The sequence below is a fragment of the Canis lupus genome, chromosome 10 (genome assembly GCF_003254725.2).
Source record: "Canis lupus dingo isolate Sandy chromosome 10, ASM325472v2, whole genome shotgun sequence".
Taxonomy (NCBI): Eukaryota; Metazoa; Chordata; class Mammalia; order Carnivora; family Canidae; genus Canis; species Canis lupus.
The window spans coordinates 16,358,529-16,502,707 of record NC_064252.1 but is presented as its reverse complement, the minus strand read 5'-3'; the positions used below and the strand labels follow the sequence as shown (position 1 = coordinate 16,502,707).

Sequence of the window (144,179 nt, the reverse complement as noted above, 5' to 3'; positions counted from 1 at the left end):
AAATCTTGTTTCTTAAAGACTTTATCTATCCATCCATGAGAGAAACACACAGAAAGAGGTAGAGATACAGGCAGAGAGAGAAGCAGGATCTGTTGGGCCGGCAGGATCAAGGGGGATTGGGAGCCACCAGAAAAATGGCATTGGATTCCTGACCTTGATGCCCCCACCTCAGAACTCTCCAATCACCAGCAGATCACCTGAGGACAGGTCATCAGTGGGAGACAGGACCTATGCAAGCAACCGAAACTGTACCTTACCCAGACCCCTTAAAAAAGCATAAGGATACTGATTCCACCCATAACAGACACTAATATCTATCATCCCCTACAGACAGACAACCCCTTCCCCCTCCTCTCTTAAAAAGCCCGCTTGCAGTCCCCTGACCGCGATGTCCATGCTCTCTCCCTCCCTTGCAGGTTATGGAACCTTGACAAACAGTGCATTCCATTAAAAGCCTGTTTAGACCAACTTTTGCCTGGCCTCTCTATTTTATTTCACTATCAAACAGATTAAGCCTGACACAATCTATGCAGGGACCCTGATGAGGGACTTGATCCCAGGACTCCAGAATCACGCCCCGGGCAGAAGGTTGGCACTCAACTGCTGAGCCACCCAGGTGTCCAGGGAAACCAAAATCTTAAACAACCAGAATACTCACTAGTTATGGCCACTATCCAGCAGGCACCTTGGCCATTTTCTACTGTGATATCTATACAGCAACCTGGACACACACAAACATCATCCTTGGAAGCACTTATGAGCACAAGGGTTTTACAGGAAAATCTTAGTGAGAGCTCTGCAACTCAGAAGAAGTAAATTATTGTCTAAATTCAATCCAACCTCAAAGTAACAGGTCAGTAGGATCTATTATATTGTGGATCTTAACGCAATAACTCTAAAATTCACTTGAATAAATAGCCACGGATTTTCACATGCTTTTTCATTTGGCTTTTCTAGTCTTTAGAATATTTTCCAGATAGAGCAAACAAAACATTGTGTTGTTGGCACACCAAAAAATGGAGAATTGAGTTTGGAATTATGGCTAAGGGAGCACACAGTTTTCTGTAGAATTATGATAGGACTTCAAAGCAGCAGGCAAGTTTAGGATTATTCAAGAAAAGGTTTCTTTTTTTTTAATTTTGTTTTTTATTTATTTACTTATGATAGTCACAGAGAGAGAGAGAGGCAGAGACACAGGCAGAGGGAGAAGCAGGCTCCATGCACCGGGACCCCAACGTGGGATTCGATCCTGGGTCTCCAGGATCGCGCCAAAGCTTTCTTAATTAAAATGAGTGTCCAGTGAAATCTACTATAACACTGTATGCTAACTAACTGGAACTAAAATAAAAAAATTTAAAAATGAAATGCGTATCCAGTGTGTGCATCAAAGATATAAATACACAAAATGCAATTATAAAAACTAACGAATTGATGATTTAAAAAATTTCAAAGAATGACAGAAACTTGGAAGCGATCAACAGAAAATACAGACAATAAATATCATTTTTAAAAAATGACTCCTTTGTATACATAAACCACATCTTCTTTTTCCATTCATCTAAAAATAGTGAAAGGGAATAAAGGGGAAAGGAGAAAAAATGAGTGGGAAATATCAGAAAGGGAGACAGAACATGAAAGACTCCTAACCCTGGGAAACAAACTAGGGGTGGTGGAAGGGGAGGCAGGCGGGGGGTGGGGGTGACTGGGTGATGGGCACTGAGGTGGGCACTTGAAGGGATGAGCACTGGGTGTTATGCTAAATGTTGGCAAATTGAACTCCAATAAAAAATTTTAAAAAAAAGTATTCTTCCAATTAAAAAAAAAAGAATGTGTTGTTGAATTTCTTTTTTCTTTTTTCTTTTATGTTTAAAGGAGGTCAATTTTTTTGCTCTTTTTTATTACTTTCCTAGTGTATAAAAGAGAAACTGCCTTCTCTTTGCCCATCTTCTAGTAAAATTCTGTTGATGCAATTTTTGTCACTGAAAGCAAGATATTAAATTCAAAGGGCATGAACTTTTTTGATTGGGTTTGTGTTAATATCTCTTTTATAGATTGTTTTAAGTCATTGCCAGTTAATTAGTAAGGACTCAAATATTTTCATGTTAAAATAGTGTCTCTAGGTTTGAATTCTCCCTACGACAGCGAATTATGAAAGTTTCCCCTGGAGACTCCAATTTACTTGTATGTGGCCTACTCACTTTAGTGTGTAAACTAATGTGTTGTTTTACTAATGTGGGACAGGTTGGCTCTAAGGAGCAAAAGCAGTTATCAGGATTATGAGACCTGACAAAAAGAGAAACTGGACTAGGTTCACGGGTGTCCTGACAGAAGACTTTAAGGGACTTGAGAGATACATTAAACTACTATGTTAGATCAAATCGAGATGTAGGAGAAATGTTTCTGCTGCCCATCTTCTACTTTCCTCCAACCCACTTTCTAATTTCTCAGCAATGCATATATCATAGCACTGACTAAACTTAGTCCTGTCACCATAGGATATTATCCTATGCTCTAAAAAGTTTTTTTTTCTTAAGGTATCATAAGATATAATATAAGATTTTAAGAGGACTCCGTGAAATGTAACTACCTGGTTTTTGTTTATTCTACTTTCAAACATATATTTGACATGAATTTAAAGATCTCTAATGAGGATACAACTTTGGTTGATCTGTCGTTCTTTTGGGAGAGTGAGGGCATGCTTATACAGTTATGTGAATATGTATCTTATTTTTTGATGTAAGATTGATGATACAGGTAGCATATTTCTGGATAGCTATCAAATTTTAATCCTTTTAAATGTCAGTATATTCTTGTGCATAAAAGTCTCTCAGAAAATTACATTTATGTATCCAAAGAAACTATTTTCTCAAAAATGAAAAAAGTATGCTTTACCAAATATAGAAATCTATTACTCACATTATCAATTTTTAAAAGATAGAAAAAAACATGTTTTCCAGAGCATAATAAAACTCAAATGACATAAAAGTAAATATAATTAAAATGACATTTTATCTCACTATTATGACTGTGACTCCTAATTTCTGTTGGTTGTTGAAACACACGAAGCTTTAAAACTCCTAAATTGAAAACGGTATTGAGGATGAAGATTTTTATTTGAACTTCTGGTCAGTTTTGCTTATGAATTCACTGTCATATTCACAACTCCAAGATGCATAAGGCTGTGGAATGTCAGGAACCTTCTCCAGTTTCAGGAAAGTTGCAATTTTTGACTCACAGAGCTGTGAGCACAATTACTACATCTAACTTGGCATTTGTTTTATTTGATAAGAATGCAGCTAAGTGAATAAACAAAGAGTCCCTGATGATTGAAGAACAGAGTCACTAATGAATCTTCTGAGTAATAAAATTGGGGTTAAAAAAAGTAAACTACCTATGGCTTCTTTGGAGACACTGTCTTTGGAGACCAGAAGGATGCAGCAGCAGTCAAAGGCCACTAGGACAAGAGAAAAGTCTGGTTATAAAACAATGCTAGCTCCTTTTTACTGTCATATCACATAAACTAGAAATATCACAAGGGAGGATCATAAAGAAACCACATTTCTCATTTACTGGTTTGTTACATAAATTACTTATTTTATTTGGGATTATACTTAGACAAGTAAAAGGAAAAATATGCAAAACCATATAATTCATACTGCTTAATTATAGTATCAAATTTCCAGACTTTTCCCCCAAATCTATCAATATACTTATAGGTATCATTTAATAATAAATGAAAAAAAATAAATGTTAGTAACATAATTTGTATATTTGGGTACATACATCAAAGTTAAGCTTCTAAACATATTCTAAATTAATATATGTATAATTATATTTGAATCATTTATTTTTATTAACTTATGTCCAATTTCTTAATGTCCCTTCAGATCTTGAAATCAAATTACTATAGATCCATGTCCTTCAAAATTTGTCATGCTCCCATAGTCCATTAATTTATGACAAAGGAACCAAAAACATACAATAGGAAAAGTATCCTTTTATCATTTATCCGTTTATCAATGCTGTTGGGAAAACTGGACAACCACATACCAGAGAATAAAACTAGGCCCCATATCTTATACTATATACAAAAATCAACTTGAAATGGGCTACAGACTTGAGCATAAGACCTAAAACCATAAAACTCCCAGAAGAACACATAGGAAGTAAGCATCTTGATATCAGTCTTGGCAATAGCTTTTTGGATTTCACGCCAAAAGTGAAGACAACAAAGAAAAATAAACAAATAAGACTACATCAAACTAAAAACCTTCTACATAGCGTAGAAAACCATCAACAAAATTAAAAGGCAACCTACTGAATGGGAAAAATATTTGGAAATCATCTATCTGATAAGGGATTAGTATTCAAAACATATAAAGAACTCATACAACTCAATAGCAAAACATAAAAATAAAAGGAAACATATTAAGTAAAAAAATGGGCAATGGGTAGAAGACCAGAATAGACATTTTCCCAAAGAAGACATACAAATAGCCAGCAGGTACACAAAAAGGTTTTCAACTTCACTACCATGGAAATGCAAATCAAAATCACAATGGGATATTACTTCACACCTTTCAATGGCTATTATCAAAAAAAAAAAAAAAACAAGCGATAACAATTGTGAAATGTGAAGGAAAGGGAACCCTGTGCACTGCTGATGGGAATGTAAATTAGTGCAGTCACTATGGAAATACTATGGAGGTTTCTCAAGACATTAAAAATAGTACTACCATAGGGTCCAGCAATCCCAACTGAAGATATATTCCAAAGGAAATGAAAACAGGGTATTGAAGCGATGTTTGCAGTTGCATTTTTGTTGCAGCATTATTCACGATAGCTGGGATATGGGAACGACCTATATATCATTGTCAACATAGGAATGGATAAAGAAGATATATATATATATATATATATATATATATATATACACACACACACACACACACACACACACACACACACACATACACAGCAGAATATTATTCAGCCATAGGAAAGAAGGAAATCCTGCCTTTTGTGACAACATGGATGGGACTCGGGGGCACTCTACTAAGCAATCTAAGTCAAAGAAAGATTGATACTGCATGGTATCACTTGTATGTGGAATCTAAAAACATAAAAAATAAAAATCAGAAACAGAGTGTAGGAAAGTTGTTGCTGGGACTTGGGGATAAAGAAAATAGGGAGAGGTTGGTAAAAGCATAGGTACTATAAGGTGAGTAAGTCTGAGGATCTAATGTATTACATGATGATTACAGTTGATAACACTGTATTATATAACTAAAATTTGCTGAGAGTAGAACTTAAATGTTCTCACAAAAAAAACCAAACTTCCAAAAGCCTTGAAACCAAAACCAAAGAGCCAAACCAAAGCCAAAAAGCCAGATTTTATCGATTTATTTGAGAGAGAGAGAGAGATAGTCACAGAGATAACAAAAGAGAGCAGGAATGGGAGGAGAGGGAGAAGCAGGCTCCCCACTGAGGAGGGATCCAAATGCAGGGCTCTATCCCAGGACCCTGAGATTGGGACCTGAGCTGAACGAAGATGCTTAACCAACTGAGCCACCCAGACACCCCTATGGATGTGTTAATGAACTAGATGGGAGAAATCTTTTCACATTGTGTGCATATATCAAATCATCACAATGTATACTTTAAATATCTTACAATTTTACTTGTCAGTTACACCTCAATAAAGCTGAAAAAAATTTAAAGTGAAAAAAAATCGCTCTAAAATGCATTACCATCAATTAGCTGTTACCTAAAAAAAAAGTTAGATTTATGTCCATTATGTTATTCTGCCCATTTTTCCCATGGTGGGAACCATTTTTGAGGACACAGCCTTGAGAGAGCAGTGTATTGTTGAAACCATCTAGGCAGTATATGTGACCAAACCCAGTTAAAGCCTCTGCATAAACTTTTACATTCTGGAGGATGGGTGTGGAGATTTACTCAACTTGCAGCCACTGATGACAAACCTTATATGTAATATATTCCCTTTCTTCTTAAAAACTGTAGTTTATCAATCTGTAATGGCCTGCCTCTTTCGTCTCTCCTTGCCCTTGTGTAATGGGACCATTTTCAGATTTCACCTGGGAAGCTCCTGAAGTTGTGAATCAACAACTTTTTACAATGAAAAACTTGTAAAAGGGCATTCGTTCCCACAGTAGTACGTTTGGATAACTTCAAGGTATATTAAAAAAAAAACAGATTACTATATCTATACCATATTCTAATGACAAAGTATGAGTCCTTTTCACTTTTTATTTCCAATTTATATTTTATCTGAACATTGGATTGGAATTACTTGTAGTTATATTGTATTGCTAACTGAAGATAAACCCTAAAGCTAAATCTTAAACTTTTAACGACTTTGTAGTTAAAAAGTTACTTTTTTAAAAGATTACTTTTTTAGGTTACAGGGTTACTTTTTGAGGTTGAAATGGACACTGATTTCCACCCAGTGAAACTGATTTTGCACTTGTCCTCAAACATTGTCCAGAGAATAAATTTCTGTTGATTCCAGTCACAAATAAATTGCAGCAGCCATTAGAAACTAAAAAAAAAAGTCACTTTTTAAAAAGATTTTGTTCATTTATTCATGAGGGACACAAATAGGGAGAAGCAGAGATATAGGCAGAGGGAGAAGCAGGCTCCCTGTGGGAAGCCCAATGCAGGATTAGATCCCCATCTTGGGACTTCAAGAACATGCCCTGAATGAAGGCAGATGCTCAACTACGGAGTCACCCAGGCATCCCTGTAGTTTGGTTATAGGTAAAGTGAAAGTATAGCACAAATAGTTTGGGGTTTACTATATGGGCTTTCTGTATCCATTACTTAAGGTTTTGAGATCTAACATTACTTTATTTTTTTTAATTTAAGTTCAATTTTCTAGCATATTACATCATTATCACGTCATTAGTTTTACACCTGTTATAGTTACCACATCCTCCCACACACCTCCCCTGCAGCACTCCTCAGTTTGTTTCCTATAGTTAAAAGTCTCTCATGGTTTGCCTTCCTCTGGATTATTCTAATTCTTGAACTTATTTTTTCTCTCTAAACAACTTTCTCCTGACTCATTTCTTCTTGTGTACAAAGGACACAACAGTATCCTTTATATGCTATTTGAAAAATTAAATTCTATATATCTGAAACTTAGAAAAGTGCCTAGCTTATAATAACTATATGCTCCCTAATTCAGTGTCCTTGTTCACGTAATTATCCTTTTATTTACCTTCCATTATTCACCCCATTGTAATCATACTTTTGCCTCCATTATTTTTTTTAAATTTTAAAATATATTTGAGAGAGAGAGACAGAGAGAGCCAAAGGGAGAGGAAGAAGACGAGAATCTCTGCTTGAGAGAAGAGCCCAACACGGGGCTGTTTCATGACCTTGAGATCATGACCTGAGCTGAAACCAAGAGTGGGACACTCAACCAACCGAATCACTCAGGTGCCCCACACCTGTTCTAATGAAACTGTGTTTACCAGAGTTTATCAAAGAATTCCCCCTTTTTGATATAAAATTGTAGAAGATTTCTCTGTAGAATGGAACCTAATGAGATTCTGATATCTGGGTTTGATGTCATTCAGAGTAATCAATTCATTATTATAGCACCACCCTGAAAATCTGCATTGTTTTGAGGCTTTTTATCTAGAATAGCATCTGTAAATAACACAGTTCTATATATATTCAATGCCTAAAAAATTTACTGGCAAAAATGTTTTTTTAAAGATTTATTTATTCATTTGAGAGAGAGAGAGAGGGAGAAGGAGTTGGAGAGGGACAAGCAGACTCTGTGCCAAATGAGGAGCCCAACAAGTAGCTCCATCTCATGACCCTCATATCATGACCTGAGCTGAAATCAAGGGTTGGAAATTTGACCACCTGAGCCACCTGGGTGCTGGCAAAGACTTTAAGTGAAATTTTCCACCTGAAGCTACATTATTCTTATTTGGGATATGCCTAAAAGTTGCTGGGATATTGAATTTACTTATTTAATTTGCTGTATTCTGAGTTTAACATTTTGACTTTTGTTTTTGATTTTTTTTTCCTTTGGCTAGTGTAGTAAGTCTTATCGTGAAGGAGCACTTCTCTGATTACAGTCTTTATATTCACACCTGAAAAAATGATAATTGCCTTCTCTTTGCCTTATCTGTCAAACAGAGGAATAGTAGTATGCTCAAGAGGAATAATTGTATGATCATTGATATTGTTTTTTTCTTTCCTGATGCATCTCTCATTAGAGCATTAAACACAGAAGCCAGGGACTTTGAAATCCTAAATCTGTGGCATCATGTTGTCTGGACTTTTCCCCCTGAACTTACGCAAACTAAATACTATGCTAGCTTTTCAAATGTTTTTCAAATGGAATCCAGGTTTCCAAAAATAGTAGATTTCCTACAATATGTCCTGCAATTCATTTACTATGCAAAATGTTTTGCTATATTGTTTTATAATATTTTCTCCATGTTGAGAGGGAGCCAGTACCAGCTCTGATCATGTGCCTAAATTTGAGAGTTGAATCCCAGGAATGACAGTCACTATCATAGGCAAGGGACATGGACTTGCTCATGTTTGCTTGAGAGCTAGAATGCTCCCATAAATGTAGGTCCACTCTTGACATTTACAGTAGATTATTTCTATGATGAAATGATCATTTCATCACAGTGAGGGACCATTTCTGCAGTCCACCCCATCCCTGAATCTATTCTTTCCAATGTACACAGACTTGTGCTTCTCTGGCAATTAATGTAACCCATTGACTCTGAGAATAATTTTTCTTCTAGTTATTACAACTCTACTTCCATAATAACTCTGATACTACAATGCAAGTGTTAAGTATTGAATTGATCTGAATTTTTATTGACTGATTATTGTTGATATTATATGTAAAAGTTCTAAAATTTGATTTCTAATGAGATAATGCAATGTGAGCCAAGTTGTTTTTTCATTGATCTGTGCTCTTCGTGTCCCTCAAGCTATGTTACTTTTAGAAGACTTCCTATTTATTGATGCATAAAATGATCACGTCAATGAATATAAACTATCCCAAAGTAATATGTTTCAAAAATAACATTTCATTAATACCCAAATTAAAACTCATATATCCCAGCTATATACAGTTAAGGAAAATCCATTTTCCAGAAACAAATGTGACTCAATATCACCAAAAGAGAATATAACTGAAAGGACAGGATTGATCATATTTATACTTTGAGCAATTAATCATAGCCTCTCTTGATGTTTATCAACAATTATTCTTACAACTACAAATTTGAAAATTGATGTAATGTTGAAAACCTGCATGAGGGCTTCTGCCCACTGCCTGATCAAATATATGCTCACAGTTACAGAATCCTTGAATGCCTTGAGTTTTTATCTTCAATCAATTACATAAATTTCCTCAAGATAGATGTGCTGTCATAAGCTCAGGAAATATTTTCTTTTACTTTCCATCACTAAAAAGAAGTAGTAGTACAAAGGAACTTCCAGTAGCTTTGGAAAAATTGATGTTCTGAACGATCTTTGCTAGTGTATAGAAATGCATTTGATTTTTGCTATTGATCTTGTGTGTGGCAATCTTGCTGACCTTGTTTATTAGTTCTAATACTTGTTTGTGGATTTTCTATATACAGGGTCGTGTCCCTTCTCCCTTTCCTGTCTTGTCTTGTCTTTCTCTGTCTCTTTCTTTCCTTCCTTCCTTCCTTCCTTCCTTCCTTCCTTCCTTCCTTCCTTCCTTCATCTAATCATTCTGGAAAAAAAAAATAACCTCTAGGGCGGCCCCGGTGGCTCAGTGGTTTGGCGCCGCCTTGGCCGGGGGCCTGGTCCTGGAGACCCAGGATCGGGTCCCACGTCGGGCTCCCTGCATGGAGCCTGCTTCTCCCTCTGCCTGTGTCTCTGCCTCTCTCTCTCTCTCTCTCTCTCTCTCTCTCTCTGTGTCTCTCTGTCCATCATGAATAAATAGAATAAAATTTTTTTAAAAAGCCTCTAGTACAATGTTGAATAGAAGTGGTGAAAGCAGATATCCTTTTAGATATCCTTTTATTGTTACTGATCTTAGGCAGAAAACATTCAATCTTTCCCTCATTAACTATAGGTTACCAATAGATACTTTTATCAAGTTGAGGAAGTTCCCTTCTATTTCTAGTCATTCTAGTGTCTTTATCATAAAAGGGTGTTGGATTTTGTCCAATGCTTTTACTATGTCTCTTGAGATAATCATGTGTATAACATGTACATGTACACAAAGAGACTTTCATTTTTAATTTTTATTTTTATTTAACTAGGGTTAACCAAAAATCCTGAAAATTTTTTTTGGCTTGGCAATAGACATTTAATATTCTACCATTTTGTAGATGAAAAGTTGTTTGAAAAAGATTCTTCTTTATTTTTACCCAAATACATATATATCAAAACTTTCGTATATAAGTGGGGTTATGAGATCATGGTTTTATTTCAATTTTTTCCTTTGTCTTATTCTACCCATTCTTCTTTCTGATCACATTTCTTAGTTTCTGCTTCAGATAACCTTCATTAGAATTTCTTTTTCTTTAATACTTTATATGCTCAGTGATTATATATAAGTAAATATTTCTAAGATACACAAATATTCTATATATACACCCAGACGCATGCTTATACTAAAAGTTTCCAACCAAGAGTATTGGCTTTCTTTTGCTCTATTTTAATATTCTTTTAAGAGGTTTTATACTTTATATATAAACTGCTCCTTAAGTTAAATGTATCCTTTTGGCAACTAAACTTTTTTGACTTTTATGACCAAAATAACATTTGCTCATTGAGTTCCTGTTGCTTGTTGCTATTATAGTCTATTAATTTTTAAAATATTTTCCAGTTTTTTTCAACTAGGATACAAAATTCCTTTACTAATAATTCCTTTCATTTCTTACTAGAGTTTCTTGAGTTTTCTATTATGTAAGAATGTCCTCAGTATAAAAAAAAGATATGTCAAATTTCATCAATTTTAAGGCAGTGTCAATTGTTAAGACATGCCATTATACTATGTAGCACTAAGTGTAAAGAAAATGTTAGTAATCAGCCTATGAACAATGGTTGATGCCATCCATTGTATGAAATATCTGCATTTCAGAAAAGCAGAATGTGAATAAGATTTTAAAATCAAGGGAATGCAGTTGTTTTATTTATTTTTCCCATATTTATCATGATTATTTTTTCTCATGTTATTGCATGTCCAAGATCTTCTGATGAAATATGGAGCAGTTCTGATTTTTACTTATTACATTCATTGGGATGGGGTTTATCTATGCTGTTGAACTTTTTAAAGAACTGGCCTTTGAGCGTTTTTTAAAAGATTTTATTTCTTTATTCCTGAGAGACAGAGAGAAGCAGAGACATAGACAGGGGGACAAACAGGCTCCTCACAGGGAGCCTGATGTGGGACTCCATCCCTGGACCAGGATCACGCCCTGAGCCAAAGACAGACGCTCAACCGCTGAGCCACCCAGGCTTCCCTGGCTTGTGAATTTTTAAAACTTATTTAATCGGTTTCATTTTCTACCCATAGTAAGTTACATTTTCCATTTACTTTTGTTTTGTTTTCTCCTTTTAAAAATTCATTAGTATAGATTCCTCACTTTTTGGCTAGTTTATATATTTATTTTTTCTAATGCATATATTTAGGATAATAATTCTAACTACAGCTTTTTTAGTGCTCTGAATAATTTGTGATGGCATGTCTGCATTTCATTCCTTTCCAGATAGCAATTAGTTAACTTGATGTATATTCCTTAGTTTCCAAGGAATTATATCAATGTGGATTTTTCAAATCTTTATAAGTAAAACTCTTTACATTTCAGGTATTATTAGAATTTGGACTATAAGAGTTTAATTTGTATTAGATGGAGGCACAGGCTATCGAATACATTGGGAAAGTTTTCTCCTTGACTCACAGCTCTGTAAGTAGCAAATGGTATTTTTAAGAAAAAAAAGTAATCTTTCTGTGAAAATGGGCTTGGTTTTCTAATTCAAACTTTCACCAAATGTGCAGCTATTTTGTCTTTCCAAGTACTCTCACCACATTAATCCTGAGACTTTAAACCTAAGCCTTTGTGATCCATAATGCAATCTCCTGTTCCCACCCTCCAGTCTATGCTCACCTCAAGACCCACAAGTCACTTTATAGATTATTACTCTACTTTTGGTTGAATCTTTATTTCTGATACCTCCTGTTTACAACTTTGCAATGATTTCGGCTATAGATTTAGGAGAATATTTATTACATTTTATCCAGTGTTTCTGTGTGTTCATAGTAGTGAATTTTGTCTATTTTCTCAATATTAGAAGTGCTATTCTTTCTCAAGTGTATTTTAAACTATATGATTATTCATCCATTTTAGACATTTTACCTAAAATTACTCTTATCACATGTGTTTAGATATCGTTATTGTGTATATTGAAGAGCTACAAAAATTTTTATCCTATATTTTCCTGAGGAGTAACTTTTATAATCTATTGTAGTAATATTATGAAGTTAATTTCTCTTCAGAATGGTTTTTAAGAAATTGATATGCAAAAGTATCAAATATCGGTTGAAAAATCAAGAATGGTATAAGCAGGGCTCAAGGTTAAGGAAGTGTTGAGAAATTAATGTAACTGAAGTATATACTATTAAAAAGCAAGATTATAGTCTTCAAAAATAAAATGTCTGAGGACATTTATTCTTGCTTCTGAGATGTTTTAAAAATACTATTTCCTTTTACTTAGTTGAGAGCAAGGCAATTCTTTTGATTGAGTCCTCGAAGGCTTTCTTAACTTGATTGTTTCTCAAGGTATAAATAAATGGGTTCAATGTAGGTGAAATAGAAAAAATGAGCAGTGAAACCACTTTATTAATGGTCACTTTTTCCTTTGCTGTAGGATTCATATAGATGAAAATGCATGTGCCATAGGTGATGGATACCACAATCATGTGGGAAGAACAGGTCGAATAGGCCTTTTTTCTTTGTTGAACAGAAGGGAATCTAAAAATTGTCTTGATGATGTAAACATATGACAGAACCACACAGGTAAGAGTCATATTCAAGGTCAGTATGGCACATATTATAACTGTCCATTCCATGAACCTTGTATCTGAACATGAGATTTTCACTAAGGGAAATGCATCACAGCCAAAATGATCAATTATGTTAGAGTCACAAAATTTTAGATTTAAACCCAGGCTAAGTGGTGGGATTATTATACATAAACCAGCCACCCAACAACAGATATTGAGAATCCTGCAGACACTGTTACTCATTATGATCACATAATGCAAGGGTTTGCAGATGGCAACATAGCGGTCATAGGACATGGCAGCCAGCAGAAAAAACTCTGATACTCCACAGAGGTCAGTAAAAAACACTTGAATGACACAAGCATTATAGGTAATAACATTGTCACCTGTTGCTATGCTATACAAATATCTGGGAATAACGGCAGATGTGAATGAGATCTCCAAGAAGGAGAAATTTTTTAAGAAAAAGTACATGGGTGTTTTAAGGTGGGGATCCACAAAAGTGAGTATGATGATGGTCAGGTTTCCAGTTATACTCAAAGTGTAGGTGAGAAATAGAAAGATAAAAATCAGAACTTGCAGCTCAGGGTCATCTGTCAGTCCCAGCAGAATGAATGTTGTTATTGTACCGTTTCTCATCACTGACTTCTGACTTCTCTCCGATGTGTATGTGATATTCAGGTAGAATTTCTTATAGATTATAGATTATTTTAACTGTTCTAAAACATAATGTATTAAAGTTTTATATTTCATTATATTTATAATATAACAGAAGCATATTTACATATACATTTACATTTCATGTCTATCCTGTGCTTAGGATTTTTCCCATGTGACTAAGTAGATTACTGAGAGACTGACACTGAGAGAGTGTCATTTTATGGGTGAAAAAATTCTTCCCTACTCAGAAAGTAAGTCACAAAATTTAACCCTCGATTCCATGCCTTTTCTTGACACTTTGGGTCTTTTTAGAAAACAGTGCTAATATAACTTGAGTTCACTTTATAGACACTAGAGCAAAACTCAAGGTCTTTGTTCCAAAGGATTTTTGTTTTTGGTGTGTTTTTAGGTTATGAACAACTTTATGCCCTGCTGATTCCCCCTACCTCCTGCTACACAGCCTATTTTTTTCTGAATATTTGCATTACCTGTACTGAATTTGTGTTACCTTTACTGCCTACACAAGTGATGGCTGTCTTGTCTTCCCTCCTTCATCTTCCAGTCAATGAATTATTTTATCTTCATTGATGCTACACCTGGAGGGACTCAAATGTCTTTAGTATACAATCAAGATCTTAAGCCTTGAGGTTTTCTGACATTTTCCCCTTGCATACAGACTTCATTTGTTTTATAAGCAAATTCACTTTATTGTTTAACCTACTGAGTTCTCTTCTGATTGGGGCAGAAATGTTTGTGGCAGAATTGTTTGGGACTATTTACCTTGTTCACAGTGTTTGTGATATAGAGAAAAATCACTAACAGGATCAAAGTTTATTCAGGAGTTAGAATCCTCTTAGGAAATTTTGTCTCTCATTCAACAACTATCAAATTGAGATGCAGAAGGAATATTCATATACTTGCAACACACTCACCTTCCTTTCATCTCTTCTCTGAATCTCTGAGATAATGTGCATCACTGTGAAATCTTACTTGGCCCTCAAACTATTATTCAATTTTCAAAATATAGCTATTTCTCCCCAAATAATTGCAACTTACTTTATGATAGAAGTTAATAAAGAAACTGACACTAAACTGTAACTAACTGATTTTGTTATTCTTTCTAACAAATCTTTAAATGAGCACAGTTAAATGAGCACAGGAGTGTCATGAAATGTTGTCATTTCAGTCATTATGGTGTTCTTTTGGTGCCAAAAAGAGCATGCTTATAAAATTCTACATATATGAAAACACTTTATTTCAAATTTGAGGTTGAATATTTATCCAAAGTTACCCTAAATATTTCTTACATTAAGTTGGATACAGATTTGCTTACATACCTTATGCATGCAAACTTCTAAACATTTATCTACACAGGGAAATTCATTCTTAAAAAATTACATCTCATAAATATATCTTAGATACATTAAAATATAAAAATTATCACTGAAATTCAGTTTTATTCTTAGGAGAAAATATAACTTATATCCTACAAAGGGAATTACAATCAAAGAGACAAAATTTATTATACTTACTCTTCTGTTAGTAAATCAGAGTTTCTGTTGGTTGTTTGGCCATAGCAATATTAAGACTACGATGTTAAAAGCGATATTTTTATAAAGGTATTTATGTCTTCATATTCAATACATGTCTGGGAACACATGGAACTCCCTTTGTTTACTATCTCCAACAACTTGGGCAGATTTGATAATGGGCTTAGTGCTATTAGAAGCCTCCAAATATTTTCTTATGATATCCATCATTGAAAAGAAGATAAAGTATTCTAAGGGCTGAGGAACCTTCTCTACTGGTGGAAGAGATGAATTTTAAATCATAATGGCAGAGAGATGCTTTTACCATGCCAAATGTGATTTTTAATTTGCAGAAAATGTTAAAAGTGAAAAAAAATAGTCCTTGGTGACTTACAGTAAAGAGTCATTAACTTCCTGAATAATGAGTTTTGGCAAAAACACAAGTAACAATGCTTCATGGGGACAGTGTCTTTGGAGATAGGAGGATGTTATAGCATCATTTGACACAGATCAGGGGGCAACTGTATCATTTAAATTATGTAGTTAATTTGTTTTAAAGTTTCACATCCACTAAGGCATTTAAAGATTGAATCCTTTATTTATGAATGAAATTCTTATTACATAAATATATATTATATGTAATATAAATTATATAATTATATTTATATTTATAGAATTATAGAATTATTATATAAATCCTTATTATATAAATGCTTTATTTATTTTTTAAAAATTCAATTGATTAACATATATTATTGGTTTCAGAGGTAGAGGTGAGTGATTCATCAGTTTTATATAATACCCAATGCTCATTACATCACATGTCCTCTTTAATGTTCATCACCCAGTTACCCCGTCCCCCCATTCCCCTCCCTTCCAAAAACCTTCAGCTTTGTAGGAATAAGAATCTCTTATGGTTTGTCTCCCTCTCTGATTTTGTCTTGTTTTATTTTTTCCTCTCCTCCCCTATGATCCTGTTTTGTTTCTTGAATTCCATTTATGAGTGAGATTATATGATAATTGTCTTTCTCTGTTGAATTATTTTGCCTAGCATGTCCTCTAGTTCCATCTACATCATTGAAAATGGCAAGATTTCATTTTTTTGATGGCTGAGTTATATAGATATAGATATAGATGATATAGATATAGATATGTGATATCCATAAAGATACGGATATTTCTTTATCCATTCATCTGTTGATGGACATCTGGGCTCTTTCCACAGTTTGGCTGTTATGGACATTGTTGCTATAAACATTGAGGTGAACGTGCCCCTAGCCAAACTTATCAAAAAGAAAAGAGAAAGGACCCAAATTAATAAAATCATGAATGAAAGAGGAAAGGTAACAACCAATAACAAGGAATTACAAAGAAAAGAACATATTATGAGCAACTATATGTCAACAAATGAGACAATCTGGAAGAAAGGGATACATTCCTGGAAACATATAAACTACCAAAACTAAAACAGGAAGAAAGAAAACAAGAAAATACCCATAACCAGCAAGGAAATTGAGGCAGTCATCAACAATCTCCCAACAAACAAGAGTCCAGGGCTGGGTAGCTTCCAAGAGGAATTGTACTAAACATATAAAGAATAATTAGTACCCATTCCTCTGAAGTGATTTCAAAAGCCCACAGCAGATATTATTCTCAATAGGAAAAATCTGGGAGCTTTGCCCCTAAGGTCAGGAACATGACAGGGATGTCCACTCTCACCACTGCTATTCAACATAGTACTAGAAGTCCTAGCCTCAGCAATCAGACAACAAAAAGAAATAAAAGACATTCAAATTGGCAAAGAAGATCTTCACAGATGACATGATACTTTATATGGAAAACCCAAAAGATTCCACCCCAAGATTGCTAGAACTCATACAGAAATTCATCAACAGGGCAGGATACAAAATCAACACACAGAAATCAGTTACATAGATACCTATGAAGATCTCTTTTTTTTTCTTTTTGGTATGAACTTTGTTTTTATCTGTGATTTGAAAGTTAATTCTAGCAAGCCTGGAGTTGGCCTGTGCTATTTTTTGCTAGATTTCCAGCATAGCACTGACACTTGGTAAAGGGATGAAATATACTGGTCAATGATGTTTGTCACCATGGGCATAAGGATTTTCAGAGCAGTTTGTACTAGCTTGTTAGCACTGTTTATTGATAATAGTGACATTGATTCATTGGCACTTGATCTAGGTGAGAACACTATGCAGTTCTCCTTTTGAGCTTTTTATATAGCAGAAATGTCCCTACATATTCAGTGAAATATAAAAATTCCTAACTGTGATTCTATTTGGGCTCTCTAGGATTGAGATCTTTTTTCCACACAGCAATGGTTTCTGACCTGAGAGAGAAAATATGTCCAGCAATAAGAGGGAGGACAATAAGAAGTGGACAATAAGACATGCACCTTGCCTCTTCAGATTCTCTAATGTGACATAGAATTTGTCAGTGAGGCTTACCCTTTAATGCTGTTCATATGGTATGTTCTTTTCTTGCAATAAGCTGTAGCTGTAAAAATAGTCACTTGGGGTCCTGTGAATCATCTCTAACAATCAAACTCTAAGTGCCACCATTGTGCAGCACGCTGTAAGAATTTGTCCATTTTATACAAGTTAACTTATGGTTATGCACTTTTAATAAGATTCCTTTGTTCTTTTAATATCTATAAAATCTATAGTTACATCATTTCATTCATGCCTTATATTTGTAATTTATGGCTTCTCTCTTCTTTCTTGATTTTCTCTAAAAACCAACTTCTATCTATTGTATTCTTCTATTTCAATTGATTTCTACAATGATTTTTATTATTTTTTTCCTATTTGCTTTAAATTTGATTGACTTTCCTCCCTCTCCCTCAAACTTTAGGGGAAAATTGAGAACATTAGAGATTTTTCTTCTATTTTCATATAGGCATTTTAGTACTATAAATTTTCACAAAATATGACTTTAGTTGCATCCAACGTATTTTGACACGTTGTGCTTTAATTCCCATTCATTTCAACATATTTTAAATATCCCTTTTGACTTCTTCATAGCCCATGAGTATGATTTAAATTATTTTATGGCCCAGAATATGGTTTATTATGTGTGTATTTTTCTATATATATACATATGTATATATGTGTGTATATATATTTATAAAGATACATATATCTTACATATACATGTATATATATCTTACATATCTATCTACCATTTATCTATCTATTTATCTATTATCTATGTACATATCTATTATGATCATTATCATCTATCTCTATGCTTAGATAAGTATATACACATATTGAAGGGTTTGGCCAAAGTTTCCATTAGAAACATTTGATATATGAAACACACTTTTCCACCTTTTCAAAAAAAAAAAAAACACCAAAAAACTTCATGGGAATTACCACAGATGAAATGGCATGACTCTAATGTATTTATGTTTAAAAACAAAAAATTAAAACAAACATTTGCTTCAACGTGGATGGAACTGGAGGGTATTATCCTGAGTGAAGTAAGTCAATCAGAGAAGGACAAACATTATATGTTCTCATTCATTTGGGGAATATAAATAATAGTGAAAGGGAATATAAGGGAAGGGAGAAGAAATGTGTGGGAAATATCAGAAAGGGAGACAGAACATAAAGACTCCTAAATCTGGGGAATGAACTAGAGGTGGTGGAAGGGGAGGAGGGCGCGGGGTGGGGGTGAATGGGTGATGGGCACTGAGGGGGGCACTTGACGGGATGAGCACTGGGTGTTATTCTGTATATTGGTAAATTGAACACCAATAAAAAATAAATTTATTAAAAAAAATCAAGTGGGGGACGGGCCCCCCGCGGAGCTCGACTAAGAGGGCTGGTGAGAGGCTCCAGGACAGGAAAGCTCAGCCCCGGAGAAGTGGGAACTTAAACTCTGTTCTGGATTCTTCCCAGTGGTTGATATTCGTGACTCGGCTGGATCATGCAGCCACTCTGCACAGAGCAAAATGACTAGAAGGAAGAATTCAACACAAAAAGAAGAAACAAACACAGTACTCTCTGCCACAGAGTTACATCATATGGATTTCAATTTGATTTCAGAAAGCCAATTCAGAAGCACAATTATAAAGCTACTGGTGGCTCTGGAAAAAAGTATAAAGGATGCTAGAGACTTTGTTACCACAGAATTTAGATCTAATCAGGCCAAAATTAAAATCAATTAAATGAGATAAAATCCAAACTGGAGGTCCTAAAGGCTAGGGATACTGAGGTGGAAGAAACAGTGAGTGACATAGAAGAGAAGGTGATGATAAGGAAGAAAGCTGGGGGAAAAAAGAGGGAAAAAAAGAGACCATGAGGAAAGGCTAGGGAAAACAAGTGACAGCCTCAGAAGGAAGAAAGTACGTTTAGTTGGGGTTCCAGAGAACACTGAGAGGGACAGAGGACCAGAAAGCATATTTGAACTAATCATAGCTCAGAACTTCCCTCATTTGGGGATTGGGGATGGAAACAGGCATCCAGATCGAGGAGAAAGAGAAGTGGCCCCCAAAACAAATAAAAACCATTCAGCACCTCAACATTTAATAGTGAACCTTGCAAATTCCAAAGATAAAGAGAAGATCCTTAAAGCAGCAAGAGACAAGAGAGCCCTAACTTATATGGGGAGAGGTATTAGATTAACAGCAGACCTCTCCACAGAGACCTGGCAGGCCAAAAAGGGCTGGCAGGATATATTCAGGTACTAAATGAGAAGAACATGCTGCCAAGAACACTTTATCCAGCAAGGCTCTGTTTAAGAATAGAAGGAGAGATAAAGAGCTTCCAAGATGGGCAGAAACTGAAAGAATATGTGACCACCAAACAAGCTCTGCAAAAATATTAAGGGGGACCCTCTAAAGAAAGAGGAAGCCCAAAGAAATAATCCACAACAACAGAGACGGAACAGGCATTACGATGACACTAAATTCATATATTTCAATAGTAACTGTGAACATGAATGAGCTTAGTCATCCCAACAAAGGCGCAGGGTTTCAGACTGGATAAAAAAGCAACACCCATCTATTTCTGTCTCCAAGAGACTCGTTTGGGAACTAAGAACACCTGAGCCTAAAAAAGAAAGGTGGGAAAAGCATTTACCATTCAAATGGTCCTCAAAAGAAAGCAGAGGTAGCCATTCTCATATCAGATCAATTAAAGTTTATCCCAAAGACTGTAGTAAGAGATGAAGAGGGACACTATATCATAATTAAAGGGTCTATCCAATAAGAAGACCTAACAGTCATGAATATTGATGTCCCTAATGTAGGAGCTGCCAAGTATATCAATCAATTAATAACCAAAGTAAAGATATGGATAATAATACACTAATAGTAGAAGACTTCAAAATGGCACTTTCTGCAAATGACAGATCTTCTAAGACAACACCTCCAAAAAACAAGAGCTTTAAATGATACACTGGACCAGATGGATTTCACAGATATATACAGAGCTTTGCATCGGAATTCAACTGAATACACACTCTTCTCAAGTGCCAATAGAAGTTTCTCCAGAATAGACCACATACAGGGTCACAAATCAGGTCTCAACTGCTACCAAAAGATTGGGATTGTTCCTTGCATATTATCAGACCATAATGCTTTGAAATTTGAACTCAATCACAAGAAGAAATTTGGAAGAAATTCAAACACATGGAGGTTAAAGAGCATCTTGCTAAAAGATGAAAGAGTCAACCAGGAAATTAGAGAAGAATTAAAAAGATTCATGGTAACTAATGAAAATGAGGATAGAACCATTCAAAATCATTGGGATACAGCAAAAGCAGTCCTGAGAGGGAAATACATCACAATACAAGCCTCCCTCAAAAAATTGGAAGAACACAAATACACAAGCAAACCTCCCATGAAGAGGAACTGGAGAATGAACAGCAGATACAAACTACACCATGCAGAAGAAGGGAGATAATAAAGATTCGAGCAGAACTCAATGAAATAGAGACCAGAACTGTGGAACTGATCAACAAAACCAGGAGTTGGTTCTTTGAAGGAATTGATAAGATAGATAACCATTATCCAGCCTTAAAAAGAAAAAAGACTCAAATTAATAAAATCATGAATGAAAGAGGAGAGATCACAACCAACACCAAGGAAATACAAGTGATGTTAAAAACGTATTTTGAGCACCTATATGCAAGTAAATTAGGCAATCTAGAGGAAATGGATGCATTTCTGGAAAACCACAAATTACCCAAATTGGACAGGAAGAAATAGAAAACCTGAACAGGCCAATAACCAGGGAGAAAATTAAAGCAGTCATCAAAAACTTCCCAAGACACAAAACTCCAGGGACAGAATGCTTCTCAGGGGAATTCTATCAAACGTTTAAAGAAGAAACAATACTTATTCTATTAAAGCTGTTCAGAAAGATAGAAAGAGATGGAATACTTCCAGACTAGTTCTATGAGGCCAGCATCACCATAATCCCCAAAGCAGATGAAGACTACACCAAAGGAGAAGGAGAATTATAAACCAATATCCCTGATGAATACACGTGCAAAAATTTTCACCAAGATATTAACCAATAGGATCCAACAGTACATTAAGAAGGTTATTCACCATGACCAAGTGGGATTTATCCCCGGGATGTAAGGCTGGTTCAACACTCGTAAAGCAATCAACGTGATAGATCATATCAACAAGAGAAAAAACAAGAACCATATGGTGCTTCCAGTAGATGCAGAGAAAGCATTTGACAAAATACAGCATCCATTCCTGATCAAAACTCTTCAGAGTGTAGGGATAGAGAGAACAATCTTAGCATCTTAAAAGCCAAAGAATGCTAGAACTCATACAACAGTTTGGCAGTGTGGCAGGATACAAAATCAATGCCCAGAAGTCAGTGGCATTTCTATACACTATCAATGAGCCTGAAGAAAAAGAAATGAATGAGTCAATCCCATTTACAATTGGACCCCAAAGCACAAGATACCTAGGAATAAACCTAATCAAAGAGGTAAAGGATCTATACTCTAAAAACTACAGAACACTTCTGACAGGAATTGAGGAAGACACAAAGAGATGGAAAAATATTCCATGCTCATGGCTTAGAAGAATTAATATTGTGAACATGTCTATGCTACCAGTGCAATTTACAGATTCAATGCAATATCGATCAAAATACCATGGACTTTCTTCAGAGTTGAAACAAATCATCTTAATATTTGTGTGGAATAAGAAAACAGCCCAAACAGCCAGGGGTTATTGAAAAAGAAACCCAGAGCCGGGGGTATAACAATGCCGGATTTCAGGTTGTACTACAAAGCTGTGGTCATCAAGACAGTGTGGTACTGGCACAAAAACAGATACATAGATCAAAGGAACATAATAGAGAATCCAGAAGTGGACCCTCAATCTATGGTCACTAATATTTGACAAAGCAGGAAAGACTCTCCACTGGAAAAAGGACAGTCCCTTCAATCAATAGTGCTGGGAAAAAACTGGACAGCTACATGCAGAAGATTGAAACTAGACCATTCTCATACAGCAGACACAAAGTTAAACTCAAAATTGATGAAAGATCTACATGTGAGGCAAGAATCCATCAAAATCATAGAGGAGAACCCAGGCAACACCCTGTTTGTACTTGACCACAGCAACTTCTTGCAAGATACATCTATTACGGCAAGGGAAACAAAGCAAAAATGAATTATTGGGACTTCATCAAGATAAAAAGCTTCTGCACAGCAAAAGAAACAGTCAACAAAACTAAAATGCAACCTACAGAATGGGAGAAGAGATTTGTAAATGACTTATCAGATAAAGGACTAGTTTCCAAGATCTATAAAGAACTTATGAAACTCAACAGCAAAGAAACAAACAATCCAATCATGAAATGGGCAAAAGACATGAACAGAAATTTCACTAAAGACATACAAATGGACAACAAGCACATGAGAAACTGCTCTTCATCACTGATCATCATGGAAATACAAATCAAAACCACCATGATATCCCACCTGATACCAGTGAGAATGGGGAAAATTAACAAGGCAGGAAACAACAAATGTTGGAGAGGATGTGGAGAAAAGGGGAACCCTCTTGCACTGTTGGTGGGAATATGAACTGGTGTATCCAGTCTGGAAAACTGTGTGGAGGTTCCTCAAAGAGTTAAAAATAGAGCTACCCTACGACCCAGCAATTGCACTTCTGGGGATTTACCCCAAAGATACAGATGCAGTGAAATGGCAGGACACCTGCAACCCAATGTTTATGGCAACAATGTCTGCAATAGCCAAACTGTGGAAAAAGCCTCGGTGTCCATCGACAGATGAATGGATAAAGATGATGTGGTCTATACATATAATGGAATATTACTCAGCCATTAGAAATAACAAATATCCACCATTTGCTTCAACATGGATAGAACTGGAGGGTATTATGCCGAGTGAAGTAAGTCAGTTAGAGAAGGAAAAACATTATATGATTTCACTCTAATGGGGAATATAAGAAATAGTGAAAGGGATTATATGGGAAAGGAGAGGAGATGAGTGGGAGATATCAGTGAGGGTGACAAAACATGAAAGACACCTCACTCTGGGAAACGAACAAGGGGTAGTGGAAGGGGAGTTGGGCAGGGGGATAGGGTGACTGGGTGATGGGCACTGAGGGGGGCACTTGATGGGATGAGCATTGGGTGTTATACTATATGTTGGCAAATCGAACTCCAATAAGAAAATATACAAAAAAATAAAAAATAAAATTTATGCATCTTAAGAATGTAAATTTTTACTTCAATATGAATTTTTTATTATTAGACAATTAGCACAGTTGACAATCATATGTTCTTCACAAAATGAGATATAATATTCTCTAAATATTCTATTTAATTTTTTTTCATTTATATTGTTAAATTATAAGAGGTGTTTGCTTTGGAAATTGTCCCTTTTTCAGTGTTACCCAAGTCATTTCAACATTTCAACATTTGACTTTTGAATTTTTTAGGGGTATCTTTTTGCCAGTCAAAATGGTTAATACACATGTAATCAAATAGGATTCCTTTCCTTTGTCAAATTCTGCCTTTAAATTATTAAGTAAGAAAGTATTTCTTTTTTAAAGATTTTATTTATTTATTCATGAGAGACACACAGAGAGAGGCAGAGACAGAAGGAGACAAAAGGAGGCTTCAGGAACCTGACGCAGGACTTGATCCTGGAACTCCGGGATCACAACCTGACAGACGCTCAACCACTGAGCCACCCAGGTGCCCAAGAAAAATTTTAACTGTTTTATATTATCGTAGTCTTATATGTCTCCTAGTAAGATTTTACTTATTTTAATACTTAAAATGTTTTTTTAATAATAAATTTATTTTTTATTGGTGTTCAATTTACCAACATACAGAATAACACCCAGTGCTCATCCCGTCAAGTGCCCCCCCTTAGTGCCCATCACCCATTCACACCCACCCCCTGCCCTCCTCCCCTTCCATCACCCCTAGTTCATTTCCCAGAGTTAGGAGTCTTTATGTTCTGTCTCCCTTTCTGATATTTCCCACACATTTCTTCTCCCTTCCCTTATATTCCCTTTCACTATTATTTATATTCCCCAAATGAATGAGAACATACACTGTTTGTCCTTCTCTGATTGACTTACTTCACTCAGGATAATACCCTCCAGTTCCATCCACGTTGAAGCAAATGGTGGGTATTTGTTGTTTCTAATGGCTGAGGAATATTCCATTGTATACATAGACCACATCTCCTTTGTCCATTCATCTTTCGTTGGACACCGAGGCTCCTTCCACAGTTTGGCTATTGTGGACATTGCTACTAGAAACATCGGGGTGCAGGTGTCCTGGTGTTTCATTGCATCTGAATCTTTGGGGTAAATCCCCAATAGTGCAGTTGCTGGGTCGTAGGGCAGGTCTATTTTTAACTCTTTGAGGAACCTCCACACAGTTTTCCAGAGTGGCTGCACCAGTTCACATTCCCACCAACAGTGTAAGAGGGTTGTCTCTGCCTCTCTCTCTGGTCTCTCATGAATAAATAAATAAAATCTTTTTAAAAAGAGTACACACTAAGAAATATTATTTATTTTTATATAGTGTTTCATTTTAATTCTTATATAGAAGTGGAAAAATTTCAGTTCAGTAGGAACATCATGGTTTATTTAATAATTTCTTCATGCACACACATAAAAACTCAAATGAAAAGAGTTTTGCTTTTTCTTCATACAGCAAATTGGTTACATTCTTACATTAGAACCCTAATACTTAAAATGTTAAGCCATTTAGAATTTAACCAATTCTAAATGTGATGCATTCTCTCTCATGAACAAAAAACTTTGTGTTTTTCTTAGAGTATTTTTATTAATTAAGTCACTTTGCAGAGTGATCTTTAGAATTGTGACAAAAGTTATAACTGCCTTCTCTTCCTTCCTTAGTTCTTTAAAAAAATGTATTTTTATAGATACTGTTTTCCATCCTCATTGTTATCCACTAACACAATATTAATCCTAGAGACCATGAGCTTTTTGATGCTGAGTTTATGCAAAAGCTGCTCTGCAGTAATCTTCTCAGGCATTAAGAAGTAATTACTTACAACTAATATTCGACAAAGCAGGAAAGACTATCCACTGGAAAAAAGACAGTCTCTTCAATAAATGGTCCTGGGAAAATTCGACAGCTACATGCAGAAGAATGAAATTAGACCATTCTCTTACACCATTCACAAAGACAAAATCAAAATGGATGAAAGATCTACATGTGAGACAAGATTCCATCAAAATCCTAGAGGAGAACAAAGGCAACACCCTATTTGAACTTGGCCACAGCAATTTCTTGCAAGATACATCTATTAAGGCAAGGGAAACAAAAGCAAAAATGAATTGTTGGGACTTCATCAAGGTAAAAAGCTTCTGCCCAGCAAAAGAAACAGTAACAAAACTAAAAGACAACCTACAGAATGGGAAAAGAGATTTGCAAATGACCTATCATATAAAGGACTAGTATCCAAGATCTATAAGGAACTTATGAAACTCAACAGCAAAGAAACAAACAGTCCAATCATGAAATGGGCAAAAGACATGAACAGAAATCTCACAGAGGAAGACATAGACATGGCCAACAAGCACATGAGAAAATGCTCCGCATCATTTGCCATCAGGGAAACACAGATCAAAACCACCATGATATCCCACCTCACACCAGTGAGAATGGGGAAAATTAACAAGGCAGGAAACAACAAATGTTGGAGAGCATGTGGAGAAAGGGAACCCTCTTGCGCTGTTGGTGGGAATGTGAACTGGTGCAGCCACTCTGGAAAACTGTGTGGAGTTTTCAAAAAGTTCAAAATAGATCTTCCCTACAACCCAGCAATTGCACTGCTGGGGATTTACCCCAAAGATACAGATGCAGTGAAACGCTGGGACACCTGCACCACGATATTTATAGCAGCAATGTCCACAATAGCCAAACTGTGAAGGAGCCTCGGTGTCCATCGAAAGATGAATGGACAAAGAAGATGTGGTCTATGTATCCAATGGAATATTACTCAGCCATTAGAAACGGCGAATACCCACCATTTGTTTAGACATGGATGGAACTGGAGGGTATTATGCTGAGTGAAATAAGTCAATCGGAGAAGGACAAACATTATATGGTCTCATTCATTTGAGGAATATAAATATAATAGTGAAAGGGAACCAAAGGGAAAGGCGAGAAAATGAGTGAAAACATCAGCGAGGGTGACAAAACATGAGAAACACCTAATTCTGGGAAATGAACAAGGGGTGGTGGAATGGGAGGTGGGCGGCAGGTTGGGGTGACTGGGTGACAGGCACTCGGTAGGGGGGGGACTTGGCGAGATGAGCACTGGGTGTTATGCTATATGTTGGCAAGTTGAACTCCAATTAAGGAAAAAAGAGAGAAAAAATAAATAAAATTAAATTAAAAAAGAAATAATTACTAAAATAGGGGCTTGAATATTTTCAATTTTTAATCAGTGTTTCAATGTTTATTATCTCACATCAGTGAGTGAAAGCAATTCCCTTTTGAGCCACATTGTATTTCTTTGTAAACAATTTCTCTTCATTTTTAAAATCATCACATCATTCATGTTATGCTTTTGCCTTTATTTTATAATTTGAGGTTGAAAGTATAGGTGATATTGGTTTGGGGATATTTTATTCATACTGAGGTAGAAGAAGAACCACATCTAGCGGTTAGCCATTATATACTGTTAAATCCACTGGGTGATAGTCACCAACCTGAGAAATAAGTGCTGACTTAAGCTCATGGTTTGAAAACTAGAGTGCTTCCAGGGAATCTGGGGACATATTCAACATATATATTAGATTAAATTTAGAAGTGGAGAATGATTGCTTCAATCTACCTACTTCTCTCTCATCCTTTCTCCTTATCTCTCAGGCCCTGTATGCATCACTATGTAACCTTACTCAACTCAGTATGTTATGAGCACTACTCAGTGTTCAAAATATTTTTTCTTATATTACACAGTATTTTAAGATGGAATTCAATAAATTAACTGAAAGTGACATAAAACCAATGGACTTCGGTTTATCTTTCAATAAATATTTGAAAGGAGGCTGAGATTTCTAATGGATGATGTTTTTGCAGCATGACTTTGGAGATATGAAGGGAGAAATACACACACACACGCACACACAATGGGTGTTTTTATTTCACACTTTGAGGTTGGTGGTGATATAGCTGATGTTATTTCTGGATATTTCTTATATTAGGATTCTTATTTATATATTCACTTATTTAGTATTGAAATATCTCATGTATATTCTTGGAATCTTTATAAAATAAATACATAAGCTATAACTCATATATCTTATTTTAATACAGGCAGGTGAATTTTTTTTCTTAGAGAAAAATATGGCTAAAATTTCACAAAGGGCAATATTACAAATGTTGCAAAACATATTATACTTACTTCTCTGTCAGAAAATCATAATTTCTTTAATTTATTTTCTTTCTTAGTTGAAATCTTTGATAAAGATTTTCTGCACTTCTTTTCATTTTTGTTCATGCATTCACATTTATTCTCAGAGCTTCTCTGAACATGTAGGAAACACTCTGAGGTTGGTCTGTCCAACAGATTGGATTGGCTTTCTCATGAAAGGCCTAGGATACATTATCTTGTATAATTTAATATTTAGAAGGAGAAAAAAATGATCCTCATGGCACTGTAATGCCAGAAACTCTTACCTCCTTTGAAAGAGTGGGTATTTCAATATCTCTGGAAAGGGACAGATACCAACCTTGACTTTTTTTTTAGTTTGCTCTACCTGAAAGTAAATGAATAAACAAAAGGTTCTTGGTGACAATCAAAAAGGTAAATATCAGAAGTTGTGGGTCATAATTAGTGCCAGAAGGATGAATGTTGTTAGTCTTGTATGATTTCTCATCACAGGCTTCTGACTTCAGTCCAATCTGTTTGTAAAATTAACATTAAAAATGAAAAAAGTGGCTGAATGATAAATGTGAATACACAGCCATCCTCATCTCTAAATGAGGTGTATTACATGATTGAAGAAAAGTTTTCTCGGGGAGGAGCAAGATGGCGGAAGAGTAGGGTCTCCAAATCACCTGTCTCCACCAAACTACCTAGAAAACCTTCAAATTATCCTGAAAATCTATGAATTCGGCCTGAGAATTAAAGAGAGACCAGCTGGAATGCTACAGTGAGAAGAGTTTGCGCATCTATCAAGGTAGGAAGACGGGGAAAAAGAAATAAAGGAACAAAGGCCTCCAAGGGGGAGGGGCCCCGCGAGGAGCCGGGCTGAGGCCGGGGCGAGTGTCCCCAGGACAGGAGAGCCCCGTCCCGGAGGAGCAGGAGCTGCACCGACCTTCCGACCTTCCGGGGGGAAAGGGGCTCGCGGGGAGTTGGAGCAGGACCCAGGAGGGCGAGGGACAGTAACAGAGCAACTGCGCGCCCAGGAGAGTGCGCCGAGCTCCCTAAGGGCTGCAGCGCGCGGCGGGACCCGGAGCAGCTCGGAGGGGCTCGGGCAGAGGAAGAGGCTCCGTGCGGAGGGGGCTGCGCGGTTCCAGGAGCAGCTCGGAGGGGCTCGGGCGGCAGCTCCGCGGAGGGGGTTGCACGGCCCGGGAGCGCGAATCCAACAGCGCAGGCTCCGGAGCACAGGGCGCCGGGACACAGCCCAGGATCCGGCCTCCCCCCGGGACAGGCAGAGGCCGGGAGGGCCCAGGACAGCGAGGACGCTCCTGCCCCAGCTGAGCAGATCAGCGGCCCCGCCCCGGAGCCTCCAGGCCCTGCAGACGGAGAGCTCGGAGTTCCTGCCGGAGCTGAATCCAGGTTTCCAGAGCTGCCCCGCCACTGGGGTTGTTCCTCCTGGGGCCTCACGGGGTAAACAACCCCCACTGAGCCCTGAACCAGGCAGGGGCAGAGCAGCTCCCCCAACTGCTAACACCTGAAAATCAGCACAACAGGCCCCTCCCCCAGAAGATCAGCTAGACTGACTGACAACTTCCAGGAGAAGCCAAGGGTCTTAAAGAACACAAAATCAGAAGATACTCCCCTGTGGTTCTTTTTTTTTTTTTTTTTTTTGTTTTGTTTTTGTTTTGTTTTGCTTTTTGATTTGTTTCCTTCCCCCACCCCCTTTTTTTCTCCTTTCTTTTTCTTTCTCTTTTTCTTCTTTTTTTTTTCCGTTTTTTTTTCTCTTTTTCTTCCCTTTTTTTTTTCTTCTCTTTCTCTTTCCTTCTTTCTCTCCTCTCTTTTTCTCTTTTTCCCAATACAATTTGCTTTTGGCCACTCTGCACTGAGCAAAATGACTAGAAGGAAAACCTCACCTCAAAAGAAAGAATCAGAAACAGTCCTCTCTCCCACAGAGTTACAAAATCTGGATTACAATTCAATGTCAGAAAGCCAATTCAGAAGCACTATTATACAGCTACTGGTGGCTCTAGAAAAAAGTATAAAGGACTCAAGAGACTTCATGACTGCAGATTTAGAGCTAATCAGGCAGAAATTAAAAATCAATTGAATGAGATGCAATCCAAACTAGAAGTCCTAACGACGAGGGTTAACGAGGTGGAAGAACGAGTGAGTGACATAGAAGACAAGTTGATAGCAAAGAGGGAAACTGAGGAAAAAAGAGACAAACAATTAAAAGACCATGAAGATAGATTAAGGGAAATAAACGACAGCCTGAGGAAGAAAAACCTACGTTTAATTGGGGTTCCGAGGGCGCCGAAAGGGACAGAGGGCCAGAATATGTATTTGAACAAATTCTAGCTGAAAACTTTCCTAATCTGGGAAGGGAAACAGGCATTCAGATCCAGGAAATAGAGAGATCCCCCCTAAAATCAATAAAAACCGTTCAACACCTCGACATTTAATTGTGAAGCTTGCAAATTCCAAAGATAAGGAGAAGATCCTTAAAGCAGCAAGAGACAAGAATCCCTGACCTTTATGGGGAGGAGTATTAGGGTAACAGCAGACCTCTCCACAGAGACCTGGCAGGCCAGAAAGGGCTGGCAGGATATATTCAGGGTCCTAAAGGAGAAGAACATGCAACCAAGAATACTTTATCCAGCAAGGCTCTCATTCAAAATGGAAGGAGAGATAAAGAGCTTCCAAGACAGGCAGCAACTAAAAGAATATGTGACCTCCAAACCAGCTCTGCAAGAAATTTTAAGGGGGACTCTTAAAATTCCCCTTTAAGAAGAAGTTCAGTGGAATAGTCCACAAAAACAAAGACTGAATAGATATCATGATGACACTAAACTCATATCTCTCAATAGTAACTCTGAATGTGAACGGGCTTAATGACCCCATCAAAAGGCGCAGGGTTTCAGACTGGATAAAAAAGCAGGACCCATCTATTTGCTGTCTACAAGAGACTCATTTTAGACAGAAGGACACCTACAGCCTGAAAATAAAAGGTTGGAGAACGATTTACCATTCGAATGGTCCTCAAAAGAAAGCAGGGTAGATTTAGTTAAATCATCGTAAGAATGTAAATTTTTACTTCAATATGAATTTTTTATTATTAGACAATTAGCACAGTTGACAATCATATGTTCTTCACAAAATGAGATAAATATCTCTAAATATCTATTTAATTTTTTTTCATTTATATTGTTAAATTATAAGAGGTGTTTGCTTTGGAAATTGTCCCTTTTTCAGTGTTACCCAAGTCATTCACACATTTCAAATTTGACTTTGAATTTTTTAGGGGTATCTTTTTGCCAGTCAAAATGGTTAATACACGTAATCAAATAGGATTCCTTCCTTTGTCAAATTCTGCCTTTAAATTATTAAGTAAGAAAGTATTTCTTTTTAAAAGTTTTATTTATTTATTCATGAGAGACACACAGAGAGAGGCAAGGACAGAAGGAGACAAAAGGAGGCTTCAGGAACCTGACGCAGGACTTGATCCTGGAACTCCGGGATCACAACCTGACAGACGCTCAACCACTGAGCCACCCAGGTGCCCAAGAAAAATTTTAACTGTTTTATATTACGTAGTCTTATATGTCTCCTAGTAGAGATTTTACTTATTTTAATACTTAAAATGTTTTTTTTTAATATAATTTATTTTTATTGGTGTTCAATTTACCAACATACAGAATAACCCCAGTGCTCATCCCGTCAAGTGCCCCCCCTTAGTGCCCATCACCATTCACCCCACACCTCTGCCCTCCTCCCCTTCCATCACCCCTAGTTCATTTCCCAGAGTTTAGGGAGTCTTATGTTCGTCTCCTTGGATATTTCCCACACATTTCTTCTCCCCTTCCCATATTCCCTTTCACTATATTTAATTCCCCAAATGAATGAGAACATACACTGTTTGTCCTTCTCTGATTGACTTACTTCACTCAGGATAAACCCTCCAGTTCCATCCACGTTGAAGCAAATGGTGGGTATTTGTCATTTCTAATGGCTGAGAATATCCATTGTATACATAGACCACATCTCCTTTATCCATTCACTTTCGTTGGACACCGAGGCTCCTTCCACAGTTTGGCTATTGTGGACATTGCTACAGAAACATCGGGGTGCAGGTGTCCTGTGTTTTCAGGCACTGATCTTGGGGTAAATCCCAATAGTGCAATTGCGGGTCGAGGGCAGGTCTTTTTTTTAACTGTTTGAGGAACCTCCACACAGTTTTCCAGAGTGGCTTGCACCAGTTCACATTCCCACCAACAGTGTAAAGGGTTGTCTCTGCCTCTCTCTCTGGTCTCTCATGAATAAATAAATAAAACTTTTTAAAAGAGTAACACACTAAGAAATATTATTTATTTTTATATAGTGTTTCATTTTAATTCTTAATAGAAGTGGAAAAATTTCAGTTCAGTAGGAACATCATGGTTTATTTAATAATTTCTTCATGCACACACATAAAAACTCAAATGAAAAGAGTTTTGCTTTTTCTTCATACAGCAAATTGGTTACATTCTTACATTAGAACCCTAATACTTAAAATGTTAAGCCATTTAGAATTAACCAATTCTAAATGTGATGCATTCTCTCTCATGAACAAAAAACTTTGTGTTTTTCTTAGAGTATTTATTAATAAGTCACTTTGCAGAGTGATCTTAGAATTGTGACAAAGTTAATAAGCGCTTCTCTTCCTTCCTTAGTTCTTTAAAAAAGTATTTTTATAGATACTGTTTTCCATCCTCATGTTATCCACTAACAAAATATTAATCCTAGAGACCATGAGCTTTTGATGCTGAGTTTATGCAAAGCTGCTCTGCAGTAATCTTCTCAGGCATTAAGAAGTAATTACTACAACTAATATCGACAAAGCAGGAAAGACATCCACTGGAAAAAAGACAGTCTCTTCAATAAATGGTCCGGGAAAATTCGACAGCTACATGGCAGAAGAATGAAATTAGACCATTCTCTTAAACCATTCACAAAGACAAAATCAAAATGGATGAAAGCACTGTGACACAAGATTCCATCAAAATCCTAGAGGAGAACAAAGGCAACACCCTATTTGAACTTGGCCACAGCAATTTCTTGCAAGATACATCTATTAAGGCAAGGGAAACAAAAGCAAAAATGATTGTGGACTTCACAAGTAAAAAGCTTCTGCCAGCAAAGAAACAGTAACAAAACTAAAAGACAACCTACAGAATGGGAAAGAGATTTGCAAATATACCTATCAAAAGGACTAGTATCCAAGATCTATAAGGAACTTATGAAACTCAACGCAAAGAAACAAACATCCATCATGAAATGGGCAAAAGACATGAACAGAAATCTCACAGAGGAAGACATAGACATGGCCAACAAGCACATGAGAAAATGCTCCGCATCATTGCCATCAGGGAAACACAGATCAAAACCACCATGAGTATCCCCACCACACCAGTGAGAATGGGGAAAATTAACAAGGCAGGAACAACAAATGTTGGAGAGCATGTGGAGAAAGGGAACCCTCTTGCGCTGTTGGTGGGAATGTGAACTGGTGCAGCACTCTGGAAAACTGTGTGGAGTTTTCAAAAATTTCAAAATAGATCTTCCCTACAACCAGCAATTGCACTGCTGGGGATTTACCCCAAAGATTCAGATGCAGTGAAACGCTGGGACACCTGCACCACGATATTTATAGCAGCAATGTCCACAATAGCCAAACTGAAGGAGCCTCGGTGTCCATCGAAAGATGAATGGACAAGAAGATGTGGTCTATGTATCCAATGGAAATTACCAGCCATTAGAAACGGCGAATACCCACCATTTGTTTAGATAGGGATGGAACTGGAGGGTATATGCTGAGTGAATAAGTCAATCGGAGAAGGACAAACATTATATGGTCTCATTCATTTGAGGAATATAAATAATATAGTGAAAGGGAACCAAAGGGAAAGGTGAGAAAATGAGTGAAAACAGCAGCGAGGGTGACAAAACATGAGAAACACCTAATTCTGGGAAATGAACAAGGGGTGGTGGAATGGGAGGTGGGGTGGCAGGTTGGGGTGACTGGGTGACAGGCACTCGGTGGGGGGGGGACTTGGCGAGATGAGCACTGGGTGTTATGCTATATGTTGGCAAGTTGAACTCCAATTAAGGAAAAAAAGGGAGAAAAAAAATAAAATTAAATTAAAAAGAAATAATTACTAAAATAGGGCTTGAATATTTTCAATTTTTAATCAGTTTCAATGTTTATTATCTCACATCAGTGAGTGAAAGCAATTCCCTTTGAGCCACATTGCATTTCTTTGTAAACAATTTCTTCTTCATTTTTAAAATCATCACATCATTCATGTTATGCTTTTGCCTTTATTTTATATTTGAGGTTGAAAGTATAGGTGATATTGGTTTGGGGATATTTATTTCATACTGAGGTAGAAGAAGAACCACATCTAGCGGTTAGCCATATATACTGTTAAATCCACTGGTGATAGTCACCAACCTGAGAAATAAGTGCTGACTTAAGCTCATGGTTTGAAAACTAGAGTGCTTCCAGGGAATCTGGGGACATCAACATATATATTAGTTAATTTAGAGTGGAGAATGATGCTTACATCTACCTACTTCTCTCTCTCCTTCTCCTATCTCTCAGGCCCTGTATGCATCACTATGTAACCTTACTCAACTCAGTATGTATGAGCACTACTCAGTGTTCAAAATATTTTTCTTATATTACACAGTATTTTTAAGATGGAATTCAATAAATTAACTGAAGTGACATAAAACCAATGGACTTTCGGTTTTTTTCAATAAATAGGAAAGGAGGCTGAGATTTCTAATGGATGATGTTTTTGCAGCGGGACTTGGAGATATGAAGGGGAAATACACACACACACCACCACACAACAATGGGTTTTTTATTCACACTTTGAGGTTGGTGGTGATATAGCTGATGTTATTCGGGATATCTTATATTAGGATTCTATTATATATTCACTTATTTAGTATTGAAATATCTCATGTATTTCTTGGAATCTTTATAAAATAAATACATAAGCATAACTCATATATCTTTTTTAATACGGCAGGTGAATTTTTTTTCTTAGAGAAAAATATGGCTAAAATTTCACAAAGGGCAATATTACAAATGTTGCAAAACATATTATACTTACTTCTCTGTCAGAAAATCATAATTTCTTTAATTTATTTTCTTTCTTAGTTGAAATCTTTGATAAAGATTTTCTGCACTCTTTTCATTTTTGTTCATGCATTCACATTATTCTCAGAGCTTCTCTGAACATGTAGGAAACACCTGAGGTTGGTCTGTCCAACAGATTGGATTGGCTTTCTCATGAAAGGCCTAGGATACATTATCTTGTAAATTTAATATTTAGAAGGAAAAAAAAATGATCCTCATGGCACTGTAATGCCAGAAACTCTTACCTCCTTTGAAAGAGTGGTATTTCAATATCTCTGGAAAGGGACAGATACCAACCTTGACTTTTTTTTTAGTTTGCTCTACTGAAAGTAAATGAATAAACAAAAGGTCTTGGTGACAATCAAAAAGGTAAATATCAGAGGTTGTGGGTCATAATTAGTGCCAGAAGGATGAATGTTGTTAGTCTTGTATGATTTCTCACACAGGCTTCTGACTTCAGTCCAATATATTTGTAAAATTAACATTAAAAATGGATGAAAGATCTAAATGTGAGACAAGATTCCATCAAAATCCTGAGAGAGAACACAGGCAACACCCTTTTGAACTTGGCTACAAAGAATCGCGCATATACATCCATGAAGGCAAAGAAACAAAGCAAAAATGAACTATTGGGACTTCATCAAGATAAGAAGCGTTTGCACAGCAAAGGATGCAGTCAACAAAACTAAAGACAACCTACAGAATGAGGGAGAAGATATTTGCAAATGATGTATCAGATAAAGGGCTAGTTTCCAAGATCTATAAAGAACTTCTAAACTCAACACCAAAGAAACAAACAATCCAATCATGAAATGGGCAAAAGACATGAACAGAAATCTCACAGAGGAAGACATAGACATGGCCAACATGCACATGAGAAAATGCTCTGCATCACTTGCCATCAGGGAAATACAAATCAAAACTAATGAGATACCACCACACCAGTGAGAATGGGGAAATTTAACAAGGCAGGAAACCACAAATGTTGGAGAGGATGCAGAGAAAAGGGAACCCTCTTGCACTGTTGGTGGAATGTGAACTGGTGCAGCCACTCGGAAAACTGTGGAGGTTCCTCAAAGAGTTAAAAATAGACCTGCCATACGACCCAGCAACTGCACTGTTGGGGTTTTACCCCAAAGAATCAGATGCAATGAAACGCCGGGACACCTGCCCCCATGTTTATATCAGCAATGGCCATGATAGCCAAACTGTGGAAGGAGCTCGGTGTCCATCAAGATGAATGGATAAAGAAGATGTGGTTTATGTATACAATGGAATATTACTCAGCCATTAGAAATGAGAAATACCCACCATTTGCTTCAACGTGGATGGAACTGGAGGTATTATGCTGAGTGAAGTAAGTCAATCGGAGAAGGACAAACATTGTATGTTCTCATTCATTTGGGGAATATAATAACAGTGAAAGGGAATATAAGGGAAGGGAGGAGAAATGTGGAAATATCAGAAAGGGAGACAGAACATAGACTCCTAACTCTGGGAAACGAACTAGGGGTGTTGGAAGGAGGAGGCATGGGTGAGTTGGTGACGGGCACTGAGGGGAGACAGTTGACGGGATGAGCACTGGGTGTTATTCTGTATGTTGGTAAATTGAACACCAATAAAAAATTATTATTAAAAGAGATAAAAATAAACAAGAGAAGATTCAAAATTATCTCTATACAATGTCACCCTCACAGACTTGCCTTACCACATGCATTTTTGATTGGAAAGAAAGGATTAGAATAACAAATCATAACATGGAATTTCAAAAACCACTAAGACTTTTTTCATGAATAGCATAATATATAAAATCCATTACATAAATTTTGAAATGTTTAGACAACTTAATGTTTTTCTTTGATGTCAGTAAAGCAAATTAATAAACTGAAAAGTAGACACATCAATAAACTGAGTCTATGACTACAGAGAGAGATCCCAACTACTATGCAGATTACATACTTTGAATCAGTGTCTTTCTTAGCCTTCCACAGCATAACTACACTATTGCTTGAAAGATCATGAGTTGTAGTGAAGTGGACATGACTTGATATCAGAATTCAGGCTCCATTATTCACTACCTATGATGTATTGGTCAATGTGTCAATCTTCTTCAGCCTACATTTTGATACAACTAAAATGTATTTCCAGGATTGGTAAGAGTTGATATTATTTTAATAATAATCTTTGAAGAGCTTGGCATATCATTGGCAGTTTGAAAAATACAATTATTTTCAAACCTATGCCAATAGAAATAATTAAAAGAGTGGCACCTGGGAAGCTCAGTTAGTTAAGCATCTGCCTTTGGCTCAGGTCATGATCTCAGGGTCCTGGGATCAAGCCCTACATTGGGCTCCCTAATTAGCAGGGACGTCTGCTTCTCTCTCTGCCGCCCCCCCCCCCCGCCAATCCTCACTCTCTCTCTCTCTCTCCCTCAAATAAATAAAATCTTAAAAAGAAAAGAATTTGAAATGTTATGTCAAAGCCCACTTTTATTTTTAATGATTTTTTTAAATTTATTTATTTATCTGAGAGATGAAGAGATGGCACAAATAGGGGAAGGGAGCAGAGGGGTGAGGAGATGGAGAGGGAGAGAATCTCAAGCAGACTTGCTGCTCAGTGAGGCCTCCTATGTGGTGCTCGATCTCATGACATTGAGATCGTGACCTGAGCTGAAATCAGTAACTGGCTGAGCCATGCAGGAGCCCCTCAGAGCCCACTTTAGAATTTACAATTTATCTTTTTGTATTTTCTTATTTTTTCCTATTTCTACTGATTACATATTCTTTTTTTTTTTTTAATTTTTTTTTAATTTTATTATTTATGATAGTCACACACAGATAGAGAGAGAGAGGCAGAGACACAGGCAGAGGGAGAAGCAGGCTCCATGCACCGGAGCCCGATGTGGGATTCGATCCCGGGTCTCCAGGATCGCGCCCTGGGCCAAAGGCAGGCGCCAAACCGCTGCGCCACCCAGGGATCCCATGATTACATATTCTTGATATCTTCTTAAATCATTCACTTAGCCTTGTGTAGATGTGAATAATGGTCTTATTTCATTGTCATTTAAAATTTGGTGTTCCACAACAACAACAAAAAAAAATAAAATAAAATAAAATTTGGTGTTCCAATTTGCTCTTATGCATTTATTCTAATTTTGTAACATATAATAAGTGACATAATGTTTGGTTTTTAATTAATTAATTATTTATTTTAGAAGGTTTATTTACTTAGAGAGAGAAAGTACTCATGAGTGAGTGCAGGGAGGGGCAGAGGGAGAGAATCAACCAGCAGAATCCCTGCTGCGCATGGAGCCCATTGATGGGCTTGATCTCATGATCATGAGATCATGACCTGAGCCAAAACCAAGATTTGGACACTTAACCCACTAAACCACCCAGGTGCCCCTGTTTACATTTGTCTTAAATTAAATGTATGCCTTTTAAGTGAAGTTCTGTCATAAATATAAGTAAGTAATACATCTTATCAGTGTTTGTGAAGCTGTTTCCATCTCTTCAATTCTGATTATTCCCAAACTCCCATTGATATCTCTGTTTCCATTTGTTGTTTTCATTATTTCGACTGCCCTAGAATGCCCTATTTGGTTTAATTTATTTTGATGCATCTTTGCTCTTGCTGTTTTCTATATTGTATTTGGGTCTTCGACTATGCCATTAATTTTGATGACTTTGATTAGGGAAAGAAACTGGTTTTATTAGTATGTAATGTGTCTTCTATAGCACTTATATAGATTTAATATTATTACTTTCCTTCCTTCCCCAGAACACTGAAGAAAGGATTAGGTCAGAAGTGGCGATAAGTTCAATTATAGTTTATAGTTTTACAGTGAAAGAAAACATCATGAATGAATTTGGTTTGAAAGAAAAAGGAGTTCGATTAAGATGAGATTAGGATGTATTATTAAATGTCTTTGAGAGGGTTAATATGATCAAGTTATAAGCAAAGCAATGCAACAAGCTAGAAGCTGTTGTTAAATGTTTAGAGGACTTTCTTCTTTCATTTTACACTGATTTATCAAAACTTCAGTTTCTTTGAGTGAAATGTCATCTTCTTTATGAAGTCATTAAAAGCTTGTTTCACTTGCTTATTTCTCAAGGTGTAAAAGAAGGGGTTCAGCAAGGGTGCAACAGAAGTAGTGAGCACCGAAACACCTTTATTTATGGCTATCTCTTCTTTTGCTGATGGCTTGATATAGATGAAGATGCCGCTTCCATAGGTGATGGAAACTACAATCATGTGGGATGAGCAGGTGGAAAAGGCCTTTTTTCTTTGTTGGACAGAGGGGAATCTAAGAATTATCCTGATGATGTACGTGGAGGACAGAAATACACACACTAAGGTGATAATGAGTGCAAATACAGCCACAAGGATAACCATTTGTTCTATCATCCATGTATCTGAACATGAGATCTTCAGGAGGGGACCAGCATCACAGCTAAAATGATCAATGGCATTGGAGTCACAGAATTCCAGCTGGAGGCACAAGCTAAGGGGTGGGAGAATGATCATCAAGCCAGACACCCAACAGCAGAAGACTAATAAGCTACACACCCTATTGCTCATGATGGTCATGTAATGAAGTGGTTTACAGATAGCAACATAGCAATCATAGGACATGGCTGCCAGGAGAAAAAATTCAGTTGCTCCAAAGAGAATAACAAAAAATATTTGACTTGCACAAGCATTGTAGGTAATAGTATTGGCCCCTGTTGATATACTATACAGGAATCTAAGAATGCAGACAGTGGTGAATGACACTTCTAAGAAGGAGAAATTTCTCAGAAAAAAAGTACATAGGAGTTTTAAGATGGGAGTTCACCAGAGTGAGGGTGATAATATTCAGGTTCCCTGTTACGCTCAAGATGTAGGTGAGAAATAGAAAGATAAAGAGCAGGATTTGCAGTTGTGGGTAGTCTGTCAGTCCCAGCAGGATAAAAGTTGTTATTGCTGTATAGTTTCTCATCACTGACTTTTGAAATCTAACCATCAGCCTATGAAAATAAAAGAGATTTTTGTGGGAAGATCAGTATTAAAATTCTGTAGCAAAACACTGAATACAAAAACCAAGCAAATCAGTCTATTTTCTCATTTCACATCATAATCCATATCACCACTATTCCAACTAGCCTCCCTGAATATTCCATATATAAGCAAATTATTCAGGATTCATGTTAATGTAAAACAATCCAACATTTTCTCAGATCATTCTTTCCCCCTGAAAATTTACAAATGTACATGTTAATTGTCTGTAATTCATTACATGGATTGGATTTACAAATAAGAGCAAAAAAATGATGTTACTTAATGTGTACTCAAATGTTCTTTATCCAAGACAAACCTTGGATATATGTCATATCCAGATGATGAAGAACATGACTTCTCTTCAGTTGTTATTTTCAAAGGATTGTTTTAAGGTTAAGATGCATTTTACCTGGAATACAAACAACAATGATAACAAAACACAGCACTGGATCCTGAGATTTCCCTTTGTCTCTTTATTATTATCTGCTTGTACTCCTTATTCTTAAAGATAGTTTGATATGCAGTTATTTTATCTGCAGTGTGAAAAAAAGGAATATCTTCATATGCATACACCTGACTTTTTAGTTGTCTGTGGCTCCATTTCTCTCAAAAGCTCTGAAATGAAATCTGTGTTTAATATCAATAAATAGTCTTCCAGGAGCTGTGTATCTAGTTTTTTGAGAGGCTGTGGGGAGGGCTAAAGGGAGAGGCAGAGAATCTGAAGCAGATTTCATGCCTAGCACAGAGCCCCATGAGGGCTTGATCTTACAATCCTGAGATCAAGATCTGAGCTGAAACCAAGAGGTGGATGCTCAACCAAGGTGACCCACAGGCTATGCATCTTTAATTACATCTTTTATTCCTTTGAAAAGGTACTATTATTTCTACCTTCTCACCCTACCCCTACTTATTTTAGGTCATAGGGCTCGGCAACCCTATTTTCATGTCCAACCTCCTACTGCTCTAACACCCATAAGAACTTCTTTACTGTTGAAGCCATTGGCATATTATTTGTAGTTATTTTGCCTGATAGCCCCTTCAAATGGATTCCATACCATAATCCTGATTCTATTCCAGATTCTATCTCTTTTTAGAGTCCTATGGCCTCCTCATCCTCTATTAACCTATGAAGCATTGCTATTCCCCAATATTTGTCCTGAAACCTCTCTTTTCTTGTTTTCTCTTTGTTCTTCTTCTTACTCCATGCTCTCCAAGAAGATTTCACTTGGTGCAATTGATTTCATTGCCATTTATATGATGAATTCCAAAGTCTGGAACTTTTCCAAATAAAAAAAATTGCTAAGTGTATATAATCAGTTGGATGTTCCACAGACACTTCATACACTAAGAGCTCAAAATGAAATCACGGTCCTTCTCCAAGCCATCCTCTCTTCTATTGTTCACTATGTATTTATTTTTAAAGATTTTATTTATTTATTCGAGAGAGAGAGAGAGAGAGAGAGAGAGGCAGTGGGAGAAGCAGGCTCCATGCAGGAAGCCCAATGTGGGACTAAACCCCGGGACCCCAGGATCACACCTGGGGCCAAAGGCAGGCGCTAAACCGCTAAGCCACCCAGGCATCCTGTGTTCGCTATTTATTGATAAAGATTAGTCTCTTGTGTGTGGCCTGCAAGGCTCTTCCTGGACAGGGCCTTCCCTATTTGCTCACCTCATCTCTTACAAATTCCTTAGCTTTCTTTCTCATAACTTAAGTTCCACAAACATTGAGCGCTTAAATTCCTCATTTTTTTCACATGCTGTCTTCTCTGCAAGGGCTAATCTTTGACTAATGGCAATTGGTGCTTCAGAATTCTCTTTAGGTATCAGTCTTCCAGGGAAATCTTCATTCATCTTCCCAGAGTACGTGAGATTATGATACCGTGTTATTTATAAACAGCTGCTGCTTACTCTCTAGACCACATTGTATGCTTCCGTATACTTATATTTCTCCTCTAAGTTCCTATAAACTTCTCCAAAATAGAGGTTATCTTTTTATATATCCTTTCCATTACATCTGGCACAAGTAAGTTGTTATGTAAATGCGAACTGAAGAAACAAAAACCTGAGTGGTGAAAAATTAGACAGTAAGACAACTATGAGAAACTCCTAACTGGGAAACAAAGAGTTGCAGAGGGGCACATGGGTGCGGGCATATGGTAACTGAGTGATGGGCATTAATGAGGACACATGATGAGATGAACACTAGGTGTTGTGTTATATGCTGGCAAGTTAAAGCATATATTAAAACAAAACAAAATTAAAATTAAAAACAAAACAAAAACAAAAATTAAAAATAAAACAAAAACAAAAAGGTGTGGTCTATGTACTGAGACGAAGCTATATTCTTTAATGCCTATTCTGGTCAGGTGGTTCAGCACTCTTATTTTTTTATATCTGTTTCATATTGCACCATCATTTTGAGTACACTCCTACATAAAAATCCAAATTCTAAACTGTAAATCCTTTTCCAGACTTCTTTTTTCAGCTTCCGAGCTAGTTTCTACTTTAATATTTTAATTCTCCATCTGTTATTATTGATTCCTTGTGGATTTGTTTCTAGTAATCTCTCTCCTGCACCTCTTGCTTGTTGGGTACTTAGTTTTTTTTCCTTTGTCCAGAATTTGCTCCCCATTCAATACTTCTTAGAGACTACGGTTCCGGGGTGTTTTTTTTTGTTTGTTTTTTTGTTTGTTTTTTTTTTTGGTTTTTGGTGGTTTTTTTCTTTGTTTGGTTGGTTTTTTTGCTTTCTTTTGTTCCGGGTTTTTTTGTTTGTTTGCTTGCTTTTTTTAAATAATGAATTTATTTTTTATTGGTGTTCAATTTGACAACATACAGAATAACACCCAGTGCTCATCCCGTCAAGTGCCCCCCTCAATGCCCGTCACCAATTCACCCCCACCCCCCACTCTCCTCCCCTTCCACCATACCCTAGTTCATTTCCCAGAGTTAGGAGTCTTCATGTTCTGTCTCCCTTTCTGTTACTTCCCACCCATTTCTTCTCCCTCCCTTCTATTCCCTTTCACTATTATTTATATTCCCCAAATGAACGGGACCATATAATGTTTGTCCTTCTCCGATTGACTTATTTCACTCAGTATAATACCCTCCAGTTCCATCCACGTCGAAGCAAATGGTGGGTATTTGTTATTTCTAATGGCTGAGTAATATTCCATTGTATACATAGACCACATCTTCTTTATCCATTCATCTTTCGATGGACACCGAGGCTCCTTCCACAGTTTGGCTATTGTGGACATTGCTGCTAGAACATCGGGGTGGAGGTGTCCCAGCGTTTCATTCCATCTGCATCTTTGGGGTAAATCCCCAGCAGTGCAATTGCTGGGTCGTAGGGCAGGTCTACTTTTAACTCTTTGGGGAACCTCCACACAGTTTTCCAGAGTGGCTGCACCATTTCACATTCCCACCAACAGAGTTAGAGTGTCCCCCTTTCTTCGCATCCTCTCCAACATTTGTGGTTTCCTGCTTTGTGAATTTTCCCCATTCTCACTGGTGTGAGGTGGTATCTCACTGTGGTTTTGATTTGTATTTCCCTGATGGCAAGTGATGCAGAGCATTTTCTCATGTGCTTGTTGGCCATGTCTATGTCTTCGTCTGTGAGATTTCTGTTCATGTCCTTTTCCCATTTCATGATTGGATTGTTTGTTTCTTTGCTGTTGAGTTTAATAAGTTCTTTATAGATCTTGGAAACTAGCCCTTTATGCTTTCCTTTCTTTTTTAAAGCTTAAATCACTTACACTGTTTTTGAAGATTCATTCCTCTCCTAAAAAGAAACTAGAGTGTGACATGGTTTCTTTAGCTTCCCCATCTCAATCTCTAGTCTCAACGCTCGTCGTCTGATAAGAAGTATTGATGTTCTTCATTCAAGAATCACTTTGTATAGTTTTAATTGAAATCAGTAGCAATTCACATAGGTACTATAGATGGAGATATTCCAGGAGTTCAAGAATAGTCATTGGATCACTTAGGTCACTAACAAATGAACTCTACCCATAAGGAATTTGTTCTTTCTCTGCTATATACCTTGTTATTGCAGAAACTGAGTCTGACACATAGCATGCATTCATAATTTTAGATGAATGATTTAATGTACCTTATGTATAATTTAACTCAGTCTGCATTTTATTATTTTTTAAAGGAGAGAAAATTTTAGGCAATAATGATAATTAACAGGCTTACACTGCAACATCAGGATGATTCGAATTGCCCTAACTCCTGTGAGTGTACTCAAGATAGAACCTATTTCTTCATTTAAATAATCTACTTCCCTTTCTACACCCAAAAACCTATTTATCTCTTACTGACCCTTTTATAACATGCAATCAATAAATGAAGTGTCTTTTAATATTCATAGTATGAATTTCACCCATCTTTTTATACACATATTAGAAATTCATTTAGCTGTCCAGTTTTTTGTGCTATGTAGAACCAATTTTTAGAGAAACAAATGCCTAAGCATAGAGACAAACCAATAAACCAACTTTTTGTAAGGGAAAATGGTATTCTCCCATTTCTGTGCCTTGAAACTGCCATAGGGCCTCTAAAAACACTTTCATTCAACTTTTCGTTGCCTTGTCAATACTCCTTTCTCTATCTCCTTTTCCATCAATCAGTCACACATCAGTAGCACAATGTTCAACTCTTTATTTGCATTAACACTTCCAAGATATAGAATATAATAATATAGTAACAGTAAATTGCTCTCTTTTGTGGTGATTATGAATTGGGAGTTGGATGTATACTAGTTACTCTATCACCCCTAGGATATGTGAGCATGAACGAGATTCTTTGGGTAATGGAAATCTCAGGAGTTTGGAATCAGTCAACCTCAAAAAGGAATTCTGAAATATCCAAATAACGGATGACCCTTCCACGCCTAGAGAGTGATTTCTTTGTGAGCCGCTCATACCAATCAGTGGCTTATACAAGGAAAGAAAAGCAGGGTTCTTTGTTCTCAAACTTCCTGAGATTTTTCTTTCTTTTTAAAAAAATAATTTAAAGACACAGAGAGAGGCAGAGACAGACAGAGGGAGAAGCAGGCTCCCCATAGGGAGCCCAATGTGGAACTCGATCCCAGGACCCCGGGATCACACCCTGAGCCAAAGGCAGATGCCCAACCTCTGAGCCACCCAGGGGCCCCTGAGATTTTTCATATCCCCTCAATCTCTGGTCAAATTCTATTTTTGCTTGTGTTAGAAAATCAATTTATTAACAGTTTCTCTTTTGTGCAAATAAAACAGTGTGCTAATAATTTACTATGGCTTATTCTTTGCCTGTCCTTTGATTTTGGTTTATCTAAGAATTGATGCTCTCTGACTACTTCAGGGCTACAAAAAGGGCAAGAAGTAGAACAAACTACAAAGTAACTAAAAATTGACATCCTGCTCTCATCTCCTTTTCCATCCTTCCTCTCTGGATACACAGCAGGCAAAAGTTGCACTTGTGAAATATTCTTTTCACTTTGTTATCTTGAACAGTGTCATACAAGTCATTATCTAGAGAACAAATTGTGCTCCATGAACAATAAAAATGGCCTCTCTCTCCTCCAGTCATCCAATTACTCAAATTATTGTTATTGAGGAATTAGATATTAAGGGAATATTTTTGTTGAATTAACAGATGTTTGGGAAGGATTAAATTAATTCTTTTAAAATTTTTCATTGCAAGAGAATATTTACAAATTAGAAAATGTGGACATTTTAAGCAATGTAATATTCTTTTGGGGTACAAATTCCAAGGATTGGAAGGTATATTTCTGTATGTTCTTGAAATTACACTACACGGGTGAGTAATTATGGATGCAAAAATATAGCTCTGGCTATATGATCTTAAGTCTTACAAAGGGCTATTGCATAGTTCACAACATGTCTACTACAATTTTCCACATTAAAAGTTGAAACAAGCTTAAGTAACCATATTACAGAAGAAATGCCAGCAAATGTTTCTTTCTCTTACCTCCTATAGGAGAAAGTAACTCTTATGTCTACCTACAGTACTTACTCTGGGTAATTACTGGTGGCTTCAGCTGGCAGCTCTTCCTGTGTTTCACTGTGTTGTGCGGAGAAGATGTGCCTCAGCCCAGGTCCAATGGGATTATCAACTCATAGTCACTCTCCAGGCATTTTCTGGAGGGTCTTGAGTTCTTTGAGCTTTCTGTTTTCATATCATATAAAAACTGTCATTGGAGACTCTTATTTTAAACATTGGAAGCATTTTCCTTTGGTCTCGGCCAGGAAGAGAAGAAAACTTAACGTAAGGAAAGAGAATAAACAAATTTCCTCAGGGTTTTGGAAGTCATCTCTGATTGTTCTGAGCTAGGGGTTGGCTTTTCTACTCCAAAAATAATGATATTTATGGTCCTTTGCTCTATCTTCTGGGGATGCCCTGAGATCATGTTTATGAATAACGTAAAGGATCCTTAGAGACCTGAGTTCTAGTGTCACCAAGGAATATTTTGCTTAATGAACTTTGGCAAAGCAACTAAAATAGCTGCAGGGATGCTCTCCTTTGAGACAATAAGAACAACAGCATCAGAGATCAGGTACCCATCGTACTAATGAGAAAAATTGTGCAAGCTTAACCCAATCTTCTACTACACTTTCTAAAGATATGGGTATATGACACTTTAATAATCAAAATATTTTGCCTTACCTAATCCCGCATGATATAATTTTGTTTGTAAAATGTCTGGTATGTATTGAAAAAATTACTATGTTCAATAACATTGAAGAACAAATTTATTTATTTATTTATTTATTTATTTATTTATTTATTTTAACATTTTATTTATTTAATCATGAGAGACACACAGAGAGGCAGAGAGATAGGCAGAGGGAGAATCAGGCTCCCCACAGGAGCCTGATGTGGGATTTGATCCCAGGACCCTGGGATTATACCATGAGCTGAAGGCAGACAGTCAACCACTGAGCCACCCAGGCACCCCTGAATTTATTTTTTTTAATTGCAGGAGTATTTACCTACATTTGGCAAACAGGAAAAAACATATATGGCAAACATATTTTTATCCTGCCTACAGACAATGCTTGTTAAGACCATGGATGACTCAAAAATATTTCACTTAATTGGAAGCATGGCTCTAAAATTTCTGTTGTGAAATATCTGCCCCTGAGAATTCAAAATATGTGTTAAGAGGAACCCATGTGAAAATATTTTAAGACATAAACTAAGGTTTGAAGGACTGGTTAAGAAATGTTGCTTTTGATCAATTATAAGGGGGAAATAGGAATTACAGTAGCTTGGAGATGAGATGACTGCTTAGAAATCTGGAAAGACCTTGTATGGTTGCATATTAATTGCTTTGGGAGTTATGATTCGATGATGGTAGATTAGGGCTCATGATTAAAACATTTGTCATGATTAAGAATGAAAACTCCTACAGTAAAGGCGGGAGAAAATGCCCTTTGTGCAAAATGCTTGAATAAATAAAGCTAATCTCTACTTTTTATTACTTTTTATTATACCAGCATCACTTCAATGTCTTTTCCTAATTTTCATTTTATATTTTAATTGAGGCAAGTATTTGTTTTTATAATTATTCTTCATTTTAATATTTTTCACACAATAAAGTTTTATTTATTATTAGGATTTATGTTGTGGGAGGCAATATATTATAGGAATAGGTTCTTTTTTTAAGATTTTATTTACTTATTGAGAAAGAGAGATTTTATCCCACCTACGAGGGAGGTGGGAGTTGGATGGAGGTGGGGTGAAAGGGGCAGAGGAAGAGGGGAAAGCAGATCCCCTGCTGAGCAGGAAGCCTGATTCCATCCCTGGACCTGAGATCATGACCTGAGCCAAAGGCAGACACTTAATGGACTGAGCCACCAAGGTGCCCTGAAGCAGGTTCTTTCATGCTGGTAAGTATTCAAATTTTTGGTCTGGGGAATAGAAAGAGGATAAATAATGAATTTAAGATGTATGAAAACTATGACTTTATAGGTTGGATTTGAAAAAAGAAGAATGAATCCTATCAAGCAAATAATATTGTACAACTTCAGAAAGTTTTAGTGCTGGATATTTAAAAATTTTCCTTCCATCCTCTTACCTGTTTTTTACTACTATATGTAGTAGGCTGATATATGTAATATAACTAATACTTTTGCATTTAGAAAGGCCTTGATCTTAAATATATCTTATAACAGGTAGGTCATCTTTTTCCCAGATGATTCTCTTAGATTTTTCACACATATATTATGAGTAAATTTTAATGATTTTTCCATGGATTCATCAATTGGATTTGCAATGCCATACACTTGCATTATTGCACAGCTTTTAAATAAATCAATCGGAGAAGGACAAACATTATATGGTCTCATTTATTTTGGGAATATAAAAAATAGTGAAAAGGAATAAAGGGGAAAGGAGAAAAAACGAGTGGGAAATATCAGAAAGGGAGACAGAACATGAAAGACTCCTAACTCTGGGAAACGAACTAGGGGTGGTGGAAGGGGAGGAGGGCGGGGGTGGGGAGTGACTGGGTGACGGGCACTGAGGTGGGCACTTGATGGGATGAGCACTGGGTGTTATTCTATATGTTGGCAAATTGAACACCAATAAAAAATAAATTATAAATAATGAATAAATAAATAAATAAATAAATACTTATTTTATAAAACTCTACCATGCGTACAAAACAATGTATCATTGTAGAGGTATCCACAAGCTAGGTTGAGGAACAGAACATTAGCCGTACCTTAGAAACCTCCTGTTTGTCCATCTCTGATCACATCCTTCTTCATCCCTGATAGAGGAATTTAAGGGCCATTTAGTTTCTACTTGTTCTCTTCGTTCTTCTTTTGGTCCGGGGAAGCTGACCAGAATACACTGCATGAACAAGCTCCTTTTCTGTGGATTTTATTTTGAGTTCAGCCATTGAGAGCCCCTTAGAATATCATCATCAAGTATCGTATCAAGATTATGGTTTTGGGACGCCTGTGTGGCTCAGCGGTTGAGCGTCACGTCATGATCCTGGGGTCCTGGGATCGAGTTCCGATCGGGCTCCCTGCATGGAACCTGCTTCTTCATCTGCTTTGTCTCTGCCTCTCTCTTTGTATTTCTCATGAATAAATGAAATCTCCTTTAGCTATGACCTGGAAATGTCTGTGGAGAACCGGTATAAATTTCTCAAATATTTACCAAATATTGTTATATTCTGGAAGTTTTATGAGATAATTTTCTTTGGAGATTCAAAGTTTGTATTCAATATATGAGTATTCAGACTTTATATTTTTCGCTGTATTATTTTGTAGAGATTTCAAAACTACTTATAAGTTTATTGGAAAAATTATAATTATTTTAATGTATGCTTATGTTGTGTGTAGTTATGTGCACTCTATTTCCTATTATGATTGAATTCCTTGCTTTTTTAATAATAAATTTATTTTTTATTGGTGTTCAATTTGACAACATACAGAATAACACCCAGTGCTCATCCCGTCAAGTGCCCCCCTCAGCGCCTGTCACCCATTAACCCCCACCCCCCGGCCCTCCTCCCCTTCCACCACCCCTAGTTCTTTTCCCAGAGTTAGGAGTCTTCATGTTCTTTCTCCCTTTCTGACATTTCCTACCCATTTCTTCTCCCTTCCCTTCTATTCCCTTTCACTATTATTTATATTCCCCAAATGAATGAGAACATATAATGTTTGTCCTTCTCCGATTGACTTATTTCACTCAGCATCTCACCCTCCAGTTCCATCCACGTTGAAGCAAATGGTGGGTATTGGTCATTTCTAATGGCTGAGGAATATTCCATTGTATACATAAACCACATCTTCTTTATCCATTCATCTTTCGATGGACACCGAGGCTCCTTCCACAGTTTGGCTATTGTGGACATTGCTGCTAGAAACATTTGGGTGGGGCACCCCGGTGGCACAGCGGTTTAGAGCTGCCTGCAGCCTCGGGTGTGATCCTGGAGACCCAGGATAGAGTCCCACATCCGGCTTCCTGCATGGAGCCTGCTTCTCCCTCTGCCTGTGTCTCTGCCTCTCTCTTCGCTCTCTCTGAATGAATAAATACATAAATCTTTAAAAAAATAAAAAGAAACATTGGGGTGCAGGTGTCCCGGTGTTTCATTGCATCTGTATCTTTGTGAAATGGTGCAGCCAGTCTGGAAAACTGTGTGGAGGTTCCTCAAAGAGTTAAAAATATACCTGCCCTAGGACCCAGCAATTGCACTGCTGGGGATTTACCCCCAAAAATTCCTTGCTTCTTTTCTTTTAGTCACCTTTGAGAGAGATTTTTATTTATTTTTTATTTTATTTATTTTATTTTATTTTATTTTATTTTATTTTATTTATTCATGAGAAACACAGAGAAAGGTAGAGACATAGGCAGAGAGAGAAGCAGGCTCCCCACAGGGAGTCCTGATGCAGAACTCCATCCCAGGACCCTGGGATCATGCCCTGAGCTGAAGCCAGATGCTCAACCACTGAGACACCTAGGTGCCCCACCCTTGAGAGAAATTTAATGATCTCATTAGTCCATGTAGTCATTCCTTTTTGGGCATTACAGGTTTTAACAAAAGGTTTTGCTCATTGTCTATTTGTTTCTTCTCTATTTTTATAATATTCTGCTTTAATATTTATTACTTTCTTTTTTTCTAATTTAGTTAGGTATAATGTCATGCTTTTTTTACTTCTTTGGATTAATGCTTAATGTTGATTTTAAGCTCTGATCATTTTTTTTCTAATGCACTTGGATCTAAATATGCTATAATCACTTTATACTTACTGCACAAATTTGTTACTTTATATTTTGTATGACATATAAAATGTTCATTCTAATATTTGTTGTGATTTATTTTTTGCCCAATGTCATATTTAGATGCTATTTCATTATTTTCAAATATATGGTGATTTTCCATGGTTTTTTCTTCTTTATTAACATCTGATGAGAATTTATACTGTGTATTATTTCACTCCTTTTTAATTTTTAATAACAGTTTCATGGCTCAATATATGGGTAGTCTCAGTAAATATCCTACAACGACTTACATAAAATACCAATTCTGGGGCAGCCTGGGTGGCTCAGCGGTTTAGCTCCACCTTCAGCCCAGGGCCTGATCCTGGAGACCCGGGATCGAGTCCCACGTCAGGTTCCCTGCATGGAGCCTGCTTCTCACTCTGCCTGTGTCTCTGCCTCTCTCTCTCTCTCTCTCTCTCTCTGTGTGTGTGTGTGTGTGTGTGTGTGTGTCTCATGAATAAATAAATGAAATCTTTTTTTAAAAATACCAATTCTGGAGTATTTGGATGTAGTATTTTATATGTATCAATTCGTTCTAATTTGCATATTAAACTTGCCAAGTGTTTTATCCTTAAAGATATGTTTTATAGTTTTTACATATTTATTATTATCTATTTTCTCTATCAGTTACTGAGAATAGTTTGTTATAATATTCACTGTGGATTTGTCTATTTCTCTTGAGAGTTCTAATGATTTTTCTGTGTTTTGAAATCTGTTATTAAAGACATTTGAATTTACAATTGCTTGAACTGTGTAAATTTTGTCATTATGAAATCTTTATCTTTAGTGATTTTTTTTATCTTGAAAGATATGTGCTTTTATTATTATTAACATAGGTATACAAGCTTTATTTTCCCAGTATATGTTTTCTGTATGTTTTCTATGCTTTTACTTGAAATTTCTGCACATATTTCAGATGTGCCCCTTGTAAGAAAACATGTTGGTTTTAAAAAAGAACTGTTCAAAGTTACATATGCTTAGTTGAGGGGATATTATTATCTTTTTTTAAGCAGCTGAAATCCAGAGTTCATATTTGTGCTGTACATTCTATGAGTACTGACAAACGTATGATGACGTATGCAGCACTGTCGTATTGACGTATTCTCTGGCATAAAAATCCCCTATGATCCACCAATTCATTGCTTCCTCCCTCCCTCCTAGCCCCTGGTAACCTCTGATTTTTTGCTATCTCCATAGTTGGCCTTTTCCAGAATGTTACATAGTTAGAATCATATAGCATGTAGCCTTTTCAGATTGTCTTCTTTCACTTAGTAATATGGTTTTAAGGTTTCTTCATGATAGCTCATTTCTTTTTAGGGGTGATAAATATTCCGTTGTATAGATGTACCACATTTTATCCATTCATGTGCTGAAAGATATCTTAGTTGCTTCTACGTTTCAGCAGTTATGATTAAAGCTGCTATAAACATGAGTATGTGGAGTTTTGTATGAATGTAAGTTTCTAATCATTTGCATAAATACTAAGGAGTAAAATTGCTGGACTGTATGAGCAAGAGTATGTTTTGCTGTCTAAGAAATTACCAAGCTCTTTTCCAAAGTGGCTGTACAGTTTTGCAATAAATGAGATTTTTCTGTTGATACACATCCTTGCCAGCATTTGATGTGGTCAGTGTTTTTTTTTAACACTTTTAATAGGTTTTAAGCAGTGCCTCATTGATGCTTTAATTTCTAATTTCTTTGTGATATATGATCTTGAACATCTTTTTATGTGCTTCTATGCCATTGGTGTTTCATTTTTGGTGAAGTCTCTGTTCAAATCCCTCTCCAGCATTTGAGTTGTACATTTTCTTGTTGTTGAATTCTAGTATGAGCATACGTCCTAACTGAAAAGTATTTAACTGTACTTTAAAACATTTTTAAAATCTTTTTAAAAACTTAGAATAGATAGTTTGATATGAACCACTTAGCTCAGCATTGTCAGAAATGGAATACATATTTATTCACTTCAACTTTTTCATGACTTTATTCTTAGAAAAAGTTAAATTTCCATTATAATTGGATGCCACCTTCTTAACCTATTTATTAATTAACATTCGTATCCTTTCCTGGGTGAAAATGCACTAAGTGTCCTCTGAAATTCACACTCACAAGTCGCATGTGACAAATGGTGTGATATTGAAGACATTATGGAGAAATGGTATGTTTGTCAGAATCCTGAAGGAAGGGGGCGGGGCAAGATGGTGGAGGAGTAGGGTCCGCAAGTCACCTGTTTCCACCAACTTACATAGATAACTTTCAAATCATCATGAAAACCTATGAATTCGACCTGAGATTTAAAGAGAGAACAGCTGGAACGATGCAGACAGAAGGGTTTGAGCTTCTAACAAGGTAGGGAGGCAGAAAAAAAATAAAAAAGAATCAAGTGGGGGAAGGGCACTATAAGGAGGCGGGCTAAGGGGGCCGGCGGGAGCTTCCGCAACAGGAGAGCCCTGCGCGGGGGAAGCAGGAACTTTAAAAATTTGCACCAGATGCTTCCCGGATGAAAGGCGGTCAGCAGGGAACTCGGGGGGAACCACAGGAGGGGCAGTGAGGCCTCCACATTCCCAGGGTCACTAACAGAGGAAGTGCAGCTGGGGAGAGCATGACTCAGCCTGTGGGCCCAGCTCGGTGAAGGGCTGGAGGGTGGAGGGCAGGGCCCCGGGGAGAAGGCTGCTCCGGGCAGAGGGGGGTCAGGAGGGCGCTCCAGGCAGAGGGGGCTGGGCCCGGCTGCCTTCGGGAGCCGCAGACCGGGAGCGCGACTCTAGCAGCACTGGCCCCGGAGCCCAGGGTGCCAGAGGACACAGCCCAGGATCCGGCGTTCCCCCTAGGACAGGGGGAGGCAGGGAGGGCACAGGACAGTGAACACCAGGCGCCCCCAGGCTGTGCAGGTCAGCGCCCCCCGCCCCCGGAGCATCCAGGCCAGTGCGGACTGGGAGCTGCAAGTAGCTACTGCGGGGAGCTGACTCCAGAGCTGGGGACACGGCCGCCCCCAGTGTTGTTCTTCCTCGTATCACCCTGTGCCTGGGACAGAGTGGGGCCAAGGGGACAGGGGCCTCACAGGATAAACAGCTACCACTGAGCTGTGCACCTGGCAGGGGGCGGGGCAGATCCCCCAGGTGCACACACCTGATTGTCCGCACAACAGGCCCCTCCCCCAGACGACCAGCTGGAAGGACAGGGGAAGAGGAAGTTCTTGACCAAGCAGCACTGGAAAGCTCCAGGGGAAGTCAAGGGATTTACAGTATGTAGAACCAGAGGGTATCCCTCCTTTTTTTATTTTCTTCCTTTTTCCAGTACAACTCATTTTTATATCAGACTGTAAATTTCCAGTTTTTTTCTCTTTTCTCACCTTAACTACAATATTTTACCACCTCTTCATTTTTAAATTTCTTCCTTTTTGACTTTGATATTTCTACAATTACAGGTTCTAGATATACTTTCTACTTCTAGATTCCCTTCAACATACTCAATTTTGGGAGATACACAAAATATGCTCTTTTTGTTTTGTGTTTTTTCTTTTCTCGGCCTCATTTTGTCCTACAATGGCAGAAGGTAATACCTTCTAAAATATGACCACCATATACCAGATCCAAGTGGTAACACCATGCTGGTTCATCCTGTGAGATGCCTGATTTCCATTCTGCCCTCTCTTTTATCTCATTTATGTTTTGGTGGTCAATATTGCACCCTTAAACAAATATTTCTGGTTTATATGAATTTGGGAATGAGCATCATCTAATATACCAAACAATATACTCAGAAATAAGAGGATCACCCCTTAGAACACCTCAGGTAGACTAAATTCTCCCTCCAATACAACTTCTTCGCCACCACCATCTCTCAATCCCACCCCCCCTTTTTTCATACCCGTTTTTCTTTCTTTTTCTTTTCTTTTCCTTTTCATCTCTTCTTCTCTAGGATTCCTGGCCTCTTATTTTTTACTACTTAGTTGTAAAATGTGTTTTTCACTTTAGTGGTCCTTTTGTTTTATTTCATTCTCATCTTTGTTTTCAATTTCTGGTCTCTGACCTTGGCAGAATTATCTACAGTCAAATTTACTTAGGTCGTGGTTGATATTCTTGATGCAGCCCGCTCATACAGCCACTCTGCACTGAGAAAAATGACTAGAAAGAAGAATTCACCACAAAAGGAAGAATCAGAAACAGTACTCTCTGCCACTGGTTACAGAATATGGATTACAATTCAATGTCAGAGGGCCAATAGAGAAGCACAATTATAAAGCTACTGGTGGCTCTGGAAAAAATCGTAAAAAATCAAGAGACTTCATGACTGCAGAATTTAGATCAAATCAGGCCGAAATGAAAAACCAATTAAATGAGATGCAATCCAAACTGGAGGTCGTAAGGATGACGGTTAAAAGGTAGAAGAAAGAGTGAGTGACACAGAAGACAAGTTGATGGCAAGGAAGGAAGCTGCCGACAAAAAGAGAAAAAAACCATTAAAAGATCATGAGGAAAGGATAATGGAAATAAATGACAGCCTCAAAAGGAAAAGTCTATGTTTAATTGGGTCCAGAGGGCACCAGAAAGGACATAGGGCCAGAAAGCATATTTGAAAATATCATAGCAGAGAACATCCCTAAGTTGTGGTAGGAAACAGGCATTCAGATACAGGAGAAAGAGAAGGGGCCACCAAAATGAATTAAAATTCCCCTGGCTATTCAGGGTCTTTGCTGATTCCACACAAATCTTAAAATAATTTGTTCTAACTCTGAAGAAAGTCCATGGTATTTTGATAGGGATTGCATTAAACGTGTAAATTGCCCTGGGTAACATTGACATTTTCACAATATTAATTCTGCCAATCCATGAACATGGAATATTTTTCCATCTCTTTGTGTCTTCCTCAATTTCTTTTGAAGTGTTCTATAGTTTTTAGGGTATAGATTCTTTACCTTTTGGTTAGGTTTATTCCTAGGTATCTTACGCTTTTGGGTGTAATTGTAAATGGGATTGACTCCTTAATTTCTCTTCCTTCAGTCTCATTGTTAGTGTATAGAAATGCCACTGACTTCTGGGCATTGATTTTGTATCCTTCCACGCTGCCAAATTGCTATATGAGTTCTAGCCATCTTGGGGTGGAGTCTTTTGGGTTATCCATGGAGAGTATCATGTCATCGGTGAAGAGGGAGAGTTTGACTTTTTCTTTACCCATTTGAATGTCTTTTTGTTGTCTGATTGCTGAGGCTAGGACTTCCAGTACTATGTTGAATAGCAGTGGTGAGAGTGGACATCCCTGTCTTGTTGCTGATCTTAGGGGAAATGATCCCAGTGTTTCCCCATTGAGAATTATATTTACTGTGGGCGTTTCATAGATGGCTTTTAAGATGTTGAGGAATTCTCCCTCTATCCCTACATTGTGAAGAGTTTTGATCAGGAATGGATGCTGTATGTCCACAATAGCCAAACTGTGGAAGGAGGACCATTGTCCATCGAAAGATGAATGGATAAAGAAGAAGTGGTTAATATATACAATGGAATATAACTCAGCCATTAGAAAAAACAAATACCCACCATTTGCTTCGATGTGGATGGAACAGAAGGGTATTATGCTGAGTGAAATAAGTCAATCAGAGAAGGACAATATTTATATGGTCTCTTTGACTTGGGGAATATAAATAATAGTGAAAGGGAAGAGAGGGGAAAGGAGAAGAAATGGGTAGGAAATATCAGAAAGGGAGACAGAACATGGAAGACTCCTAACCCTGGGAAACGAACTAGGGGTGGTGGAAGGGGAGGAGGGCGGAGAGTGGTGGTGACTGGGTGGCCGCCACTGAGGGTTGGCACTTGACGGGATGAGCACTGGGTGTTATTCTGTATGTTGGCAAATTGAACACCAATAAAAAATAAATTTATTATTAAATTTAAAAAAAGGAATGGATGCTGTATTTTGTCAAATGCTTTCTCTGCATCTATTGAAAGTATCCTATGGTTCTTGTTTTTTCTTTTGCTGATATGATGAATCACATTGATTGTTTTACAAATGTTGAACCAGTCTTACATCCCAGGGATAAATCCTACTTGGTCATGGTGAGTAATCTTCTTAATGTACTATTGGAACCTATTCGCTAGTATCTTCTTGAGAATTTTTGCATCTGTGTTCATTAGGGATATAATTCTCCTTTTTCCGTGGGGTCTTTGTCTGGTTTTGAAATTAAGGTGATGCTGGCCTCATAGAATGAATTTGGAAGTACTGCATCTCTTTCTATCTTTCTGAACAGCTTTAGTAGAATAGGTATGGTTTCTTCTTTAAACGTTTGATAGAATTCCCCTGGGAAGCCATCTGGCCCTGGACTTTTGTGTCTTGGGAGGTTTTTGATGACTGCTTCAATTTCCTCCGTGGTTATCTGCCTGTTTCGGTTTCCTATTTCTTCCTGTTCCAGGTTTGATAGTTTGTAGTTTTCCAGAAATGCGTCCATTTCCTCTAGGTTGTCTAATTTATTCGCGTATAGCTGCTCATAATATCATAATAGGTTTTTAAAATCGTTTCTATTTCCTTGGTGTTGGTGGTGATCTCTTCTTTCTCATTCATGATTTTATTAATTTGAATCGTTTCTCTCTTCTTTTTAATAAGGGTGGCTAATGGTTTATCTATCTTATTAATTCTTTCAAAGAACCAACTACAGGATTTGTTGATGTGTTCAACAGTTCTTCTGGTCTCTACTTTATTGAGTTCTTTTTTTTAATAATAAATTTATTTTTTATTGGTATTCAATTTGCCAACATACAGAATAACACCCAGTGCTCATCCCGCCAAGTGCCCCCCTCAGTGCCCGGGACCCAGTAACCCCCACCCCCGGTCTCCTCCCCTCCCACCACCCTTAGTTCGTTTCCGAGAGTTAAAGGTTTCAATGGTCTGTCTCCCTTTCTGATATTTCCTACCCAATTCTTCTGCCTTCCCTTCTATTCCCTTTCACTGTTATTTATATTCCCCAAATGAATGAGACCATATAATGTTTGTCCTTCTCTGATTGACTTATTTCACTCAGCGTAATACCCTCCAGTTCCATTCACATCAAAGTAAATGGTGGGTATTTGTCATTTCTAATGCCTGAGAACATCCCACTGTATATGGAGTCCACATCTTCTTTATGAATTCATCTTTCAATGGACACCGAGGCTCCATCCACAGTTTGGCTATTGTGGATATTGCTGCTAGAAACATAGGGGGCGAGGTGTGCCAGCGTTTCACTGCATCTGTATCTTTGGGGTAAATTCCCAGAGGTGCAATTGCTGGGTCGTAGGGCAGATCTATTTTTCACTCTTTGAGGAACCTCCACACAGTTTTCCGGAGTGGCTGCACCATTTCACATTCCCACCAACAGTGCAAGAGGGTTCCGCTTTCTTCACATCCTCTCCAACATTTGTGGTTTCCTGCCTTGTTAATTTTCCCCATTCTCACTAGTGTGAGGTGGTATCTCATTGTGGTTTTGATTTGTATTTCCCTGATGGCAAGTGATGTGGAGCATTTTCTCATGTGCATGTTGGCCATGTCTATGTCTTCCTCTGTGAGATTTCTGTTCATGTCTTTTGCCCATTTCATGACTGGATTCTTTGTTTCTTTGGTGTTGAGTTTAAGAAGTTCTTTATAGATCTTGGAAACTAGTCCTTTATCTGATATGTCATTTGCAAATATGTTTTCCCATTCTGTAGGTTGTCTTTTAGTTTTGTTGACTGTATCCTTTGCTGTGCAAAAGCGTCTTATCTTGATGAAGTCCCAATAGTTCATTTTTGCTTTTGTTTCTTTTGCCTTCATAGATGTATCTTGCAAGAAGTTACTGTGGCCGAATTCAAAAAGGGTGCTGCTTGTGTTCTCCTCTAGGATTTTGATGGATTCTTGTCTCACATTTAGATCTTTCATCCATGTTGAATTTATTTTGTGTATGGTGCAATAGAGTGGTCTAGGTTCATTCTTCTGCATGTGGATGTCCAATTTTCCCAGCACCATTTATTGAAGAGACTGTCTTCTTCCAGTGGATAGTCTTTCCTCCTTTATCGAATATTAGTTGACCATAAAGTTGAGGGTCCACTTCTGGATTCTGTATTCTCTTCCATTGATCTATGTGTCTGTTTTTGTGCCATTACCACACTGTCTTGATGACCACAGCTTTGTAGTACAACCTGAGATCTGGCATTGTGATGCCTCCAGCTATGGTTTTCTTTTTTAAAATTCTCCTGGGTATTCAGGGTCTTTTCTGGTTCCACATGAATCTTAAAATAATTTGTTCTAGCTCTCTGAAGAAAGTCCATGGTATTTTGATAGGGGTTGTATTACACGTGTAAATGCCTTGGGTAGCAGTGACATTCTCACAATATTAATTCTGCCAATCCATGAGCATGGAATATTTTTCCATCTCTTTGTGTCTTCCTCAATTTCTTTCAGAAGTGTTCTATAGTTTTTAGGAAATGGATCCTTTACCTCTTTGGTTAGGTTTATTCTTATGTATCTTATGCTTTTGGGTGCAATTGTCAATGGGATTGACTCCTTAATATCTGTTTCTTCAATCTCATTGTTAGTGTATAGAAATGCCACTGACTTCTGAGCATTTTTTTGTATCCTGCCACACTGCTGAATTGCTATATGAGTTCTCGCAATCTTGGGGTGAAGTCTTTTGCGTTTTCTATGTAGAGTATCATGTCTATGGCCATACCTCCCTGAACGCGCCCGATCTCGTCTGAGGTGGGCACTTGATGGCATGACCACTGGGTGTTCTTCTATATGTTGGCAAATTGAACACCAATAAAAATTAAATTTATTAAAAAATTTTCACTGGATATTCAGGGCCTTTTCTGATTCCACACAAATCTTAAAATAATTAAAATAATTTTAATTAATAATTAAAATAATTTGTTCTATTTCTGAAGAAATTCCATAGTTTATTCCTAGGTATCTTATACTTTTGGATCCAACTGTAAGTGGGATTGACTCCTTCATTTCTATTTCTTCAGTCTCATCGTTAGTGTATAGAAATGCGACTGACTTCTGGGCATAGATTTTGTATCGTGCCACACTGTCAAATTGCTGTATGATTTCTAGCAATCTTGGGGTGAAATCTTTTGGGTTTTCTACGTAAATCATGTCATCTGTGAAGAGGGAGAGTTTGACTTCTTCTTTGCCAATTTGAATGCCTTTTATTTCTCTTTGTTGCCTGATTGCTGAGGCTAGGATTTCTAGGATGATGTTAAATAGCCGTGGCAAGAGTGGACATCTCTGTCTTGTTCCTGATCTTTGGGGAAAGGCTCCCAGTGTTTCCCCATTGAGAATGATATTTGCTGTGGGTGTTTCATAGATGGCTTTTAAGATGTTGAGGAATGTTCCCTCTATCCCTACACTCTGAAGAGTTTTGATCAGGAATGGATACTGTATTTTATCAAATGTTTTCTCTGCATCTATTCAGAGGATCATATGGTTCTTGTTTTTTCTCTTGCTGATTTGATCAATCACATTGATTGCTTTACGAGTTTTGAACTAGCCTTGCATCCCGGGAATAAATCCCACTTGGTCATGGTGAATAATCTTTTTAGTGTGCTATTGAAACCTATTGGCAAGTATCCTGTTGAGAATTTTGCATGCATGTTCATCAAGGATATTGGTCTATAATTCTCCATTTGGTGGTGTCTCTGTCTGGTTTTGGAATTAAGGTGATGCTGGCCTCATAGAACATGTTTGGAAGTATTCCATCTCTATCTTTCTGAACACCATTAGTATAATAGGTACAGTTTCTTTAAACATTTGATAGAATTCCCCTGGGAAGCTATCTGGCCCTGGACTTTTGTGTCCTGGGAGGTTTTTGATGACTGCTTCAATTTCCTCCATGGTTATTGGCCTGTTCAGGTTTTTATTTCTTCCTGTTCCAGTTTTGGTAGTTGTAGTTTTCCAGAAATGTGTCCATTTCTTCTAGATTGTCTAATTTATTGCAATAGAGCTGCTCGTACTATGTTTTATTTATTTTATTTTTTTTAATTTATTTTTTATTGGTGTTCAATTTACTAACATACAGAATAACCCCCAGTGCCATCACCCATTCACTCCCACCTCCCGCCCTCCTCCCCCTCTACCACCCCTAGTTCGTTTCCCAGAGTTAGCAGTCTTTACGTTCTGTCTCCCTTTCTGATATTTCCCAAACATTTCTTCTCCCTTCCCTTATATTCCCTTTCACTATTATTTATATTCCCCAAATGAATGAGAACATATAATGTTTGTCCTTCTCCGACTGACTTACTTCACTCAGCATAATACCCTCCAGTTCCATCCACGTTAAAGCAAATGGTGGGTATTTGTCATTTCTAATAGCTGAGTAATATTCCATTGTATACATAAACCACATCTTCTTTATCCATTCATCTTTCGTTGGACACCGAGGCTCCTTCCACAGTTTGGCTATCGTGGCCATTGCTTTTTTAAAAATCGTTGTATTTCCTTGGTGTTCGTCGTGTTCTCTCCTTTCTCATTCCTGATTTTATTAATTTCTGTCGTTTCTCTCTTCTTTTCAATAAAGGTGGCTAATGGTTTATCTATCCTATTAATTCTTTCAAAGAACCAAATCCTGGTTTTGTTGATCTGTTCCACAGTTCTTCTGGTCTCGATTTCGTTGAGTTCTGCTTGAATCCTTATTCACTCTCTTCTTCTGCTGGGTGTAGGGTCTATTTGCTGTTTTTATCCAGCTCCTGTTGGTGCAAGGTTAGCTTTTGTACTTGAGTTCTTTCCAGTTTTTGGATGGATGCTTGTATTGCGATGTATTTCCCCCTCATGACTGCTTTTGCTGTATCCCAAAGATCTTGAACGGTTGTGTCTTCATTCTCATTAGTTTCCATGAATCTTTTTCATTCTTCTCTAATTTCCTGGTTTACCCCTTTCATCTTTTAGCAGGATGGTCCTTAACTTCCACGTGCTTGAAATCTTTCCAAACTTCTTCTTGTGATTTAGTTCTAATTTCAAAGTATTATGGTCTGAAAATATGCAGGGGACAATCCCAATCTTTTGGCATCGGTAAAGACCTGATTTGTCACCCAGTATGTGGTCTATTCTGGAGAAAGTTCCATGTGCACTTGAGAAGAATGTGTATTCAGTTGATTTTGGATGTAAAGTTCTGTAAATATCTGTGAAATCCATCTGGTCCTGTGTGTCATTAAAAGCTCTTGTTTCTTTGGAGATCTTGTGCTTAGAAGATCTGTTGATTGTAGAAAGCAGTACATTCAAGTCACCAAGTATAAGTGTATTATTATCTAAGTATGTCTCAACTTTAGTTATTAATTGATATACCTGGTAGCTCCCACATTTGGGGCATAAATATTGATGATTGTTAGGTCCTCTTTTTGGATAGATCCTTTAAGTATGATATAGTGTCCCTCTTCATCTCTCCCTACAGTCTTTGTGATAAAATTTAGTTTATCTGATATAAGGATCACTAACCCTGCTTTGTTTTGAGGGCGATTTGAATGGTAAATTGTTCTCCAAACTTTCTTTTTTTTTTTTTATTGGTGTTCAATTTACTAACATACAGAATAACACCCAGTGCCCGTCACCCATTCACTCCCACCCCCCGCCCTCCTCCCCTTCTACCACCCCTAGTTCGTTTCCCAGAGTTAGCAGTTTTTACGTTCTGTCTCCCTTTCTGATATTTCCCACACATTTCTTCTCCCTTCCCTTATTTTCCCTTTCACTATTATTTATATTCCCCAAATGAATGAGAACATATAATGTTTGTCCTTCTCCGACTGACTTACTTCACTCAGCATAATACCCTCCAGTTCCATCCACGTTGAAGCAAATGGTGGGTATTTGTCATTTCTAATAGCTGAGTAATATTCCATTGTATACATAAACCACATCTTCTTTATCCATTCATCTTTCGTTGGACACCGAGGCTCCTTCCACAGTTTGGCTATCGTGGCCATTGCTGCTAGAAACATCGGGGTGCAGGTGTCCCGGCGTTTCATTGCATTTGTATCTTTGGGGTAAATCCCCAACAGTGCAATTGCTGGGTCGTAGGGCAGGTATATTTTTAACTGTTTGAGGAACCTCCACACAGTTTTCCAGAGTGGCTGCACCAGTTCACATTCCCACCAACAGTGTAAGAGGGTTCCCTTTTCTCCGCATCCTCTCCAACATTTTTCCAACATTTGTTGTTTCCTGCCTTGTTAATTTTCCCCATTCTCACTGGTGTGAGGTGGTATCTCATTGTGGTTTTGATTTGTATTTCCCTGATGGCAAGTGATGCAGAGCATTTTCTCATATGCATGTTGGCCATGTCTATGTCTTCCTCTGTGAGATTTCTGTTCATGTCTTTTGCCCATTTCATGATTGGATTGTTTGTTTCTTTGGTGTTGAGTTTAAGAAGTTCTTTATAGATCTTGGAAACTAGCCCTTTATCTGATATGTCATTTGCAAATATCTTCTCCCATTCTGTAGGTTGTCTTTGAGTTTTGTTGACTGTATCCTTTGCTGTGCAAAAGCTTCTTATCTTGATGAAGTCCCAATAGTTCATTTTTGCTTTTGTTTCTTTTGCCTTCGTGGATGTATCTTGCAAGAAGTTACTATGGCCGAGTTCAAAAAGGGTGTTGCCTGTGTTCTTCTCTAGGATTTTGATGGAATCTTGTCTCACATTTAGATCTTTCATCCATTTTGAGTTTATCTTTGTGTATGGTGCAAGAGAGTGGTCTAGTTTCATTCTTCTGCATGTGGATGTCCAATTTTCCCAGCACCATTTATTGAAGAGACTGTCTTTCTTCCAATGGATAGTCTTTCCTCCTTTATCGAATATTAGTTGCCCATAAAGTTCAGGGTCCACTTCTGGATTCTCTATTCTGTTCCACTGATCTATGTGTCTGTTTTTGTGCCAGTACCACACTGTCTTGATGACCACAGCTTTGTAGTACAACCTGAAATCTGGCATTGTGATGCCCCCAGATATGGGTAAATTGTTCTCCAAACTTTCATTTTCAGGCTGTACATGTCCTTCTGTCTAAACTGAGTCTCTTGTAGACCGCAAATAGATGGGTCTTGCTTTTTTATCCAGTCTGAAACCCTGCACCATTTGATGGGGTCATTGAGCCCATTCAATTCAGAGTTACTATTGAAAGATATGAATTATGTGTCATCATGGTGCCTATTCAGTCCCTGTTTGTGTGGATTGTTTACTTGGACTTCCTCTATTACAGAATCCCCCTTAGTATTTCCTGCAGAGCTGGCTTCGTGGTCGCATATTCTTTCAGTTTCTGCCGATCTTGGAAGCTCTTTATCTCTCCTTCTGTTCTGAATGAGAGCCTTGCTGGATAAAGTGTACTTGGCTGCATTTTCTTCTCATTTAGGACCCTGAATATATCCTTCCAGCCCTTTCTGGCCTGCCATGTCTCTGTAAAGAGGTCTTCTATTAATCTAATATTTCTCCACATAAAAGTTAGAGATTTCTTGTCTCTTGCTTCTTTGAGGATCTTCTCTTTATCTTTGGAATTTGCAAGCTTCACTATTAAATCTCAAGGTGTTGAGCGGTTTTTATTGATTTTAGGTGGGGAAATCTATTTCCTGGATCTTAATGCCTATTTCCCTTCCCAGATAAGGAAAGTTTTCGGCTATGATTTGTTCAAATACATATTCTTACCTCTGTCCCTTTCTGCGCCTTCAGGAACCCCAATTATGTAGATTTTTCTTCCTCAGGCTGTCCTTTAATTCCCTTAATCTATCCTTATGATCTTTTATTTGTTTTTGTCTTTTTTCCTCAGTGTCCCTCTTTGCCATCAACTTGTCTTCTATGTCACTCACTCATTCTTCCACCTCATTAACCCTCGTCTTTAGGACCTCTAGTTTGGATTGCATCTCATTTAATTGAGTTTTTTTTTTTTTTTTTATTGGTGTTCAATTTACTAACATACAGAATAACACCCAGTGCCCGTCACCCATTCACTCCCACCCCCCGCCCTCCTCCCCTTCTACCACCCCTAGTTCGTTTCCCAGAGTTAGCAGTCTTTATGTTCTGTCTCCCTTTCTGATATTTCCCACACATTTCTTCTCCCTTCCCTTATTTTCCCTTTCACTATTATTTATATTCCCCAAATGAATGAGAACATATAATGTTTGTCCTTCTCCGACTGACTTACTTCACTCAGCATAATACCCTCCAGTTCCATCCACGTTGAAGCAAATGGTGGGTATTTGTCATTTCTAATAGCTGAGTAATATTCCATTGTATACATAAACCACATCTTCTTTATCCATTCATCTTTCGTTGGACACCGAGGCTCCTTCCACAGTTTGGCTATCGTGGCCATTGCTGCTAGAAACATCGGGGTGCAGGTGTCCCAGCGTTTCATTGCATTTGTATCTTTGGGGTAAATCCCCAACAGTGCAATTGCTGGGTCGTAGGGCAGGTATATTTTTAACTGTTTGAGGAACCTCCACACAGTTTTCCACAGTGGCTGCACCAGTTCACATTCCCACCAACAGTGTAAGAGGGTTCCCTTTTCTCCACATCCTCTCCAACATTTGTTGTTTCCTGCCTTGTTAATTTTTCCCATTCTCACTGGTGTGAGGTGGTATCTCATTGTGGTTTTGATTTGTATTTCCCTGATGGCAAGTGATGCAGAGCATTTTCTCATGTGCATGTTGGCCATGTCTATGTCTTCTTCTGTGAGATTTCTGTTCATGTCTTTTGCCCATTTCATGATTGGATTGTTTGTTTCTTTGGTGTTGAGTTTAATAAGTTCTTTATAGATCTTGGAAACTAGCCCTTTATCTGATATGTCATTTGCAAATATCTTCTCCCATTCTGTAGGTTGTCTTTGAGTTTTGTTGACTGTATCCTTTGCTGTGCAAAAGCTTCTTATCTTGATGAAGTCCCAATAGTTCATTTTTGCTTTTGTTTCTTTTGCCTTCGTGGATGTATCTTGCAAGAAGTTACTATGGCCGAGTTCAAAAAGGGTGTTGCCTGTGTTCTTCTCTAGGATTTTGATGGAATCTTGTCTCACATTTAGATCTTTCATCCATTTTGAGTTTATCTTTGTGTATGGTGCAAGAGAGTGGTCTAGTTTCATTCTTCTGCATGTGGATGTCCAATTTTCCCAGCACCATTTATTGAAGAGACTGTCTTTCTTCCAATGGATAGTCTTTCCTCCTTTATCGAATATTAGTTGCCCATAAAGTTCAGGGTCCACTTCTCCCCAAGATTGCTAGAACTCATACAGCAATTCGGTAGCGTGGCAGGATACAAAATCAATGCCCAGAAGTCAGTGGCATTTCTATACACTAACAATGAGACTGAAGAAAGAGAAATTAAGGAGTCAATCCCATTTACAATTGCACCCAAAAGCATAAGATACCTAGGAATAAACCTCACCAAAGATGTAAAGGATCTATACCCTCAAAACTATAGAACACTTCTGAAAGAAATTGAGGAAGACACAAAGAGATGGAAAAATATTCCATGCTCATGGATTGGCAGAATTAATATTGTGAAAATGTCAATGTTACCCAGGGCAATATACACGTTTAATGCAATCCCTATCAAAATACCATGGACTTTCTTCAGAGAGTTAGAACAAATTATTTTAAGATTTGTGTGGAATCAGAAAAGACCCCGAATAGCCAGGGGAATTTTAAAAAAGAAAACCATATCTGGGGGCATCACAATGCCAGATTTCAGGTTGTACTACAAAGCTGTGGTCATCAAGACAGTGTGGTACTGGCACAAAAACAGACACATAGATCAGTGGAACATTTAATTGAGTTTTAAATTCTGCCTGATTAGATCTAAATTCTGCAGTCATGAAGTCTCTTGAGTCCTTTATGCTTTTTTTAGAGCCACCAGTAGCTTCATAATAGTGCTTCTGAGTTGGCTTTCTGGCACTGAATTGTAATCCAAATTTGGTAACTCTGGGAGAGCACTGTTTCTGATTCTTTCTTTTGAGGTGAGGTTTTCATTCTAGTCATTTTGCTCAGTGCAGAGTGGCCAAAAACAAGTTGTATTGGGAAAAGGAGAAAAAGGGAGAAGAGGGAAAAAAAAAGAAAAAAGAAAAAATGAGAAGAAAAGAAAGGAAAAATGGTGGAGGGGAAGCAAACGGAAGACAAAAAGAAAGGGGATTGTCCTCTGATTCTATATACTGTAAATCCCTGGACTTTCCCTGGAACTTTCCAGTGTTGCTTGATCAATAACTTGTTTTTCTCCTGTCTCTCTAGCTGGTCTTCTCGGGGAGGGGTATGCTCTGTTGATTCTCAGGGGTGAGCACTTGGGGGGAGCTGCTCAGCCTCCTGCCTGGTGCACGGCTCAGTGGGAGTTGTTTATCCTGTTTATCCAGTGAGGCCGCTGTAAGGCTCAGTGGGGGAGGTTTATCCTGTGAGTCCCCAGGGGGAACAACTAGCGGTGGCCAGCTTTCCAGCCCTAGAGTCAGCTCCCGCTGTAACTACTGCAGCTCCCAGTCCACAGGGGCCTGGATGCTCCCGGGACGGAGCCACCGATCTGCAGAGCTCTCCCAGCGGCAGGAGTGTCCTCTCTCTCCTGTGCCCTCCTGGCCTCTGCCTGTCCCAGGGGGAGTGCCGGATCCTGGGTTGTGTCCCCCGCACCCTGGGCTCCCAGGCTGGGCAGCACGCTCTGCGGGAGCTTCTGCCCGAGCCCCTCCTTGTTGCTCCAGTGTCCAGCCGGGCACGCGCTGCAGCCCTTCAGGGAGCTAGGCGCTCTCCCCCGGGCGGGGGGCAGATGTCTGTTAGTGTCCCAGGGAGCCTGAGGGCATCCCCGCCCTCCTGGGGTCTTGCTCCAACTCCCTGCGAGCACCTTTCCATCCGGGAAGATTGGTGAAGCTCCTGCTTCTCCGGGCGGGGCTTTCCTGTCGTGGGGACACTCGCCCCGGCCTTAGCCCGGCTCCTCGCGGGGCCCCTCCCCCTTGGAGGCCTTTTGTTCCTTTTTTTTTTCCATCTTCCTACCTTGATAGAAACATGAACTCTTATAAACATCAGGGTGCAGGTGTCCCGGCTTTTCATTGCATTTGTATCTTTGGGGTAAATCCCCAACAGTGCAATTGCTGGGTCGTAGGGCAGGTATATTTTTAACTGTTTGAGGAACCTCCACACAGTTTTCCAGAGTGGCTGCACCAGTTCACATTCCCACCAACAGTGTATGAGGGTTCCCTTTTCTCCGCATCCTCTCCAACATTTGTTGTTTCCTGCCTTGTTAATTTTCCCCATTCTCACTGGTGTGAGGTGGTATCTCATTGTGGTTTTGATTTGTATTTCCCTGATGGCAAGTGATGCAGAGCATTTTCTCATATGCATGTTGGCCATGTCTATGTCTTCCTCTGTGAGATTTCTGTTCATGTCTTTTGCCCATTTCATGATTGGATTGTTTGTTTCTTTGGTGTTGAGTTTGATAAGTTCTTTATAGATCTTGGAAACTAGCCCTTTATCTGATATGTCATTTGCAAATATCTTCTCCCATTCTGTAGGTTGTCTTTGAGTTTTGTTGACTGTATCCTTTGCTGTGCAAAAGCTTCTTATCTTGATGAAGTCCCAATAGTTCATTTTTGCTTTTGTTTCTTTTGCCTTCGTGGATGTATCTTGCAAGAAGTTACTATGGCCGAGTTCAAAAAGGGTGTTGCCTGTGTTCTTCTCTAGGATTTTGATGGAATCTTGTCTCACATTTAGATTTTTCATCCATTTTGAGTTTATCTTTGTGTATGGTGCAAGAGAGTGGTCTAGTTTCATTCTTCTGCATGTTCTCATTCATTTGGGGAATATAAATAATAGTGAAAGGGAATATAAGGGAAGGGAGAAGAAATGTGTGGGAAATATCAGAAAGGGAGACAGAACGTAAAGACTGCTAACTCTGGGAAACGAACTAGGGGTGGTAGAAGGGGAGGAGGGCGGGGGGTGGGAGTGAATGGGTGACGGGCACTGGGGGTTATTCTGTATGTTAGTAAATTGAACACCAATAAAAAATAAATTAAAAAAAAAAGAAACGTGAACTCTTCTCACTGTAGCATTCCAGCTGTTGTCTCTTTAAATCTCAGGTCGAATTCGTAGGCTTTCAGGATGATTTGAAAATTATCTAGGTAAGTTGGTGGGGACAGGTGACTTGGGGACCCTACTCTTCCGCCCTCTTGCCCCCTGCCCAAGCATTTAAAATTTTCCCAGGGGATGCCTGTGTGGCTCATTCGCTTGAGCCTCAGTCTCTTGGTTTCGGGTCAGGTCATGATCTCCTGGGTCCTGGGATTGAGCTCTGTGTCAGGCTCTGCACTCAGCGGAGAGTCTACTCGAAGATTTTTCCCTCTCACTTCTCTTGCCCTCTCTCTCTCTGTGTCTTTCTCAAAATATAAATCAATCAATCAAATCTTTGAAAAATTTTCCCCCAGTGTAAGTAATATTAGAATGCATACACACACATATACATTTCGGCATTTTTGACCTGTTACCTTTTGACAGTTAAGTTTCCACAAAGGAGTTACTGATCATAATTTTAGACACTTAAAGTGTTTATGCATATTTGCATATTTCTCTAGAGTATGGTTGTTTATATTTCATCTTTAGTCAGTGTCAGGTTTAATCCGATTGGTAGTGAAGTGAAATAAAGAGGCCAGGCAAAAGTTGGTCAAAACAGGCTTTTAATGGGACGCTCTCTTGGGCAAGGTTCCACAGCCCACAGGGGAGGGTGAGAGCGGGGAAGTCGTGGGCCAGGGAAGTTGCACCCAGGGAAGGGCAAGTGGGCTTTTTAAGAGGGGGAGGGGGAAGGGGTTGGGTGTCTGTATGGGGTGATAGGTATTAGGCATATTACTGGAGGAATCAACCTGGGGTAATAACTGCCCATGCCCTTATATGAGGTCTGAGTAACTATGGTTCAGGTTTCCTGCACAGGTCCAGGTTCCCCCTGAGGATGTGTCCTTGGGTGGGCTGCTAGTGGTGGGAAAGTTCTGAGTTGGGGACCACAAGGTGGGGGGCCTGCTACCATTTTATTGGTGCCTCCCGATCCCCCTTGATCCTGCTGACCCAACATTCCGATCCTTTTGTTGTTATAGGGCATTGATTCAGATCTGATACTTCCTGCTGAGTAGGGAGTGTCATGGGGTCCCTCAGAAGTGGGCAAGCGGGAGTAGGGGCGTAGGAGGAGTTGGTTGACAGATAACTCGAGACATCTCAGTGAATTCGTTCCTAGATGAATCAGAGAATCCAAGGGGCCACCATTAATAATATGCCGATGATTAGGAGTGGGCTTAGAAGGGGGAGGAGCCATGTGGTTAGTGGGGTCTGCCACCATTGGGGTGTATTTGTGCTGCCGGGGTGGTACCAGGCTTGGAGAGACTCAGGAACTTCAGCAAGGGTGTGGAGAATGGTCTCAACTATACCTGTTTCATTGCTGTAGTAACAGCATTCTTCGTTGAGAAATGCCCTTGTCTGCAGTGAGAAGGTCCCAGGCGCATCAATTCTGGAGGGCCATCTGGGCCACTGAGGTTATCTGGTGTTGGAGGGAAGCCAGAGACTCTGCCAAGGCCTCGATGGCCTTCTGGAGCCTTTCAGATATGTCCCTGGTGGAATCTACAGAGTGGATTAAGGCCCCCATCCCCAATCCCTTGGCCACCAGGGTTGAAGCCAGGGAGACCCCGATAACTAGTGGGAGAAAGACCACTTGTTTCTGCTTTTCCAGGGGGCTGGCAAGGAGGGCTACTTCTGCCTGACTATAGATAATCTCAGAATCAGGGAGATAGGCAGACAGAGGAAAGAGGCAGAGGTATTGAGAGATTTAGAAAGGGTGCTGTTGCACCAAAAGAGACTGCCAATAGGGGTGTGATGAGAGGTAACATTAGACAGGGTGACATTGCAGAGGGAGGAGTTAGGGGTGGAATAACAGAAAGGGAATTGGTAGTTGAGAGGCTCAGTGACTAAGGGAATGTCACAGAGAGAGGGATAATGTCCCGTGGGTGTGAGATTGGTGCAGTTAAATGCATTAGGGAGGGGAACAGCCACCAGGGGGCCTTTATCCAAGGTTGCACAGATTAAACAGTGGGACAGATTGCCCATGGCGGAAAGGCTGGAGGGGGAAGTGCCTTGTTGGATAAGTTTTATCCAGGAGAAGGGGCCCTGGTCCTGAGCTGGGTTAGCCTGTAGGTGGGTTTGGAGAAGTTGTTCCTGTTCATGTATGGTGTGAGCTTGGTTACTTAGGGCAGACTGGATTTGTGGAAGTGAGACCTGCACGTATGTTCTATAGATTCAGAGAGAGGCAGTGGGGTAGGAGGAAAAAGGCCATCGATATAATTTTCCAGTTGCCCCCGTTGCCCAGCGGGAATCCCAAGGGTCTGGAATAAGTTAGGATATACTTATCGTGTTGTCTGTAGAAGCGGCATCATGGGTCACTGGTTGCAAAGGTGCCAGTGAAAGGGTCCCAACAGGAGTGGCCAAGGTGATAAGGACAGCCCCCATAGATTTCAACCCAGTAATTTTGGCAGGTAGGATGGGTCTGATCATAGGTGAAACAGATTATAGGATCAGAGCTGGATACAGGAATTGACTGTAAATTTGGTATGGAGAAATTGATGAGAGCCTGGCAACCCTGTGGTTGACAATCAATGGTAGAAATAAGGTGAGACCTGATTTCCTAGTCCCAGGTTTCTGTCATGTAAAACCTCCACCTAAACCCAGGGGCAGTGGTGGAGTGACTAGGATGTAGGACCAGGAGGAGGATGATGGTGTGAAAGCCATATTTGAGTACGTCCCAAAGGTTGTGCTATCCATACACCTTGTGAGGGGGTTCATTTTAATTTAGAGACATGTACCCACATGTGGTGTCCTATGAGTTTGGCTGGCTGTGGGGCTTGTAAAGACCACCATATAGGGACCAGTCCACTTAGGCTGTAAGGTTTTTGGGTGTACTTCTTTCAGCAGGACATTATCCCCTGGGGCCAGGGCTTGGGGAGTATCTGGTGTGGGTTCTCCTGGAGTAGGGGTGACTGAATCCGCATGGGCCCACAGGAGGGCTCGTAGAAGAGCTAGGTAAGGTAAGTAAGATAGGAGAGGAGGAAGTGATGATGGAAGATTTTGAGTGAGCAGGAAGGGCCGCCTGTAGAGAAGCTCAAAGGGACTTAGACCCGACGACCGTCTAGGGGTAACTCTAAGCCTTGTTAAAGCCAGTGCGAGGAGGGTTGGCCAGGACAGGCAGGTTTCAAGGGTAAGTTTGGTGAGATGCTCCTTGAGAAGGCCGTTGGCCCGCTCTACCTTACCCGAAGACTGGGGATGATATGGGATATGGAGTTTCCAGGTAATATTTAGTCTCTCGGAGACTTGCTGGGCGATGCTGGAGATGAAAGCTGGGCCGTTGTCAGATTGTAGGGTCCGTGGGAGGCCAAATCTCAGAATGATGTGCTTGATGAGTATGGTGGCCACCACATCCGCCATCTCCCGAGCTATGGAGGAAGCCTCTATCCACCCTGTAAAGGTGTCCACTAAGGTTAATAGGTAGGGAAAGAGTTTATGGCGTGGCATGTGAGTAAAGTCAAGCTGCCAGTCCTCACCAGGTTGGTGGCTGTGGAGCTAGTGATTGGGTCCCAGCCTGCGAATTCCACCTTGAGTGTTTACAGTGGAGCAGGTTTTGCAAGACTGATGCACCTCTCCGATTACCTTTTGGGGATGTGGAGAGGGGAAAAGGGGTTCTAGGAACTGGTGTAAGGCCTTGGGACCAATGTGTAGGGATTGATGTATGTCTGAAATGATCATGGGAGCTAAATGGTTTGGAAGAGCGATTTTCTTTTGAATGAACATCCAGCCTTTTCCCTCAGCTATTCCTCTCATCCTTTTTAGTATCCGAGTTTCCTCATCTGTGTAAGAGGGGGAATATGGTGTGTTGAGGGAGAGGAAGGGTGCTGGTGAGGAGCCTAAGGCAGTGACTCAGGCAGTGGAGTAGGTTTTGTTGTTGCCTCGGGACACCGGGTCCTTGGAGGATTGGTGTCGAAGACAGTGGACAATGGCCACTTCAGTGGGAAGGCTGAGGGCCTTGAGTAGTTTTGAAATGAAGGACCCATATTATGGGGGTTCCCTTCGTTGTAAGAAACCCTCACTCTTGCCAGAGGAAAGAATTTGTATGTGTGATGAGGGAGGCATATTTGGAGTCAGTGTATATGGTAACTCATTGCCCTTTGGACAGGTGAAGAGCCCTGGTGAGAGCTATAAGTTCTGCCTTCTGAGAGCTTGTCCCGAGGGGGAGGGAACTGCCTCTAGGATGGTGTCTAGGGTAATGACAGTGTATGCTGCGTGTCTCTGGCCGTCCAGGGTGATGAGAGAACACGATCCACAAAGAGTATTCAGTCAGGTTTAGGGAGGAGTTGAAAGTTCTGGATGTTGAAAAAAAAAAAAAAAGAAAGTTCTGGATGTGGAGGATTCAGCTCTTCCAGGAGTTGAGGACAGGTTAGTAGAGGGGATAAGTAGGAGGGTATCAGGATTTAGATGAGGAGAAGTTGATAGATAGATGTCAGAATTTTCGATGAAGAGGAGGTGAGCAGAAACAGTGGATGAGGGAGAAAGACGAGTGGTGGCCTTGAGTTTGTGTAGGATATCCTGGCCAAGGAGAGAGGCTGGGCAGGAAGCAATTATAAAGAAGGAGTGTGAGAAGGGGAACCCATCCAGACTCCAAGAGAGGAGTGGGGCAGTCCGTGGAATAGAGGAGGTGCCATCAATTCCCTCCACCACCCCTGGAGAGGGGAAACTGGCCCCCGAGTAGGAAGGCAGAACAGAGTAGGTCACCCCGTGTCCAACAGGAAAGAGATGCACTTACCCGTTACCTGGAGCAGGACCCTGGGCTCAGTCTGGGTTAGGGGGATGTCCAAGTCTGGGCCTCGTCAGTCATGGTCCAATCCAAGTAGTTGGAAGGCTGGACTTACCGGTTCAGGGTTTCCTCCACGTGGAAGTGCCAAGGATCCTCCGACACTGGGGTAGTCAGATTTCCAGTGGCCCATCATTCGACATTGAGGGCATGGCCGCATTGGCTCCTTGGGATTGGGACATTGACAGGCCCAGTGTCCCTCGGTGCTGCGTTTGAAGCAAGCCCCAGGCAGGTGTGGTTGGTTCTGGAGCCCGCCGGCCACAAGGCTGCCACCAAGGCTGGGGTCTAGAGTTGGACCTTCTGCTGGAGTCTAGGCTGCCTCTTAAGTTCAGCCACTTCCTCTTGGGTATTAAAGACCTTAAATGCCATTTTCACCAGGTCAGGAATGGGGTTTGAGGACCCCCCTTGGCCTCCTTTAATTTTTTACAGATATTGGGGGAGGACTGAGAGATAAAATGGGTCCCCAAGACAGTAGCCCCGGCCAGGGAGGCAGGGCCCAGGCAAGTGTACTGGATTAAGGCCTCAGTGAGCCTATTCAGGAAAACTGCAGGGTTTTCATCTGGGTTCTGAATGATTTCCCTGAGTTTATCATAGTTGACGGCCCTGTTAGAGGCTGCCCGCATGCCAGTGATGAGACAATGGCCATGCAGTCGCGACGCTGGTGGCCCCCCTGCCCAGCCTGATAATGCCATCCGGGACCCACGGTGGGAACTGAGTACCGACGGCCCAGCAGCATCCGTCTAATGGCCCTGGTCCCTGGTCAGCATGCTCTCCGGAAGCAGCCTGAACACGCTCCCTCTCCTCCGGTGTGAGGGCGGTGGTCTGGACAACATGCAAATCATGCCAAATCAAGTCCTATGCCTGTGTCAAATATTGGAATTCCTTGGTATAGTTTCTTGGGTTAGCAGAGCAAGAGCCCAGCCACTTTTCAATTTGGAAGGGTCCCAGGAGCGAGAAAGCGTGGCCCCAAACAACCCCTTCAGTCCCCACCGCCACTGCTCGTAGGGGCAGGCCAGGTCAGGGGAGGAGGAGACCTTGTGGCATCTAGTGCACTGGAGATCGAGGGGGGATGGGGGGTGAAGGTCGGGGGTCAGAAATGGGTAAAGAGGTGTATGGTTGGGAGGCAGGAGGAGAAGGAGAGGGGGCAGGGGGCTCCAGATAGGGAGGGGGAAGGCTGGCGTCCCCTTAAGACGTGGATGGGCCAAGGTCTCAGGAGACTCCCAGAGAGGGGAAAGGGGAAAGGATTCGGGGCTTTCTGAGCTGAGGGAATAGGGGGAAGGGAGGGAGGGAGCGGTTCCGGCGCCAAAAGGACCTGGGTGCTGGAGCGTTGGGAGCAGAGGGAGGGGGTGTGGAGGTCCCGGGAAGCCTGCACGTGCGGCACCTTTGATCCGACTTGCCCTGGAGTCTACAGAGATTGTCCAGGTCCCCGAGAACTCGGTAAGACGGTGTTTTCTAAGATCCTGTGAGAACCCCAGATTTCGAAATTGGCCAGTAGACAACCCAACGGAGCTTGGGAGTCAAATCTGGATCGGGCAGTTCCCATGACTCCCGCCGGGTAACCCAGAGACTGAAACCCGGTGTCCCCGTTTGCAGTCAGGGTCACGGACGGAAACAGAGGTCACCGTGAGGATGAGGACGTCTCCTGATCCCCAGGGACCCTTGGGGAGCCACCTGGTGGCTCGGGGGAGGTGTCCTGGCACGGCCGTGGCTTCAGGGAGGACCACCCGACTGAGGCAGGGAATCGGGGAAACTACCCGGCGTTTCCAGGTGCTGGGTCCAGTTAAGGTCCTGGTGGTGAGAGGAGAGAGGCTCCCCACCAGCGCGGGGCCTAGATCTCCTCCCGGGTTTCAGCACCAAATGTCAGGTTTAATCCAATCAGTAGTGAAGTGAAATAGAGGGGCCGGGCACAATTTGGTAGAAACAGGCTTTTAATGGGACTCGCTTTCAGAGGTTCCTGACCCACGGGGTGGGGGGTGGGGGAGAGCGGGGAAATCGCACCCAGGGGAGGGCAAGTGGGCTTTTTAAGGGGGGAGGGGGAAGGGGTTGGGTGTCTGTATGGGGTGATAAGTATTAGGCATATTACTGGTGGAATCGGCCTGGGGCAATAACTGCCCATGCCCTTATATGGAGTCTGGGTAAGTATGGTTCAGGTTTCCTGCACAGGTCCGGGCTCCCCCTGATGACATGTCCTCAGCTGGTCTGCTGGTGATGGGAAAGTTCTGAGGTGGGGACCACAAGGTGGGGGGTCTGCTGCCATTTTATTGGTGCCTCCGGATCCCCCTTGATCCCACCGGCCCAACACAAGAATGTTTATTTAAACACAAACTCAGCTTGCAGAACATGAATACTTTCCACCGCTATGTGGGAGAGTGTAAGTGCCACTTCCCCACCACCCTTGGAAGCAGATTTTTAAAATATATTTATTTATATAATTAAACATAGCATTGCCATTTAATCTTGCAAATCCACTTCTGGCTGTGTGCCCACAATAATTGAAATCAGAATCTCAAAGAGAATGTTTTTTTTGTGGCCTTATTTACAATAGCCATGGTATGGCAATAACCTAAATGTCCATTGATAGATGAATGGCTTAAAAAAAATGTGGTGTACACATATAATGTAATAGTAAGCCAACATAAAAAGGAAGGAAATTGACACATAAATTTCAATATCAATTACTCTTGAAGATATTATACTAATTTTCATGAGCCAGACACAAAAGGACAAACATTGTATAATTTCACTAATAATGAAGTACCTAGACCAGTCAAAATCAGAGAATTAGAAAGTGGAATGGTGGTTGCCAGTAGTGGGTGTTGGGCCGGCGGGATCAAGGGGGATCTGGAGGCACCAATAAAATGGCAGCGGGTCCTCCTTCTTGTGACCCCCACCTCAGAACTTTCCCACCAGCAGCAGACCGCCCAAGGACACGCCATCAGCGGGGAGACAGGACCTATGCAGGAAACCTGAACCATACCTTACCCAGACCCCATATAAGGGCATAAGCAGTTACCACCCCATAGTGATTCCACCTGTGACATGCCCTAATACCTATCACCCCATGCAGACACACAACCGCTTACCCTCCCCCTTAAAAAAAGCCCACTTGTACTCCCCTGAGCGCGACTTCCCAGGCTGGAGACTTCCCTGGCTTCACTCCCTTGCAGGGCCCTGGAACCTTGCCCAAGAGTGCATCCCATTAAAAACTTGTTTCAAAAACAAAACAAAACAAAACAAAAACAAAAACCACCTGTTTTAACCAACTTTCCCTGGCCTCTCTATTTCATTTTCACTACTGATCAGATTAAACCTGACAGTGGGGAGGATATCTGCTGTATAACGCTGTGCATATAGCCGACAATACTGTGTTGTGCACTTAAAATTTGTTGAGAGTAGATCTCATGTTAAGTCTTCTTACCACAGTTTTTAAAAGGTGGCCCTTTCGCATTTTCCTCTGGGAAACTCTACAAACAGCCGCACAGAAAGGAAGAAGGAGGAAGCATTAAAGTATTTGGAACCCAGGCCTTGGAGCTTTAAGCAGCCCAAGCTTTATCTGGGCAACTGTGAGGTAGAAGCAGCAGTAAGCAGGGGTGTCAGGGGCCTGAAGACTTTCAGCCAAAGTCACTTCTGGATGCTTGCCAAAGAGTGCATACCAGGGGATTGAGAATAAGATTGATATCCAAGAAAAAGGATGTGTATGATTCGCTTAGGATGAGGATTGGCTGTCAGAAAACATTTTATGGTGACTGCGAGAAGGATGTAGCTTTCTCAGCTGGGGGGAATTATACATGCCATGAATCTCCTTGTTGGGTGTGATATTGCTTGTGCTCCCATAAGGTGCTCCTAGCTTCTGGCATGTTTGTTTGGAGAGCATAAGTTAGTATGGAAACCATGACCAGGACAGGGACAAGAAAGTAGACAGCATGGTGCATGGAAAATTAACTGAACAGGGACGTAGATCTCGATTTGTCCCAATTCACTGAGTCACCTGGGAGAATTCCCTTCTCTTTCTTGGTTTCAGTTGCTTCATCTCACAAGTGAGAAAGTTAGCTATATCAGGTGTAGAAATAAATCTCATCTCATAGGTCAACTCTTATGGTATTGGCATGAGGTTGAGAAGGATTCTGAGGTCATGTCCTCACTTTTTGAGAAATAACTATGCAACTTATTTGCAATGACGTGCTATAGCCACAGGAAAGGAAGGTTAGTGGCATGTCTCTTTCATTTGCTACCCCTGTAGGAGAATACATCTATAATCCCCTCTACATGGAAAATTGTATTATTCTAAACATTTTAATAGTTACCCTGATATTTGAGGTCAGAAAATTATATTTAACCCTTCTCAATCATTTTATGGAATACCCCATACCAATCTTCTACAGAAATATAGGATTACAGAATCTGTTTTTAGGCATCAAAACTCAAAACATGTATAGAAAAGCACAGCGCCTAGTCATTCCATTTAATAAAGTTTTCAATTCCTTCGACTGTGTGCTCTGGTAAGTAAACTCAGCCTTACACTAATAAAGTACAATGTGTGAAATCACATACACGTGCGCACACACACACACACACACACACAAATACTGTGCATCAATTCATCTAAGGTTTGTACACCTAACAAGATATTGATAAAATGTTGGGAATTTTTGAAAGCACAGCACTTAGAAGAACTTTGTATAGTTTTTCAGTAATTCTATCCATGGTTAAAAAACATACTCAGGAGGAGGGTGTCAATGTTGGGGCTTTCCACAAGTATTGCTGGCTTATATAAATTTGGGACTGAGCATCTTCTAACATACAGAACTTAATAATTCAGAACCAAGAGGATCACCATCTAGGACCCCTCAAGCAGACTATATTCTCCCTCCACTACAATTTCGTCACCACCACCATCTCGCAGTCCCACCCCTTTCTTTCTTCTCTTTTATTTTCTCTTTACTTTTGCTTTTTTTTCTCTTTTTTTCCCTTTTCGTTTTTTTTTTTTTTCCTTTTCTTCTTCTTCTTTGGGATTCTTGGCCTTTTATTTTTTACTACTTTGTTTTAAATTTTGTTTGCAAAACGGCAGAAGAGTAGGTGCCTCAACTCACCCAGCCCCACCAACTGACTTAGATTACTGTCAAATCATTATGAAAATCTACTAATTCGATCTGAGATTTAAGGAGAGAACAGCTGGAATGCTACTGTGTGAAGGGTGTGCTCTTCTAACGAGGTAGAAAGGCGGGTAAAAAATTAACAAGAATCAAGTGAGGGAGGGGCCCCGTGAGGAGCCGGGCTGGGGGCAGCGGGAGCCTAGGGACAGGACAGCCCCGCCCCGGAGAGGCGGGAACTTTAAAAAGTCCACCCTGGATCCTTCCCGGAGGCAAAGGCGCTCAGCAGGGAACTTCGGCAGGAGCGGGAGCGCAGAAGGGCAGTGAGGTCTCCTGTCTCCCGGGGTCACTAACAGAGGAAGTGCGCCTGTGAGAAGCGCACACAGACCGGCCAAGCTCAGGAACGGGCTGGAGCGCTCCGGCGGGGCCTCAGGGAGAGGCGGGTGGGGCAGCCGGGAGCTCCGGGGGAGGGGGTCGGGGAGGGCTCTGGTCGGAGGGGGGCAGCGGGGCTCCGGGGGAGGGGGCAGCGGGGCTCCGGGCGGAGGGGGTCGGGGAGGGCTCTGGTCGGAGGCGGGCAGCGGGGGCTCCGGGGGAGGGGGTCAGCGGGGCTCCAGGGGAGGGGGTCAGTGGGGCTCCGGGGGAGGGGGCAGCGGGGGGCTCCGGGGGAGGGGGCAGCGGGGCTCCGGGGGAGGGGGGTCGGGGAGGGCTCTGGTCGGAGGGGGGCAGCGGGGCTCCGGGGGAGGGGGCAGCGGGGGGCTCCGGGCGGAGGGGGTCAGCGGGGCTCTGGGCAGAGGGGGTCAGCGGGGGGCTCCGGGCGGAGGGGTCCAGCAGGGGGCTCCGGGTGGAGGGGGGCAGCGGGGCTCTGGGCAGAGGGGGTCGGGGGGGGCTCCGAATGGAGGGGGTCAGTGGGGGGCTCCGGGCAAAGGGAGTCAGCGGGGAGCTGCGGGCGGAGGGGGGCAGTGGGGGGCTTTGGGCGGAGGGGGGCAGCGGGGCTTCGGGGCAGCGGGGCTCCGGGCGGAGGGGGCGCTGCGCCCTGCTGCCTTCAGGAGGCACAGCCCCAGGAGCGCGATGCCAGCAGCCCAGGCCCTGCAGCCCAGGGCGTGGGGCGGGGGGACACAGCCCAGGATCCTGCGCTCCCCCAGGGACAGGCGGGGGTGGGGAGGGCACAGGACAGGGAGGACACTCCTGCCCCCAGGCGCCCCCAAGCTGTGCAGGTCAGTGCCCCCCACCCCAGGAGCATCTAGGCCAGTGAATAATGGGAACTACCGGTGGTTACTCAGGGAGCTGACTCCAGAGTTGGAGACATGGTCACTTCCAGTGTGGTTGTTCCTCCTGGTGTCACCTGGTGCCTGGGATGGACCGGGGCTGCCAGGGGACAGAGGCCTCACGGGGTCAACAGCTCCCATTGAGCCCGGCACCTGGCAGGGGGTCGGGGCTGCTCCCCCAGGTGCACACACCTGAGAATCAGCAGAGCAGCCCCTCCCCCAGAAGACCAGCTGGAAGGACAGGGGAAGAGCTAGTTCTTCACGGAGCAGCGCTGGAAAGCTCCAGAGGAAGTCAAGGGATATGCATTATATACAAGCAGGGGGTAACCCTCCTATTATTTTTCTTCCTTTTTCCAATACACTTCGTTTTTATATCAGACTGTAAATTTCCAATTTTTTTCTTTTTTCCACCTTAACTACAATATTTCACCACCTCTTCATTTTTAAATTTCTTCTGTTTTCACTTTCATGTTTCTACAATGACAGGTCCTAGATATGTTTTCCACTTCTATATTCCCTTCAACATAATCAACATAATTTGGGGAGATATACAAGATATGTTTTATTGTTTTGTGCTTTTTGTTTTTTTCTCTGCCTCATTTTGTTCTACAATGAGGGAAGATAATACCTTCTAAAACATGACCAGCATGCACCCAGAACCAAGTGGTAACACCGTGCTGGTTCATCATGTGAGAGTCCTCATTCCCATTCTGTCCCCCTCTTCTATCTCATTTATGTTTGGGTGGTCAGTGGTGGGACCTTCTACAAGTATTTCTGGTTTATATAAATTTGGGACTGAGGATCTTCTAATATACAGAATTTAATATACTCAGAAACAAGAGGAACACCCTCTAGAAACCCTCAGGTAGACTACATTCTCTCTCCATTACAAATTCGTCACCATCAACATTTCCCAATCACCACCCTCTTTTTTTTTCTTTTTTTTCTTTTTCTTTCTCCTGCTTTAGGATTCCTGGTCTTTTACTTTTACTACATTGTTTTAAAATTCGTTTTTCACTCTAATGGTCCTTTTTTAAAATAAATTTATTTTTTATTGGTGTTCAATTTGTCAACATACAGAATAATGAGCACCCAGTGCTCATCCCATCAAGTGCCCACCTCAGTGCCCGCCACCCAGTCACCCCCACCCACCGCCCACCTCCCCTTCCACCACCCCTAGTTCGTTTCCCAGAGTTAGGAGTCTTTCATGTTCTGTCCCTTTGATATTTCCCACTTATTTTTATCCTTTCCCCTTTATTCCCTTTCACTATTTTTTATATATTCTGATTCTTGTTTTCAATTTCTGGCCTCTGACCTCAGCAGAATCATCTAGGGTGAAATTTACTTAGGTCGTGGTTGATATTCTTGACGCAGCCCACTCATACAGCCACACTGCACAGAGCAAAATGACTAGGAGGAAGAACTAAACACAAAGAAAGAATCAGAAACACTACTCTATAAAAAAAAAAAAGAAACAGTACTCACTGCTACAGAGATACCGAATTTGGATTATAATTTGATGTCAGAAAACCAATTCTGAACGACAACTATAAAGCTACTGGTGGCTCTGGAAAACAGCATAAAGGATTCAAGAGACTTCATGACTGCAGAATTTAGATCTAATCAGGCTGAAATTAAAAATCAATTAAATGAGATGCAATCCAAACTGGAGGTCCTAACGATGAGGGTTAATGAGGTAGAAGAAAGAGTTAGTGACTAGAAAACAAACTGATGGCAAGGAAGGTTGCTGAGGGAAAAAGGAAAAACAAAACATCATGAGGAAAGGTAATAGGCAATAAATGACAACCTCAGAGGGAAAAATCTACATTTAATTGGGGTTCCAGAGGGCGCCAAAAGGGACAGAGGACCGGAAAGCATATTTGAACAAATTATAGCTGAGAACTTCCCTAATTTGGGGAGGGAAACAGGCATTCAGATCCAGGAGAAAGAGAGGTGGCCACTAAAATCAATAAAAACCGATCAACACCTCAACATTTAATAAACTCGCAAGTTCCAAAGATAAAGAGAAAATCCTTAAAGCAGTGAGAGACAAGAGATCCATAACTTACCTGGGGAGAAATATCAGATAACAGCAGATCTCTCCACAGAAACCTGGCAGGCCAGAAAGGGCTGGCAGGATATACTCAGGTCCTAAAAGAGAAGAACCTGCAGCCAAGAACACTTTATCCAGCAAGGCTCTCATTCAGAATACAAGGAGAGATAAAGAGCTTCCAGGATAGGCAGAAACTGACATAATATGTGACCACCAAACCAGCTCTGCAAGAAATATTAAGGAGGACTCTGTAAAAGAAAGAGGATGCCCAAAGTAATAATCCATAAAAGCAGGGACTGAATAGGTAATACTACAAAACTAAATTCATATCATTCAATAGTACCTCTGAATGTGAATGGGCTTAATGATCCCATCAAAAGATGCAAGGTTTCAGACTGGATAAAAAAAAAAAAGACCCAACTATTTGCTGTTTCAAAGAGACTAATTTTAGACATAAGGACACTTCCAGCCTGAAAACAAAAGGTTGCAGAACCATTTATTATTCAAATGGTCCCCAAAAGTAAGCAGGGGTAGCAATCCTCATACCTGAGAAAGTGAAGTTTATCACAAAGACTGTAGTAAGAGATAAAGAGAGACACTACATCATACTTAAAAGATCTATATCCGACAAGAGGACCTAACAATCATGAATATTTATGCTTCTAATGTGGGAGATACCAAGTATATCAATCACTTAATAACCAAAGTAATGACATACTTAGATAATAATACACTAATAGTGGGAGACATCATCACGGGCTTTTTGCAAATGACAGATTTTCTATTCATAACATCTCCAAAGAAACAAGAGCTTTAAATGACACGCTGGACCAGATGGATTTCACAGATATTTACAGAACTTTACATCCAAATGCAACTGAATACACATTCGTCTCAAGTGCACATGGAACTTTCTCCAGAATAGATCACGTACTGTGTCGCAAAGCAGGTCTCCACCAACACCAAAAGATTGGGATCCCTCCCTACATATTTTCAGACCATAATGCTTTGAAACTTGAACTCAATCAAAAGAAAAAATTTGGAAGAAACTCAAATACGTGGAGGTTAAAGAGCATCCTGCTAAAAGATGAACGGGTCAACCAGGAAATTAGAGAAGAATTAAAAAGATTCATGAAAACTAATGAGAATGAAGATACAACCATTCAAAATCTTTAAGACGAGCAAAAGCAGTCCTAAGATGAAATACATTGAAATACAGGCCTCCCTCAAAACACTGGAAAAAACAATCATATTCACAGCTAACCTTGAACCTAAAGGAACTGGAGAGAGAACAGCAAACAAAACCTACACCCAGCAGAAGAAGAGAGTTAATAAAGATTTGAGCAGAACTCAATGAAATAGAGACCAGAAGAACTGTGGAACAGATCAACAAAACCAGGAGTTGGTTCTTTGAAAGAATTAAAAGGATAGATAAACCATTAGCCTGCATTAAGAAAAGTAGAAGAGAATAGACTCTAATTAAGAAATCACGAATGAGGGGGATCCCTGGGTGGCGCAGCGGTTTGACGCCTGCCTCTGGCCCAGGGCGCGATCCTGGAGACCCGGGATCGAATCCCACATCGGGCTCCCGGTGCATGGAGCCTGCTTCTCCCTCTGCCTATGTCTCTGCCTCTCTCTCTCTCTCTCTCTCTCTCTCCTCTATGTGACTATCATAAAAAAAAAATAAAAAAAAAGAAATCACGAATGAAAAAGGAAAGATCACAACGAATACCACGGAAATACATATGATTTTAAAATGTATTATGAACAGCTATACACCAATACATTATGTAATCTGGAAGAAATGGATGCATTTCTGGAAACCACAAACTACCAAAACTGGAACAGGATGAAATAGAAAACCTGAAAAGGCCCATAACCAGGGAGGAAGTTGAAGTAGTCATCAAAAACCTCCCAAGACACAAAAGTCCAGGGCCAGATAGCATCCCAGGGGAATTCTATCTAATGTTCAAGAAGAAAAAATACCTATTCTAAAACTGTTCCAAAAGATAGAAAGAGATGGAATACTTCCAAATTCGTTCTATGAAGCCAGCATCACCTTAACTCCAAAACAAATACCCCACCATAAAGGAGAATTATAGACCAATATCCCTGATGAACACACATACAAAAATTCTCAAGAAGATACTATCCAATAGGATCCAACAATACATTAAGAAGATTATTCAATATGACCATTGTGATTCATCCCCAGGATGCAAGGCTGGCTCAACACTAGTAAAACAATCACTGTGATAGATATCAAGAGAAAAACTAGGAAACAGGGGATGCTCTCAATAGATTCAGAGAAAGCATTTACAAAATACAGCATCCATTCCTGATCAAAACTCTTCCGAGTGTAGGGATAGAGGGAACATTCCTCAACATCTTAAAAGCCATCTACAAAAAGCCTTCAGCAAATATCATTCTCAATGGGGAAGCACTGGGAGCCTTTCCCCTAAGATCAGGAACAAGACAGGGATGTCCACTCTCACCACTGCTATTCAACATAGTACTGGAAGTCCTAGCCTCAGCAATCAGACAACAAAAAGATTAAAGGCATTCAAATTGGCAAAGAAGAAGTCAAACTCTCCCTCTTCACCAATGACGTGATCTTCTACATAGAAAACCCGAAAGCCTCCACCCCAAGATTGCTAGAACTCATACAGCAATTTGGTAGCATGGCAGGATACAAAATCAATGCCCAGAAATCAATGGCATTTCTATACACTAACAATGAGACTGAAGAAAGAGAAATTAAGGAGTCAATCCCATTTACAATTGCACCCAAAAGCATAAGATACCTAGGAATAAACCTAACCAAAGAGGTAAAGGGTCTATACCCTAAAAACTATAGAACACTTCTGAAAGAAATTGAGGAAAACACAAAGAGATGGAAAAATATTCCATGCTCATGGATTGGCAGAATTAATATTGTGAAAATGTCAATGTTACCCAGGGCAATGTACACGTTTAATGCAATCCCTATCAAAATACCATGGACTTTCTTCAGAGAGTTAGAACAAATTATTTTAAGATTTGTGTGGAATCAGCAAAGACTCTGAATAGCCAGGGGAATTTTTAAAAAGAAAACCATATCTGGGGGCATCACAATGGCAGACTTCAGGTTGTACTACAAAGCTGTGGTCATCAAGACAGTGTGGTACTGGCACAAAAACAGACACATAGATCGATGGAACAGAATAGAGAACCCAGAAGTAGACCCTCAACTTTATGGTCAACTAATATTCGATAAAGGAGGAAAGACTATCCATTTGAAGAAAGACAGTCTCTTCAATAAATGGTGCTCTTCAATAAATTGGACATCCACATGCAGAAGAATGAAACTAGACCACTCTCTTTCACCATACACAACGATAAACTTAAAATGGATGAAAGATCTCAATGGGAGACAAGAGTCCATCAAAATCCTAGAGGAGAACACAGGCAACACCCTTTTTGAAGTCGGCCACAGTAACTTCTTGCAAGATACATAGATGAAGGCAAAAGAAACAAAAGCAAAAATGAACTATTGGGACATCATCAAGATAAGAAACTTTTGCACAGCAAAGGATACAGTCAACAAAACTAAAAGACAACCTACAGAATGGGAGAAGATATTTGCAAATGATGTATCAGATAAAGGGCTAGTGTCCAAGATCTATAAAGAACTTATTAAACTCAACAGCAAATAAACAAACAATCCAATCATGAAATGGGCAAAAGACATGAAGTGAAATCTCACAGAGGAAGACATAGACATGGCCAACATGCACATGAGAAAATGCTCTGCATCACTTGCCATCAGGGAAATACAAATCAAAACCACAATGAGATACCAGTGAGAATGGGGAAAATTAACAAGGCAGGAACAACAAATGTTGGAGAGGATGCAGAGAAAAGGGAACCCTCTTACACTGTTGGTGGGAACGTGAACTGGTGCAGCCAGTCTGGAAAACTGTGTGGAGGTTCCTCAAAGAGTTAAAAATAGACCTGCCCTACAACCCAGCAATTGCACTGTTGGGGATTTACCACGAAGATTCAGATGCAATGAAACGCCGGGACACCTGCACCCCGATGTTTCTAGCAGCAATGTCCACAATAGCCAAACTTTGGAAGGAGCCTTGGTGTCCATCGAAAGATGAATGGATAAAGAAGATGTGGTTTATGTATACAATGGAATATTACTCAGCCATTAGAAACGACAAATACCCACCATTTGCCTCAACATGGATGGAACTGGAAGGTATTATGCTGAGTGAAGTAAATCAATCGGAGAAGGACAAACATTGTATGTTCTCATTCCTTTGGGGAATATAAATAATAGTGAAAGGGAATATAAGGGAAGGGAGAAGAAATGTGTGGGAAATATCAGAAAGGGAGACAGAACATAAAGACTCCTAACTCTGGGAAACGAACTAGGGGTGATGGAAGGGGAGGAGGGCGGGGGGTGGGGGTGAATGGGTGATGGGCATTGAGGGGGGAACTTGACGGAATGAGCACTGGGTGTTATTCTGTATGTTGGCAAATTGAACACCAATAAAAAATAAATTTATTATTAAAAAAAATATCAGTGAGGGTGACAAAACATGAGAGACACCTAACTCTGGGAAATAAACAAGGGGTAGTGGAAAGTTAGGTGGGAAGGGAGTTGGGGTGACTGGGTGATGGGCACTGAGGGGAGCACTTGGCCGGATGAGCACGGGGTGTTATGCTATATGTTGGCAAATAGAACTCCAATAAAAAATAAAATAAATAAATAAATAAATAAATAAATAAATAAATAAATAAGAAAAAATAAATAGGGACAGCTTAGTTGTCTCTAGTTTGGGCGATGCCTAAATAAAACTGACTTTATTTGCAAAACAAACTTGAATACCTTGCAAAAAGACAGGCTTTATGGACTACCATCCTGAATCAGTTTGGATTAGGCCCATTAAAATACATTTTCAGATGGATGGAAGCTGGTGGAATAGAATTCCTCATGTCAGCTGGTCCCCTTAATTTAGCTACATAACTATCAAGCCATCCTGAACAGCAGTGAATTCAAGCTGAGATGTAAGGAAGAATGCCTGACTCTACAAATCAAAAGATACACCCCTGTCAAGACAGCAGGTGATTGCTGTGCAGCTGCATTCACTTTGAAAGCACTATGATGTCACACATTGCCATGGTGACGAGAAATATACCTCTGCCTTTCTTCCCAACTGTCACTCTTTGAGCTGAGCAGTTCATAGTTGATATTGAGTGAGTTGTCAGCTCTCTACCTAGCGTCTTTGAGAATGGACAACCTCAATTCTTGCTGCTGCGATGATGTTGCCAAGGCTGTGGTGCCAGATTTTGTCCACCGAAACTCAGTGAGTGACTCTCCACCCACTTCTATGATTCACCCTTCAATACATTCATAATGAGAAGGTTCATAAAAAATATTAATGAGGAAGAACAAATAAATATTGTCAAGGTGGCCTCAGGAAATTTGAAAGCGATTGGGCAGTGGAGAATATTGAGGATGACATTACTGACAAGGAATCCTCACAGAGAGAGACAAAGGAGTTACAGGAATGGCAGAGGAAGAGGGATATTCAGACCCTGAACTGAACAGGGAGCCTGACATGATCTTGGGATCATGATGCGAGCTGCAGTCAGACACATAACCTATTGAGCCAAGAAGCCACTGTATCCTGATTCCTATGCTGCTTCACAAGGAAGATTATTTTGGTCACTGTGAAGACTCAGATCCTTAAATCAACATCCTTCTAGTGCCTTTTGTTAGCCTTGTATTCTTCCCACTTGAATTCTGGCTTTCATGATGTGTCTACAGAAGTTACACCATGGCTGGTGGAACAGAACCAAAGATAGCACATTGTAGGCCATCCCTCGTCATGGCATTGATTTCCTACAGCCTCAGAAGCTGATTCTGTCTCATGCTGGGATAAATCAGGTCTCCTGAGGGGCGTCCTTCATCTCCAAATCAACTGTACTCTGCATAAACACTGTAAAAATTAGCCTGAGAGCCTCCTCCCCATGAGGTCATGTGACCACAGACCTTGGCTCTTTAGGCATCTTGAGTGGTAATGTCCGAAGACAAACACACATGGAACATTGTCTAATGTATGGAAGTGTTGAATCACTATGCCGTATAACTGGAACTAATACAACATTGTATGTTGACTACAAAAAAATTCAGTAATAAATCATAGTAAAACCAGAAACCTATCCCAGAACCAGGCTATTTTTTTATTGCGTATTTGGGATGCAAAACTCCATTGCTTCAAATACCAAAAGTAGTTTCAATGCCTCCCTGAAAAGTCTTAAGTGGAAGGAGAAATGATGAAACTAAAGGCCAGGTAGCATTAAGAGAACATCAAATTTGAAAATTAAATGTCAGTAAGCCTCTTAAATATTGGGACAAGTAGCTAAGGTAGCATGGAGGAAGAAGAAGGATCTTTGTATTTTAATAAACTCTGATCCAAAATCTGCACCACCTCAGAGGGGCATTTTGATTAGTCATTTCTCTGCTCCTCAGTTACTTCTTCTGTAAAATGAGGAAAATTTGGGATTTTTTTTTATTTTTTAAGATTTATGTCAAAGATAAATAATACATAATATATATAAAGTGCCAGAATGTCTAACTCTGGGAGAAATGTAAAGATTCAACAGAGAAATCAAAACAGAATTCAGATGGCATCAGACCATCCCCAGTGTCCCTGAGGACATTGTTCCCACTGTTACATGTGTTTTTATGCTGCTAACTAGACTGCCATGGATTCGTTAGTAACTTTTGAAACTTGGTCACCAAGGACTATTTTGTTATTCACTCAGATGTTCCCTGTGCACTGGTAACAAACTAAACATATAAAAGAAATGTTGCCATGTATAGAATTTGCAGGGAAGCCTGCCTCCCTGTCCAGATCAGATATGCCTCTCTGACAAAACTAGAGAGAAACTTCCTTACCTCTGCATTTTTTTTCTTCTTTCAAACAACAGCACGTGAAATCCAGTATCTGTGCCAGTTTAGACTTGGTGAGAGAAGCAGAGACTAGTACCCAGGCTCCTTATATCAGTCATGGACGTCTAATGAAGGTCTGTCAAGTGTCAGGCTTGCCTGTGTGTGTGTGTGTGCTTGTGTGGAGGGTGAGGTTGGAGGCTGTGATAAATAGAATATGAGAGTGGGAACAGAAGGACACACGCCAACTCCTGACCAACTGAATGCTGCTCAAGTTGCAGTTCCCTCAAGGGCCACTAATAAAGAACCATCAAAAAGTAATTGTCATGATATATTTTTCCAAATTCTCCAAATAGGCAGAGGGTGAGCACAGTTTTTAAAATCTGGAATTCAGTTCATTATAATTGATACTGCAGAAAAGTATTCAACAATCATTTCTTATAAGTCATTATCCTAAAGGAACACAAAATTAGAATTTTCTACCATGGTTATTTTATGAGTTCAGGAAGCTTTATTTGAGGGAGTGGCAGAGGGAGAGGGACACAGAGAGTCTTATATGGTCTCTACACTGGGTATGGAGGGGGCTTAATCTCATGATCCTGAGATCATGACCCAAGCTGAAACCAAGAGTCGGAGGTTCAACCAGGTGAAGCTGCTCAGGCACCTGAAATTGATGAACCTTAATAAAGAGATAAAAAATAAAAGGCAATAGAAAGACACTGCCATCCAATAAGATCCACTAGGGTCACAGATGTCAAATAATATCAGTATTATAAATTACATTGCAGGGAACCTCCCCTTATTCTATCTGTTATTTAGATCCTTTTTACCACTTTTCCTTGGAGGAGGGAGAGATGGTGGTGGTGGCAACATTTACTCTTCTTGCATCTCTTCTTTCTAGTCCACGGGCATCCTCTGTCCCAAATGAAGACTGATGAGTTTTGTTCCAAACATACAGAGGGTCAAAGTGTCTCAAATATATTCACTAAAGAGGAGTCAATGAAGGAATAAACTGACTGTCACTCATCTAACTCCCGAAGTGACAGTGAGAACAGGTAGTTTTGCATAGGTAAGTCCTGGAGGCCTACCTGTGAACAGTTAATTGAAAACATTACTTATACAAAGAAGGTGGTAAATTTTATTATTTGATGAAATGGTTTCAAATTTTAATTGATCTGAATTCAAATTAAATAAATAAATAAATAACTTTAGTCTCCCAGAAAAATTTTCCAATATAACAGAGAGTGTGAGTATGATTGCTGGTAAAAGCCAAAATGAAGCAGTCTTATATCCAAAGGATCTACCCTCATAGGCTTACTGGATTATCAAGAGTAGAATTTATTTAACAAGCTTCCTAAATTAAAAAACAGTGTCACTGAAGGTCAACACATTATATTAAGTATTTTAAACATTAAATTCATGATCAAATGCTAATATGACTGAGTTCATCAGTCTTTCCTAATATAGAAGAATTAATGTTTTGATAAGACAAGAGGAAATAATTTTAGATCCTAAGAACTTCATAGGAGAGGAAGAACTAGAGTTACAATACCAATAACAAGTACAGGACTTAAACTCTTCTACAGTGGAAGGGAGAGGGGGAAGAAAATTAAGAATGCAGAAATAAACCTGACTCATCATTCAGTTTGGCCTATCAGAGTCTTCCCCTGGCAAGTACATGACAAGATACTATCTCTCCAGTGAGTCATTTCTCCCAGGAGCTAAGGGGGGAGGGCTTGTCTGTATTTCAAAATCATGTCTGTGAACCTGAGCAATAAACCTGCTAACTCAACTTATGAGGACAGATGTCATGGCCAACATTAGTAAAAATAAAAAAATAACTAGAGAAACTGGGTGAACATAAAAAAATTTAAATAGCTATTAATATAAATAGCTATCTAATAGCTAAGATCAATTACCAAGGAACAAGCATGGAATAGTTGTCATCTGAAATCCACAGCTATATTTTCACTGTTATCTTGTGTTACCATGTCACTGAGTATGCACCAAAATGAAATACTATCTTCTACGGGCAGCCAGAAAGCTCCTTGAGGGAGCTCAACCTGCAAATGATTGGAGCTCCACTCTCTCATATTATGTTCTTTAAATAACAGAGGCTTATTAGATATTTATTTTAATGAATAAATGTAGATTATTTACTTGAGCAATGCAAGAGTAACCTAACATAATTTTGATTCTCTATTCAGAAAACATATACTGGATACAACTAGGACAATTTTTTGAAACATAAAAAAGTAGTTTTCACTCTCATGTACAAGTGTATAGGATTTCCCTACAAACACTGAGTTATGCCTAAAGTTGCTCATTAACAATCATTTACCCCCAATAAAACCCTAAGACATATTATTGGACAATATATCAAGTTATTGTTAACTATTGATATTCCCAGTGAGGTTGCACTTACCGATTTTTTTTTACAGGATGGATACCTGGATACCTTCAAGCAGCTGCTTGAAACACAAACCTCAATGAGGCTAAGTTTTGACATGAAGGAGGGGAGGGAATTTCCTGAGCACCTATCTAAAGAGATTTCTGGGGGGAAGAAATGTACATTGGGGTATAGGGAGGCTTAACACTCCTTGGAGGTGCAGAAATGGACAGTGACAAATGTCACTGAGAAAGGTAGGTACTTTATACTATGGCTACAAAGATTGGCTCATATTGTGTCCATTTGTTTCTGGATGTTGTTTGGGCAAGTTACATATATCAAAACTCAGAGAACATAAGCTGTAGGGTTAGGGAGCTGATTTACTAGTGAGGAAAGTTGAATTGAAGCAGGCAAGAACACAAATTGTTCAAAGAGGTCACTAAGATAAACCCTAAGACAGATTCTGAAGGCTGAGTGCTGTGAAGAACACTGAGTTGGTCAGGCCAATCAGGCTGGCAAAGAAGCAAATTGGACAGATCATCCCCTCTGGACTCCATCCAGGACCCAAAACATCACAACAGGACTTATATATAAAGTACAGATAAATTGGGTTTATATTTAAGTTCCAGAAAAAAAATTTCATTATACCACTTCAGGAAACCCCTGCCTAAGCAGTCCCAGCCTGGCTTAAAAATACTTTCATTTGCCTAAACATGGGGTGAAAAACAAAACTACATCTTTGTATTTTAAAGTTTTATCTCCCTATTTAGAAATAATTCAAAGTACAGAGAGCAGAACTAACTATAAATGAATGCTCTAGTGTTAAATTCTGCATATGACAAAATATGATCAATATAAGATACTAAATATCTGTCCAAATCCATAGAATGTACAACATGAGTGAACCATAATGTAAATTATGTACTTTGACGTGTCCATATAAGTTCATCATTTGTAACAAAGGTACCACTCTGGTGGGGGGTGTTAGTAACAGGAGAGGCTATGCATTTGTAAAGGCAGAAGCATATGGAATATTTCTGTACCTTCCCCTCAATTTTGCTGTGATGCTAAGATTGCTCCAAAAAAATAAGTTTTAATTTTAAAACACAAAAAAATACAAAATAACAGATCCTTCTTGGTTTTGAAAATGGAGCATTTCAGTATGGTGTGAAAAAAACTAAAGAAAATAAGGATGGGGGGGCTGAAAACTGACATAACTGCCTCCAGGATAAAGACAAATAAAATCTGTACAAAAGGCAATATTGCTGAGAAACTGTAAATCAGACATATGATTTATGTTTTGTTTTGTGTTTATTTGACATCTTTGGAAATATGCTTTCTAGTTAAAAGCACAAGATCCATACTAAACCTTTCCCATAGAAGTCTCTATGCTAACAAATTAAATTAACTAAAAGAAGAAAGTGCATGTAAGCAGGCTTGCCAGAATGTCCTCCTTCAGGTTCCAGTACTAGCTTCTTATGACACTTCTTTCTCCAGGCAAAATCCCTCCTGGTGCAAGGCAGTGATGAGAAATCATACAGTAGTAACAACATTCATCCTGCTAGGATTGACAGATGACCCAAAAATACAAGTTCTGCTCTTTGTATTTTTGTTTCTCACCTACATGTTGAGTGTAACTGGAAACCTCATCATTATCACCCTCACACTGGTGGACTCCAATCTTAAAACTCCCATGTATTTTTTCCTCTGAAATTTCTCTTTCTTAGAAGTCTCATTCACCACTGTCTGTATTCCCAGATTCCTGTATACTATGACCACTGGAGATAATACTGTTTCCTATAATGCTTGTGCCACCCAGTTATTCTTTGTTGTCTTCTTTGGAGCAACAGAATTTTTTCTCCTTGCCGCCATGTCCTATGACCGCTATGTGGCCATTTGCAAGCCCCTGCATTATACAACTATCATGAACAACAGAGTCTGCACTACCCTCGTTCTCTGCTGTTGGTTTGCTGGCCTGTTAATCATCCTCCCGCCTCTTGGCCTGGGCCTCCAGCTGGAATTCTGTGACTCAAATGTGATTGATCATTTTGGCTGTGATGCATCTCCAATTTTACAGATAACCTGCTCAGACACAGTCTTAATAGAGAGAATTGTTCTGAGTTTTGCCATACTGACACTCATTATTACCTTAGTGTGTGTAGTCTTCTCCTATACCTACATCATTAAGACCATTCTAAGATTCCCTTCTGCCCAACAAAGGAAAAAGGCCTTTTCCACCTGCTCTTCCCATATGATTGTGGTTTCCATCACTTATGGCAGCTGCATCTTCATCTACATCAAACCTTCAGCAAAGGAAGGAGTAGCTATTAATAAAGTAGTGTCTGTGCTCACTACTTCAGTTGCTCCTTTGTTTAACCCATTCATTTATACGCTTTGAAACAAACAAGTGAAAGATGCCTTCAAAGACACAGTAAAAAATAAAATAAAAAAAAGACACAGTAAAATGGATTGTATTTCTCACAAAGAAGTAAGAGACTATTGATTTTTTTGAGGCTAGGTTAATTTTAAATCTGAATAACCCATCCATGAATTTGCCAAATAAATGGTTAACGAATATTTCCACAAAAACGTTTCCACTGCCCATTCCGGAAATTTTTTGAGTGTACTATATCATGAAATATGATATAACTACAGAATTGAAAGAATAGTTTTCCGAATACTGAATGTGTTCTACTGTCATTGCTTGATGGTGTTTAAACATAGACTCAAGGAGAACAAGACTGAATTTAGGGGCAGCACAACTAAGTCCTACTTAGATAACTTCTTCAATATCCAGACTTACATTATCCCTTAATTTAAGAAGAATGTTAGTGAGGGATGGGCAAAATAGGTGAAAGAGGCCAAGTGTATGGTGGTGGATGGTAACTAGATTTGTGATGGTAATCCCTTTGTAATGTATACAGATGTCAATCTTAATGCTGTATACCTGAAACATATAATGATATATACCAATTTACCTCAATTTCTAAAAAAGAAGAATGTTAGAGATTAGGAGCCTTGACTAAAACATCAAAAATATTGCTAATTTGAGAAGGGGCATTTGGTTGCTTAGCACAGTCTGACTACTGAAGATACAATCCAGGTATAGTGTGAAAAAAAAAGCTGTTGGTGGGAATGTGAACTGGTACAACCACTCTGGAAAACTGTGTGAAAAAGAGTTAAAAATAGAGTGGCCCTATGACCTAGCAATTGCACTGCTGGGGATTTACCCCAAAGATACAGATGCAGTGAAATGGCAGGACACCTGCACCCCAATATTTATAGCAGCAATGTCCACTGTGGAAGGAGCCTCGGTGACCATCAAAAGATGAATGGATAAAGAAGATGTGGTCTATGTATACAATGGAATATTACTCGCCATTAGAAACAACAAATACCCACCATTTTCTTCAACGTGGTTGGAACTGGAGGGTATTATGCTGAGTGAAGTAAATCAATCGGAGAAGGACAATCATTATAAGGTCTCATTCATTTGGGGAATATAAAAAATAGTGAAAGGGAATAAAGGGGAAAGGAGAGAAAATGAGTGGGAAATATCAGTGAGGGTGACAAAACATGAGAGACACCTAACTCTGGGAAATGAACAAGGGGTAGTGGAAAGGGAGGTGGGCAGGGGATTGGGGTGACTGGGTGACGGGCACTGAGGGGGACACTTGACAGGATGAGCACTGGGTGTTATGATATATGTTGGTAAATCGAACTCCAATAAAAAATATACAATAAATAAATAAATGTTAAAAAAATAAAAATAGACTTAGAAAAAAGGGAGGGGGAGATGTGGAGGAAAAAAGTAATAGTCATTCAGGAAGCTTGGACCAAATCATTGGACTTTTTTCTATCAAAGGATAGAAACAAAAAAATAATAAAATAAAATAAATAAAATAACAAAGGATAGAAACAGTAATTGTGAAAGTTGTGTGTTTTATATATATATATGCTTATTAAACATCATCCAACTGCTCAAATGTATTTTTATGTTGTACTCTTTATTTTCAGTTGTTCATACAAGGTAATGACCATCATATAAGTTTCTTCTATACTTCAAAAATATTCAAGGTAAATAGAACTCTTCTCCAAGGCCTTTCCTCTTTTTTCATTTAAAATTTCTTTAAAAACCAACAAAATCCCACTACATGTTCCCCAGCTTCCCTTCTGATAATTAACTTAAGCATGCATCTACATGATATATATGTTTAGTAGTTGGGTTGATCACCTGAGTCATGAATCCTTAACAGAGGTTGTCTATGAATCTCATTGTTTGGTTTGGACGATGATGAAGAAAGATAAGAATATTGTAGATTCAAAAACCTATCCTGACTAATTTGCCATTCAAGAACCAAGTGCATTTGGATAGGTCCAATATTGGAAATTCAGTAGGTTCATGAAAGATAATCCTCTACTTCTGATATGGATAATGAGATATTCTCCTCTTGTTCACTTGCTCAGTAAGAGAAAAAGAAAAAGAGTTGCATCTTGTCAGGTCTTTGGAACTGGAGGTAGTGCATCAAATAACTGAGGTCACATTTGGACCCAACTCCAGTTCCCAAACATAACTCAAATATTACTGAAATTGATCATGACTTTATACCTTGCCCAGTTTGAACTCAGAACTTTGTTGAACCTAATTTTATGTGTAGGTTACCCGGAAGGGGCAAATTTTTATGTTAGCCTACTCTTCCTCAGCTCTTCCTTCTAAATCCTTTATTTCAGTCACTCAATGTTATCATTTTCTTCTGTCAAAAAGTTCTTCTTTGTCATTCCTGTAATACTTCTAATCTAAAATTGTATCTCTCAACCAGAATTATCTTGACAACTTCCTAATGATATCGCATTTATAATCTCTCCTCTGTATTAGTCATCCTAAGCAGTATCACAGTATTTATTATCCTAAAACACTATTTTAATTAGTTCACTTCTTGCTTTAAATCTTCTAGAATCTTCTCATTCTTACTTTTGAAACTCATTCTCTTAGCAATCAGGAGTTGTGAAAAATCTATGTTCAACTTCACCAATCCAAACATTTTCTGCAACTCCTCAACATTAACCCTAATCCAAAATATAAACTTTTCACATGATAGTCACCTACCTGAAATATCCTTCGTTTGCCCCTAATCAAATCCATTTATACCCTATTCAAACATAAGTGATTTCCCCGGCCCCATTCGAATTCATCTTCCATTTGCCTCCCCTCATCCTTTCTTCCAAAAACGATTTTCTATTTCTATACACCCCATAGGAATTCTTGTTAATTCCACATATTTTGTTATTTCCCAATTGGTTTGCATTGAAATGTTCTATATGTTTAACCTTGTCTCTATAATTCCCCAAGGGCAAATATCTTTGACAAAGAAAGTATTTCAAAATTTTCTTCATAATAATGCCAGTTTATCACCTCTACACTAGGTGTCAGTTGTACAGATCTAACCATCTGACCTGAACTCTTTTTATAAGAAGTCTCATATAGTTCAATAATATATGACAGAAATATTTATTAATATTTCCTCATTGTTTGACTTAACTTTGCTCCAACAATTCTAATGAAACCACATTCTCCGTTCCTAATTAGATACAATCTTTTTAAAATATCTATTTAAAGAGTTAATTTATTTATTTGAGAGAGCAGAGAGAGAGAGAGCACACAAGCAATGAGGAGGAGCAGAGAGAGAGAAGGAGAGCAGACTCCTCACTGAACAGGGAGCCCAACTTGGAACTTGATCCCAGGACCCTGAGACCATGACTTGAGCTGAGGGCATATGCTTAACCAAATAAGCCACCCAGGTGCCCGTAATTAGATATAATCTAATTTGGTATCACTTAAACCTCACACTACAATTGTTCACACTCTTTCTCCTGCTTCCATCTAAGACATGTCATCATTCTTTAATTTATTCATCCAACATACTAACTACCATATTCCAGATACTCTTAATGAACAGATAGGACAAGGTTTCTGACCTCATGGAACTTGTGTTCCACCCTCAAAAAGGAAAAAGATGATGCTTCTATGTAAACAAGACCTCCCAAATTCACTCCTTCCCTTGGTGTCTAGAACCCTTCTTTAAGTATGGCCTTTTTGGAAAATAAAAATAAATACAATCACATTGATGAGGTATGTTCAAGAAACAGAGAAAGCACTAAAAGAACTTCTAATGGCAAAAGTTGGAACAATTTGGATAAGAAAATAAATAGAATAGTAGTAGATAATAACCCAAAGAATAAAATAGATATCCAAGAATTCATACTTATATAAATAAATGATTGAATGAATTAATAAGTGAGGGAGAAGAGACAAACCTCCTACGTAGAAGTATTCCAAATAATTTGTGTAGATACTCCATACTAAAGAAAGAGAAAACTTTACAAAAACTTTACAGTGGAAAAACTGACAATAAAAATGCACTTTACCTCTGTGGTCTTCCCAATAGCATCAGACAAATTTCAAAACTGGAGTATTCTATAAAATATCTGACCAGTAACTCTCAAAACTGTCAGTCTTCAAATATAAGGAAAGTCTGAGAAATTGTCATAGTCAAGAGGAGCAAAAAGATAGCATAACAACTAAATGTAATGTGGTATCCTAAATGAGATATTGCAATAGAAAAAATATATTGAAAGGTTAAAACTCAGAAAATCTGAATAAAAACTATAGATTTTATTTTAAAATAATATATCAACATTGGTTCGTTAATTGTAACAAATCCATCATATTAATGTGAGATGTTAATAATAGGGGAAACTGAGCATATGATATATGGGAACCAGCTATACTACCTATACAATTTTTCTGCATATCTAAAATTATTCTAAAAACATTAAGTCTACTGATGGGCACTGGGGGGGGCACTTGACGGAATGAACACTGGGTGTTATGCTATATGTTGGCAAATGGAACTCCAATAAAAAAATACAAAAAATAAAATAAATAAGTCTATTAAAAAATAAATACAGTCCTCAAGTTAAATGACAACTATTTTTTATAAATTTATTTTTATTGGTGTTCAATTTGTCAACATATAGAATAACACCCAGTGCTCATCCTGTCAAGTGCCCCCCTCAGTGCCCGTCACCCAGTCACCCCACCCCCTGCCCACCTCCCTTCCACCACCCCTAGCCCGTTTCCCAGAGTTAGGAGTCTCTCATGTTCTGTCTCCCTTTCTGATATTTCCCACTCATTTTTCTCCTTTCCCCTTTATTCCCTTTCACTATTTTTTATATTCCCCAAATGAATGAGACCATATTTTCTCCATGCTGAAAAACGTATGTCTTAACTGATGGGTTCTTTTGTTTTAAGTGATGGGTTTGAAAGAAAATTTATTTTTTTATAAATTTATTTTTTATTGGTGTTCAATTTGCCAACATACAGAATAACACCCAGTGCTCATCCCGTCAAGTGCCCCCCTCAGTGCCCGTCACCCATTCACCCCCACCCCCCGCCCTCCTCCCCTTCCACCACTCCTAGTTCGTTTCCCAGAGTTAGGAGTCTTCATGTTCTGTCTCCCATTCTGATATTTCCCACACACCTCTTCTCCCTTCCCCTATACCCTTTCACTATTATTTATGTTCCCCAAATGAATGAGAACATATAATGTTTGTCCTTCTCCGATTGACTTATTTCACTCAGCATAAAGAAAATTTTATTTTTATTTTTATTTTTTATTTTTTTAGCATAAAGAAAATTTAAAGATCTCTCCTGCAGGCTCCTCACTGCAAGGACGTCATTCAACCCACTGTTTCGCTTCTCTCATTCTTTTCTTTAACCTGCTGGTGACCTGTGTTTGACCTCCCATTGCAATTTCCTCACTACCCTCACCAGTATCCCTGGGATGACTTCTCTTAAACATCTCTTGAACTTTTGTTATTGAAGATGGCAATAAAGGATCTTTATTAGTCTCTCAGAATCATGACCCCCAGAGAATGTATTGTCAGTACAATTGATCCCAAAGAGGCTGCTCTGAAGAGAGAAAAAAATGTTGTTACTTTTGATATTAAAAAACCTAAAAAAAGTTTTTTTTTAAAAAGCTCCCCAGAAAGTTAATGTCTCTTGTTCAAGTCGTCATTTCTCCTGAGAAGGAGCTCTAGAAATTCTCTGGGCTTCAACGCATGTTTTGTATATAGTTTAATAAATATTTGAATGTAGGTCCAACATTTTTCTATGCAGTGTACAAAATACAACAAAGTAAATCTGCCACAACAAAACAGTATATAAAATATACAGCCATGAAAAGTTAACAATACAAGAAATTGCATGAGGCAAAAGATACTGAAATGCCACATAAGTGGCACAGATCATTTGTGCTTTCAATACAAGAGAGAATTCCCTGTAATCAAGTGAAATAGTTAATTGCATTTATGCTATTTACTATGTCCCAGGCACTATTCTAAGAAACACGGATAGTAATAATAGAATCAAAACCAGTATATGTTGTATCTCACTATCATCAATATATTGTTATTATTCATTATTATGAACAAACTACCATTATCATTCTTGCATTACAAATAAGAGAACTCAGACACACACACAAAATGTAAGCAGACAGTATTTCTTTAAAAACAAAAAACTAGGGATCCCTGGGCTGCGCAGGCGTTTGGCGCCTGCCTTTGGCCCAGGGCACGATCCTGGAGACCCGGGATCGAATCCCATGTCGGGCTCCCGGTGCATGGAGCCTGCTTCTCCCTCTGCCTGTGTCTCTGCCTCTCTCTCTCTCTCTCTGTGTGACTATCATAAATAAATAAATAATTTTTTTAAAAAAACTAGATTAAACCAATTAATGAGAATATACTTCAAAACTCCTGGGCAAATCTTTTTTTTTTTTTTTTCAAATCTTTCTACCTAAGCAAAATGTTTAATGCAGATATAAAAATTAGAAATAATTAGTGTTACTTACTGACTGATTAATATAAAGTGAAAAGAAACACTTGGAGAGTTTAAATCTAGATAACTGGAAATATACTGCTCCTGACACAAATAGACAATTAACATGGAGAATCATAAGCCCTCCAAATTTCTTTCTTCAACATTGTTTTGTCTATCTAGGTCCTTTGCTTTTACACACAAATTTTAAATGCCAGCTAGTTAAATTCTCTCTTGAAAAAGAAAGCCCGTTAGAATTTTGATTGTGATTGCAATCTTAACACTATTAAGTCTACTGATCCATGAATACGTTCTCTCTCCATTTATTAGGCCTTCCGTAATCCTCCTACAATGATTTATAATTTTTTTAAATTTTATTTATTTATTCATGAAAGACACACAGAGAGAGAGGGAGAGACACAGGCAGAGGGAGAAACAGGCTCCATGCAGGGAGCCTGACATGGGACTGGATCTGGGATCTCCAGGATCACACCCTGGGCTGAAGGCAGGAGCTAAACCACTGCACCACCAGGGCTGCCCTGATTTATAGTTTTAAGCATTCAAAAACTACACAACTTCTGTCAGATTTATCCCTAAGTAATTCATGTTTTTATGTAAACTGTATTCTTTATTTTTATATTCCAATTATTCATTATTAGTATATAGAAACTCAATTAATATTTATAAATTGACCTGGTATCTTGTCACTGTCCTAAGCTCACTTATTAGTTTTATTTTATTTTTTATTATTTTTATAAATTTATTTTTTATTGGTGTTAAATTTGCCAACATACAGAATAACAACCAGTGCTCATCCCGTCAAGTGCCCCCCTCAGTGCCCGTCACCCAGTCACCCCCACTCCCCGCCCACCTCCCCTTCCACCACCCCTAGTTCGTTTCCCAGAGTTAGGAGTCTTTCATGTTCTGTCTCCCTTTCTGATATTTCCCACTCATTTTTCTCCTTTCCCTTTTATTCCCTTTCACTATTTTTTATATTCCCCAAATGAATGAGACCATATAATGTTTGTCCTCCGATTCACTTATTTCACTCAGCATAATACCCTCCAGTTGCATCCACGTCGAAGCAAATGGTAACTGTGTGGAGGTTCCTCAAAGAGTTAAAAATAGATCTGCCCTACAACCCAGCAATTGCACTGCTGGGGATTTACCCCAAAGATACAGTTTTAGCATCAATTTTGTGTTTCCCATTGACTTTCTATATTGATGATCATGTCATCTGAAAATAAAAACTAGTCTAATGCTTCATGTTCAATTGACATGATTCTTATGTTTTCCTGCCTTAGTGCTGATCACTATTTTCACTGCCCCAAAATTACTTGCTCATCCCTGGTAATGACCGATTGTTTTTATGTCTCCAAAGTTTTGCCTTTTCCAGAATGTCATTTGGTTGGAGTCATGTAGTACGTAGTCTTTTCAGACTGGCTTCTTTAACTTATCATTATGCATTCCAGGTTTTTGTTTTGTTACATGGTTACTCTAGGGTCAAAACATCTTTAGGGTTAATAGATCTTTAACTTATAACAGTTTACATTCAAATAATGTTAACACCATTACAGATGTAGTGTAAGAATCTTATAATGGTATACTTTCATTTTGCCCCTTCTGTTGTCACACATTTTTTGCTACATATTTTTTGTAAATTTTTTATTGGAGTTCGATTTGCCAACATATAGCATAACACCCAGTGCTCGACCCCTCAAGAGCCCCGCTCAGTGCCCATCACCCAGTCACCACATCCCCCCGCCCACCTCTCCTTCCACTATGCTGTTTGTTTCCCAGAGTTAGGAGTCTCTCATGGATTGTCACCCTCTCTGATTTTTTCCCACTCATTTTCTCTCCTTTCCCCTATAATCCCTTTCACTATTTTTTATATTTCCCACATGAGTGAAACCATATAATGATTGTCCTTCTCCAATTGGCTTACTTCACTTAGCATAATACTCTCTAGTTCCATCCACATAGAAGGAAATGGTGGGTGTTCATCATTTCTAATGGCTGAGTAATATCCCATTGTATACGTAGACCACATCTTCTTTATCCATTCATCTTTCGATGGACACCGAGGCTCCTTCCACAGTTTGGCTATTGTGGACATTGCTGCTATAAACATCGTGGTGCAGGTGTCCCGGCATTTCACTGCATCTGTACCTTTGGGGTAAATCCCCAGCAGTACAATTGCTGGGTCATAGGGCAGGTCTATTTTAAACTCTTTGAGGAACCTCCAAATAGTTTTTCAGAGAGGCTGTACCAATTCACATTCCCACCAGCAGTGCAAGAGGGTTCCCCTTTCTCCACATCCTCTCCAACATTTGTTGTTTCCTGCCTTGTTAATTTTCCCCATTCTCACTGGTGTGAGGTGGTATCTCATTGTGGTTTTGATTTATATTTCCGTGATGGCAAGTGATGCAGAGCATTTCCTCATGTGCTTGTTGGCCATGTCTATGTCTTCCTCTGTGAGATTTCTGTTCATGTCTTTTGCCCATCTCATGATTGGATTGTTTGTTTCTTTGCTGTTGAGTTTAATAAGCTCTTTATAGATCCTGGATACTAGCCCTTTATCTGATACGTCATTTGCAAATCTCCCATTCTGTAGGTTGTCTTTTAGTTTTGTTGACTGTTTCTTTTGCTGTGCAGAAGGTTTTTATCTTGATCAAATCCCAATAGTTCATTTTTGCTTTTGTTTCCTTTGCCTTCATAGATGTATCTTGCAAGAAGTTGCTGTGGCCAAGTTCAAAAGGGATTTTGTCTCTGTTCTCCTCTAGGATTTGATAGATTCTTGTCTCACATTTAGGTCTTTTATCCATTTGGAGTTAATATTGTGAAAATATCTATGCTACCCAGGGCAATTTACACGTCCAATGCAATCCCTATCAAAATACCATGGACTTTCTTCAGAGAATTGGAACAAATCATTTTAAGATTAGTGTGGAATCACAAAAGGCCCTATATAGCCAGGGGAATATTGAAAAAGAAAACCAGAGCTGGGGGCATCACAATGCCGGATTTTAGGTTATACTACAAAGCTGTGGTCATCAAGGCAGTGTGGTACTGGCACAACAACAGACACACAGATCAGTGGAATAGAATAAAGAACCCGGAAATGGGCCCTCAACTCTATGGTCAACTAATATTCAACAAAGCAGGAAGGACTATCCACTGGAAAAAGGACAGTCTCTTCAATAAATGGTGCTGAGAAAATTGGACAGCCACGTGCAGAAGAATGAATCTGGACCATTCTTTTACACAAGACACAAAGATAAACTCAAAATGAATGTGCTATTGTTGTAACACAGTCTATTGTACATATTACATAAACGCAAAAATGTATTTTCATTTATATGGACAATTATCTTTTTCCTTCTTTTTCTTTAATTTAAATTCAATTAGCCAACATATAATACATCATTAGTTTCAGATGTAAAGTTCAGTAATCCATCAGTTGCATATAACACCCAGTGCTCATCACATCACGTGCCCTCCTTAATGCCCACCATCCAATTACATCTCCCCACCCACTTCCTCTCCAGCAACCATCAATTTGTTTCCTATAGTTAAGAGTCTCTCATGGCTTGTCTCCCTCTTTGATGACTTCCCATTTAGTTTTCCCTCCCTTCCCCTATGATCCTCTGTGCTATTAGACTCCACATATAGGTGAAACCATTTAATTATCCTTCTCTGATTTACCTATTTCACTTAGCATAATAAAATGGGCAATTATCTTTAAAGAGATCTTTAAATTACCAAAAAATGTCATGTATATTTACCCACATACTTATCAATACTGAGTTGCTTCATTTTGTATCTGTGGATCCAAATCTGATTATGATGTGTCTTGGGGGAGTTTTCTTTATGCTTCTTCTGTTTAGTGTTCACTGACATTCTTGGTTAAGGTTTTATAGTTTTCATAAAATCTGGAAATTTTTCAGCCATTATTTCTTTAAAAATTGTTTTCTGCCCTTAACCCAATCCCCAAAGGGCTCCAATTACATGTGTTTTAGGCTACTCAAAGTGGTCACACAGCTCACTGATGCTACTTTCTAAAAATTATTTTTTCTCTCTTTCATTTTGGATAGTTTCTATTAGTATGCCTTCAAGTTTGCCAATATTTTCTTCTGCAAGTATAATCTGTGTTTAAACCTATCCAGTCTATTTTTTATTTCACATGCTGTAGTTTTCATCTCTAAGTTTGATTTGAGTCTTTATACTTTCCTTGTTTCTACTTAATTTTTTGGATGTATAGAGTGAAGTTATAATAGCTGTTTTAAAGTTCTTGCTTGGCAATTCTAACATTGGTGTCTGGTTGGGTCACTTTCAATTAATTTATTTCCTCATGCTTTATGTGTGTAAAATTATTATATATATATAAAATAAGAATATATGTGCATATAAAAAATACACACACACACATTTTGCTTCTCTGCATGTCTGATAACTTTTATTGGATTCTACGCATGGTGATTTTTGCCTTGTTGGGTCTTCAATATTTTTGTGTTTCTATAAATATTTCTATAAATATTCTTGTGTTCTATGATGCAATTAAGTTATTTAGAAACAGTTTGATCCTTCTGGGTTAATCATTGAAATACATTCAATTCCTCAAAAAGTATACATCTATTTTGAGGTAAATTTCTGCTAGAGTTATGGGGAAAAATGTTAATCACTATGACCCCCTTCTTGCCCATCATTAATCAGATTATCTTTAAGCCCTTGTTCTTTGAAGTAGAGAGATAATATAGTGCACTTAGAAAGCTTGGACTTTGTCATAAGGCAAACATGAGTTCAAGTCTAAACTCTCTTAGCAAATACATGGCCTTGGGAAAATTATTTAGCTTCTTAATTTTCAACTTCTCAATTTTTAACCATAAAATGTAGATAGTCATATAATCCACATACTAATGTCATAAAGATTATAAAAGACAATACAATAAGAGTATTTGGCACAGAACTAGGCCAAAGAAGAGCTCAATTAATATTATTTACCTAGCTAAAATATAAACTATATTTTATGTAACTATGTTATGTAACATTAGATACTCCTACATTTATCTTACCTCAATCAAATATATAATAGTGTACTGAATGGAGAAAAATATTCTATAAAAACTATTGATTAAATATATAAACAAAATCATATATATAAAGTTATAATCCTATACTATTTGCATCAATTTTTGTTTTGGGTTGGACAGCAGCTGACCTTTTTTAAATTTAATTTTATATATTTAAGGTGTATATGATAATTTGGTATACATACACATAATGAAACTATTACAACAGTCAAGCTAATTAACCTATCTTCTCACCATTAATTCTGTATGTGTGAGTAGGTGTGTGTGTATGTGTGTGCATGCACACGGAGAGCACTCAGCAAATTTCTGAGAGTCAATACAGTATCACTAACTATAGTTCATATAATGTGCATTAGATCGAGACTTATTCATCCCACATAACTCCAAGTTTGTGCCCTTTGACCAACATGGACAGCAACTGATCTTGAAACTTAAGTCAAAAATGAGAAAAAACTGAACACAAATTTCCCTGATTGTTTGTGATGTCTTAACAAAGAATGGTCACGGGAAGAAAAAGCTGCTTAGGATAGAGGGAGGGAACTGTTTCCACTATGACACAGAGTGATAGGACTTCATCCAAATCCAGATTCCCTCAGCAAATTCTGAGCAGCTTCTTTCTTGAGTTCAGCTGAAATATCCCTAGGCATATGGAGAGAATCTAACCTTCTAATCTAACCTTCTGACGGTTCATCTGACTCATTATTTTGCACGTAACCTATTGTTACATCTTCCTGTCTCCAAAGACACTCTTCCTTCTGATAGATACTTAAAGCTTTTATTGAAAAGAATTCATTCTAGTTCATTACACTGTAGATTAACTAGTGACTTTTGAACCTGGACTCTCAAGGGAATCTTTTCTTCGTTCACTTAATTGATCCCTCCACAGCTGTTGCATCCTAAATGGATATAACTATTGCTATTTTTGTAAATGTAAAATTTAGTGGGAGTCCTTGTCTCCCTGTTCAAAAAAGCTAGAATAGTGATTTCCCAGAGTGCAGAGAGCTCTTATATGTTAAGAACTCACTTAACCAGAATACATGAAGATTTTTCCTATTGAGAGAATGAAACTGTATATTTGGAATTTTTGTCCTTTAAATTTCTTAAGAGAAAAGGTGACTGGGAATTAATGGGTATGAGTTCCTGAGGAGAACTTAAAGAATTTTTGTGAGAGCTAGTGTGGGGGTATACAGAAAAAATGTGATAAGCCCTACACTTAATACTTTCTAGTCATTATTCCTGTCAAGCTTTGAGTCATACTAAGGACGTTGGTTAAAGTATGCTCAGAAGCCATGAAAGACCATAAGAGAGGTAAATATAATTAAGTTGGTTTTAACATATATTCACCATCTGGGAACTAATAGAATAAAATTTGGGTGCTAAGTAACATTGACAATACTCTAGAAGAATCAATAGTAATTTTGAGATATTACCTTGTTCTATGGTAAGTGACATGACTTTCTGTAAGATCTTTGAATACCATTCATGGGAGGTACATAGGTTAATAACAGAAACAGATGATTTATAGAGGATACAGTCAAGTCACCTATGAAAGATACTGAGGAAGCCCTTTATCTCAATCCAATAAAAATGTCTCCTCCAATATTCTATAACACAAAGTTTTAATCTCCAGGCTGAGAATATAACCTTCTTTCATGTGCTTTATGTTTTACAACACGTCGGTCCCCATGTGTGTAAACACATTAAGTTAGTGGTCAATCAACACATTAAGACATTTATATGCTATTATATGCTATTGTTCAATGGTGACATTGGGATATGAAGAAATATTAAATACTGAAAACTAAGAAAAATTTAGAAAAATCTTAGAAAAAACTAAGAAAAATTTAGGGCCCAAAGCATAGCCCGGGGTAATAAGTACTCAGTCAGATATCAATTGAAGGCATTTGAAACCTATATCAAAAGTAAGAGATGGAATTAGGTAGATAGGATAGAAAGACAGCTGGGGTCCAGAGACTTGACCTATCACCTTTAACATTTGGTATCCTGTGATCAGGATCTGAGTGACTCTGTTTTCCTTGGGATGGTGCCTTGTAGCAGATAGCAAGAGCCAGAGACTGTTGTACTTCCCTGTAATATTATCTGAAAACCAGGAGAGAGCTATACAATGCAAAAGCACATGGTCCATCCCTCACTGGGAAGGGAAAAACCATGTTTCCTTAGACTCAAGGGAAATACACTTCAAGGCAATTTCTCAGAAATATTTTCCAACCACCAGGTGAAAACCATTCTTGCAAAAAACTAATTGGAGTCTTCTGGGAGCATCCTGTTCCATTTAAATAAAGAGAGAAATCAGGAGCCCTAGAGACAATGAATACAGATGGGAAATGTTTGGTTAGCTATAATGTGATTAATTTTAGATTGTTGAAGAGCAATTGTCTTCCTACTATTGCCTCTAATTCTGGTACAAATAGTTAACTAACTGAAATAGTTAACTGTGGTTAGGGAAGCAGAGGTGGCATCATATAAAAGATTATCTCTTCCAAAAAAAAGGTGGGGGTCAGGGAGCACAAAAGCAAGGAGAAGTCAATTATCCATGTCCTCTCCATTTGTCCAATCATGATAAGCTTATACTTGAGTAAAGTAAACAAATTAAAAGGCATTATTTTGAAATATTTAGAAGCTAAGTCTCTGAAGTCAAACCACTTGTTTCCATATCCCTACTTTACCCTAGGTGGATCGGATAATACCCCAGATGGTACCTTAGGTGATACCTAGAACTTATGAGCCTCAAGTTCCTCATCTATAAAATGTAGATTATAATACGACATAACTCAGAGAGTTGCTGTGAAGATTAATTGCGATAAACCACATAAAACATTTAGCACAATATCTGTCACTTAATAAATGTTCTAGAAATGTTAGCTGTTATCCTAGCAAGATTTGAAAATTAATTTGAAGAGAGAAAAATGGATTTCCATACCCAGAAGCATCTCTTATAGTGATTGAATTTCATCATCAGAAGTCTATTTTCAATTAAAAATATCTCTAGAATTGATAGTTCAAAATTATTGCCAGCTTTAGAAAGCTTAGCATTGATCCATTTTCTAATTCTACAGTAACAAGAAGGTTATAACCACATTTACTTAAGTATTTAACCTTTCATATAGCAAATTGTTTACTTACTAGGTTTTCCAAAAGAATGGTAGAGACCCTGGGACAGAAAAAAAGTGGACTACTTACTGAAGAAGCTGGAGAACACATTAGTTTGAAAATCTGGAGACCAGAAAAATAGACTCCTGAAATTTTCTTCTCACATCCATATAATTAAATAGATATATGTAATTGGGATTCAGGAGACAAATTCATTTTCCTGTCATTAATAAGCCAGCCAGTAATAATCTATGTTATATTATATATATATATATCATATATATTAACATAATAATAACTTACAACTTCTCAACCTCAAAATTAGGGGATTGAACAAAATGCCAACAATATCAGCTGCATTTAAGCTGTTCATGATCCACAGGTAATAATATATAAAGGGGACTGGTATCCATCAATCTAAAGTTTTATTTATCTTGTTTTTAAGAAAGAAGTAAGGGGATGCCTGAGTAGCTGAGTGGTTGAGCATCTGCCTTCCACTCAGGGCATGATCACAGACTGAGATCGAGTCCCACATCAGGCTGCCTGCATGGAGCCTACTCTCCCTCTGCCTATGTCTCTGCCTCTTTCTCTGTTTCTCTCATGAAAATAAATAAATTCTTTTTAAAGAGAGAGAGAGAGAGAGAGAGAAAGAAAGAAAGAAAGAAAGAAAGAAAGAAAGAAAGAAAGAAAGAAAGAAAGAAAGAAAGAAAAAGTGTGGAAGAATAGGCAAAATAAGTGAAGGGGAGTGGGAGATAAGGCTTCCAGTTATGGAATGAATAAATCATGGGAATAAAAGACACAGCATAAGGAATATAGTCAACAATCATACTGTATGGTAACAGATGTTAGCTACACTTGTGGTGAGCATAGCAGAATATATAGAGAAGTTGAATTACCGTGTTGTACTTCTAAAACTAATGTAGTCTACGGCCATACCACCCTGAACGCGCCCGATCTCGTCTAAAACTAATGTAACATTGTGGGTCAGCTATACTGAAAAAAATTTTTTAAAGAGAAGGAAAGAGTAGGGCACCTGGGTGGCTCAGTCAGTTAAGCGTCCAACTCTATTTTTTTATAACGAATTTATTTTTTATTGGTGTTCAATTTGCCAACATACAGAATAACACCCAGTGCTCATCCCCTCAAGTGCCCCCCTCAGTGCCCATCACCCATTCACCCCCACACCCCGCCCTCCTCCCCTTCCACCACCCTTAGTTCTTTTCTCAGAGTTAGGAGTCTCTATGTTCTGTCTCCCTTTCTGATATTTCCCACACATTTCTCCTCCCTTCCCTTATATTCCCTTTCACTGTTATTTATATTCCCCAAATGAATGAGAACATACAATGTTTGTCCTTCTCCGATTGACTTATTTCACTCAGCATAATACCCTCCAGTTCCATCCACATTGAAGCAAATGATGGGTATTTATCGTTTCTAATGGCTGAGTAATAGTCCATTGTATACATAAACCACATCTTCTTTATCCATTCATCTTTCGATGGACACCCAGGCTCCTTCCACAGTTTGGCTATTGTGGACAATGCTGCTAGAAACATCGGGGCGCAGGTGTCCCGGCGTTTCATTGCATCTGAATCTTTGGGGTAAATCCCCAATAGTGCAATTGCTGGGCTGTAGGGCAGGTCTATTTTTAACTCTTTGAGGACCCTCCACACAGTTTTCCAGACTGACTGCACCAGTTCACATTCCCACCAACAGTGTAAGAGGGTTCCCTTTTCTCCACATCCTCTCCAACATTTGTGGTTTCCTGCCTTGTTAATGTTCCCCATTCTCACTGGTGTGAGGTGGTATCTCATTGTGGTTTTGATTTGTATTTCCCTGATGGCAAGTGATGCAGAGCATTTTCTCATGTGCATGTTGGCCATGTCTATGTCTTCCTCTGTGAGATTTCTGTTCATGTCTTTTGCCCATTTCATGATTGGATTGTTTGTTTCTAAGGTGCTGAGTTTAATAAGTTCTTTATATATCTTGGAAACTAGCCCTTTATCTGATACATCATTTGCAAAAATCTTCTCCCATTCTGTAGGTTGTCTTTGTTGACTGTATCCTTTGCTGTGCAAAAGCTTCTTATCTTGATGAAGTCCCAATATTTCATTTTTGCTTTTGTTTCTTTTTTTTTTTTTTTTAGTGCTTTTGTTTCTTTTGCCTTCATAGATGTATCTTGCAAGAAGTTACTTTGGCTGACTTCAAAAAGGGTATTGCCTGTGTTCTCCTCTAGGATTTTGATGGAATCTTGTCTCACACTTAGGTCTTTCATCCATTTTGAGTTTATCTTTGTGTATGGTGCAATAGAGTGGTCTAGTTTCATTCTTCTGCATGTGGATGTCCAATTTTCCCAGCACCATTTATTGAAGAGACTGTCTTTCTTCCAGTGGATAGTCTTTCCTCCTTTATCGAATATTAGTTGACCATAAAGTTCAGGGTCTACTTCTGGGTTCTCTATTCTGTTCCATTGATCTATGGGTCTGTTTTTGTGCCAGTACCACACTGTCTTGAAGACCACAGGTTTGTAGTAGAACCTGAAATCTGGCATTGTGATGCCCCCAGATACAGTTTTCATTTTTAAAATTCCCCTGGCTATTTGGGGTCTTTTCTGATTCCACACAAATCTTAAAATAATTTGTACTAACTTTCTGAAGAAAGTCCATGGTATTTTGATAGGGATTGCATTAAACGTGTACATTGCCCTGGGTAACATTGACATTTTCACAATATTAATTCTGCCAATCCATGAGGATGGAATATTTTTCCATCTCTTTGTGTCTTCCTTTTTCTTTCAGAAGTGTTCTATAGTTTTTAGGGTATAGACCCTTTACCTCTTTGGTTAGGTTTATTCCTAGGTATCTTATGCTTTTGGGTGCAATTGTAAATGGGATTGACTCCTTAATTTCTCTTTCTTCAGTCTCATTGTTAGTGTATAGAAATGCCATTGATTTCTGGGCATTGATTTTGTATCCTGCCACGCTACCAAATTGCTGTATGAGTTCTAACAATCTTGGGGTGGAGGCTTTTGGGTTTTCTATGTAGAGTATCATGTCGTCGGTGAAGAGGGAGAGTTTGACTTTTTCTTTGCAAATTTGAATGCCTTTAATGTCTTTTTGTTGTCTGATTGCTGAGGCTAGGACTTCCAGTACTATGTTGAATAGCAGTGGTGAGAGTGGACATCCCTGTCTTGTTCCTGATCTTAGGGGAAAGGCTCCCAGTGCTTCCCCATTGAGAATGATATTTGCTGTGGGCTTTTCGTAGATGGCTTTTAAGATGTCGAGGAATGTTGCCTCTATCCCTACACTCTCAAGAGTTTTGATCAAGAATGGATGCTGTATTTTGTCAAATGCTTTCTCTGCATCTAATGGGAGGATCATATGGTTCTTGGGTTTTCTCTTGCTGATATGATGAATCACATTGTTCGTTTTACGAGTGTTGAACCAGCCTTGTGTCCCAGGGATAAATCCTACTTGGTCATGGTGAATAATTTTCTTAATGTACTGTTGGATCCGATTGGCTAGTATCTTGTTGAGAATTTTTGCATCCCTGTTCATCAAGGATATTGGTCTGTAATTCTCCTTTTTGGTGGGGTCTTTTTCTGGTTTTGGAATTAAGGTGATGCTGGCCTCATAGAACGAATGTGGAAGTACTCCATCTCTTTCTATCTTTCCAAACAGCTTTAGTAGAATAGGTATGGTTTCTTCTTTTTTTTAAATTTTTTTAAATTTATTTATGATAGTCACAGAGAGAGAGAGAGAGAGAGAGAGAGAGAGAGAGAGAGAGGCAGAGACACAGGCAGAGGGAGAAGCAGGCTCCATGCACTGGGAGCCTGATGTGGGATTCGATCCCGGGTCTCCAGGATCGTGCCCTGGGCCAAAGGCAGGCGCCAAACCACTGCGCCACCCAGGGATCCCATATGGTTTCTTCTTTAAACGTTTGATAGAATTCCCCTGGGAAGCCATCTGGCCCTGGACTTTTGTGTCTTGGGAGGTTTTGGATGACTGCTTCAATTTCCTCCCTCTTTATTGGCCTGTTCTATCATACTTAAAGGATCTATCTACAAGAAGACTTAACAATCCCCAATATATATGCCCCGAATTTGGGAGCTCCAAAATATTTAAATCAATTCATAACCAAAATAAAGAAATACTTAGATAATAATACACTTATACTTGGTGACTTCAATCTAGCTCTCTCTATACTAGATAGGTCTTCTAAGCACAACATCTCCAAAGAAACGAGAGCTGTAAATGAGACACTGGACCAGATGGATTTCACAGATATCTACAGAACTTTACATCCAAACTCAACTGAATACACATTTTCTCAAGTGCACATGGAACTTTCTCCAGAATACACTACATACTGGGTCACAAATCGGGTCTGAACTGATACCAAAAGATTGGGATCGTCCCCTGCATATTCTCAGACCATAATGCCTTGAAATTAGAACTAAATCACAATAAGAACTTTGGAAGGACCTCAAACACGTGGAGGTTAAGGACCATCCTGCTAAAAGATGAAAGGGTCAACCAGGAAATTAAGGAAGAATTAAAAAGATTCATGGAAACTAATGAGAATGAAGATACAACCGTTCAAAATCTTTGGGATGCAGCAAAAGCAGTCCTAAGGGGGAAATACATCGCAATACAAGCATCCATTCAAAAACTGGAAAGAACTCAAATACAAAAGCTAACCTTACACATAAAGGAGCTAGAGAAAAAACAACAGACAGATTCTACACCCAGCGGAAGATGAGAGTTAATAAAGATTCGAGCAGAACTCAACGAAATCGAGACCAGAAGAACTGTGGAACAGATCAACAGAACCAGGAGTTGGTTCTTTGAAAGAATTAATAAGATACATAAACCATTAGCCAGCCTTCTTAAAAAGAAGAGAGAGGAGACTCAAATTAATAAAATCATGAATGAGAAAGGAGAGGTCACTACCAACACCAAGGAAATACAAACGATTTTAAAAACATATTATGAACAGCTATATGCCAATAAATTAGGCAATCTAGAAGAAATGGACACATTCCTGGAAAGCCACAAACTACCAAAACTGGAACAGGAAGAAATAGAAAAGCGTCCAACTCTTGATTTCTACGCAGGCCATGATCTTGGGGTTGTGGGATCAAGCCTAGCTCCACACTGAGTGTGGAGCCTGCTTGGTATTCTCTCTTTCCCTCTCTCCCTCCTTTCCCTCTCTCTCCCACTCTAAAAAGAAGGAAGGAAGGGAGGGAGGGAGGGAGGGAGGGAGGGAGGGAGGGAGGGAGGAAAGAAGGAAGGCAGGAAGGAAGGAAGGAAGGAAGGAAGAAAGGAAGGAAGGAAGGAAGGAAAAAGGAAGGAAGGACGGAACAATCTACATTGTTATGTAGATGATGCTTTGTTTTGTTTGGTACTCCTGCTGAGTACCAAGGAAGGAAGGAAGGAAGGAGACACAGGAGAACACAAATAGAATGTGGAAAAGATGGATATAGGGTACTTTGAATACAGTTATTCTGAAATGGCACAAGTTTTTGAAAAGTCAGTCAAGACCAGCCCAGAAGAGAATTTGAAGGTTATGTGCAGTTGGGGAGTAAGTGCAAATAAAAAAGAGGTGGATAAATTAGAAATATCATCAGCATGCTATTCTATAAATCGCAAAGAGTAAATGACAAATACTAAATGGACTTGGAAAGAAGAGAACATACAGTATATTACTTCCAGTAAGAACCCTATTAATTAGTAGACTTGCCAAGGTAAACACTACTCATGAGATTCCAGAAATCTTCATAATATCAAGCTGGTACAAATCTCTCCAAGACTTTATGGGAGTCTTGGAGAGATATTAAGAAGGTTGCAGTTGGAAAAGAGTAGAAAGGGATCCAAAGTTCATCTAACCAAAGAGGAAAAGACATCAAGCACCATGTGAGAAACAACTCCTGTTAAGGTAAAAAGAAGAAAGAGCAAAAATATTCAGCGTTTATTTAATATTAATAATATCCCTAAAGCTATGCTAAGAACTTTGTGTTTAATCTTACTTAATCCTTACCACAACTCAATGAAGAAAAAGGTGTAAATATCTGCATTTTTTATGTATGATGAAACTGAAGGAAGTGGAGTACTTCAGAACCTTTGTTTGCACCCTAATCTGACTGATTCTCAAATCCTAACCCTTCACCACTACCAATTTCAAAAATAACCCTGGCAACTGTATTGTGTTTATCCAGGAATTAAGTTTCCAGCAGCTTCAATCAACCTCCTAGTGGAGAATTAGAGGTATGGGTGTCAGGAGCTAGAATGGACCCTATGGAATTCAATCCTTTAGCGTCTCATTTCCACAAAATGATTCCGCATATTAATCCAAAATAATGCAAAAAAATATTGTCTGATTTAATCTTTGGCATAAGTAGACAGGCCAGGAGTCAGTTCAGGGGATGTACTGGTAAAAAATGATCTTTTTACCTTATGTCAAGATAAGGTCTTTTGTCCAGACATCCTATCTGATGTCAAAAACAGTTTTCATAGGTTTTGAGACCTATTATCAAAGATAAGCAATAACTAGAAATGGATGAACGATGTTTCAGTTAAAGTATAATCAGCAAATTATTTTCATGTATAAAATGCTTGGTCCTACTTATTTACCGAAGAACATTTATTAAACTCCTGCTGAGTACCAAACACATTCCTGGACACGCCATTGAGCATAGTGAACAAAACAAACATGACCTTCATGGCCTTGTAGTCTAGTAAGGGGACAGAGATTAACAAGTTAAAAAGAAAATAGGTAATTACAAAGAGTAAAGTGGTGCATTACTAAAAGCCCCAAATTCATGTGTTGTTTAGAGAGCACTAAGACTTCCTCTTGAAGAGGGTATAGTGTCAGTGAGACCTAAAAAAAAAAAATATGGAAAACAGACACATGAAGTTGGCAGAACTGAAAAAGGCCACTAAAAATGGGACGTGCTTAATGAGATATAAAGTAGAAAAAGCTGAGATGGGAGAGATATTCAGGGCAATGCATACAGCATGTGGAAATTTGCAGGCCATAGTAGAGAATTTGGGCTTCATTCCAAGTTCAGACAGAAGTCATTAAAGTGTTTGAAATAGAAAATGATAGCTAATAAAATAGCACCCTCATTGTTATGTAGATGATGCTTTGTTTTGTTTTGTTTTCCAGTTTTGAAAGTGAAAAGTTTATCAAGGCAGTAGTTATTTTAAATGATCATATTTGCCTAAGGAGCTCAGGAAAGACAGACTAATAGAGAAGCTTGAAGAGGAGCTGTAGGAACTTCACATCTATCATTATAACCAACTCTATTTACATTCCACTGAAAAAAGTTTTGTAGTATTCATGACCAGAAGGCTTATCACCAATAATTCTAAAACCTTGTATATAATAATAAAAACAATAGAATCCCTTATACTGTGCTTATTACATGCCAATTTTCCAAGTGGTTTAAATGTATTAGCTCATTAGTTCCTTTTAACAAACCTATGAAATAAGTTCAATTATTCTCCACTGTGTACATATGAAGAAATTGAAGCACAAAGATTAATGTTTATTTATTAATTTATTTTTTGAAAGCGAGAGAAAGACAGGGAAAGAGAGTATGTGAGGCACCAAGAGAGGGGCAGAGAGATAATCCTAAGCAAACTCCATACCCATCCCTGAGCAATGTGGGGCTCGATCTCACAACACTGAGATCATTACCTGAGCCAAAATCAAGAGTCAGACACTTAACCAACTGAGCCACCAAAGCACCCCAAAGTGCAGAGATTAAGAATTTGCCTAAAGTCATATGCTGAATGAATCATAATTTGAACCCAGATAATCAAGGTTCAGAGTCCATACTCAAACCAATGTAGTTACGCTGTTCTGCTACCATTATATGATTCGTGATAGTGTTTCTGTGACTGTTTTTGTTTTCTACATAGCTGATTTCATCTGAAAGAGGTTCATTCCCAGGGGTTTTGTTTGTTTGCTTGCTTGCTTGCTTATTTTTTGCAGGAGGTGGGGGAGTTGGTTGTTTTTCTAATCTAGAAGTCCTTATGTCAGAGACATCATTGATATAATGGTAAGAATGTTTAATACCAGCATTCTGGTCACACTTCTGTCTGAATCTCAGAGTAGCACAAGCCACCAAAGCAATCATACTGTCAAATGAAATAATATTGGTTTGCCTGGCATCCTCACTCTACCCACAATTTCAAACCATTTGAACTCTACTCATGTCCAATTTCTGTCTCATTTTTACCAACAGAATATGCAAAAGTCGGAGGTCGGTGACAAAAAAGTATACAGTACTAACAACGGTTCATCCTGGTAGGACTGACAGATGACTCAAATCTACAGATTCTGCTTTTTGTCTTTTTGTTCATCACCTATCTGCTGAGTGTAATTGGAAACTTAACCATCATCACCCTCACATTTGTAGATTCTTGTCTGAAAACTCCTATGTACTTCTTTCTCCAGAATTTCTCATATCTAGAAGTCTCTGTTACCACTGTCTGTATTCTGATATATCTGCATACCCTTGATTAACAATACAGTTAGCTATAATCCTTGTGCCACTCAATTATTTTTTGTTATTGTCTTGGGTGTGACTGAAATTTGCCTCCTCACAGCCATGTCCTATGACCACTATGTGGCCATCTGCAAACCCCTGCATTACATGACCATCATGAACAACAGGCTCTGCATCAAGTTCCTTATTGGATGTTATATGTTAGCTTTGCTCATCATCCTCCTACCCTATATCATGAGCTTCAAGCTCGAGTTTTGTGACTCCAATGTCATAGATCACTATGGCTGTGATGCTGCTCCCATCCTGAAGATTACCTGCTCAGACACAGAGTTTATTGAGCGATTTGTCTTGGTCCTCGTTGTGTTGACACTCATTTTCACCTTGGTGTGTGTAATTCTGTCCTACACATACATCATCAGGACCATTCTCAGATTTCCTTCTGTCTTTTGTCCTAAAGAAAAAGGCTTTTTCTACTTGATATTCCCATATAATTGTGGTTTCTATTACTTATGGAAGCTGCATCTTTATCTATATCAAACCTCATGCAAAAGAAGGGGTTGCTATTAATAAGGTGGTGTCAGTGCTTACCACCTCAGTTGCCCCAGTGATGAATCCCTTTATTTATACTCTGAGGAACAAGCAAGTGGTACAAGCTTTCAAAGAATCAAAAGGGCTGCATCTATCTCAAAGAATTAAAGGACTAGTAATTTAAAAGATCAACATGTAAAAAAAAAAAAACCTCCACATACCCACTTTTAACAGTCTTATTGAGATAGAATTTAACCACTATATAGAAGTCATTCAATTTTAAGTCTACTACTGAATAAATTCTAGAAAAGTAATAGAGTTTCACAACCACCACCATGATCCAGTTTCAGCACACTTCCATCAATCCAAACAGTTCCCTGATGACAACTGTCAGTCAATCATCACTTCTAATCCCTGGTGCTACCACTAATCTGTTTTCTGTCTATAAAATTGCCTTTTCTGGACACTTTATATAAATGGAAACATATATTACGTAGTATTTTGTTATCTATCTTCTTCATTAAGCATAATGTTTCTAAGGTTCATCCCTGTTGTAGCGCTTCTCACTATTCCTTTTTCGAGTAAATAGTTTTCCATTATATGGATATACCACATGTGTGCTTATTCACTTACTAATTGATGGAGATTCAAATTGTTTCCATGTCACTATGAGACAAACGTTTTCATTTCTTTGTACCTACAAGTGGAATTGTTGAGTTATCTGGTATCGACCAAGCTGTTTTCCAAATTTCTGCCATTTCATATTCCACCAGTAATTCCTTCATAGCAAGGTATGAAGGGTCCAAATTCTTCACACAATCACAAATGCTTGATTTTGACTTTTGTTTATTATGGCTATTTTTAGAGATATGTAGAAGCACCTGATTGTAAGTTTTTTTAAGATTTTATTTATTCATGAGAGACACAGAGAGAAAGGCAGAGACACAGGCAGAGGGAGAAGCAGGCTCCCTGCAGGGAGCCCGATGCAGGACCCAATCCTAGGGCCCTGGGATCATGCCCCGAGCGGAAGGCAGATGCTCAACCACTGAGCCACCCAGGTGCCCCCTGATTGTAAGTTTAATTTGCATTTCCCTCAAGACAAATGATATTGAGTTTCAGATGCTTATTATCCATTTGCATATCTTCTTTAGTGAAATTTCTATTCAAATCATATGCCCATTTTTCAATTCGGTTGCTTATTTCCTTATTTGAATTGTATATATTGTGATACAGGTCCTTTATCAGATGTATGATTTGTAAACATTTTCTCCCAGTCAGTGGCTTGATTGTTGGCTGTTATTCATTTTCTAAAGGAGACTCTAGAGGATGCCTGGATGGCTCAGTGGTTTAGCACCTGCCTTCGGCCCATGGCTTGGTCCTAGAAGCCTGGGATTGGGTCCCACATTGGGCTCCCTGCATAGAGTCTGCTTCTCGCTCTGCCTGTGTCTTTGCCTCTGTGTGTGTGTGTGTCTCATGGATAAATAAACAAAATCTTTTTTAAAAAAAATTTTAAACGGGGACTTTCTAAAGTGCTAAATTTTTAATTTTGATGAAGTCTATTTTTTCCATTTTTTATTGATAAATATGCTTTTAGTGTCATATCTAAGAAATGTTTTCTTAATTTCTCTTTCTTCAGTCTCACTGTTAGTGTATAGAAATGCCACGGACTTCTGGACATTGATTTGTATCCTGCCACACTGCCAAATTACTGTATGAGTTCTAGCAAACTTGGGTGGAGTCCTTTGTGTTTTCTATGTAGAGTATCATGTCATCAGCGAAGACAGAGAGTTTGACTTCTTCTTTGCCAATTGCACCCAAAAGCATAAGATACCTAGGAATAACCTAAGCAAAGAGGTAAAGGATCTATACCCTAAAAACGATAGAAAACTTTTGAAAGAAATTGAGGAAGACACAAAGAGATGGAAAAATATTCCATGCTCATGGATTGGAAGAATTAATACTGTGAAAATGTCAAAGTTACCTAGGGCAATTTACACGTTTAATGCAATCCCTATAAAAATACCATGGACTTTCTTCAGATAGTTGGAACAAATTATTTTAAGATTTGTGTGGAATCAGAAAAGACTCCGAATAGCCAAGGGAATCTTAAAAAACAAAACCATAGCTGGGCACATCACAATGCAGATTTCAGGTTGTACTACAAAGCTGCGGTCATCAAGACAGTGTTGTAATGGCACAAAAACAGACACATAGATCAATGGAACAGAATAGAGAATCCAGAAGTGGACCCTCAACTTTATGGTCAACTAATATTCGATAAAGGAGGAAAGACTATCCACTGGAAGAAAGTCTCTTCAATAAATGGTGCTGGGAAAATTGGACATCCACATGCAGAAGAATGAACCTAGACCACTCTATTGCACCATACACAAAGATAAACTCAAAATGGATGAAAGATCTAAATGTGAGACAAGATTCCATCAAAATCCTGCAGGAGAACACAGGCAACACCGTTTTTGAACTCAGCCGCAGTAACTTCTTGCAAGATACATCCACGAAGGCAAAAGAAACAAAAGCAAAAATGAACTATTGGGACTTCATCAAGATAAGAAGCTTTTGCACAGCAAAGGATACAGTCAACAAAACTCAAAGACAACCTACAGAACGGGAGAAGATATTTGCAAATGACATATCAGATAAAGGGCTAGTTTCCAAGATCTATAAAGAACTTATCAAACTCAACACCAAAGAAACAAACAATCCAATCATGAAATGGGCAAAAGACATGAACAGAAATCTCACAGAGGAAGACATAGACATGGCCAACATGCACATGAGAAAATGCTCCGCATCACTTGCCATCAGGGAAATACAAATCAAAACGACAATTAGATACCACCTCACACCGGTGAGAATGGGGACAATTAACAAGGCAGGAAACCACAAATTTTGGAGAGGATGTGGAGAAAAGGGAACCCTCTTACACTGTTGGTGGGAATGTGAACTGGTGCAGCCACTCTGGAAAGCTGTGTGGTGGTTCCTCAAAGAGTTAAAAATAGACCTGCTCTAGACCCAGCAATTGCACTGTTGGGAATTTACCCCAAAGATTCAGATGCAATGGAACGCCAGGACACCTGCTCCCTGATGTTTCTAGCAGCAATGTCCACAATAGCCAAACTGTGGAAGGAACCTGGTGTCCATCGAAAGATGAATGGATAAAGAAGATGTGGTTTATGTATACAATGGAATATTACTCAGCCATTAGAAACGACAAATACCCACCATTTGCTTCGACGTGGATGGAACTGGAGGATATTATGCTGAGTGAAATAAGTCAATCAGAGAAGGACAAAAATTATATGGTCTCGTTCATTTGGGGAATATAAATAATAGTGAAAGGGAATATAGGGGAAGGAGAAAAAGTAAGTGGGAAATATCAGAAAGGGAGACAGAACATGAAAGACTCCTAACTCTGAGAAACGAACTAGGGGTTGTGGAAGGGGAGGTGGGTGGGGGTTGGGGGTGACTGGGTGACAGGCACCAAGGGGGGCACTTGACGGAATGAGCACTGGGTGTTATTCTGTATGTTGGCAAATTGAACACCAATAAAAAATAAATTTATTATTAAAAAAAGGAGGGGGCTCCAGGCGGAGGGCGTAGCGCCCTGCTGTCTTCAGGAGCTGAGACCTGGGAGGGTGATTCCAGCAGCACAGGCCCCAGAGCCCAGGGCGCCAGGAAACACAGCCCCCGATCCTGCTCTCCCCCCGAGACAGGCAGGGGCGGGGAGGGCACAGGACAGTGAGGACGCTCCTGTCCCAGGTGCCCCAAGCTGTGCAGGTCAGGGCCCTCCGCCCCAGAACCACCTAGGCCAGTGGGGACTGGGAGCTGGGGTAGTTACTGTGGGAGTTGACTCCAGAGCTGGGGACCTGGCCGCAGTCAGTGTTGTTCCTCCTGGAGTCACCTGGTGCTTCCAGAGGTGGGGCCACCAGGGATTAGAGGCATCATCTCATGGGGTCAACAGTTCCCATAAGTTTGCACCTGGCAGGGGGCAGGGCAGCTCCCCCAGGTGCACACACCTGATAATCAGCACAGCAGGCCCCTCCCATAGAAGACCAACTGGAAGGACAGGGAATAGCAAGTTCTGGGCCAAGACACTGGAAAGCTCCATGAGAAGTCAAGGGATTTACAGTATACAGAACTAGAGGGTACCCCTCCTTTGTTTTTTTTCTTTTTTTCCTTTTTCCAGTACACCTCATTTATATATTGCACTATAAATTTCAAATTATTTTTTCTCTTTTCCCACCTTAACTACAATATTTTACCAACTCTTCATTTTTAAGTTTCTTCCTTTTCACATTCATATTTCTAGAATTACAAGTCCTAGCTATATTTTGCAGTTCTAGATTCCCATTAACATACTCAACTTAATTTTGGAAGATATAAGACTTTTTGTTTTGTTTGTTATCCGTTCTTTATTTTCTCTGCCTCATTTTGTTCTATAATGAGGGAAGTCAATACCTTCTAAAACCAAACCAGCATGCACCCAGACCCAAGTGGTATACCGTGCTGGTTCATTCTGTGAGATTACATTGTCTCCTCATTCTCTTTCTGCCTGCCTATTTTATCTTGTTCACGTTTTTTGCACTCAGTGGTGGGGCTTTCTACAAGTATTTCTGGTTTATATAAATTTGGGACTGAACATCTTCTAACATACAGAATTTAATATACTAAGAACAAGAGGGTCACCCTCTAGGACACCTCAAGTACACTACGTTCTCCCTCAACTACAACTTCGTCACCACCAACATCTCCGACTCCCCCCATTTTTTTCTCCTCCTTTTTTATGTTCCTTTTTTCTCCTATTTACTTTTGCTTTTTTCTCTACTTTGTCTTTTTTTTTCTTCTTTTATCTGATTCTTTGCCTTTTCTTTTTGACTACTTTCTTTTAAAATTTGTTTTTCACTTTAGTAGTCCTTTTGTTTTATTTCATTCTAATCGTTGTTTGCAACTTCTGGTCTCTGACTGCGTCAGAATCATCTAGGGTGAAATTTACTTAGTTTGTGGTTAGTATTCTTCATGCACCTGCTCATACAGCCACTCTGCACTGAGCAAAATGACTAGAGAAAAGAACACACCACAAAAGAAAACATCAGAAACAGTACTCTCTCTTCCACAGAGTTACAGAATTTGGATTACAATTCGACGTCAGAAAGACAATTCAGAAACACAATTATAAACCTACTGGTGGCTCTGGAAAAAAACCTTAAAAGATTCAAGAGACCTCATGAATGTAGAAGTTAGATCTACTCAGGCAAAAATGAAAAATCAATTAAATGAGATGCAATCCAAACTGGAGGTCCTAATGACGAGAGTTAATGAGGTGGAAGAAACAGTGAGTGACATAGAAGACAAGTTGATGGCAAGTAAGGAAGATGAGGAAAAAAGAGAAAGACCATGAGAAAAGGTTAAGGAAATAAATGATAACCTCAGAATTAAAATCTATGTATATTTTGGTTCCAGAGAGGGCCAAGAGACACAGAGGGCTAGAAAGCATATTTGAACAAATCACAGCTGAGAAGGTCCCTAATTTGGGGAGAGAAACAGGCATTCAGATCCAGGAGATAAAGACGTCCCTGATAAAATCAATAAAAACTGTTCAACACCTCGACATTTAATAGTGAAACTTGAAAATTCCAAACATCAAAAGGTCATTAAAGCAGCAAGAGAGAAGAAATCTCTAAATTTATGGGGAAAAATATTAGATTAACAGCAGACCTCTCCACAGAGACCTGGCAGGCCAGAAAGGGCAGGCAGGATCTACTCAGGGTACTAAAGGAGAAAAACATGCAGCCAAGAATACTTTATCAAACAAGGCTCTCATTCAGAATAGAAGGAGAGATAAAGAGCTTCCAAGAGAGGCAGAAACTGAAAGAATATGTGACCACCAACCCAGCTCTCCAAGTAATATTAAGGGGGACCCTGTAAAAGAGGAAGCCCAAAGAAATAATCCACAAAAACAGGGACTGAATAGGTATTATGATGACACTAAATTCCTATCTTTCAATAGTAACCTGGAACATGAATGGGCTTAATGATTCCATCAAAAGGCACAGGGTTTCAGACTGGATAAAACAGCAAGACCCATCTATTTGCTGTCTACAAGAGACTCATTTAAGACCTAAGAACACCTACAGCCTGAAAATGAAAGGTTGGAGAACAATTTACCATTCAAATAGTCCTCAAAGGAAAGCTGGGGTATCAATCCTCATATCAGATAAATTAAAGTTTATCCCAAAGGCTGTAGTAAGAGATGAAAAAGGACACGATATCATACTTAAAGGATCTATCCGGAGGGAGGGGCAAGATGGCAGAAGAGTAGGATCCCCAAATCACCTGTCCCACCAAATTACCTAGATAACCTTCAAATCATCCTGAAAATCTACGAATTCGGCCTGAGATTTAAAGAGAGACCAGCTGGAATGCTACAGTGAGAAGAGTTCGAGCTTCTATCAAGGTAGGAAGATGGAGGGAAAAAGAAATAAAGATACAAAAGGCCTCCAAGGGGGAGGGGGCCCACGAGGAGCCGAGCTAAGGCCAGGGCGAGTGGCCCCAGGACAGGAGAGCTCCGTCCAGGAGAAGCAGGAGCTGCACCAACCTTCCCGGGCGGAAAGGCGACCCTAGGGAGTTAGAGCAGGACCCCAGGAGGGCGGAGATGCCCTCAGGCTCCCTGGGACACTAACAGACACCTGCGCCCCGGGGAGAGCAGGCCGAGCTCCCTAAAGGGCTGCAGGGCACACGGCTAGACCTGGCAGCAGCTCAGAGGGGCTCCGGCGGCGGCTCCGCTGAGGGGGCTGCGCACCCGGGAGCAGCTCGGAGGGGCTCAGGCGGCGCCTCCTTGGAGGGCGCTGCGAGGCTGGAGTGCGAATCCAACACCACAGGCCTGGGAGCACAGGGCGCTGGGGACACAGCCCAGGATCCGGCCTCCCCCCAGGACAGGCACAGGCCGGGAGGACCCAGGACAGCAAGGACGCTCCTGCCCTGAGCTGAGCAGATCAGCAGCCCCGCCCCCGAAGCATCCAGGCCCTGCAGACGGAGAGCTCTGTAGTTACTGCGGGGGCTGAAGCCAGGGCTCCAGAGGTTGTACCTCCTGGGGCCTCACAGGGTAAACAACCCCCACTGAGCCCTGAACCAGGCAGGGGGCAAAGCAGCTCCCCCAAGTACTAACACCTGAAAATCAGCACAACAGGCCCCTCCCCCAGAAGACCAGCTAGACGGACAAGTTCCAGGGGAAGTCAAGGGACTTAAAGTATACAGAATCAGAAGATACATCCCCGTGTTTTTTTGTTTTGATTTGTTTTTTTTTGTGTGTGTGTGTGTTTCTTTTTTTTTTTTTTTTTGCTTTTTGATTTCTGATTGCTCCCCCCACCCTTTTATCCTTTCTTTCTTTTTCTTTCTCTTTTTCTTCTCTTTTTCCTTTTTCTTCCTTTTTTCTTTTTCCTTTTTCTCTTTACTTTCCTTCTTTCTCTCCTCTCTTTTGCTCCTTTTCCCAATACAACTTGTTTTTGACCACTCTGCACTGAGCAAAATGAATAGAAGGAAAACCTCACCTCAAAATAAAGAATCAGAAACACTCCTCTCTCCCACAGAGTTACAAAATTTGGATTACAATTCAATGTCAGAAAGCCAATTCAGAAGCACTATTATACAGCTACTGGTGGCTCTAGAAAAAAGCATAAAGGACTCAAGAGACTTCATGACTGCAGCATTTAGAGCCAATCAGGCAGAAATTAAAAATCAATTGAATGAGATGCAATCCAAACTAGAAGTCATAACGATGAGGGTTAACGAAATGGAAGAACGAGTGAGTGACATAGAAGACAAGTTGATGGCAAAGAGGGAAACTGAGGAAAAAAAGAGACAAGCAATTAAAAGACCATTGAGGATAGATTAAGGGAAATAAACGACAGCCTGAGAAAGAAAAACCTACGTTTAATTGGGGTTCCCTAGGGTGCTGAAAGGGACAGAGGGCCAGAATATGTATTTGAACAAATCATAGCTGAAAACTTTCCTAATCTTGGAAGGGAAACAGGCATTCATATCCAGGAAATAGAGAGATCCCCCCTAAAATCAATAAAAACCATTCAACACCTCGACATCTAATAGTTAAGCTTGCAAATTCCAAAGATAAAGAGAAGATCCTTAAAGCAGCAAGAAACAAGAAATCCCTGACACTTATGGGGAGGAGTATTAGGGTAACAGCAGACCTCTCCACAGAGACCTGGCAGGCAATAAAGGGTTGGCAGGATACATTCAGGGTCCTAAATGAGAAGACCATTCAACCAAGAATACTTTATCCAGCAAGGCTCATTCAAAATGGGAGAGATAAAGAGCTTCGAAGACAGGCAGGAACTGAAAGAATATGTGACCTCCAAACCAGCTCTGCAAGAAATTTTAAGGCGGACTCTTAAAATTCCCCTTTAAGAAGAAGTTCAATGGAACAATCCACAAAAACAAGGAATGAATAGATATCATGATGATACTAAACTCATATCTTTCAATAGTAACTCTGAATGTGAACGGGATTAATGACCCCATCAAAAGGCGCAGGGTTTCAGACTGGATAAAAAAGCAGGACCCATCTATTTGCTGTCTACAAGAGACTCAGTTTAGACAGAAGGACACCTATAGCTTGAAAATAAAAAGTTGGAGAACCATTTACCATTCCAATGGTCCTCAAAAGAAAGCAGAGGTAGCCATCCTTATATCAGATAAACTAAAATTTACCCCAAAGACTGTAGTGAGAGATGAAGAGGGACACTATATGATACTTAAAGGACCTATCCAACAAGAGGACTTAACAATCCTCAATATATATGCCCCGAATGTGGGAGCTGCCAAATATTTAAATCAATTAATAACCAAAGTGAAGAAGTACTTACATAATAACACACTTATACTTGGTGACTTCAATCTAGCTCTTTCTGTATTAGATAGGTCTTCTAAGCACAACAGCTCCAAAGAAACAAGAGCTGTAAATGAGACACTGGACCAGATGGATTTCACAGATATCTACAGAACTTTACATCCAAACTTAACTGAATACACATTTTCTCAAGTGCACATGGAACTTTCTCCAGAATACACTACATACTGGGTCACAAATCGGGTCTGAACTGATACCAAAAGATTGGGATCATCCCTGCATATTCTCAGATCATAATGCCTTGAAATTAGAACTAAATCACAATAAGAACTTTGGAAGGACCTCAAACACGTGGAGGTTAAGGACCATCCTGCTAAAAGATGAAAGGGTCAACCAGGAAATTAAGGAAGAATTAAAAAGATTCATGGAAACTAATGAGAATGAAGATACAACTGTTCAAAATCTTTGGGATGCAGCAAAAGCAGTCCTAAGGGGGAAATACATCGCAATAGAAGCATCCATTCAAAACCTGGAAAGAATGGTCAACTAATATTCGATAAAGGAGGAAAGACTATCCATTGGAAGAAAGACAGTCTCTTCAATAAATGGTGCTGGGAAAATTGGACATCCACATGCAGAAGAATGAACCTAGACCACTCTCTTTCACCATACACAAAGATAAACTCAAAATGGATGAAAGATCTAAATGTGAAACAAGATTCCATCAAAATCCTAGAGAAGAACACAGGCAACACCCTTTTTGAACTCGGCCATAGTAACTTCTTGCAAGATACATCCACGAAGGCAAAAGAAACAAAAGCAAAAATGAACTATTGGGACTTCATCAAGATAAGAAGCTTTTGCACAGCAAAGGATACAGTCAACAAAACTCAAAGACAACCTACAGAATGGGAGAAGATATTTGCAAATGACATATCAGATAAAGGGCTAGTTTCCAAGATCTATAAAGAACTTATCAAACTCAACACCAAAGAAACAAACAATCCAATCATGAAATGGGCAAAAGACATGAACAGAAATCTCACAGAGGAAGACATAGACATGGCCAACATGCACATGAGAAAATGCTCTGCATCACTTGCCATCAGGGAAATACAAATCAAAACCACAATGAGATACCACCTCACACCAGTGAGAATGGGGAACATTAACAAGGCAGGAAACCACAAATGTTGGAGAGGATGCTGGAGAAAAGGGAACCCTCATACACTGTTGGTGGGAATGTGAACTGGTGCAGCCACTCTGGAAAACTGTGTGGAGGTTCCTCAAACAGTTAAAAATATACCTGCCCTACGACCCAGCAATTGCACTGTTGGGGATTTACCCCAAAGATACAAATGCAATGAAACACCGGGACACCTGCACTCCGATGTTTATAGCAGCAATGGCCACGATAGCCAAACTGTGGAAGGAGCCTCGGTGTCCAACAAAAGATGAATGGATAAAGAAGATGTGGTTTATATATACAATGGAATATTACTCAGCCATTAGAAATGACAAATACCCACCATTTGCTTCAACGTGGATGGAACTGGAGGGTATTATGCTGAGTGAAGTAAGCCAGTCGGAGAAGGACAAACATTATATGTTCTCAGTTCATTTGGGGAATATAAATAATAGTGAAAGGGAATATAAGGGAAGGGGGAGGAAATGTGTGGGAAATATCAGAAAGGGAGACAGAACGTAAAGACTGCTAACTCTGGGAAACGAACTAGGGGTGGTGGAAGGGGAGGAGGGCGGGGGGTGGGAGTGAATGGGTGACGGGCACTGGGGGTTATTCTGTATGTTAGTAAATTGAACACCAATAAAAAATAAATTAAAAAAAAAAACAAAACCTGGAAAGAACTCAAATACAAAAGCTAACCTTACACATAAAGGAGCTAGAGAAAAAAACAGCAGCTAGATCCTACACCCAACAGAATGAGAGAGTTAATAAAGATTCGAGCAGAACTCAATGAAATCGAGACCAGAAGAACTGTGGAACACATCAACAGAACCAGGAGTTGGTTCTTTGAAAGAATTAATAAGATAGATAAACCATTAGCCAACCTTATTTAAAAGAAGAGAGAGCAGACTCAAATTAATAAAATCATGAATGAGAAAGGAGAGATCACTACCAACACCAAGGAAATACAAACAATTTTAAAAACATATTATGAACAGCTATATGCCAATAAAGTAGGCAATCTAGAAGAAATTGACACATTTCTGGAAAGCCACAAACTACTAAACTGGAAGAGGAAGAAATAGAAAACCTGAACAGGACAATAACCAGGGAGGAAATTGAAGAAGTCATCAAAAACCTCCCAAGACACAGAAGTCCAGGGCCAGATGGCTTCCCAGGGGAATTCTATCAAACGTTTAAAGAAGAAACCATACCTATTCTACTAAAGCTGTTTGGAAAGATAGAAAGAGATGGAGTACTTCCAAATTCGTTCTATGAGGCCAGCATCACCTCAATTCCAAAACCAGACAAAGACCCCACCAAAAAGGAGAATTACAGACCAATATCCCTGATGAACAGGGATGCAAAAATTCTCAAGATACTAGCCAATCGGATCCAACAGTACATTAAGAAAAGTATTCACCTTGACCAAGTAGGATTTATCCCTGGGACACAAGGCTGGTTCAACACTCATAAAACAATCAATGTGATTCATCATATCAGCAAGAGAAAAACCAAGAACCATATGATCCTCCCATTAGATGCAGAGAAAGCATTTGACAAAATACAGCATCCATTCTTGATCAAAACTCTTGAGAGTGTAGGGATAGAGGCAACATTCCTCGACATCTTAAAAGCCATCTACGAAAAGCCCACAGCAAATATCATTCTCAATGGGGAAGCACTGGGAGCCTTTCCCCTAAGATCAGGAACAAGACAGGGATGTCCACTCTCACCACTGCTGTTCAACATAGTACTGGAAGTCCTAGCTTCTGCAATCAGACAACAAAAAGACATTAAAGGCATTCAAATTTGCAAAGAAGAACTCAAACTCTCCCTCTTCGCCGATGACATGATACTCTACATAGAAAACCCAAAAGCCTCCACCCCAAGATTGCTAGAACTCATACAGCAATTTGGTAGCGTGGCAGGATACAAAATCAATGCCCAGAAATCAGTGGCATTTCTATACACTAACAATGAGACTGAAGAAAGAGAAATTAAGGAGTCAATCCCATTTACAATTGCACCCAAAAGCATAAGATACCTAGGAATAAACCTCACCAAAGAGGTAAAGGATCTAAACCCTAAAAACTATAGAACACTTCTGAAAGAAATTGAGGAAGACACAAAGAGATGGAAAAATATTCCATGCTCATGGATTGGCAGAATTAATATTGTGAAAATGTCAATGTTACCCAGGGCAATGTACACGTTTAATGCAATCCCTATCAAAATACCATGGACTTTCTTCAGAGAGTTAGAACAAATTATTTTAAGATTTGTGTGGAATCAGAAAAGACCCCGAATAGCCAGGGGAATTTTAAAAAAGACAACCATATCTGGGGGCATCACAATGCCAGATTTCAGGTTGTACTACAAAGCTGTGGTCATCAAGACAGTGTGGTACTGGCACAAAAACAGATACATAGATCAATGGAACAGAATAGAGAACCCAGAAGTAGACCCTGAACTTTATGGGCAACTAATATTCGATAAAGGAGGAAAGACTATCCATTGGAAGAAAGACAGTCTCTTCAATAAATGGTGCTGGGAAAATTGGACATCCACATGCAGAAGAATGAAACTAGACCACTCTCTTGCATCATACACAAAGATAAACTCAAAATGGATGAAAGATCTAAATGTGAGACAAGATTCCATCAAAATCCTAGAGGGTAATACAGGCAACACCCCTTGAACCTAGCCACAGTAACTTCTTGCAAGATACATCTGTGGGACCCAGGAAATTTAACAAAATCCCCTACCCCTGGACAAGCAGAGCAGGACTGACTCTATTTTGGGCTGCACCCGCCTTCTGCTGACCTGATTATTACTTAGGGTACTGCCCCGCCCTAGTCTAAGACCAGGACACACCCTAACTGGAAATCCAGCTCAGTGGACCAGCATGACTGTGCAAATTTCTGTGTATCCCATTGGCTACTGGCCCCTATAAAGTTGCTACGCTCTCTTAGTCTCGGGGTCCAAATCCCTGCTCTGCTGCGTCAGGTATACTTGGACCCAGGATCGAGCTTGTAAATAAACCCTCTTGTGATTGCATCGGTGTCGGCTCCTTGGTGGTTTCTTGGATTCGTGATCTTGGGCACAATATTCGGGGCCTCGTCTGGGATCCAAGAAACCTCCAGAACCCCATCCGGAGGGTTACATGCATGGTGAATGCACTCAACTTTTTCCACCTTTTGCACGCATTATTTTCTGAGAGCTCTAAACTCTACTGTACTTGTAGGAATTCCAATCTGTATTGGTTCGGCATTGGCTTAAGCGGACACGCTGGCGGGCCGTCGACCGGGGGTCTTGAGGAGACATCTCTTGCCCTTGCCTGGAGGATGGGGTCCTCATCTGTATAGAGGATGGAGGTCCTCATCTGTAAGGAGGATGGGAGTCCTCATCTGTAAGGAGGACGGAGGTCCTCATCTGTAAGGAGGGCCGGCTGCCAGCCCTCCAGGTTACTTTCTGTTTTGTCCCTGTGGCCGCACGGAACGTTTGTCTGTTACCGTGTTCTTGTTAACTGTTTGCATGGTTGTCTGTGTTACTATGTCCTTGCTAACTGTTTGTGCATTTGTCTGTGTTGTTGGGTCCTTGTTAATCGTCTTTACTGTCTGTGTCTTGGTGTGGATTGGGGACATAATGGGGGAGACAGAAACCACTCCCCTATCTCTTATGCTCTCTCACTTCTTGGATATTAGGGAAAGAGCTCGTATTCTGAGCATAGACATACGGAGAGAGAGATTCCAAATTTATTGTATATGAGAATGGCCAACCTTTGATGTAGGATGGCCCCAGGAAGGAACTTTTCATCTATTATCTTACAGGTTAAGACTGTGATCCTCAGGGACAAACCGGACAGCTACTCTGACCAGGTTCCCTACATCCTGATCTGGCAGGACATGATGGAAAATCCTCCTCCTTGGCTAAAACCATTTTTACCCCCCAAAGCAGGACCCACGGAGATTCTAGCCCTGCAGAAGGCCAAAAAGGAGACCAACTCTATGCCTAAAGCACCCCTTTGTCCATTCTTCCAGGATTCCTCCCTGGAGGACCTGATTCTCCCACCGCCCTACTGGGCATCCCTCCCCACTCCCGCCCCTCCATTGGAGGCATCGGGGGCTGCAGAAGGGGCGCCACCCCTCCCTGACTAGGGAGTCCCTGTGCGCGGGCCAGCAGCGGGGACACACGGTTGGACCCACCGGACGGCCCCACCTCCGAATGTGGGGCCAGCCAACTCCACCGCCCTTCTTTTCTGCGCCATGGGGCCCCCCAGTGAGACTGGCAAACAGCTAATGTTATATTGGCCGTTCTCCACCAGTGATTTATATAATTGGAAAACCCAAAATGCAAAGTTCTCTGATAATCCGAGAGATCTAATTGGGATTTTAGATACTGTTCTCTTTACCCACCAGCCTACTTGGGATGACTGCCAACCGCTCTTGCAGGTTCTCTTCACCACTGAGGAAAGAGAACAAATTCAGGTGGAAGCCCGGAAGTCTGTCCTGGGAGAGGACAGACAGCCGACTCAAAACCCAGACCTCATAAATGCTGCCTTCCCTTTATCCTGCTCCACCTGGGACTACAACTCTGCTGAAGGTAAGAAGATACTCCAGGTCTACCGCCAGACTCTAATGGCAGGTCTCAAGGCTGCCACGTGCAAGCCTACCAATCTGGCCAAGGTCTATGATGTGAGGCAGGGTAAGGATGAGAGTCCAGCAGCCTTCTTAGAGAGAGTCATAGAAGCTATTAGGCAGTACACCCCTATGAACCCAGAAACCCCGGAAACAAAGGCCGCAATTATCATGGCTTTTGTTAACCAGGCCGCTCCGGATATTAAAAAGAAATTACAAAGAGTAGAGAGACTAGGAGAGAAGAGCTTTCAGGACTTAGTGATAGTGGCAGAACGAATAATAATAAAGTCCAGAAGAACAACAAACCAAACTAAGTGACCGGCAGACCCAAAATCTGGCCAAGATCCTGCTGGCCACAACCATGGATGACCCACAGGAAAGATGGAGACATCTCAAGAAGCTGGCTTCAGGGACAGGTAAGGAGTATGGCCCTGGTCCCCCTTGGGAGAATCCTAAGCTGAACAAAAACCAATGCGCCTGTTGCAAAGAGGAGAGCCATTGGGTAAAAAGCTGCCCTAACAAAAGATCTAAGGTCCCTGCCAAGATCTTAGAAATGGAAGACCTGGACAATTAGGGGAGTCAGGGTTTGGCACCCCTCCCCGAGCCCAGGGTAACTCTTAAAGTGGAGGGGCAACCTGTTGAATTCCTAGTGGACACTGGGGCACAACATTCGGTTTTATTACAACCCCAAGGGAAATTGGCAAACAAAACTTCATGGGTGCAAGGGGCTACGGGCACCAAACAATACTCATGGACTACCCGAAGAACTGTGGATCTCGGCACGGGCCGGGTATCCTACTCCTTCATGGTCATCCCTGAGTGTCCCTACCCGTTGTTAGGTCGGGATTTGCTCACCACGATGGGGGCACAAATTTGCTTCCACCTCAAAGGGGCAAAAGTCCTAAACAAGAAGGGGCACCCAATTCAGGTGCTTGTCCTGAGTTTAGAAGATGAATATCGTCTCCACCAAATGCCCTCAGCCCCAATGACTGACATTGACCATTGGCTGCGGGAATTTCCCCAAGCGTGGGCAGAAACTGGGGGAATTGGGCTGGCCCAGCATTGACCGGCCATATACATAGAACTAAAGCCGGGGGCAGACCCTGTCAGGGTCCGCCAATACCCCATGCCTCTAGTAGCATGAAAGGGAATCACACCCCACATACGGCGACTACTGGACTCAGGCATATTAAGGCCCTGCCAATCGGCATAGAACACTCCCTTGCTGCCAGTTCAGAAACTGCACTCTAATGATTACAGGCCAGTCCAGGACTTGAGGGAAGTCAACTGGCGAGTAGAGGATATGCACCCTACGGTCCCAAACCCATACACCCTCCTCTCCACCCTGCCTCCAGACAAAACTTGGTATACAGTATTAGATTTAAAAGATGCCTTTTTCAGCCTGCCTTTAGTGCCCAGGAACCAAGACCTCTTCACCTTTGAATGGACGGACCCTGAGAAAGGCATCAATGGCCAGCTGTCTGGCAGAGCCACTGGCAGCCGGAACGTTCGCTCAATGGGCAGAACTGATCCCACTGGTCAAGGCGCTGAACATGGGGGAAGGTAAACGAATAAACATCTACACCAACAGCAGGTACGCCTTTGCCACCGCTCACATCCATGGAGCCCTTTACAGGGAGAGAGGGCTTCTAACAGCAGAGGGAAAGACTGTTAAAAGCAAAATGGAGATTCTTGAACTCCTAAAGGCCCTCTGGCTTCCCAAGGCCCTAGCCATCATCCATTGTCCGGGGCACCAAAAGGCAGACACACCAGTAGCCAGGGAAAACTGGCTAGCCAATTTAAAAGCAAAAGAGGCGGCCCTTCTGGTGACCCAGGTCTTAGCTACCACGCTACCTGATCTGGGGGCACTGACCCTGCTTGACACCCCAAACTATACTGATGCTGACTTACACTGGATCAAACGCTAGCCTATGACCCAGTGCTTGCATGGCTGGTGGAAGGCCGCAGACTCCAGCATCATCTTGCCAAAGGAACTAGGATGGCGAGTCCTAGCCGAAATGCATTGGAGTACTCACATGGGAATGAGGAAGATGGAAGACCTCATATGACATGCAAAGATCACTATTAAAGACTCTCGAACAAAGATCGAACAGATTGTGGCAAGCTGCCATGCATGCCAATTAACAAATGCCTCTGCCCATGGATCTAACCCGGGCACCTGGCTCCGAGAGGACCGCCCAGGAGCCTACTGGGAAGTGGACTTCACTGAGGTAAAACCTGGAAAATACGGGTATAGGTATTTACTAGTAATTGTAGATACTTTTTCAGGAGGGACAGAGGCATTTCCCACCAAACATGAAACGGCACAGATCGTGACCAAAAAACTGCTGGAAGACATCGTACCAAGGTATGGTTTTCCTGTCAGAATTGGGTCAGACAATGGCCCAGGATTTGTATCTAAGGTAACACAGGGAGTGGCACTAGTACTTGGGGCAGATTGGAAACTACATTGTGCATATAGGCCCCAGAGCTCAGGACAGGTAGAAAGGATGAACAGAACATTAAAGGAGACCTTAACTAAATTAGCCCTGGAGACTGGCGGGGACTGGGTGACTCGCCTCCCCTTCACCCTATATAAGGTGAGGAACTCCCATATAAGATAGGACTGACTCCCTACGAAATCATGTTCGGTCTTCCTCCACCTGTTATCCCCAATTTAAAACCTGAGGTGCTTGCTAAATTTAATAACCACCAACTTCTTTTCTTCCTCCAAATGTTACAATGAACCCATGAGCAGGTGTGGCCTAAGCTGAGGGCCCTCTACGAGACTGGGCCACCCTAGGACCCCCATCGATTTTGGACAGGTGACTGGGTATATGTGCGGAGATACCAACACCAGACACTTCAACCTCACTGGAAGGGACCCTACCTCATGAACCTGACCACTCCCACTGCTCTTAAGGTCAATGGAATTACTCCCTGAGTCCACTACACACATGTCCGGCCAGCTGACCTACACACCGTTCTCACTGAGTTTGTTACAGAATGGAAAAGCCAACCAGACAAGGACAATCCCCTAAAGCTAAGACTGCACCGTTCTCACTTATTTCCCACCTCCAAGACTCCCTAGTCCGAGGTTGTCCTTCAAAATAGAAGGAGATTAGAATTAGTCTTCTTACAACAAAGGGTTGGGGGGGGGGGTTATGTGCTGCCCTTAATGTAAATAAGAGCGAGAACAGCAACAAGGTTAGTGAAAATCCTGGTTTAATCATTCCCCTGGCTCACTCTGAGAGCAACCTGGACCCATGATTGGGTCCTGCATAGGATCCTCTGAAAAAAGGGGGAATGTGGGACCCAGGAAATTTAACAAAATCCCCTACCCCTGGACAAGCAGAGCAGGACTGACTCTATTTTGGGCTGCACCCACCTTCTGCTGACCTGATTATTACTTAGGGCACTGCCCCGCCCTAGTCAAAGACCATGACACAACCTAACCAGAAATCCAGCTCAGCGGACCAGCATGACTGTGCAACTTTCTGTGTATCCCATTGGCCACTGGCCCCTATAAAGTTGCTAAGCCTCTTTGTCTCGGGGTCCAAGTCCCTGCTCCGCTGCGTCGGGTATACTTGGACCCAGGATCGAGCTTGTAAATAAACCCATTTGTGATTGCATCTGTGTCGGCTCCTTGGCGGTTTCTCGGATTCGCAATCTTGGGCACAACAACATCCACGAAGGCAAAAGAAACAAAAGCAAAAATGAACTATTGGGACTTCATCAAGATAAGAAGCTTTTGAACAGCAAAGGATACAGCCAACAAAACTAAAAGACAACCTACAGAATGAGAGAAGATATTTGCAAATGACGTATCAGATAAAGGGCTAGTTTCCAAGATCTATAAAGAACTTCTTAAACTCAACACCTTAGAAACAAACAATCCAATTATGAAATGGGCAAAAGACCTGAACAGAAATCTCACAGAGGAAGACATAGACATGGCCAACATGCACATGAGAAAATGCTCTGCATCACTTGCCATCTGGGAAATACAAATCAAAATGACAATGAGGTACCACCTCTCACCAGTGATAATGGGGAAATTTAACAAGGCAGGAAACCACAAATTTTGGAGAGGATGTGGAGAAAAGGGAACCCTCTTACACTGTTGGTGGGAATGTCAACTGGTGCAGCCACTCTGGAAAACTGTGTAGAGGTTCCTCAAAGAGTTAAAAATAGACCTGCCCTAGACCCAGCAATTGCACTGTTGGGGATTTACCCCAAAGATACAGATGCAATGAAAAGCCGGGACACCTGCACCCCAATGTTTCTAGCAGCAATGTCCACAATAGCCAAACTGTGGAAGGAGCCTGGGTGTCCATCAAAAGATGAATGGATAAAGAAGATGTGGTTTATGTATACAATGGAATATTACTCAGCCATTATAAATGACAAATACCCACCATTTGCTTCAACGTGGATGGAACTGGAGGGTATTATGCTGAGTGAAGTAAGTCAATCAGAGAAGGACAAACATTATATGTTCTCATTCATTTGGGGAATATGAATAATAGTGAAAGGGAATATAGGGGAAGGGAGAAGAGGTGTGTGGGAAATATCAGAAAGGGAGACAGAACATGACGACTCCTAACTCTGGGAAACGAACTAGGGGTGGTCGAAGGGGAGGAGGAGGGCGGAGGGTGGGAGAGAATGGGTGATGGGCACTGAGTGGGGCACTTGACGGGATGAGCACTGGGTGTTATTCTGTATGTTGGTAAATTGAACACCAGTAAAAAATAAATTTATTATTAAAAAAAAAGAAATGACAAATACCCACCATTTGCTTCAACGTGGATGGAACTGGAGGGTATTATGCTGAGTGAAATAAGTCAATCAGAGAAGGACAAACATTATATGGTCTCATTCATTTGGGGAATATAAAAAATAGTGAAAGGGAATAAAGGGGAAAGGAGAGGAAATGATTGAAAATATCAGTGAGGGGTACAGAACATGAGAGACTCCTAAGTCTGGGAAATGAACAAGGCGTGATATAAAGGGAGGTGGGTGGGGGGTGGGCATGACAGGGTGCCAAGCACTGAGGGGGGCACTTAATGGGATGAGCACTGGGTGTTATTCTATATGTTGCCAAATTGAACACCAATAGTAATATATTAATTAATTAATTAATTACTTAATTAAAAAAATAAATAAAGTTATGTTTTGCAGTGTTAAAAAAAGAAAGTTTGGAATTTCATAAATAAAAATGTATCTTCTATGGAGAGCAATTATTCTGTATGCTCAACCAGGTATGTTCTAAATAATATCATGTTTAATCTTCACAGCTATATGGCAACTTAGGCTAATTACCTCTTTCTTACAAATGTGCATTTGATACTTTGAAAGATCAAGGAATTTGCCTGAGGTCTTGAGGTGTAACAACCTATGTGATAACTTGATTTGAAAACCACAACAAAGAAACAAAAACTTGCCTTTATTTCATGCATATTTAAAACTGTGAGAACTGGCAAATATTTATAGCTTTTACTTAGGACATGCACAATTTTATTGGTGTTTTACACTCCCATTGTATAATTTGGGCATGGTTATATTATTATAGTATATTCAGGGACGGTACCAATTACTAATATTATACTTGGCATATATATTGGAACTTTTATCAATCAAAGCAAGAAACACTTCAGCTGTCACTGTTTGTGAGCAAAGAGTGAGAAGACAAGATAGTATGAAGTATTAGCAGTACTATTGAACCAAAAATTCTTATTGGAAGGAAGATTAAATATATGAGTAAGGAATGGACTTAGCACTATATAGAGAATTTTCAACTTTTTAAAAATGGCATAGATTAAATATGCACTCAGTAGCAATGTGCATTAGGAACTAGATGTTCAGTTTTTAATCTCTGAAAAATAATGTCAAGGGAAACAAACTTTACCTAGTGTGGTTATTTGCTAGCTTTTTTTTTCCTGTCTCTTTGGACACTGTCCCCTAAGCTTCCTTTTCAAATTCATTACTAATGTGTATGATGTTTTATATTCCTTGGTGTTTTGTGTGTAGTCCTGTTCTGGCAATTTTGATTCACTGAATTATTCCCTGTGAGCCAGCAGCAAAGAGAATAGATAAGACATGTGGCTGATGCTACATTTTATTTGTGCAGAAACCATACCACATTGCTTAAAACACCTTCTGATATTTTTTCTTCTTCATATAATTGCTCCTTTCTCATGCTCTGTACACAAAGAAATATATTCCCTCTAGATAAAATGGAAATTTTAAGGAAAAAAACCTTAACATAGAAAGAAAAGGGGTTCACCGAGAGGAATTATGTCCAGAATGCTGGTTTCCCTGCATACAACAGTAGCAACTGCTCTTATGTTTTCTATTCCAGCCATTCTATTTGTTAGTGATCCTGTATGAAAATTAGAGGTAAGTCAGAAATATAGGAGGCAATGGAGTCTCCCAAACCTTATCATTGTTTCATTGCTTATCAGCTCAATTTTTAATTAGATTAAATAGGGTATATTGGAGTTCTATTTTGCCACTGAATATAGATAGTAGTATATTTTGTTTTATTACATCATTTTTTTCATTCTCTGTTAAGTGAAAAGCAGGAAATTTCCATTTCTGTGCCTGTGTTTCTAACTGAATATAGGCTAGGTAGTACTTTCTTTTAGAGAATAGACTAACTGTAGGTAATTCCTGGCTACATTGAACACTTATTACTTATATGAATATATCTAAGGTACAAAACCAAACTGACTCCAGTGCTTCATTTGGGAATAAAGATAAAGTTCCATAGTTGTGTCATAAAGACTGAATGAGATAGAATATACAAATCTTTAGTATGTCATTGGGAAAAATAATGCCTTTGCTTAATCACAGTAACCATGAATATTCTGCCCCAAATTGGAAATCAGTTCACACTAAAGGAAAATAAGGTAAAAAACCAGCTCTTCGAAAAGCATAGTAAGTGCCACATGGTTTATATAGCACTTTCATTTATACTATTTCAATTAATTCCCAAAATGCCCTTGAATTTCACATCCATGGTAAACAGAGAAGACTGATACTTAAGAAAATAAAGGACCATTCAAAGTCACAAATCTATTAAGTGGCCCATTTGTATTTTTAACCCATATTTCTCTAACCACAGAGCCTATATACTTTCTGTGATAGTAATCTACCTTAGAGTGTCATAAATAAGAAACTGATACTGTTTTGATAGCATCATCTTATATTCAGGTTATGTGCTTTACTTTTTTCCTTGATTACAGATGACTAAATAAAGAACTGAAACTTGGAGGGTAGGAATTGATAATTGCCATAAACTGCTAGAGATACAATCCTTCCAGCCACTTGGTGGGTTCTCTAGAGGAGTCTTTGCTTCACTCAGGAAAAGAGAAGCTGCTAAAGAAAACCTGTGTCATGGCCCAAAGTTCAGAAAGACTGAGCAGTTTCAAGTAAATTTAGAGTAATTATGAAGCCAAACTAGATTTTACCCACAATACTGAATTAAAAAAACTTTCCTTCCCTCTAATGTATTATCCTAAACCCTGAACAACTATTTAAAGTAAAAATGAGTGGGAAATATCAGAAAGGAAGACAGAACATGAGAGACCCCAACTCTGGGAAACGAACTAGGGGTGTGGAAGGGGAGGTGGGCGGGGGGTGGAGGTGACTGAGTGACGGGCACTGAGGGGGGCACTTGATGGGATGAGCACTGGGTGTTATTCTATTTATTGGCAAATTGAACACCAATAAAAATATAAATTAAAAAATAATAAAATAAAGTAGAAACAGTGAGGTGATCAATAAAGGACATGGCTTGGAAGATATGATGTGTAAAGTCCCCCTAATGATCTTTAATGAGGTTTAACTGAAGAAGAATGAAATTAGTAAACATAGAGTTGAAACGATTAGACTCTACTAAGAGACAGGTCCATCCAGGGCACCCAAGACATTAACAACAACAGCAAAATGCACCAGAAATAAATGCAGTCAGTCTAAGGCTCTCATCTCAGTGTCTTAAAAGAACATCCTTTGGTGCTTCAAACTTAATGTATTCTTTTATACAGAGTCCCTTTCTCATCTTGGGCATCAAGAAGTCATCAGTATCTAGTTTATCTGAACCATCGTTGTTAATACTAACCTGATGGTAACAATTTTAAAGGGGCATGACATGGGATAATTTCAGAAGGAAACCTTGAAGGTACTTTGTGGCCATCTTATTTGACAAATATGAACTATTATTGCTAGCTGTCATTTTGAATAGTTCAAAGGGTCTGTCTCAGGAGTTCTTAGAAGGAGTTCTTGATTTTGATGAAATGATTGAAAGATAATTTAAGTTTAACCTAAACCATGTTCTTCCAGGGGGAAATATGGATCTACATTCATAAATAAAAAGATGAGCTAAATGTTAGAGATACCTTTCATACTCTGCATGAATACTTCCTTGGATGGCTTCAGGCTTGAGGAATCATATGCACCTAATTAAACATTGAGGTTTTTTTTCTCCTCAGAGGCTGCTGAATGAATGAATGAATGAATGAATAACACACACCAGGTTTAGTTGATGTTGGTAAATGAATACAGTCCATTGATTGTCAATACATCCATTGATTGTCTTTATAAATAGGATAGTATACTTCTCTGAGTCAGTGATATTGCATCATCTCTTGGTAGACTCTTTAAGCCAATTTTTGCTGATCCTTGAAAATTAGACTTTAAGTACTCCTTTTCAGTGATGCTCACATGAACTTTCTATATATATTAATACCTTTCTTCACAGCTTTTCATTCATTCCCTCAAAGGTTTAAAGAGTGTCAGTCAAGTTATTATTTTTCAGAAGCTATTAAAATTGATTGGAAAGTTAAGAGAAATAAAGAATATGCAAAAAAGTTGAAATAAGGTTAAAAATGCAGTGCATTGACACATTATTACCTATGGAAGAGTAATAATATACCTTTGTTTTAAAAAAAAAGTTTTATTTAAATTCCTGCTTGTTAACACAGTATTAGTTTCAGTTGTACAACATAGTGGCTCAACACTTGGATACAATGCCTGATACTCATCACAGATGCCCTCCTTCATCCCCATCTCCTGTTTTACCCATCCCCCCTCACCTTCCTCAGGTTTTTATTAGTTTATTCTCTATAGTTAAGAGTATGTTTCTTGGTTTGCTTCTCTCATTCCCCTTACCCTTTGCCAGTTTGTTTGGTTTCTTAAAATCCATATGAATGCAATTGTATGCTATTTGTCTTTCTCTGACTGACTTATTTCAGTTAGCATAATTATTTTTAGGTTGTAAATGGCATCGTTTCATCCTTTCTGATAATGGAGTGATAATATACCTTTTTAAACCAGGTTCTCCAAAGCCAGTAGAAGCCAGGAAATTTAATGCAGAAATGTCAATTTTGGGATTGAAATCAAATATTGTTTATTTGATAAAAATGCATTTTGAAGCTCCTAGATGTTATGAAGAACCAGTACTTCCTAGGAAAAGCAAACCCTGATAAAGGAAGAGTATTGTTTTGAGCAGAAGTAAAGTTAATTAAAAGAATGAAATATAAGGAATTTAATGAAACTTAAATTTAATGAAATTTAATAGACACAACCTAGGAGCTGTGCAGCTAGGAATTCAGCATTCCATAGAGAATTTTGCCTGATTGGCATTTGTGATGCAACTACAAACTCAACATCACTTCAATAAATAAAGAAAAGTGTTTCTTTTAAGCCTCCTATGACTTCCAGGCACAGGACTGTGTTGCAATGCCTTTAAAGATCACAATCTGCTGTCACTTGCACACATACACAATGTAGTGGAGTAGTTCCCAGGGGATTTCAGCACAGATGTATGATGGGCTGGGAAAAATCCATCGAAGATTCATAAAATTTTCCCTCTACATAAAATGACACACCAATTCAGCCAGATTCTGGCTCTACACTTAGACCTTTGTTAATTAACTCTTCGAGTTTATTCCTTGTGTTTTCTTCTAGAAGTCTGGCAGGAGAACCACAAATAAGCAACTGAAAAATGAGAAACCACACAGAACTAACAGACTTTATCCTCCTGGGATTGTCAGATGACCCACAGCTTCAGGAGGTGATCTTTGTCTTTCTGCTTATCACCTACATGCTCAGCATCACTGGGAACCTGACCATTATCACCCTCACCCTGCTGGATTCCCACCTCCAGACCCCCATGTATTTCTTCCTCAGAAACTTCTCCTTACTTGAGATTTCATTCACAACTGTGAGCATACCCAAGTTCCTGAGCACCCTGATTACAGGAGATAAAACTGTTTCCTTTAATGATTGTATGGCTCAGTTATTTTTTTTCATTCTGTTGGGAGTCACTGAATTTTACCTGCTGGCTGCCATGTCCTATGACCGATACATTGCCATCTGCAAACCTCTGCATTACATGACCATCATGAATCCCAGAGTCTGCATACTCCTTGTCTTTGCTTCTTGGTCGGCTTCATTCTTAATCATATTCCCATCACTCATGCTGTTCATACAGCTTGATTATTGTAAGTCCAATGTTATAGACCATTTTACCTGTGACTATTTCCCCTTACTACATCTTTCTTGTTCAGACACTAGATTCTTAGAGATAGTGGGTTTTTCCTGTGCTGTTTTTACGTTAATGTTCACATTGGTGATAATAATTCTGTCCTACATATATATCCTCAGAACAATTTTGAAGATTCCTTCTACTAGTCAGAGGACAAAGGCCTTTTCCACCTGTTCTTCCCACATGATTGTCATCTCTATCTCCTATGGCAGCTGCATTTTCATGTATATTAACCCAGCAGCAAAAGACAGAGTGTCTCTGAGCAAGGGAGTTGCTGTGCTAAACACCTCGGTAGCCCCCATGCTGAACCCCTTTATTTACAGCCTAAGGAACCAGCAAGTCAAGCGAGCCTTCCTGGACAGGGCAAGGAAGATTGTATTTTTCTCAAGCAAATGAAAAAATAAAAGTGCTGTCATAAATTAGAGGCATAATGAAGAACAAGTAAACAAAAAACAGAGTTCTCAAAGTCTAACAATGCCCATGTAGCCTCACTAGAGTTCTATTTCATTGCTTATATTTCTATTGCTAGCAGTTTGCTGAGGATATTTGAATTCATAGATATTTTTTTCCATTTAAATTCCAATCCCTTTTCATTGCACTTCCCTTCCTTTAAACTAGTCTTTCCACTCTATAACTATGAGGTTGGCCTCATTTCCCTCTTCTAAATATCTTTAAATTCCACTTTTTTCACAGTAATGCTTAGAAAATCAAAGAAAGACAAAAACACCACAAGATCAATGGGTTAAAACTGTTTTATAATTTCACCAGGAAACACTCTTTCATGGAATTCAGAAAATATTGTCATGTTTAACATTATTATTTATTTACCATACAAAGACAATAAATATAGCTTAGTCTTACTGGAGTATTACAGACACTATCTTCTCCATATAAGAGCACACTTAGTAACCGTGTAAAAAATGTGTAACTAAAAAAATATATATAATTACTTTTTTTGAGAAATCTCAAAATATTTCTCAGGTACCCAATTTAAAATTTTACTGTGCCATATAATTTCTCAGCTTAAACTTGAAGTAGTCCCTACTTCTTGAAACTCCATAATTACCACATACTCCATACCAGTTCTTTAAAAAAGCCTGAAGAAATATATATTCCTA

The 144,179-nt window shown here is 39.4% G+C and overlaps 3 protein-coding genes and 3 pseudogenes across 7 annotated transcripts; 4 read left to right on the top strand and 2 right to left on the bottom strand.

Moving 5' to 3' along the window:
• Positions 1 to 12,751: 12,751 nt before the first annotated feature.
• LOC112674857 (olfactory receptor 6C2-like) lies at positions 12,752 to 13,687 on the bottom strand. The gene has a single exon (XM_025471257.3). It carries the CDS (start codon positions 13,685 to 13,687, stop codon positions 12,752 to 12,754), a length of 936 nt encoding a protein of 311 aa, XP_025327042.3.
• A 25,656-nt stretch (positions 13,688 to 39,343) lies between these two features.
• Positions 39,344 to 40,292, bottom strand: LOC125755983 (olfactory receptor 6C2-like). Its single transcript, XM_049115637.1, is given in 2 exon segments — positions 39,344 to 40,117; positions 40,119 to 40,292. Coding segments are annotated over 2 exon segments (948 nt in total).
• Positions 40,293 to 89,338: 49,046 nt separating this feature from the next.
• Positions 89,339 to 118,021, top strand: LOC112653993 (olfactory receptor 6C68-like; annotated as a pseudogene).
• LOC118353017 (olfactory receptor 6C1) lies at positions 91,797 to 143,496 on the top strand. 5 transcript variants are annotated; one of them, XM_035714339.2, is made up of 2 exons: positions 91,797 to 91,937; positions 142,482 to 143,472. In XM_035714339.2, the coding sequence occupies exon 2, from the start codon at positions 142,519 to 142,521 to the stop codon at positions 143,455 to 143,457; it is 939 nt and encodes a 312-aa protein (XP_035570232.2). In that variant the 5' UTR covers positions 91,797 to 91,937; positions 142,482 to 142,518; the 3' UTR covers positions 143,458 to 143,472. The 5 variants fall into 5 exon arrangements, with proteins under 5 accessions (XP_035570232.2, XP_048971139.1, XP_048971138.1 ...); XM_049115182.1 differs by lacking the exon at positions 91,797 to 91,937 and adding an exon at positions 132,114 to 132,477 and having other exon boundaries at positions 142,482 to 143,496; XM_049115181.1 differs by lacking the exon at positions 91,797 to 91,937 and adding an exon at positions 138,614 to 139,423 and having other exon boundaries at positions 142,482 to 143,495.
• LOC112665204 (olfactory receptor 6C2-like) lies at positions 91,936 to 95,649 on the top strand (annotated as a pseudogene).
• On the top strand, positions 134,444 to 135,603 carry LOC112674678 (protein NYNRIN-like; annotated as a pseudogene).
• Positions 143,497 to 144,179: the final 683 nt, after the last annotated feature.

Coding starts and splice junctions, on each gene's coding strand:
- LOC112674857 (XM_025471257.3), bottom strand. CDS start 13,687: ATGAGAAACGGTACAATAACAACATTCATTCTGCTGGGACTGACAGAT.
- LOC118353017 (XM_049115182.1), top strand. CDS start 142,519: ATGAGAAACCACACAGAACTAACAGACTTTATCCTCCTGGGATTGTCA.